Genomic DNA, 144,179 nt, shown 5'->3' with positions numbered 1-144,179 from the left:
GGTAGCGTAGGGTATGGGGAGTTAATGCTTAAATTGCAGAATTTCACTTTAGGGTTATGAAAATGTTTTGTTAATGAATGGTGGTGATGATAGCACAATACTGTGAACAAAACTTACAGCACAGAATTTTATATTTGAATGTGGTTAAAAGGAGACACATTAGGTTGTATATATGCTACCAGAAGAAAAAAATGTAAAACTATAGGAGTCTCTAACAGCAACAGGGAACCCTAATGTAAACCATGAACTATAGTTAATTGTACAATTAATAATAATATTCTTTCATCAATTGTAACAAATATACCACACTGATGCAAGGTGTTAATAATTGAGGAGTGGATATATGGTTATTCTGAATATTCTGCATTATTTTTCTGTAAACCTACAACTTCTTAAATATAAAGAACATAATACATTCTATGCATGCAATTAAAAAAACTAAATATAGTGACTTCTGGGAAGATGGCAGACTAAAAAGACATGGGACTCTCTTCTCCACTAGAAAAATAACTAGAACACAGGCTGAAACAGCCTAAAAAAAGATTTTCTAGGGTTTAGGACACCAGGCAAAGGCTAGACCCCACCTAGAGGAAAGAGGGACAAAGGAGGGAAATTGTGACAAACAGAACTGTTAGTTGAAACCAGTGGTTGCTGCTGCTGGCACCATCCTTCACACTAAAGACACTTCAGAATTCTCCGGCCTCTGGGACTGCTACTATAGACAAAGGGGGCTCCAGGGATCTACCACCCCAGGAAAGAGGAGAGAGAGAGACATAGCCTTAAGCTGACTCAACTTCTGACCAAAATTTGGTCTGCTGTGTCCCACCAGCCCTTCCAGGCTGGGTGGGACCACAAGGTTGTTTGCCCTGGGAACCAGCAAAGGACTGGAGAAATCCAACCCTCACAATCTCCCTCTCTTCCAGCCAGGGTTGATTGTTGAGGATGCCCCAGGGAAGGGGAAAAAGAGGGACACAGCCCAAGGCTGACTTAGCTTTTGATTCACAAATTTGGTCTGCTGTGTCCCAGGAGCCCTTCCAGGCCAGGTGAGACTGTGCCATTGTTTGTCTTGGGAGCTGGCAAAGGGTAAAAATATACGGCCCTCCCAATCTGCTTCTCTACTAATTGGCACTAATTGTTGAGGATTCAAAGGGGAGTGGAAATATTTCCAAGCCAAGAAAAGGGAGGGGGTTGCCAGAGAAGGCTGGAGAATTGTTCAGAGAAAGTTAGAATTACAAGGTTCCTAGCCTCCAGAAAGATAGTGCTATCACATTAATCTGGTCTTTGTTGCAACAAGTACACACCAACCAGGCAATGAACTGAGACTTGCCAAGGAATGACATCTACTGGCAGAACAAGGAAGTGCACATGAAAAAAAAAATTAGGAGAGGCTTTTTCCAGGCTCTATAGCCTTCTCCCCAAGGCCCTAGGAAGCAAGTCTACAACCAATTACTGGGTCCAGTGCCCAGTTTTGAGCAACCAGCAGAGACAATCCTGACAATCCAGGTTTCATCAAGAATAAAAATTCAGTGATAACACACAATCTCCTGTCACTAAATCCCTACAAAAGAGAAAGAAATTGAGCATCTGAGTAAACTACAGCCTAATCAGATGCCTTGACATCAGCAAAAAATTACAAGTCATACTACAAAGATAGAAAACATGACCCAAGAAAAGGACTATATCAAAGGTCCAGAAGAGATGCAGAATTTGAGAGAACTGATGAGATTGCACAAATTTCCAAAATCAAATTAATCTGTTGAAAGACAATATTTTCAAAGAAATAAATGACATCAAGAAGACATTGAGAGGGAGGTAGGGCAAGATGGCATCAGAATAAGTGCACCCACATCATCTCTCCTACAAAAAAAAATGGCTGAGTGGGAACAAAGTCCTGCCTGAGTGAGCTGTTTTGGGAACCCAAAGAGCAGGAGGCTGCTGGACATTGATCCAGTGAGAGCACGACAAAAAAAGTTATAGCTCAAGGTAAAACCATGGGTTTCTACCCCTACCTTGGGCAAGAAGCCATGGCTTTCCCTGAAACTTGCTGGTCACACAGCCAGAGGAGAAAAACACTGAGAGTGGGAGGAATCTGGTGAAGAGTGGAGAGGGGTCCTATGAGTGTGGATTCAATTGTCGGACACCACTTTTTGAGCTTTAAGGAGCAAACCAGCTGGCTTGAGGAGAAACCAGGAAGAGGGGAGAGGCATATCTGCTGAAGCAGCACAATTTACCTAACCTCTGTGGGCTACATCTAGGAGAAGGTGGAGCCAGGCAATTAACTAATCATGTGCAACACACTTAAGTAGGAAGTGCTTTGTAGGCTTCCAAGAGCATATTTAGGTTTCCTGGCAAGGTGTAGGTGCTCTCTCTCAAAGACACTGAGAGTCATTATTTTCCACAGTGATTTGGTTCACCAGGGTCCTATTTGAATTTTGGAGGGGAGCTCTCACATAGGCTTCCTGCTGCCCTGAGAAAGAGGGAAGGGAGAAAGGGAGAAAGGGAGAAGGACAGATCCCTAATCAGTTTATTCAATGGCAAAGAGTAGATCCTGCCCATGGAAGGGGACCCTTTTTGAAGAGCAGGTTGACCAGAAGGAGGGTTTGGCTCAGTAGGAGTTTCAGCCTTAAATGTGCAAGGCCTCTGGTTCAGTTCCCAGCTTCTCTTAATGTAGTGACCCACTGGGATATTAGCTGATACTTTGAGATGGGGAAAACATACATATTATCCCTGTATTAGCTTCCCTTGAATCTCTTATTTTTCCTAAATAAGAGCTTAAGAGGAAAGTCTTGTTTTTTTTATTGTTTGGTTGACTCCTTGCCTGGGGGCTTGTCTATGTTTTTGTGTGCTTTTTTCTTGTTTTCTTGTCTTTCCTTCCTCTTTATCCCACCACACTTTTTTCTCTTTCTTTTTTTTTTTCAATTAGGTGCTGCCAACTTGTTTCTTGTTTGTTGTGCTTCCTCTTCCTCAACTTCCTCTTTTCTGTGTGTACGGATTATGGCTACCAACACTATCTCTTTTCATTCCTACATCTTTCTATGTGGTCCATACTTTAGGTTGTACAGTTTTCTAAATTTTTTAGTTATCCTGTTTTGCCTTATGGTTTACATTATTAGTCTGTCATCCCCTATATGTTTTTGGTGTAATATTACATGTTTTATATTCATCTTCATGTACTCTCACAAAACTCCTCTCTTGCCCCCATATTTACCTTGGTTCCATCCATTCCACATCCATTTTCCCCTCCCCTTGGGGCCCACAATGCCAGCCAATCTCCATTTCCTGAGAAACCATGTCCAGAGATCCTTGCAGCAGTATTCAGGGCCTGACTTTCTCAACTGCCCTAATGCCCTGGGAGCCATTCTTTCTCACTAGAGATACAGTTCTCTCTATTTGACGGCATTAGTCCTCCCCAGGATGTGGGTCCACCCCAACTCTCACTTCTTGGGTCTCTTCCCAATGGTACAACCCACCTTGGCAAAATGAGCCTTCAGCTATTCGCCCAGAGTCTGTCCCGCATCAGACCATACCCCCTGAGCATCCTAAACAGGTAACCCTCCTACTTATACTTTGATACGATTTTCTCAACATTTTGTTCTCAACGAACACCTGACACTCTCCCATGTTCGTATGTTGCCCCTCCCTCCCCCCAATTTTTGGACAATATTACCCCTCTGCCCATCCCCAGCCCCCCTCAAACCCACAAAGCCCCACCCGAAGGTAACCCCTTGCCTCCATTTTGTCCCTTCTTTGTGCTCATACTTAACACCAACTCATCACAGATTCCACCCCTATAGACGTTAACTCACATCCTTCCTCCACCCCCCTATTTCCTGTAAGCCTCTTTTCCGGAGTCTAGCTCTCTGAGGCAGTTTGCTTATTTCATATCATTGAGGTCATGATTCCTACATCTTTCTATCTTCTACCTTCTGTTGTTGCTCTTACATTCCACCTCTCTTTGTTTAGCCCCCAGTTTCTCTGGCTTTTTATTTCTAACACTTCTATTCTGTTTTCTCTTTTATTAACTCTTTATGTTATTGTCGTTTCTTTTCTCTTTCACTCTTTCCTGATCAAGCTAGCCTTTTTTTAAAAGATTTATTTATTTATTTAATTCCCCCACCCCCACCCCACCCCCGTTGTCTGTTCTCTGTGTCTATTTGCTGCGTCTTGTTTCTTTGTCCTCTTCTGTTGTCGTCAGTGGCTCGGGAAGTGTGGGCGGCGCCATTCCTGGGCAGGCTGCACTTTCTTTCATGCTGGGTGGCTCTCCTTACAGGCACGCTCCTTTCATGTGGGGCTCCCCTATGTGGGGGACACCCCTGCATGGCACGGCACTCCTTGTGCGTATCAGCACTGCGCATGGCTGGTTCCACATGGGTTAAGGAGGCCCGGGGTTTGAACTGCAGACCTCCCATGTGGTAGACGGATACCCTAACCACTGGGCCAAGTCCGTTTCCCAAGCTAGCCTTTTAATTCATACTATATTCTTCTCCATATTCAGTCTCCCATTTCATTGTAGGTACTCCACTTTTTTTCCCCTATAACTGTACACTGCTTACATGAGTTTAATATTTTTTTCTCCTAGGTCTTATATGGTTCTTCTGCTAACATTTACTATCAATACTACTATTATACTTTTTCTTTTCTTACCTCTTTTGCTTTCCCTGGCCCTAAGGTTCCCTTCAAGGAATGTTAGACAACAACAAGAAAATAGAATAAGAACAAAGTGTTAAAGAGAAAACTTACCAGACACACAAAAACAACACCTAAATAAAACCCAAGACTAGAGGAAGAAGCTAATCAACTGAACAAACCCACCAAGATAAAATGATGAACAGGCAGCATCAAAAAATTACAAACCATACCAATAATCAGGAAGACATGTCCCAATCCAATGAAAAAATTAAAAACCAGGAAGAGGAACAGAACATGGAACAGCTAATCAAAGCTCTCAAAACAAATATCATGGACCAACTTAATGAAGTGAAGTAAGAGTTTAAAGATATTAAGAAAACACTTGGAGGGAAGCAGACTTGGCCCAGTGGATAGGGCATCCATCTACCACATAGGAGGTCCATGGTTCAAATCTCAGGCCTCCTTGATCCATGTGGAACTGGCCCATGCACAGTGCTGATGCACACAAGGAGTGCCATGCCATGCAGGGGTGTCCCCCACGTAGGGGAGCCCCATGTGCAAGGAGTGCACCCCATAAGGAGAGCTGCCCAATGCGAAAGAAGTTCAGCCTGCCCAGGAACGGCGCTGCACACACAGAGAGCTGACACAGCAAGATAATGCAACAAGAGAGACAAAGATTCCCGTGCTGCTGATACCAACAGAAGTGGACCAAAAAAAAAAAAAGAGAATATGCAGCAAATGGACACAGAGAACAGACAACTGGGGTGGGGAGGGGTAAAGGGGAGAGAAATAAAAAAGAAAACACTTGGAGTGCAAACAGAAGAAATTGTAAACACATGCAAAAAGATAATGGATATGATGGCGATGCGTGGCATAGTTGAAGAAATCAAAAATACACTCTCAGCAAATAACAGCAGATTTGAAGAGGGAGAGGAAAGAATTAATGATGTGGAAGATAGTACATCTGAAATCAAACAGATTGTAGAACTGATAGATAAAAAGATAGAAAAAATCTAGTGGGGACTTAGGGATTTGAATAACAACACAAAATGCACAAACATACACATTATAGGCATCCCAGAAGGGGAAGAGAATAGAAGGGGACAGAAGGGATGTTAGAGGAAATAATGGCTGAAAACTTCCCAAACCTATTGAAGGAATTGGATGCACATGTCCAGGAAGCACAGCACACCCCAAACAGTATAAATCCCAACAGACCTACCCCAAGACATATACTTTTAAAATTATCCAATTCTCAAGACAAAGAGAAAATACTGAAAACAGCAAGAGAAAAGTGAACCATCACATACAAAGGAAGCCCAATAAGATTAAATGCTGATTTTTCATCTGAAACCATGGAAGAAAGAAGGCAGTGGTATGACATTATCAAGCTACTAAAAGAAAAAAATTTCCAGCCAAGAATACTCTATCCAGAAAAGCTGGCATTCAAAAATGATGGCAAGTTCAAAATATTCACAGATAAACAGAAACTAAGAGAGTATGCCAATAAGAAACCTGCCCTTCAAGAAATACCAAAGGGAGTTCTGCAGGTTGAAAGGAAAAAACAGGAGGGACAATCAGAGGAGAGTGTAAGAACAACTAAAAAAGACAAAAAGAGAGGGAAACAGACTTGGCCCAGTGGTTAGGGCATCCGTTTACCACATGGGAGGTCCGCGGTTCAAACCCCGGGCCTCCTTGACCCGTGTGGAGCTGGCCCATGCACAGTGCTGATGCGCGCAAGGAGTGCCCTGCCACGCAGGGTGTCCCCCACGTAGGGGAGCCCCACGCGCAAGGAGTGTGCCCCTTAAGGAGAGCCGCCCAGCGCGAAAGAAAGTGCAGCCTGCCCAGGAATGGCGCCGCCCACACTTCCCGTGCTGCTGACAACAACAGAAGCGGACAAAGAAACAAGACGCAGCAAATAGACACAGAGAACAGACAACCGGGGGGGGGGGGATTAAACAAATAAATAAATAAATCTTTTTTAAAAAGAGACAAAAAGAGAAATAAAAACAACATATGACATACACAAATCCAAAGAAAATATGGCTAATGTAAATAATTCCTTGAGAGTACAAACACTGACTCTTAATTGATTAAACTCACCTGTCAAGAGACACAGATTGGCAGAATGGATAAGGAAATATGACTCATCCATATGCTGTCTACAAGAAACCCATCTTAGACCCAGGGATTCAAGGAGGTTGAAAGTGAATGCCTGGAAAACAATCTTACAAGCAAGAATAACTAAAAAAGGGCAGGGGTAGCTATACTAATATCAGACAAAATAGACTTTAAATGCAAAACCCTTTTGAGAGACAAAGATGAACACTACATATTAGTAAAAGGGGTAATCTTTCAGAAGAATGAAAAATCATGAACATTTATGCACCTGATCAGGGCATCTCAAAAAACCTGAGGCAAACACTGGAAAAACTAAGTGGAGAAATAGATGCCTCTACAATTACAGTGAGGGACTTTAATACACCATTATCATCATTAGACCAAACGTCTTAACAGAGAATCAATGAAGAAACAAATAATTTGAATAATACATTAGAGGAACTGGATGTAATAGAAATATACAGAACACTATACCCAAATACAGAAAGATTTATGTTCTTCTCAAGCACACATGGATCATTCTTCAAGATAGACCACATGCTAGGCCACAGAGAAAGGCTAAATGAATTCAGAAAGATTGAAATCATACAAAATAATTTCTCTAACCACAGTGGAATGAACCTGGAAATCTTCAAGGGCCAGAGGACCAGATTAGGCACAAAGATATGGAAGTTAAGCAACACATTCCTAGACAAACAGTGGGTCAAGGAGGAAATCTCAAAAGAAATCAGTAACTACCCTGAAACTAATGAAAAGGACAACACAACATATCAAAACTTATGGGATGCAGCAAAAACTGTATGGAGAGGGAAACTCAGCCATAAATTCATACATCGAAAAAGAAGAAAGAGCTAAAATCAAAGACCTAACTGCACATTTGGAGGACTTAGTAAAAACATAAACAAACAAAAAACTAACCCCAAAGGAAGAAGAAAGAAAGAAAGAAATAACAAAGATCAAAGCAGAACTAAATGAAAATGAAAATAAGAAAGCACTAGAAAAAATAAAACAAAGAACTGGTTCTTTGAGAAGATCAATAAAATTAACAAACCCTTAGCTAAACTAACAAAGAAAAAAGAGAGAAAAGATTCAAATACACAAAATAAGAAATGAGAAAGGGGATATCACCATGGAGCCCACAGAAGTAATACTATCATAAGAGGATACTTTGAAAAATTATATGCCAATAAGAAGGAGAAATTAGAGGAAATGGACAAATTCCTAGAAACACTTAAGCAGCCCACATTGACAAAGGAAGAAATTAATGATCTAATCAAACCAATCACAAGTAAATAGATAGAATCAGTCATTAAAAACCTCCCAACTAAGAAGAGCCCCAGGCCAGATGACTTCACAGGTGAATTCTACCAAACATTCCAGAAATAACTAACACCAATCTTGCTTAAACTCTTCCAAAAATGGAAATAGAAGGAACATTGCGTAACTCATTCTATGATGCCAACATTACCCTAATATCAAAGCCAAAGACTCCACAAGAAAGGAAAACTACAGACTAATCTCTCTAAGGAATCTAGATGCTAAAATCCTCAACAAAATACATGCTAATCGTATTCAACAACATATCAAAAGAATTATATACCATGGCCATGTGGGTTTCGTTCCTGGTATGCAAGGATGAGTCAACATAAGAAAATCAATTAATGTAATACACCACATAAATAGATTGAAAGAAAAAAATCACATGATCATATCTATAGATGCAGAAAAAACATTCAACAAAATACAGCACACTTTCCTGATAAAAACACTGCAAAAGATGGGAATAGAAGGAAATTTTCTGAACATGATCAAGGGTATATGTGAAAAACTCACAGCTAACATCATTTACAAGGGTGAAATCCTAAAATCTTTCCCTCTAAGATTAGGAACAAGACAAGGATGCCCACTATCACCCGTTCTATTTAACATTGTATTAGAAGTACTTGCTTGAGGACTGAGGCAAGAACCAGATATAAAAGGCATCCAAATTGGAAAAGAAGAAGTAAAAATTTCACTATTTGCAGATGACATGATCCTACACATAGAAAGCCCAGGGAAATCTACAACAAAGCTTCTAGAATTTATAAATGAGTTCAGTAAAGTCACAGGTTATAAGATCAATGCACAAAAATCAGTAGCGTATCTATACACAAATAATGAACAATCCAAGGAGAAAATCAAGGGAAAAAAACAATTTACAATAGTAAATAAAAAATGAAAAACCTAGGAATAAATGTAACTAAAGATGTAAAAGACTTATTATACACAGAAAACTACATAACACTGTTAAAAAAATCAAAGAAGACTTAAATAAATGGAAGAATATTCCCTGTTCATGAATAGGAAGACTAAATATCATTAAGATGTCTATCCTACTGATATTGATCTACAGATTTAATGCAATCCCAATAAAAATCAACACAGCATTTTTTACTGAACTGGAAAAAACTAACTATAAAATTTATTTGGAAGGGAGGGAGTAAAGATAGTCAAAACCATATTGAAAAAGAGAAATGAAATTGGAGTCACACTACCTGACTTTAAAACATACCACAAAACTGTAGTGGTCAAAACAGCATTGTATTGGAACAAGGATAGACATACCGATCAATGGAACCAAATTGAGAATTCAAATATAGATCCTTAGATATACAGTTTCTGATAGTTGACATGGCCACCAAGCCCACTCAACGGGAGAGAATGGCCTCTTCAACAAATGGTGCTTGGAGAACTGGATATCCATATGCAAAAGAATGAGAGAATTACCATCTCTAACCTTGTACAAAAATCAACTCGGGATGGATCAAGATCTAAATACAAAAGCCAAGACCACAAAGACCTTGGAAAACAATGTGGGGAAGTATCTACAGGACCTTGTAATAGGAAATAGCTTCATGAACTTCAAACACAAAAACATAAGCAGTGAAAGAAAAAAAATAGATAAATGGGACCTCCTCAAAATTAAAGCCTCTTGCACCTCAAAGGAGTTTATCAAGAAAGAGAAAAGACAGCCTACCCAATGGGAGAAAATATTTGGTAATCATATATCTGATAGGAGCCTAATATCCACCATATATAAAGAAATCCTATATCTCAAAAATAAAAAGACAACCCATTTGAAAAATAGGCAAAGATTTGAACAGATGTTTCTCCAAAGAAGAAATACAAATGGCTAAAAAGCATATGAAAAGATGTTCAACATCACTAGCTATTAGGGAAATTCAAATCAAAACTACAATGACATACCATCTTACACCCAGTAGACCCGCAGCTATCAAAAAACCAGAGGATTACAAGTGTTAGAGCAGATGTGGAGGAATGAGTATCTTCATCCACTCCTGGTGGGAATGTATAAGGATCCAGCTATTGAGGAGGACAGTTTGGTGGTTTCTCAAAAAACTAGGTTTAGATTTGCCATATGACCCAGCAATTCTACTGCTGAGTATATACCCAGAAGAACTGAAAACAAGGACACAAGCTGACATATGCGCACCGATTTTCATAGCATTATTCACCATTGCCAAAAGTTGGAATCAACCCAAATGCCCATCAACAGATGAATGGATAAACAAAATGTGATATATACATACAATGGAATACTACACAGCTGTAAGAAGGAACAAAGTACTAACACATGGGATAACATGGATGAATCTTGAGCACCTTATGTTGAGTGAAGCAAATCAGGCACGGAAGGACAAATACTACATGACCTCTCTGATATGAATTAAGCAAATCAAGCTGTCTCAGAGAACCAGAGACTGGACAATAGGCTTAGGAGAAATGGAGACCAGAGAAGAGGAAAGATGTGAGCCTGAGGAAGTAACAGAAGAGATTGTCTTGCCACTGTACATACAGGGTAACACCTATTGCAGTGATGAAAGGCAAAACATCAAAAAAATTTTGTGATGTTTCTCATTTTTTTAATACCCCAATTTATGTTTTATTTCATTTTAGTTTTTTAAAATTATTATGTATTCTATTTCTAATCTTTAAACCTATTGTTACTATTTCATTTTCCTATTAACTGATTTTGGCAATATATTAGACTTCATTTTTTAAGAAGTTTTGGATCGCAGAGGGGTTCAACTATGGCTGGGGAGGAGCATTGATGTGGAGTGTCATTGATGGGGGATGCATGAGTGGGAGGGATTTCTCCAGGACATGTATATAGGGTATATAGATATGTTTGGATGTTAATTGGATATTGACATAGTGGGTAGAGTTTCACATGACAACTGAGGGAATGCTGAGTTCCCATTCTGGGAGGTCTGTCACACTCCCCAATGGAGCAACAACAAACCCCCAAGTGCAAAGGTAAAAATCAGTGAAGAAGGATGGTCCAGTGATGGGCCCTTGGTGCAGATGACTATGCTTATGAGCCTCTGTGCTTGAAATTCCAACTAGGCCTAGAGCTGCAGTGTGTGTAAGAGTTACTTCCTGAGAGCCTCCATGTTGCTCAAATTTGGCCACTCTCTAAGCCAAACTCAGCATGTAAATGCATTACCCTCCTCCCAGCATGGGACATGACTCCTGAGGATGAGATTCCCTGGCATCAAGGAATGACTACCAAGCACCAGCTGGTGATGCAACTAGAAAAAGGTCTTGTGTAAAAGGGGGAAATGGTAAAGACAAATGAGTTTATATGGCTAAGAGACTTCAAAGTGAGTCAGGAGGTCATCAGAGGGGTCATGCTTACACACATCTCAGCAGGATCTCAGAGACAGCCAAAATAGATAGAGCCCCAAGCAGTGATGCTCCTGAGGGCTGTAGAGACACCCAGGTCATACAGTCATTACAGATGAATCTGGAGTTCAGTGCCTTGCAAGTGGGCCCTCCTTTGGAACTTGTGTTCCTGAGTGTGATGGAGTTGGACTCAGATGTGACCTCTCTACACGTGCCTCTTCTGGCACTTTTGCTGAACCTGTGGTTGGTGCTGGGGTTGGTGTATGCTCAGGAGATTTAAATCTCTGGACTGACTGTGTGCCAGCTGGGCCCTGAGCCTCAGCAGAGTTACAACACCTGCTCTCTAGTTTGTTGGTCTTACCCAGGTCAGCTAACAGGGAGGCAGGAATGGTCAACTACCACACCAGGGAACCAAGAGAGTCTACAACTGCAAGCAGGATAATTCCATTCATCAGCCATTTGGGATCTGAGCCCCCTCTTGAGTTAGAGGTGGAGTGGACATTGCCATCTTAGGGTCCTCAGGATGGAGGAATAAAATATGGATTAGAGTGGACTTATTGGTATTCTACTATAGAATTATTGTGACTCTAGCAATGGAAGAAACTGTATCATTGATGCGGAGACAATGGCCATGGGAGTTGCTGAGGGTAGGAAGAGGGAAGAAGAGGTGTGAAAGGGGTTATTTTTAGGACTTGGAGTTGTCCTGAATGATATTGCAGGAACAGATGCAGGACATTATATATCCTGCCATAAGCCACTGAATGGACTTGGAGAGAGTGCAAACTACAATGTAGAGTATAGACAAAGCTGTGTAGCAATGCTTCAAGGTGTATTCATCAAATGTGATGAATGTACCACACTGACAAAAGAGTTTGGTGATGTGGGAGGAATGGGTGTGGTAGGGAGTGAGAGTATATGGGATCTTCTTATATTTTTAATGTAACATTTTGTATGATCTATGTATCTTTAAAAAAAAAATCTTTTATAAAAATATTCCAATAGAGAAAGAGAGAAAAAAAGACATTGATCGACAGGTGATATATGGCTGACAGGGAGCTGTACAGAACATATGTCCAGGGTGCATGGTAATGTTTGGATATATTCATAGTGGCAACAATTAAAAACCACAGCAGGGGGGGTACTGGGTTCCTGGCCAGTGGTGCTCTGTCGTGGTCCCTAGGGGAGCAGCGACAGTCTCCCAGGTATAGCGGCGGGGACCGGGAGGGAGTGAGGGTTCAACAGTGAGCCCCTGATGCTAATGACTATGCTTGTGAGCTGATAAGCCTAAAATAAGAACAAGGCCTAGAGCAACATTGTGCCTGGGAATTTCCTCCTGTCAGCCTTCATGTTACTCAAATGTGGCCAGTCTCAAAGCCAAACTCAGCATGTAAATGCAATGCCTTCCCCCCAGCGTGGGACATGACACCCGGGGATGAGCCTCCCTGGCACCGAAGGACCACTATCAACTACCAACTGATGATGCAACTGGAAAATGACCTTATACGGAAGGTTCAATGCGGATCAGCAGAATATCCCTGTCTACATAAAATAACATGACTTTAAAATGCTGTTTGACCTAAAGTAAGGGGGAAATGGAAAGGAGAAATGAGTTTATATGGCTACGAGTTTCTTAAAAAGAGTCTGGAGGCTGGCAGAAGGATTGCCCTCATGCACAACTGAGCAGAGTCAGAGAGACAGATAAAGCAGATACAACCCCCAGATATTGGTTCCTTTGAGGGCTAAAGAGACCCATGGGAGTTATGGTCATGGCCGATGGGGTTAACTACCAGGTCAGATGGTCCCTCTTTGGAAATGGTGTTTATGTGTGATGAATCTGGACTCAGATGGGATCTTCCTTCATAAGACTTTCATGCTAATGTGCTGGAGTTGCAGTTAATGTTGGGGTTTAAGATATATTTAGGGGATTTGAATCTCTGGACTGACAATGTGATAGCCAGGTCCTGAGCCTCAACAGACTCCAGCACCTACAATCTGATTTATTGGACTTACCACACTCAGCTAAGATGGAGTTGAAGAAGGACAACCACCACACCATGGGGCCTAGAGTGATTATAACTGAAAGTGGGAGGATTGCATCCAGCATCCATGTGGAATCTGAGCCTCCTCTTGACATAGAGGTGCAATGGACACAACCAATCCAATGTCCACATAGAAGAGGTGGCATTGGATTGGGAAAAGTGGACATGGTGGTTGATGGGTATAGGGTAAGGCAGGAAGAGATGAGAGGTGGAGGCGTCTTTGAGACATGGAGCTGCCCTGGATGGTGCTTCAGAGGCAATCACCGGACATTGTAAATCCTCACAGGGCCCACTGGATGGAATGGAGGAGAGTATGGGCCATGATGTGGACCATTGACTATGAGGTGCAGAGGTGCCCAAAGATGTACTTACCAAATCCAATGGATGTGTCATGATGATGGGAACGAGTGTTGTTGGGGGGGGGAGAGGGGGGGTGGGGGGTGGGGTTGAATGGGACCTCACATATATATTTTTAATGTAATATTATTACAAAGTCAATAAAAAAAAAGACATTGATCAAGTACAAGAAGAATTTGAAATGCTGAATAGAAAAGTAACAGGGCTCATGGGAATGGAAGACTCAATAGGTGAGATCAAAAACAAATTAGAGGCATACAACAGCAGACTCGAACTGATAGAAGAAAGAATAAGTGATACTGAAGACAGAATAGCTAAAATTGAAGAGAGGAAAGAATGTAAAAAATTGAGCAGGGGGTCAGGGAGTTGGATGACAACATGAAACATAACATATATGTCATGGGAGTTCCAGAAAGAGAAAAGAAGGGGAACAGGACAGAAAGAGTATTTGAGGAAATAATAGCAGAAAATTTTCCAACTCTCAGGTAAGAAATGAACTTACATGTCCAAGAAGTGCACTGTACCCCAGTCAGAATAAATCTGAATAGACCTATTCCAAGACACATAATATTCAGAATGTCAAATATCAAAGATAAGGAGAAAATTCATAGAGCAGCAAGGGAGAATCAAACCATTATGTACAAGGGACATCCAGTAAGACTTAGCACAGATTTCTCTTCTGAAACCATGGAAGTGAGAAGACAGTGGTATGGTACAATTAGGACACTGAAAGAGAAAGCTGCCAGCTGAGAATTCTTTATCCAGCAAAACCGTCCTTCAAATATGAAGCCTTAGAACCTGAAAGAAAAAGGCAGGAGAGATAGGCTTGGAGGAGAGTATAGAAAAAAGAATAGCAGAAAGGATAACCAAAAGAGTAAAAAGACAAAAATAAGATATAATGTATGAAAACCAAAGAATAAAATGGAGGAAGTAAATAGTGCATTTACAGTAATATAATTGAATGTGAGTGGATTAAACTCCCCAATCAAAAGACACAGGCTGACAGAATGGATAAAAAAAAACATGAGTCAACCATATGCTGCTTACAAGAAACTCACCTTAGACCCAGGGATACAAAATGGCTGAAAGTGAAAGGTTGGTAAAATATACTCCAATTGAATAGTAACCAAAAAAAGAGTAGGGGTAGCTATATTAATATCAGACAAAACAGAATTTAAATGAAAAAAAAAAAGTTATTAGAGATACAGAAGGGACAATCCACCAGGAAGATATAACAGTCATAAATCTCTATACAGTTAGTGAGGGTACCCCAAAACACATGAGACAAATTCTGGGGAAATTGAAGGGAGAAATAGGCATCTCTACAATAATAGTTGGAGATTTCAATGCCCCACTCACATCATTCGATAGAACAAGTAGACAGAAGATCAACAAGGAAACAGAGAACTTGAACAATATGATAAATGAGTCAGACCTGACCGATATATACAGAACACTGCATCCAAATTCAGCAGGTTACACATTCTTCTCAAATGCTCATGAATCTTTCTCCAGGATAGACCACATATTCGGGCATAATGCATCTATCAATAAATATAAAAAGACTGAAATTATACAAAGCAACTTCTTAGATCAAAATGGAATGAAACTGGAAATCAATAATAGGAAAAAGTAAATTCACAAATACGTGGAGGCTGAATAACACACTCCTTAACAATGAGTGGGTCAAAGAAGAAATTGAAAGTGAAACCAGTAAATATATTGAGATAAATGAAAATGAGAACACAACTTACCAAAACTTATGGGATACTGTAAAGGCAGTTTTGAGAGGGAAATTTATAGCCCTAAATGCCTATATTAAAAAAGAAGGAAGTGCTAAACTCAAAGATTTAACTAAATAACTAGAGAAACTAGAAAAAGAACAGCAAACCAATCCCAAAGCAAGCAGAAGGAAAGAAATAATAAAGATTAGAGTAGAAATAAATGAAATTGAGAACAACAACAACAAAAACAATAGAGAAAATCAATGAAACCAAAAGTTGTTACTTTGAGAAGAACAATAAAATTGATAAACCCCTAGCTAGGCTAACAAAGAAAAAGGTAGAGAATATGTAAATAAATACAATTGAAAATGAAATGGGGGAATACAATTGACCTCACAGAAATAAAAAGAATCAAAAGAGGATATTATGAAGAAGTGTATGGAACAAACTAGACAGCCTAGATTAAATGGACAAATTTCTAGAAATGCACAAACAACCTATACTGATGCTACAAGAAATAGAAGAACTTAACAAACCAATCACATGTAAAGAGATTGAATCAATCATCAAAAATCTCCCAACAAAGAAAACTCCAGGACCAGATGATGTCACAGGTGAATTCTACCGAGAATTTCAAAAAGAATTAACATGAACTCTGCTTAAAATCTTCCAAAAAATTGAAAAGGGGGGAAAATTACCAAACACATTTTATGAAGCCAACATAACCCTAATATCAAGTCCAGATAAAGATACTACAAGAAAAGAAAATTACAGACCAATTTCTCTAATGAACATAGATGCAAATATTCTCAACAAAATAGTTGCAAATTATATCCAACAGTATATCAAAAGACTTATACAGGGGAAGCGGACTTGGCCCAATGGATAGGGCATCCTCCTACCAAATGGGAGGTCTGTGGTTCAAACCCAGGGCCTCCTTGACCCAGGTGGAGTTGGCCCATGCAAAGTTCTGATGCGCACAATGAGTGCCCTGCAACACAGGGGTGTCCCCTGTGTAGGGGAGCTCCATGCACAAGGAGTGCACCCCATAAGGAGAGCTGCCTAGCGTGAAAGAAAGTTCAGCCTGCCCAAGAATGGCACTGCACACACGGAGAGCTGAGACAAGAGGAAGCAACAACAAGAAACATAGATTCCCAGTGCCACTGATAAGGATAGAAGTGGTTACAGAAGAACACACAGCAAATGGATACAGAGAGCAGACAACTGGGGGAGGGCAGGGGAAGGGAAGAGGAAAAAAAAAGACTTATACATCACGACCAAGTGAGATTTATTCTGGGGATGCAAGCGTGGTTCAACACAGGAAAATTAATCAACTTAAAACACCACATTAACAAATTAAAGAAAAAAACACTTGATCACGCCAATCAATGCAAAAAAGGCATTCAACAAAATCCAGCATCCTTTTTTTTAATAAAAAGACTTAAAAAAATAGGAATAGAAGGAAAATTCCTCAATATGATAAGTGGCATATACGAAAAACCCACAGCCAACACAAAAATCCAGCATCCTTTTTTTTTATAAAAAGACTTAAAAAAATAGGAATAGAAGGAAAATTCCTCAATATGATAAGTGGCATATACGAAAAACCCACAGCCAACACAAAAATCCAGCATCCTTTTTTTTATAAAAAGACTTAAAAAAATAGGAATAGAAGGAAAATTCCTCAATATGATAAGTGGCATATACGAAAAACCCATGGCCAACACAATCAGGAAAGGTTGAAAGCTTTCCCTCTAATCTCAGGACAAGACAAGGGTACCCACTGTCACCATTGTTATTCAATATAGTACTGGAAGTTCTAGCTCAGGCAATCAGACAAGAAAAGAAATTAAAGGTATCCAAATAAGAAAAGAGGAAGTAAAACTCACACTATTTGCAGATTACATGAACTTGTCCTTAGAAAATTCTGAAGTATTCATGACAAAGTTACTTAAGCTAACAAATGAGTTCAGCAAAGTGGCAGGATATAAGGTCAACATGCAAAAATCAGTGATGTTTTTGTATACAAGTACTGAAAAATCTGAGAAGGAAATTGGGGTAATTCCATTTTCAATAACAACAAAAAGACTCAAAATCCTAGTAATTAATTTAACCAAAGAAGTACAGGACCTATATGCAGAAAACTACAAGACAATACTAAAAGAAATTTTAAAAGACCTAAACAAATGGAAAGACATTTTGTGTTCATAGATTGCAAGAGTAATATCATGAAGATGCCACTTTTACACAAACTCATTTATAGATTCAATGCAATACCAAACAAAATCCCAACAGCTTACTTTACAGAATTAGAAAAGGCAATTACCAAATTTACTTGAAAGGGAAAGTGCACCCAAATAGCCAGAAATATTCTAAAAACAGAGAGTGACTTGGGAGGAATTTCACTACCTGACCTTGAAACGTATTACAAAGCTACAGTGGTCAAAACAGCATGGTACTGGCACAAGGACAGACACATTAATCAGTGGAACAGAATTGAGAATTCAGAAATAACCTCTCACCTGTACAGTCAACTAGTTTTTGTCAAACCTACCAAGTTAATATTAGTGGGACATAACAGTCTCTTCAACAAATGGTGCTGGGACAACTGGATATCTATAATCAAGAGTGAAAGAGATCTCTTATCTCACTCCCTATACAACAATCAACTCAAAATGGGTCAAAGACCTAAATATAAAAGCAAGAACCATAAAACTACTAGAAGAAGATGTAGGGAAACATCTTCAAGACCTTGTAATAGGTGGTGGTTTCTTGGACCTTACACCCAAAGCATGTGCAATAGAAGAAAAAATAGATAACTGGGACCTCCTCAAAATTAAACACCTTTGCACTTCATAGGACTTTGTCAAAAGGGTGAAGAGGCAGCCAACTCCTGGGAGAAAGTATTTGGAAATCACATATCAGATAAGGGTTTAATACCCAGAATATATAAAGAGATGTTGCAACTCAACACTAAAAAACAAACAACCCGATTAAAAAATGGGCAAAGGACTTGAATAGACATTTGTCCAAAGAAGAAATAAAAATGGCAAAAAACCACATGAAGAAATGCTCAACATCGCTAATGATTAGGGAAATGCAAATCAAAACTACAGTGAGATATCATTTCACATCCAGCAGGATGGCCACTATTAAAAAGACAAAGAGGGAAGCAGACTTGGACCAGTGGATAGGGCAAACATCTACCACATGGAAGGTCCACAGTTCAAACCCCGGGCCTTCTTGGCCCATGTGGAGCTGGCCCATGTGCAGTGCTGACGTGCACAAGGAGTGCCATGCCAAGCAGGGGTGCCCCCGCATAGGGGAGCCCCATGCGCAAGGAGTGCACCCCATAAGGAGAGCCGCCCAGTGTGAAAGAAAGTGCAGCCTGCCCAGGAATGGTGCTGCCCACATGGAGAGCTGACATAACAAGATGACACAACAGAAAAAGAAACACAGATTCCTGTGCCGCTGAAAACAACAGAAGCAGACAAAAAGAACATGCAGCAAATGGACACAGAGAACAGACAACTGGGGTGGGGGGAAAGGGGAGAGAAATAAATAAAATAAAATCTTCAAAATAAAACAAAATAAAATAAAAAGACAGAGAACTACAAGTGTTGGAGAGACTGTGGAGAGATAGGAACACTTATTTGCTGTTGGTGGGAATGCAGAGTAGTACAGACACTATGGAGGACTGTTTGGCAGTTCCTAAAGAAGTTGAATATAGACTTGCCACATGACCTTCAGTTTATACCCAGAAGAACTGAGAGCAATGACTTGAACAGACATCTGCACACAAATGTTCATAGCAGCATTATTCACAATTGCCAAAAGTTAAAAACATCCCAGGTGTCCATCAATGGATGAATGGATAAACAAACTGTGGTGTAGTCACATGATGGAATATTATGCAGCCATAAGAAGAAATGAAGTCATAAAGCATGACAACATGCATGAACCTGGAGGACATTATATTAAGTGAAGTAAGCCAGACACAAAAGTACAAATACGGTATGACTGTGTTACTATGAAGCAAATATATTGTGTAACATTTTGTATGGTTCAAAACAAAATTTATATGTATCCAGTACATTTAATTGAAAAACTGTTTTCTTTTTAGTTTTTAATTGTTTGTATTTTCAATTATTAAATGTACAAAATAAAGTTTTTAAAAAAACTAAATATATACCTAAACAGAAAAAATTTCTTTTCATAAAAAAAAAAAAAAAATCCCACAAAGAAAAGCCCAGGCCCAAATGACTTCACTGGTGAATTCTACCAAATGTTAAAGAAAAAGGAGTACCAATTCTTCACAAATTATTCCAAAATCAGAAGAGAAGGGAATACTTCCTAACTCGTTCTATGAGACATTAGCCTGATTCTAAAACCAGACAAATCATCACAAGAAAATACACCACACACTAATAGTCCTTCAGTATAAATGAAAAAACCCTCATCAAATATTAGCAAATCAAATCCAGCAACATGTAAAAAGAATTATACCCATGACCAAATGAGATTTATCCCAGGGATATAAGGTTGGATTAACACCTAATATAAATGAATTATGTAATACATCATATTAGCAGGTTTTCTTTAGGAGATACTGTGGGTTGAACCCAGGACTTTGTACACGTGAAGAATGAGCTCAACTACTGGCTCCACTACTAATAGATTTTTTTTAAAGACACATGATAGTCTCAAAAGACATAGAAAAATATTTGGCAAAATCCAATACAACTTCATGATATAAACTCTCAAAATCTAGGATTAGAAGGTAATTTTTCAACATGATAAAGGGCATCTTAAAAAACCCACAACTAGCATCACATTTAATATTGAAATTCTGGATAGCTTCACCCTAAGATCAGGAACAAGACAAGGATGTCCACTCACACCACTTCTATTCAATATTGTAGTACTGATTCAAGTCAGGGCAATTAGGCAAGAGAAAAAAATAAAAACCTATCCAAATTGAAAAGGAAAAATAAAACTCTATTTGTAGATGACATGATCTTGTATATATCCTAATGAATTCATGTTAATACTGTTAGAAATCATGAAATTCAACAAAATTGCAAGAATTAGAGCAATATACAAAATCAAATGTATTTCTATATGCATATTATGAACAATCTGAAAAAGGAAATTAAGAAAACAATTGTATTTACAGTAGCATAAGAAAGAATAAAATGTTTAGGAATAAATTTAACAAAATTGCAAAACTTATACAGTATTTCCATTCCTTTACTTCTATCTTATGTTAACTGAGTGACTTACAACTCTGTTGTAACCTGTGACCAAATGCTTACCCCATTTGACTTTTGTCAATTTTCAAGGGTTTCCTGTGCCCCTGCTTACACACTCCCTATTAATTATAACCAAAACATAACCAACCACTTTGCCAATCTCTGCCTTGTGACTGAGAGTTTAATCCATTTAAAGTAACTATTGATAACACAAGATGTTTTTCTGCCATTTTGCTATTTGGTTTTTGTAAAGCTTATACCTTTTTGTCCCTTAATTCTTCAATTACTGCTTACTTTTGTATTTATTTGATTTTTTGGGGTGCACCATTTTGAGCCCTTTCTAATTTTCTTCTGTGTCTATTTTTCTAATATTTTCTCTGTGGTTATGATGGAGCTTAAATGTAACATCTTAAAGCTATAACAATCATGTTTGACTTAATATCAACTTAACTTAGTACATAGCATACAAAAACAGTTCCTGTATTCCTCCATCTTCCCACTTTGTTGTTGTATTTGTGACAAATTATGTTTTATACATTGTATGTCCCAAACCATGGATTTATCATTACTTTGTATGTGTTTGCATTTTAGAACCTGTAAGAAGGAAAAAGTGGAGTTACATATCAAAATTACAATACAATAGTATTAGCATTTATCATTTTCCACGTGGTTACTTCTACCAGAGATCTTTATTTCTTCATGCCATTTTGATAAACACTTGAGTGTACTTTCCTTCCAATCTGAAGAACTCCCTTTAGCATTGATTGTAGGAAAGGTCTAGTGGTGATGAAATAACTCAGCTTTTGTTTATCTGAGAATGTCTTAATCTGCCCCTCATTTTTGAAAGAGAGTCTTGCTGGAATTTAAAATTTTGGGTTGGGAATTATTTTCTTTCATTACTTTAAATATTTCATCCCACTGCCTTTTCTTTTAACAAATCAATTTTATTGATACATAATAATAAAGCATTCAATTCATCCAAAGTGTCCAATCTATGGTATTTGGAATAATCACATAGTCGTGCATTCATCATTTCAATCATTATTAGAGCATTTTCATTATTTCCATAATAATATTAATAAACAAAAAACAAACAAGAAAATTCTTGAACTCTCAATCTGTTTCCCCTGCTATACATAGCTGCTATTTCTAGCTATTCTTTCACATTTATTTATTTACTTATTTATTTATTAGGCAGTTTTAGTGAGATATAGTCATATACCCTACAATCTATCTAAAGTGAATAATCAATGGCTTTTAGTATAATCACAATGCTGTGTATTCATCCCCAAAATTTTTTGAATTATTTCATTACTCCAAAATGAAAAATTGTACATGCCTTGGCATGCCTTCCCTAGCCCTGCCTAACCACTAATCGAATTTCATATTTAAAAATTGATTTATATTTGCATTTTATATAAATGGAATCATACAATATGATACACAATATATTTAGTTCATAGTAACACAGTCATACAGTGTTTGTCCTTTTTTGTCTGTCTTGTTCATTCAACATGATGTCCTCCAGGTTCATCCATGTTGTCATATGCTTTATGACTTTATTTCTTCTTACCACTGCTTAATATTCCATCATGTGAATTCACCACAGGTTATTTATCCATTCACTGGTTCAGGGACACCTGAGTTGTTCCCAACTTTTGGCAATCATGAATAACACCACTGTGAATATAGGTATGCAGATGTCTATTTGTGTCACTGCTCTCAGTTCTGAGAACACACCGAGCAGTGGTATTGCAGAGTCACATGGCAAATCTGTATTAAACTTCTTTAGGGACTTCCAAACGGTCCTTCAGAGTGGCTGTACCATTCTGCATTCCCACCAACAGTGAATAAGTGTTCCTATCTCTCCACAGCCTCTCCAAAACTTGTAGTTCTCTCCTTATAATAGTGGCATCCTGATAGGTGTTAAATGATATCTTATTGTAGTTTTGGTTTGTATTTCCCTAATCAAGAGTGACGTTGAACATTTTTCATGTGTGTGTTTTGTGTTTTTTTTTTTTTTTTGCCATTTGTATTTCTTCTTTGAACAAATATCTATCTATTCAAGTCTATTGCCCATTTTTTAATTGGTTCATTTGTCTTTTTATTGTTGAGTTGTAACATCTCTATGTATCCTGAATATTAAACCCTTATTGGACATGTGATATCCAAATATTTCCTCCCATTTAGTCAGCTGCCTTTTCATCCTTTTAAAAAAGTCTTGTGAGGTGCAAAAATGTTTAATTTTGAGAAGATCCCTTTTATAATTGTTTTCTTTTGTTGTGTGTGCTTTGGGTGTAAGATCCAAGAAACCACCACCTACCACAAGGTTTTAAGATGTTTCCCTACATTTCCTTCTAATAGTGTTATGATCCTGGCTTTTATATTTAGGTCTTTGCTCTATTTTTAGTTGTTTCTTGTATAAGGATTGAGATAGGGGCTCTCTTTCATTCTTTTGGTTATGGATATCCAGTTCTCCCAGCACCATTTCTTGAAGAGACTGTTTTGTCCCATTAACATGGACTTGGTAGGTTTGTTTACTGAACAGGTAAGAGTTTATTTCTACACTCACAACTCTGTTCCACTGATTGTGTGTCTGTCTTTGTGCCAGCACCATGCTGTTTTGACCACTGTAGCTTTGTAATATGTTTCAAGTTCTGGCAGTGAAATTTCTTCTATGCCATTCTTCCTTTGTAGAGTGCTTTTTGGCAATTTGGGTGCACTTTCACTTCCAAAAAAATTTGGTAATTTCCTTTTCTAATTCTGTAAAGTAAGCTGCTGGAATTTTGATTGGTATTGCACTGAATCTGTTTGGGTAGGTTTGGGTAGGATTGATATCTTTGCAATATTTAGTCTTCCAATCCATGAACATGGAATGTCTTTACATTTGTTTAGGTCTTCATTGACTTCTTTTAGCATTGTTTCTAGTAGTCTGCATATAGGTCCTTTCTATGGTTGAATTGACTCCTAGGTATTTCAGTCTTTTTGTTGCGATTGTAAATGGAATCCACTCTGCCCCGCCCCCCCACGATTTCCTCCTCAGATTGTTCAACACTAGTATACAGAAACATTATGGAATTTTGATGTTGCTCTTGTATCCTGCCACTTTGCTGAACTCATTTACTAGTTCAAGAAGCTTTGTCATAGGCATTGCAGGATTTTCTAAATATAGGATCATGTCATCTGTGAATAGTGAGAGTTTTACTTCCTCTTTTCCAATTTGGATACTTCTTTTTTTCTTGTCCCATTGCTCTAGCTAGAACTACTAGTACAATGTGGAATAATATTGACAGTGGCATCCTTGCCCCCAATATTAGAGGGAAATTTTTCAACTTTTCCCCACTGAGTATGATGTTGACTGTGGGTTTTCATATATACCTTTAATCATATTGAGGAATTTTCCTTCTATTCATCTTCCAATGTATTTTTGCCAAGAAAGAACCCTGAATTCTGTAGAATGCCATTCCTGTATGGACTGAGATGATCATTTTCTTTTTTACCTTCAATTTGTTAATGTGGTGTATTACATTGATTTTTTTAATGTTCAACCAACCTTGTATACCCAGAATAAATCCCACTTGGTCGTGATGTATAAGTCTTTTGATATACTGTTGGATTCAACTTGAAAGTATTTTGTTGAGAATTCTTGCATCTATGTTCATTAGAGAGATTGGTCTGTAATTTTCTTTTCTTGTATTGTCTTTATCTGGCTTTGGTGTTAGGGTGATGTTGGCTTCATAAAATGTGCTGAGTAATGTTTTCTCCTCTTCAATGTTTTAGAAGAGTTTAAACAGGATTGGTGTTAATTCTTCTCAAAATGCTTGGGAATTCACCTGTGAAGCCATCTGATCCTGAACTTTTATTTTTTGGGAGATTTTTGAAGAGTGATTCAATCTCTTTAAATTGATTGGTTTGTTAATTTCTTGTATTTCTTGTAGCATCAGTGTAGGTTAGTGCATTTCTGGAAATTTGTTCATTTCATCTGGGTTGTCTGGTTTGTTGACATACAGCTTCTCATTATATTGTCTTATGATCCCTTTTATTTCTATAGGGTCAATCATAAATCCCCCCATTCATTTGCATCTTCTCTCTTTTTTTCTTTGTTAGTCTAGCTAGGAGCTTGTCAATTTTATTGATCTTCTCAAAGTAAAAACTTTTAGTTTCATTGACTTTCTCTATTTTTTTTGTTTGTTGTTCTCAATTTCATTTATTTCTGCTCTAATCTTTATTATTTTTTTCCTTCTGCTTGCTTTGGGATTGGATTGCTGTTTATTTTCTAGTTTTACTAGTTGTTCAGTTAAGTCTTTGAATTTAGCTCTTCTTTTTTAATATAGGCATTTAGGGCTATAAATTTCCCTCTCAAGACTGCCTTCATTGTATTCCATAAGTTTTGATAAATTGCATTCTTGTTTTCATTTGTCTCAATATACTTACTTATTTCACTTACAATTTCTTCTCTGACCCACTGATTTTTTAGGATTGTGTTCTTCAGCCTGCATACATTTGCAGATTTTCTCTTTGTGACCTAACATATGGCCTGTCCTGGAGAAAGATCCATGAGCACTTGAGAAGAATGTATAACCTGCTGAGTTTGGGTGTAATGTTATGTATATTTGTTAGAGCTATCTCATTTATCAGATTGTTTCAGTTCTGTTTCCTTGATGATCTTCTGTCTAGTTGTTCTATTGAATGATGTGAGTGGAGTGTTGAAATCTCCAACTATTATTGTAGAGATGTCTGTTTCTCCCCTCAGTTTTGCCAGAGTTGGCCTCATGTATTTTGTGGCACCATGGTTAGATGCAGAGATATTTATGGCTGTTATTTCTTCCTGTTGGACAGTTCTACATATTAATATATAAAGGCATCCTGTATCTCATAACTTTTTCACATTTAAAGTCTGTTTCATTTGATATTAGTTTGGCCACCCCTGCTCTTCTTGGTTAATATTTGTGTGGAGTATCCTTTTCCAACCTTTCACTTTCAGTTGGTTTGTATCCCTAGGTCTAAGGTGAGTCTCTTCTAAGCAGCATATGGATGGCTCATTTTTAAAAATCCATTCTGTCATCATTTATCTTTTTCTAAACTTTATTTTGTACATTTAATATTTGAAAATATAAACAATTATAAACTAAAAAGAAAACATACATTTCTCAGATGTAATGGATACCTATAATTTTGTTTAATCATACAATATGTTACACAATATATGTGGTTCATAGTAAAGCAATCATACAGTATTTATCCATTTGTGTCTGGCTTGTTTCACTGAACATAAAATCTTCCAGGTTATTCATGTTGTTATATGCTTTACAACTTCATATCTTCTTAAGGCTGCATAATATTTTATTGTGTGAAAAGACCACAGTTTGTTTATCCATTCTTCTGTTGAAGGACACCTGGGTTGTTTCCAATTTCTGGAAATCATGAATAATGTCACTATGAACATCAGTGTACAGATGTCTATTCATGTCACTGCTCTCAATTCTTCTGGGTATAAACTGCGAGTCACATGGCAAGTCTATATTCAACTTCTTTAGAAACTGCCAAACAGTCCTCCATAGTGTCTGTACTACTCTGCATTCCCATCAACAGAGAATAAGTGTTCCTATCTCTCCACAGCCTCTCCAACACTTGTAGTTCTCTGTCTTTTTAATAGTGGCCATTCTGCTGGATGTGAGATGATATCTCACTGTAGTTTTGATTTGCATTTCCCTAATCATTAGCAATGTTAAGCATTTCTTCATGTGGTTTTCTGCCATTTTTACTTCTTTGGACAAATGTCTATCAAGTCCTTTGCCCATTTTTTAATTGGGTTTGGTTTTTTTAGTGTTGAGTTGTAACTTTTTTATATATTCTGGGTATTAAACCCTTATCTGATATATGATTTCCAAATACTTTCTCCCAGGAGTTGGCTGCCTCTTCACCCTTTTGACAAAGTCCTATGAAGTGCAAAGGTGTTTAATTTTGAGGAGGTCCCAGTTATCTATTTTTTCTTCTATTGCACATGCTTTGGGTGTAAGGTCCAAGAAACCACCACCTATTACAAGGTCTTGAAGATGTTTCCCTACATCTTCTTCTAGTAGTTTTATGGTTCTTGCTTTTATATTTAGGTCTTTGACCCATTTTGAGTTGATTGTTGTATAGGGAGTGAGATAAGAGATCTCTTTCACTCTTGATTATAGATATCCAGTTGTCCCAGCACCATTTGTTGAAGAGACTGTTATGTCCCACTAATATTAACTTGGTAGGTTTGACAAAAACTAGTTGACTGTACAGGTGAGAGGTTATTTCTGAATTCTCAATTCTGTTCCACTGATTAATGTGTCTGTCCTTGTGCCAGTACCATGCTGTTTTGACCACTGTAGCTTTGTAATATGTTTTAAGGTCAGGCAGTGCAATTCCTCCCAAGTCACTCTCTTTTTTTTAAGAATGCTTTTGGCTATTTGGGTGCACTTTCCCTTTCAAGTAAATTTGGTAATTGCCTTTTCTAATCCTGTAAAGTAAGATGTTGGGATTTTGTTTGGTGTTGCATTCAATCTATAAATCAAATCGGGCAAGATTAACATCTTCATGATATTTATTCTTACAATACATGAACATGGGGCATTGTTCTACTTGTTTAGGTCTTTTAAAATTTCTTTTAGCATTGTTTTGTAATTTTCTGCATATAGGTCCTGTACTTCTTTGGTTAAATTAATTCCTAGGTATCTCAGTCTTTTGTTGCTTTTGAAAATGGAATTTTCTCCCGATTTCCTCCTCAAATTGTTCAGTACTAGTATACAAAAAGATTACTGATTCTTGCATATTGATCTTGTATCCTGCCACTTTGCTGTACTCTTTTATTAGCTCAAATAGCTTTGTCATGGTTTGTCTAAGTACATGATCATGTCCTCTGCAAACAGTGAGAGTTTTACTTCCTCTTTTCCTATTTGGATGCCTTTAATTTTTTTTTTCTTGTCTAATTGCCCTAGATAGAACTTCTAATACAGTATTGAATAACAATTGTGACAGTGGGCATCCTTGTCTTGTTCCCAAGATTAGAGGGAAAGCTTTCAACATTTCCTTGTTGACTATGATGTTGGCTGTAGGTTTTTCACATATGCCTTTTATCATTTTGAGGAATTTCCTTCTGTTCCCATCTTTTTAAGTGTTTTTATCAAAAAACGATGCTGGATTTTGTCAAATGCTTTCTGCATGAATTGAGATGATCATGTGGTTTTTTCCTTCAATTTTTTAAATGTGGTGTATTATGTTGATTAATTTTCTGTTGAACCAGCCTTTCATATGCAAATCAGGAATAAATCCCAGTTGGACATGATGTGTGTCTTTTGATATGCTGATGTATTCTATTTGCAAGTATTTTGTTGAATATTTTTACATCTATGTTCATTAGAATGGTCTGTAATTTTCCTTTCTTTTAGTATCTGTATCTGGCTAGGGTTAGGACTAGGGTTAGGGTTAATATTTATATTTGTATCTGACCTCCATGGTTTCTGATGAGAAATCCACACTAAGTCTTACTGGGCATCCGTTGTGTGTGATGGTTTGCTTCTCCCTTGCTGCTCTCAGAATATTTTTTTATCTTTGACATTTGACATTCTGAGCAGTCTGTCTTTGAGTAGGTCTATTTGGATTTATTCTAACGGGGTAGGCTATACTTCTTGGACATGTAAGTTTATTTCTTTCCTGAGAGTTGGGAACTTTTCAGCTATTATTTCCTTACTCATTCTACCCCTTTTCCCTTCTCTTCTTCTTCTGGAACTCCCATGACATGTATGTTGTGTGTTTCATGTTGTCATTCAACTCTCTGAGCCCCTGCTCAATTTTTTCCATTCTTTTCTCTCTTCAATTTCAGGTGTTCTGTCTTTGGTATCATTTACTCTTTCTTCTATCATTTTGAGTCTGCTGTTGCATTCCTCTAATATGTTTTTTTTTTTTAAAGATTTATTCCCCCCCCTCCCCCGGTTGTCTGTTCTCTGTGTCTATTTGCTGCGTCTTGTTTCTTTGTCTGCTTCTGTTGTCGTCAGCAGCATGGGAAGTGTGGGCGGCACCATTCCTGGGCAGGCTGCACTTTCTTTCGCACTGGGCAGCTCTCCTTATGGGGTGCACTCCTTGCGCGTGGGGCTCCCCTACGCAGGGGACACCCCTGTGTGGCACGGCACTCCCTGCGTGCATCAGCACTGCGCATGGGCCAGCTCCACACAGGTCAAGGAGGCCCGGGGTTTGAACTACGGACCTCCCATGTGGTAGATGGATGCCCTAACCACTGGGCCAAGTCCGTTTCCCTTTGATCTCACCTATTGTATATTTCATTCCCATGAGTTCTGTTACTTTTTAATTCAGGATTTCAACTTCTTTGTCTTGCTCAATGTCTTCTTGATGTCCTTTATCTCTTTAGCAATATTATCTTTCAACTCATTAATTTGATTTTGGAAATTTGTGTACATCTTGTTAGTTCTCTCGATCCTGTGTCTCTTCTGGGGCTTTGATATATTACTTTTCTTGGGCCATGTCTTCCATTTTCTTAGTATGGCTCGTAATTTTTTGCTGATGTCTAGGCATCTGATTAGTATGGAAGTTTACTCAGATGCTCAATTTCTTTCCTTTTCATAGGGATTTATGGTGGAAGGCTGTGTGTTACTGCTGCTATTTGATTCTTGGTTCAACCTGGATCACTAGGATTGTCCCTGTTAGTTGCTCAAAACTGGGCTCTGCAGCCAGTAATGGGTTGCAGACACACTTTCCAGTTCCTTGGCGGGGGGGGGGGGCTACAAAGGTCAGAAAAAGTCACTTTTACTTTCCATTTTCTTACATGCACTTCTTTTTTCTACCAGCAGGTTGCACTCTTTGGCAGCCCTCTCAGTTCAATGCCAAGTTGGAGTGTATTTGCTGCAACAAGAACAAGATCGATGTGATAGAGTTTCCTGCCTGCAGGCTGAGAGCCTTGTAATTCAAACTTTCTCAGAGACATTCTCCAGCCTTCTCTGGCAGCCCCCTCCCTTTTCCCAGGCAGGAAAGATGCCCTCTGCATCTTCAACAATCAGTCCCAGTTAGTAGAGAAGGAGATTGGAAAGGTCTTATCTCTTTAGCCCTTGATGGCTCCCAATGCACACAATGGCATGGCCCTGCCCAGCCTGGAAGGGATCCTGGGACACAGCCACCAAATTTGTGGGTCAGAAGCTGAGTCAGCCTTAGGCTGTAACCTTCTCTCTCCCCTTTCCTGGGGCGGTGGATCCCTGGGTCCCCCTTTATAACTGACTCAGAGGCTTGAGAATTCTAAAGTGTCTTTAGTGTGAGGGAGATGCCAGCAGTAGCAGTCATTGACTTCAAGTGACAGTTTTGCTCTCACAATTCCCCTTCTTTGTCCCTCTCTCTTCTAGGTAGTATCCAACCTTCATCTGGTGTCCTAAACTCTAAAAGACCTTTTTCCAGGCCACTTTAGCCTGTCCTCTAGTTATTTTTCTGGCAGAGAAGACAGTCTCATGTCTTTCTAGTCTGCCGTCTTCCCAGAAGTCCTCCCCACTGCCTTCTTGTCTCCATGGTTTCTGATGAGAAATTGGCACTTAATCTTTATACGTGGCACATTGTTTTGCTCTTGCAGTTTTAAGAATTCTGTTTTTCTTTGGCATTCAACAACTTGAATGCCCCCTTTATTCCTTATGGTATAGACTTTCTCCCCTCTCCTGAGTGCTCTCTGTATGTCTTGAAGCCCGTAATCTTTTGCCCCAGACCACTTCAAATTGATTGTCTTACAACTGTCCACAAGCTGCTTCTGCCTGACAGGCAAATTTTGGGGAGATGAGCCAAGAATGAGTATTTTTCTTGTAAGGGTAAGGCCACTTTGGGAAAATAGGAATAGAACTACATTAAGAAATAGGAATTGCAAGTGCCTTCAGATAAATAAACAACTTAGGGCTGCTTGTAAAAAGAGTGTAAACAACTTGGGGCTTAGGGCTGCACCCAAGAAGAGTGCCAATAAATAACTTAGAGCTTAGGGCTGCACCCAAGAAGAGTGCCAATAAATAACTTAGGGCTTAGGGCTGCACCCAAGAAAAGTGCCAATAAGTAACATAGGGTTGCTCACAAGAAAGAGCTTTTGAAAAGAAAAAATAGATACGCTATCTTCAGCTAACCGCAGTGTTCTGCTTCTGTGCCTGCTTGTTTGCTAGACACCCCCCTTCCTAAAACCTATAAAACCACCCCTTCTCTTAGACTCGGGGCTGCTCTCTCCTCTGCATAGGATGAGGCAGTCACCACATGGCAAATAAAGCTCTCAATTGGAACTTTATTCAAAGTCTGAGTCTGGTCAATATTGCTGGTCTATAATATTTGGAGGCCCCAGCGAGTTCGATCCACGAGGTCCCCTACCTAACGGGGTCTGACCTCCTCGGACTCAGGGGGAACAGTGATGCTCTACGGACGGGCTGGCAGACTAGGGGAAGTCCTCGGAGAGACATTCCTCTGCCCTGGACGCTCCCGGCACCAGAGCTCATCCCCACCCAAAAGTATCTAGAGAGCGTCAGGAAATCCTGGGCCTAGGGTCAGCAATCGGGACGTCCTGCAGTAAGTCTGTTTTCCGAAAAACCTCTGTAGAGTCTGTGGATTGTAGGGAAGTGGATCTGCTGGACACAGCGTATAGATCCCATCCACAGGTCAGAGCAAGACGTCGCCCTCGACCCTCAGGTTATTCGGATAAAGGAAGATTCCTTTGTTTGTCCCATCTGTGTCTTTCTGCTCAGTGTGAAGGACGTCTGGTGCTCTCTGTGTTGTAGGGATTGTGTGATACGTTACTCCATTGTTTTGCATTTTATTTTTGCATTGCAACAATGGGCCAGATGCTGTCAGGGTCTCAGACCCTGCTAAATTGCCTCCTTGCTAACTTTTCTGATTTCCAAAAACATGCTTCAGGTTATGGGCTTTTGGTCGGCCCTGACTTCCTGCATTCTCTGTGTGAACTCGAGTGGCCTACCTTCCAGGTCAACTGGCCTTCTACCGGACCTTTTAACGTAGGTCATCTATTCGCAGTATGGGCAGTTGTCTACGGCACTCCCGGTCACCCCGATCAGGAGCCCTATATTGATGTTTGGGTAGATACTGCATCCAACAGGCCGAGTTACATTAAACGATGTACTAACAAGTGTTCCTCCCGCAGTAAGAGAAGAATTCTGGTTGCCCAGCCTGCGCAAAAGGTCCAGAGGCCAGCAACCCAGAGTCCTTGTCCGAAATCGTGCCCTGTCTCTTTCCAACTCAACTGAAGATTCCCTTACTGAACCTGCTCTACCACCCCCCTTACAGGCCGCCACCCATTGCGCCACCACCCCCAGAGGTATCTCCACCCCTCGCGGCGCCACCCATGTCTGTGGCGGCTGGAGCATCTGTTCCATATAGTCCACCCCACACCCGCAGCGCGACCCCGTATAACCTCCCTCTACCGACCCCTGATTCCTCCACAGCCATCTTGCCCCTCCGGCAAGTGCCCCCCCCTTCCAGCTGGAGAAGCTCAAACCAGGCCTTTCATGGTCTATGTCCCCTTCTCCACCAGTGACCTGTACAATGGAAGCAACAGAACCCTTCCTCTTCTGAAAAACCCCAGGGGCTAACCTCTTTACTTGAAACTCTTTCACGCCCACCAACCTACCTGGGACGACTGCCAGCAGCTACTACAGGTTTTTTTTGCCTACAAGGAAAGAGGAAAAATACGGAGGGAGGCAATAAAAGCCGTACTGGGACGGCCAGCCCCTAACCAATCCTGCTCAGTTAGACACTCGGTTTCCTTCCATGAGGCCAGACTGGGACCCGAACACTGATCAAGGTAAGGAGGCTTTAACCCAATATCGCCGGACTCTGCTCCAGGGCCTCTGGGGTGCAGCCAAAAGCCTATCAATCTGTCTAAGGTAAGCGAGACGGTTCAGAAATCAGGAGAGTCCCCTACCGCTTTTCTTTTCTTTTTTTTTTTTCTTTTGAATGCATTTTCTTTTTTTTTTTTATTGGCTTTGTAATAATATTATATTAAAAATATATATGTGAGGTCCCATTCAGCCCCACCCCCCACCCCCCCCTCTCCCCCCCCCCCAACAACACTCGTTCCCATCATCATGACACATCCATTGGATTTGGTAAGTACATCTTTGGGTACCTCTGCACCTCATAGTCAATGGTCCACATCATGGCCCATACTCTCCTCCATTCCATCCAGTGGGCCCTGTGAGGATTTACAATGTCCGGTGATTACCTCTGAAGCACCATCCAGGGCAGCTCCATGTCTCATGGAGGCATACTATCTTTTCACCCCCATAGACCCGGAAGCCCCAGAGAACAGGAGGGCAATAAATATTGCTTTCACCTCCCAGTCAGCCCCAGATATTAGAAAAAAGTTACAGTTTTGAAGGGAAAAATCTAGTGAGCTAACAGAGGTAGCCCAGAGAGTTTTTAATAACTGAGATAACCCTGAAATGATTGCTACCAAAAAATTAACAAAGGTGGTTGTCGCTGCCCTGCAGGAAGAAAGAAAAAATCCAGACAAGTACTGCCCGTGAGGTCAACAGAAGGGGAGGCAGGGACCACCCAGACAAAAACCCAAGCCAGCTCTAAGCCTGAATCAGTGCGCCTATTGCAGGGAGCAAGGACATTGGAAAAGTGAGTGAGTGCCCCAAAGAGAGACTAAATAAAAGAGAAAGAGCCTTCATCCTGGTGGAGGACACTGACTGACAGGGCCAGGGAGCCTACTCACTAGGCCCCCGGGAGCCCAAGGTTACGTTACAGGTAGGGGGCCGCCCCATAGAGTTTCTAGTCAATACTGGTGCCACCTTTTCCGTTTTGAAGGAAGCCACCGGACCCCTCTCGCAGAAAAAAACACAGATAGTAGGGGCAACGGGAAAGCCCAAACACTTACATTCTCATTTAGTTCTTCAAGCTGCCACCCAATAGACTGACACTAACATACAGGCACCTCAGTATGCACATAGGGATTCTCTGCTCCCTTCAGCACAAGGCCAGGGAACCACCATGCAGGGGAGGGTTGGGTAGGGCCAGCAAGGATACCATAAACTCATAAGCTTCTCCTATACATTTAAATTATGGGATTTTTAAAAAAGATTTATTTTATTTATTTCTCCCACCCTTCCCCCCATTGTCTACTCTCTGTGTCCATTCACTGTGTGTTTTTCTGTGTCTGCTTGTATTCTCATCAGGCAGCTCTGGGAACCAATCCTGGAAACTTCTGGAGTGGGAGAGAAGTGATTACTCTCTTGTGCTACCTCAGCACTCAGTTCCGCTACATCTTCTTATTTTCTCTCCTCTGTGTCCCTTGTTGCATCGTCTTGCTATGCCAGCTCTCAGCATCATCCAGCACTCCTGCGCAGGGTGGCTTTCCCATGCTGGATGGCATTCCCGTGCAGGGGGGCACTCCTGCATATGGCAGTGTTCCAGCATGGGCTGGCACTCCACATAGGCCAGCTCACCATGTGGGCCAGCTTGCCCTCGCTAGGAGGCCCTGGGCATCAAATCCTGGACTTTGTATATGGTAGGTGGGAGCCCAATTGGTTGAGCCACATCCATTTCCCTAAATTGTGTTTTCTTGATTCAGTCCTCACTCAGTTACTGCAATTCTTTAACTGTTTTCTGGACCTCTTAGGAAGATTGCACTGCTACTTTTTGCTACTTTTTTCAAAGATTCTGTGGGGGAATGGAATCCTGGAGCATTTAACACAATCATCTTGGTTGATCAGAAGTCTTCTCCACTTTATTCTGCAACATGAAGATGGCAAAGGTTTCCACAGGTGGTTGAAGAGATTCTGTTCATACTACTTATTTAGTAAGCTAAATGAGGGCTCAAGAGTTTCTGCTGGCCAAACAGGAAGAGTATCTTGCATTGCTGTGAAACCTCCATTATGGCACAACTAGTGTAGTATACAAGAAAATATTGCATCCATTCTGATCCCAAAATACTCCTGGGATAGTGGTTGTTCTCAATTTTATCACTGACATCCTTTTGCAATATTTTTATTGTTCTATTGAGAGTAAACACTCCCATTATGATGCATATTATTCCGTAGTGTGGTTCTTCTCCCATATCAGCCATAGGGAATCTATTTATAAGAATAGGCCACCTCACAATTGTAAAAATATGAACAAGTTTTAGTATAAGTATGTCTCATAAAATATTTGGAACAAAAATTGTTTATCCAAAATTCAAATAAAACTGGGTGTCCTGAATTTTACCTGAAAACACTACTCTTTCAGAATTGTGGGATGATCAATATTGCTGTGATTTATAAATTAAGATTTATAAATTATGAAGACATTCATTGTTACTGAAAGGGAAGAAAGTATTACTAAGATGCCCACTCTTCCCAATTTGATTGATGAGGCAGTATATCCCAAAAATTATAAACTTCAGGAAGCAGGTATTATCCCTAGAATTAGGAGAACAAACCTAGAATTGTTACCAGAATACTGGAGCACAGAAGACCTGTTGTTTCAAAAGAAGCTGCTGCCTCCAGGGTTGGGAACTTGGAGAAGTAGCCACTATCTCAGGAAACACTGTCAAAAGAAAGAAGAGAAATATGAAGAATTAAGGCTACTCTCAACCTGGGTGAGGGGACATGCATACATTAATAAGGGTGGCTCAGGTTGGGGATTCAAATCGCAATCAGAATGAGAAGGGCGTCCACGCATATGGGCTGTCTGGCACAAGATGTCACAGTCTGAGACTGGAAAGGTATGCATATAGGAGGGAGGCCTGCTGTAGTACTGGAGCCTAGGCTCATTAGAGAGAGCATCCATGTGTGGAGGCAACATAGATTAGGTTGTCAGAGCCAGAGTGGGATGAAGATGGAAGTTTGAAGTGTCAGAGAACAAGCAGGGTGAATAGGATGTCCATTTGAGAGAGCAGACTGACACAGGGTGTTAGAGTTGACATAAAAATGTAGGGGATTGATGGTGGAATTATGAGATTAATACACACAAGGGCATTGATCACATAAATGATATATAGAGGTACCAGTGATTAAACATGAGATGTCAAATATGGAAAGCAGGCAATTGACCACTGAGCTATAACTGCTCCCGAAGTAAAATTTTTTTTTAAGTGAGAGCCAAGATTCTGTCAAAGGAGAGAGTTAAATACAAAGAAGGGGGAAGCAAATGTGGCTCAAGTGATTGGGCTTCTGCCTACCATATGGGAGGACTCAGGTTTGATCCCTGGGTCCTCCTGGTAAAGGTGTGCCCGCATGGTGAGCCAGTGCCCATGCAGCAAGCCAGTGCCTGGAGGCCAAGTGCTCACCAGTCAAGCCAGTGCCCCCATGGCAAGTCAGTGCCTGCACAAGTGAGTCGTGCAGCAAGATGATGACATAACATAAGAGAGACAAAGGGGAGAGTCAAGGCCAGACACAACAGAAACCAGGAACTGAGGTGGTGCTAGTGACAGGGAACCTCTCTCCACATCAGAGGTCCCCAGGGTCAAATCCCAGTAAATCCTAGAGGAGAAAAATGAGAAAAGAAGACAAAAAGAGAGAAATAGACACAGAAGATCACACAGCAAATGGACACAGACAGTAAAAACAGCAGGGGGGTGGGGAATAAATACACAGAAGGGGAGAAAACCAGAATGTATCTGTGGAATAGAAACATTTCTGTGAAATAGAATTGGAATTACTGGTATTAGTTTATAGTTTTCAATATATAGAAATAAAATATACATATGTGTATTTATACACAAACATACTTATATTCCCAGAAAGTTCTGAGATAGAGGAGGGGACTTGGGAACACTCACTCTCTGAAGTAGTGAGCACACCTAGTGTCCAGCTCTTGTTCTAAATACCATCCTCCACTAAATGAAAGCACTCCTTGTAAAAATTATTGATTTTTGGGCTGGGACAGCAAAAGTACAAAGTGAGCCTTGCACATTCTGTTGTGCCAGAAAGTAAGGAAATGCTTAAAGAATTATGGGGACATGTCAATAGGATACAGAATCCAGGGTGAAGGGACTCCCATCATATATATAATGATAGTAACTGATCATAACATTGAATTGAATAGAAATCTAGGGACCTATTTTGATGTTAACAAATACAATGAAGCCTTAATAAAGAACAGATATTTACACAATCTCAACTATAAAGGGGAAAAGAGTAACTTTACAGTGTGAAGGTCTCGCAAACATCACATTGGTCCAGTAATCACCATGAATGTGATAAAAATGTGTGCCAGGAGACCACATCACTTATGTGATATTCCAAAGATACATAACCCAAATTAAATGGCAAGGAAATGCCAGACAAGCCCAAGTTGAGAACAGTTCTCCATATACATTAACAAAATAATTACCACATAATCCTCAAATATGTCAAGGTCATGAAAGTCTGAAGAACCTGAGAAATGATGATGAAATGCATTATGGGTTCCTGGATTGGATCATTTTCCTATAAAGAACATTATTGGGATTATTGGTGAAACATGTATGGAATCTGTGGATTAGATTGTAGTAATGTATCAGTGTTAATTTCCTGATTTTGATTGTTTTATTATGGTTATGTAGGAGAATATCCATATTTGTAGGTTAGACATACTAAAATATCCAGTGGTGATGGGGCATCATAGCATCTTATTCTCAAATAGTTTAGGAAATATTTTGTAAATGTACTTGTAAATTTTATGTAAGTATGACAATAGTTGCAAAATGAGAAGAGTGCTCAGCTATAGGAATTACTTTCTTGGGTAATTATGAAACCCATTACTACTAAGACACTTTGTATTGATCAGAATAGGAACATGCCATAGATAAATCCTGAAATCTCAGTAGTTTAATGCAATAATGGGAAGCAGACATGGCTCAACTGATAGAGCCTCTGTCTACCATATGGAGGGTCCAGGGTTTGATCCAGGGCCTCCTGACCTGTGTGGTAAGTTGGCTCATGTGCAGTGCCATGGCACACACCCTGTGTAGGGGAGCCCCATGCATGAGGAGTGCACCCTGCAAGGAGAACTGTCCTGTGTGAAAAAAGTATAGCCTGCCCAGGAGTGGTGCCACACCATGGAGAGCTGATGCAGCAAGATGACGCAATACAGAAGAGATGCAGTTTCCCAGTGTGGCCAGATGATCCGAGGGGATGCAGAAGAACAAACAGTGAATAGACATAGAGAGCAGACAAGGGGGAAGGGGAGAGAAATAAACAAATACCAAATCTTTTTTTTAAAATGCAATAAAATTTCTTGCTCAAGTGAATTCCAATAGTCGTCCTTCATATTGTAGCTACATAATATGGAACAAGTTGTGGGAAACAAAGGCATGTTGTTTCCATGGAAGCAAGTTACTTCCTTGACCATTGAGTCAAGCTGTCCCTTTTGATTATCGGTGCGGAGCACAGTCTTGGCTGGGTAAGCACACCTGCAGGCAGAACAATACATATAGAACAGAACAATCTGGGCAACAGGATTTATGAGTATAGTTACTGATTCTTATAATAATAGTTCCAGTAAAGTTTGTTGGGTGTTCATCAATCATTAGTTAATATAGCATGAGGTAAGGGTAATAGGTAACTTGATTTTGTGCTGAATATCACGTAGGTTAGGGATATATATACTAGCCCCCCAACTCAATAAACTTGTCTGATGAGCTTGAGAAATCAATGCTCTCAGATCCCCTGAACCCAATCTTTCTTTGTCTTTCATTCCTGATACCTCGGGTCGCCGAACAAGACTCCGACAGGTGGCGCCCAACGTGGGGCTCGAGGCAGAGGATTCATCAAAGTACGGCAGCGTAGGTTCTTCCACCTCTGGATCGGGAACGCAGAAAGCTGAAAAGCCTTTTTGAAGGTAAGGAGCATCAAAATTAATTAACCCGGGTAAATTGCTGCTTCATATTATTAAGTTTTGCTTTCCGTTAGCATCAGGGTATGGGTAATCAACCAGGATGCTTGGAAGAATATTCACAGGTTTTGAAAACACTGTTGCACAGTGTAGGCGTCACAGTTAAGACTACAGATTTGTTAGAATTGTTTGCTTTGGTTCAAAAGCATTGTTATTGGTTCCAACCGCAAGGAAAGAATTTGATGAATGTTAAGCAGTGGAGGCAAGTAATGAAAGAATTGAGGAGAGCATATCAGAAAGGAGAGAATATACCTGTATCAGTTTGGGCCTTAGGACAGCATATTGCTGCTGCATTAGATCCTTTGCAGTCTGATGAAGAGGAAGAGATTGTTCTTTTCTCAAAGGAGGAAAGGGCTATGAATGATACAGGTAAAGATAGGAATTTGGAGGAGGATCAGGAAGAAGAGGAGTTATTTGAAGTTAGAGATACAAATCCATTCTTAACTAAATCTATGTCGGAGCTAAATATTTCTAAAGTAAACATATATCCTAATTTGACTCATGAGGTTCCTTCTGCACCTCCAGAACCTGGAAAAGTATCTAGTGGACTTTTCTCTACGGACATGCCTTATGTTCGTAGCAGCTTTAAGCCAAATCCTGTGCCTGTTACTCCATTAATGAGATGTCTTTTATCAGGATCTAGTCAAGGTGAGCCTCTGGCTATGCAAGCTGTAGCAGCTTTTCCTGTAACTATTCAACAAATTCCTCCTGATGCTCAAAACCCACAAGGGGGAATTTATGCTCATCATGAGCCTCTTTCTTTTAAAGTATTGAAGGACATCAAACAGGCATGTACTCAATATGGCACTCAGAGTCATTATACTATTGGACTGGTGGAAGGACTTGCAAATACCTACAGGTTAATACCTTGGGATTGGGACATGCTGACTAAAACAGTATTGAGTGCTGCTGAGTTCTTACAATTTAAGACTTGGTAGACAAATGAAGCTGCTATGAGAGAACAACGAAGCAGGGCTCAAGATCCACCTGTTAATATTACTACTGAACAATTGCTAGGCTCTGGAGCTTGGACAGGTATTGAGAGGCAGCTTCATTATGATGATCAAGCTGTTACTCAAGTGAAGCAGTCATGCTTGGCTGCATGAAGAAGGATTACAGCTCCAGGAAAGCCTACGCAGTCTTTTGCTAAAGTGATTCAAGGTGTTAATGAACCCTATGTGGAATTTATTGCCAGACCGACTGATATGCTTACTAAGACTATTGAAATTCCTGAAGCTAAAGAGTTAATCCTGCTAACGCTCGCTTTTGATCAAGCTAACAATGAGTGTAAGAAAGCTATCCGGCCTATTAAGGCCGCAGGTGGGTCTGTCCTTGATTATATAAAAGCTTGTCAGGACATTGGTTCAACAACCCACCAGATGGCAGTGTTAGCTTCAGCTATGAGAGGAAGAAATAACCCAAAAAAGAAAGGGAATTGTTTTAAGTGTGGAAAATTTGGACATTTTCAAAAGAATTGTCGGTCCTATGTCAATCAAGCAGGTAGAGGACCTCGTACTCCTTCAAAAATTTGTCCATTGTGCCATAAAGGATATCATTGGGCTAATGAATGTAGATCAAAAATAGACAGGAAAGGCATACCTATAAAATCGGGAAACCGCTTTGCGGGCCTAGCTCAGGGCCCTCAGACAAACAATATGAGCCTGGCCGACCAATTTCCTGTCAGCAACAGTCAGTATCATTCATCCCAGTCTCAGAATTAAGAGCAGCTACTCTAGGTAGTGCTGCTGTTGATCTTCCATCTACTGAGACTAAAGTGATAACTTCAGAAGGAGGCATTCAAACAATTTCTACAGGAATAAAAGGACCTTTACCTAATAATACAGTAGGCATTGTAATTGGAAGAAGTAGTTTAACTATGCAGGGATTGTTGGTGCAAGTAGGAATTATAGATAGTGATTTTACAGAGGAAATAAAAATAATGGTTCAAGCTGTTAATTCTATTCAAATACAAAAAGGACAACGCTTTGCTCAATTATTACTGCTTCCCTATAACAAACCAGCTACTCTTCCTTTTAAAAGGAAGGGGGGATTTGGATCAACTGGAAAAAATATGTATTGGCAAACTTTTGTAAATAATGATAGACCTGAAACTACAATTACAATTAATAGAAAAGTGTTCTTTGGCTTAATAGATACAGGAGCAGACGTATCTATTATAGCTAAACGTTATTGGCCTCAATCCTGGACTTTGCAGAAAGTACCAACAGTTCTTACTGGAGTTGGTACCATGACTGATGTTTATCAAAGCACTAATATTTTTGATGTTTTAGGCCCTAATGGACAAAAATCTACTTTACAACCCTATGTGGCCAATGTGGGAATTAATCTATGGGGCCGTGATTTGTTAAGCCAATGGGGTGCTTTCATCCATATTCCTACCTTATCGGAGCAGGCTAAAACATTATACATGGATATGCAATATAATACTAGAAGGAACGGCGATAGGAGGGGAATTGGATTTTCTTCCAGTTCATCAGGTCCTGAACAAGAAAATTTATCTTAGGGGCCATTGAAAGAAAGGGCAGTCCCATACCAATTACTTGGCTTACTGAAGCCCCAGTATGGATAGATCAATGGCCCCTAACAGTAGAAAAATTAAATGCCCTACATAGTTTAGTTAAAGAACAGTTGGAGCAAAAGCATATAGAACCTTCTAATAGTCCTTGGAACTCTCCAGTATTTGTTATTAAAAAGAAATCTGGAAAATGGAGACTCCTGACGGATTTAAAAGCCATAAATAAAGTCATGAGTCCTATGGGAGCACTACAACCGGGAGTTCCACAACCATCTATGATTCCAAAAGATTGGTCTCTTATTATAATTGATTTAAAAAATTGTTTTTTCACTATTCCTTTACATCCTGCTAATAAAGCAAAGTTTGCTTTCTCTGTGCCTTCATTTAATAATCAGGCACCTATGCAAAGATATCAATGGTGTGTTTTACCTCAGGGTATGATGAATAGTCCAACTATGTGTCAATTATTTGTGCACCAACCTCTTCAAAAGTTACGTGATCAATTTCCTGAAGCAATAATTATTCATTATATGGATGATATATTATTTGCTCATGCTTCTAATGAAAAATTACAACAATTATTTGTTATGGCAGAAAAAATTTTACCGGAATATGGGTTACAAATAGCCCCTGAAAAAATTCAAAAAGAAGCTCCATTCTCTTACTTAGGTATGAAATTGTCTAAAGGGTGTATTACACCTCAAAAGGTGCAAATTCGTAGAAATAAATTAAACACACTTAATGATTTTCAAAAACTTTTAGGAGACATTAATTGGATTAGGCCTATGTTAGGAATTCCTAATTATATGTTAACTCATTTATTCCAAACTCTACAGGGGGATTCAGACCTTACTAGTGCACATTCTTTATCTGTGAAAGCTGAACGAAAATTAAATTTAATAGAGGAAAGAATTTCACAAGAACAGTTGACACAAATTGACCCTAGAAAAATTGTAGATTTAATTATATTTTCCACTGTGCAATCTCCCACAGCTTTACTGTGGCAGGAGGGAGTTTTGGAGTGGATTTTCCTACCTAATAACAAAAGAGATTACAAACTTATTTACAAAAAATCATCAATATATTGGCAAAAGGACGTGTGTGCTTAATGCAACTTAAAGGGTCTAACCCTGATCGCATTATTTGTGAATTATCACAGGAAGAAATTCATCACCTATATGTAACCAACCCTCAATGGCAGGTAGCTATCAGTGACTTTCAAAGTATTATTGATAATCATTTTCCTACTTCAAAATTACTTACTTTTTTACGAAAAACTACTTGGATATTACCTAAGATTGTAAAATCTCTACCTTTAGAAAATGCATGTACAGTGTTTACTGATGGCAGTAGTAACAAGAAAGCAGCATTTGTTACCAAAGGAAAGAAACAAGCTTGGCAAACTCCATTCACGTCTGCTCAGCGTACTAAACTTGCTGCCATCATTAAGGTGTTAACAATATTTAAGGAACCTTTGAATATTGTTTCTGATTCTGAATATGTATGTCTTACTCTTAAGCATATTGAAACGGCTCATATCTTTATTACTAATGAATTATCTCAACTTTTTGCTGATTTACAACATCTCATTAGATTGAAACAGCATCCTATTTACATTACACACATACGTTCTCATACATCTTTGCCTGGTCCTCTGACAGCCAGTAATGCTTGAGCTGATTTATTAGTGGGGTGTTTACAAAGTGCTCGTGATTACCATGCTTTAACTCACATTAACGCTAAAGGCCTGCGAAATAAATATCAAAAGCTTACTAGACTACAAGCGCAGGACATTATTCGTACTTGTCCAACCTGCAGACCCCTGACAGCAGTGCCTTTTCAGGCTGGAACTAATCCCAGAGGCCTGACTCCTAATCAATTATGGCAAATGGATGTTACTCACATTCCATCCTTTGGAAGACTACAATATGTTCATGTTTGTATTGACACTTATTCTCACTTCATTTGGGCTACTGCTCAAACTAGGGAACGGTTTCATCATGTTCGCTCACATCTCTGGTCTGCTTTTGCTGTGATGGGATGCCCTCTAAAAATTAAAACTGATAATGAACCCTCTTACATTAGTAAATCTTTTGCTTCCTTTTGTAAAAAAATATGCTATTGAACATGTTACTGGCATTCCCCATAATCCTACAGGTCAAGCTATTGTTGAAAGATGCCATCATACTCTCAAGACTATGCTTTTAAAACAAAAAGGGGGAGATGATGGTATGATTTCACCTAAAGATCAATTGGCTAAAGCTTTATTTACCTTAAATTTTCTTAACATTTATGATTCTATAACACCAGCTGAATGTCATTTTAGACATTCTCAAAAATCCACAGAAATTGCAAACTCTGAGAATCAACCAGTATTTTAGAAAAATGTTTTAAGTAATGAATGGAAGAAAGGCAGGGTTAAAGTATGGGGGCAAGGTTATGCTCTTATCATTTCAGAAAATGGAGAAGAAATCTGGCTTCCAGCAAAAAGGATTAAACCTAGGACTGAAGAAGTGGAGTCTTCTACACATGTGGATCCTACTGACAGTGAGTGAAACTGGCAATGGTAATGGTAATTACACATATTGGGCATATATCCCTAATCCCCCATTACTTCGAGTGTTAACTTGGAAAAATCCTTCTTTTCCTGTCTATTTGAATAAAACTATTATATTTCCTGGACCCGTGGATGATAGGTTACCACTTAAGCCACGAGAAGAAGGACAAAAGATTTATAATCTCCTTCTTCCATTTGATTTCCGACCTCTTTGCATTGGCAATCGCCCACCATGTATGGCTGTGAAAAATAGAACGATGATCAATTTTAGCCATAATAATACTAAATCTTTGGTAACTTTATTCCCATCTTATCAATACCAAGAATATAAGTATCCAAGTTATAGTTGTCCTAAGAGGAATGCTAATGATATGCAAAGATGGTATGAATGCCATATGGGAAGAGGATCTGTCGTTTTTAATAATTCCTATAGAATAGTTTGGGAAAGTGCCCCTATGGGGAATCCCAACAAATATAAAGGCAAATTTATTTGGTATGGAATAAATAGCTTGGGACAACAAATTAGTAATATGCAGTATCCTTTTCATGATTCTCTTGATATGGATGAGAAAGTAATCTTTACCAAAAATAATAGTGATTGGAAAAATATAGGGAAATGGGTTCCTTTCCCATGGTGCAATTGCACTGGAATCCATGATCAAAAACAAATATGGAAAGTCTTCTTAGGAGTGGCATCTACTTCTGTATGGAAAGATAATAAAAGTATGGATGGACAATATTTACAATTAGATCAAATTCATCATTTTCAATCATGTGTCAAAGACCCACATGTGTTTGTGGTAGAGAAGGCTACCATTACTGAAAATGCTTTGTTCTATAAGGATGGTGCTTTGTATACCTGCTTGTCTAAGAATATTTTACAGAATGGAAATATTATCACCATGGCTCGCCGAAGACGAGGAGTGTGGATCCCGGTGCAAATGAATCGGATGTGGCAGTCATCACCTGAAAGTCATCTTCTTTTCCACCTGGCTCAAGGACTGTTGAAACGATCTAAGAGATTTCTGGGACTTCTCATAGCTGGCATTCTTGGCCTTATCGGTGTCATCACTGCCGCTGCCACTGCTGCTGTTGCATTGCATGAGACGGTGCAAACACAGCAATATGTGCATAATTGGTACAAGAATGCAAGTGACTTATGGCATAGTCAAGAGCACATTAATGAAGGACTTAATAACAGAGTTAGTGATTTGGAATCTGCTGTTTTACACTTAGGAGATCAAGTGTATAATTTGAATTTGTTAAGAGGATTGAAATGTGATTGGAATGAAAGTAATTTTTGTATTACTCCTTTGGATTATAACATGTCTATGTTTCAATGGAATAAGATCAGAAATCATTTGTTAGGACATAAAAGAAATATGTCATTAGAAATTGAAGAATTGCAGAAAAAGATTTTAGAAATGTCTCATAATCAGATATACGTAGATAGTGATAAGGATATCTTTAATGATTTGATCTCACATTTGAATAAGTTTAATCCTGTTGATTGGTGGAAATCTCAACATTTCTTATCTGCTTTAGGAATAGGGGTATGTGTATTAATCCTGGTGCTCATGGTTGTCGCTTGCCTGGGAAAAGGTGTTTGTCAAAGATTGCACCATGTGGACACCATGGGACAAGCAAACAACATAGTACTTGCTAAAACTCTACAATAGTACCCCAAAGTCAGTGCGCTTGGCTGGTAGTCAGTAACAGGCAACTTGGCTAGCCTTTCAGTCAACCTAAGACAGGGACGTGGCCTTTCGCTGCCACGCTTCCCCAGGATGGGTAAGGCTGATTGTGCATAGCCTCAACCTAAGACAGACACAGTCACCCTGACTAAAACAAAAAGGGGGAAATGTGGGAAACAAAGGCATGTTGTTTCCATGGAAGCAAGTTACTTCCTTGACCATTGAGTCAAGCTGTCCCTTTTGATTATCGGTGCGGAGCACAGTCTTGGCTGGGTAAGCACACCTGCAGGCAGAACAATACATATAGAACAGAACAATCTGGGCAACAGGATTTATGAGTATAGTTACTGATTCTTATAATAATAGTTCCAGTAAAGTTTGTTGGGTGTTCATCAATCATTAGTTAATATAGCATGAGGTAAGGGTAATAGGTAACTTGATTTTGTGCTGAATATCACGTAGGTTAGGGATATATATACTAGCCCCCCAACTCAATAAACTTGTCTGATGAGCTTGAGAAATCAATGCTCTCAGATCCCCTGAACCCAATCTTTCTTTGTCTTTCATTCCTGATACCTCGGGTCGCCGAACAAGACTCCGACAGGTGGCGCCCAACGTGGGGCTCGAGGCAGAGGATTCATCAAAGTACGGCAGCGTAGGTTCTTCCACCTCTGGATCGGGAACGCAGAAAGCTGAAAAGCCTTTTTGAAGGTAAGGAGCATCAAAATTAATTAACCCGGGTAAATTGCTGCTTCATATTATTAAGTTTTGCTTTCCGTTAGCATCAGGGTATGGGTAATCAACCAGGATGCTTGGAAGAATATTCACAGGTTTTGAAAACACTGTTGCACAGTGTAGGCGTCACAGTTAAGACTACAGATTTGTTAGAATTGTTTGCTTTGGTTCAAAAGCATTGTTATTGGTTCCAACCGCAAGGAAAGAATTTGATGAATGTTAAGCAGTGGAGGCAAGTAATGAAAGAATTGAGGAGAGCATATCAGAAAGGAGAGAATATACCTGTATCAGTTTGGGCCTTAGGACAGCATATTGCTGCTGCATTAGATCCTTTGCAGTCTGATGAAGAGGAAGAGATTGTTCTTTTCTCAAAGGAGGAAAGGGCTATGAATGATACAGGTAAAGATAGGAATTTGGAGGAGGATCAGGAAGAAGAGGAGTTATTTGAAGTTAGAGATACAAATCCATTCTTAACTAAATCTATGTCGGAGCTAAATATTTCTAAAGTAAACATATATCCTAATTTGACTCATGAGGTTCCTTCTGCACCTCCAGAACCTGGAAAAGTATCTAGTGGACTTTTCTCTACGGACATGCCTTATGTTCGTAGCAGCTTTAAGCCAAATCCTGTGCCTGTTACTCCATTAATGAGATGTCTTTTATCAGGATCTAGTCAAGGTGAGCCTCTGGCTATGCAAGCTGTAGCAGCTTTTCCTGTAACTATTCAACAAATTCCTCCTGATGCTCAAAACCCACAAGGGGGAATTTATGCTCATCATGAGCCTCTTTCTTTTAAAGTATTGAAGGACATCAAACAGGCATGTACTCAATATGGCACTCAGAGTCATTATACTATTGGACTGGTGGAAGGACTTGCAAATACCTACAGGTTAATACCTTGGGATTGGGACATGCTGACTAAAACAGTATTGAGTGCTGCTGAGTTCTTACAATTTAAGACTTGGTAGACAAATGAAGCTGCTATGAGAGAACAACGAAGCAGGGCTCAAGATCCACCTGTTAATATTACTACTGAACAATTGCTAGGCTCTGGAGCTTGGACAGGTATTGAGAGGCAGCTTCATTATGATGATCAAGCTGTTACTCAAGTGAAGCAGTCATGCTTGGCTGCATGAAGAAGGATTACAGCTCCAGGAAAGCCTACGCAGTCTTTTGCTAAAGTGATTCAAGGTGTTAATGAACCCTATGTGGAATTTATTGCCAGACCGACTGATATGCTTACTAAGACTATTGAAATTCCTGAAGCTAAAGAGTTAATCCTGCTAACGCTCGCTTTTGATCAAGCTAACAATGAGTGTAAGAAAGCTATCCGGCCTATTAAGGCCGCAGGTGGGTCTGTCCTTGATTATATAAAAGCTTGTCAGGACATTGGTTCAACAACCCACCAGATGGCAGTGTTAGCTTCAGCTATGAGAGGAAGAAATAACCCAAAAAAGAAAGGGAATTGTTTTAAGTGTGGAAAATTTGGACATTTTCAAAAGAATTGTCGGTCCTATGTCAATCAAGCAGGTAGAGGACCTCGTACTCCTTCAAAAATTTGTCCATTGTGCCATAAAGGATATCATTGGGCTAATGAATGTAGATCAAAAATAGACAGGAAAGGCATACCTATAAAATCGGGAAACCGCTTTGCGGGCCTAGCTCAGGGCCCTCAGACAAACAATATGAGCCTGGCCGACCAATTTCCTGTCAGCAACAGTCAGTATCATTCATCCCAGTCTCAGAATTAAGAGCAGCTACTCTAGGTAGTGCTGCTGTTGATCTTCCATCTACTGAGACTAAAGTGATAACTTCAGAAGGAGGCATTCAAACAATTTCTACAGGAATAAAAGGACCTTTACCTAATAATACAGTAGGCATTGTAATTGGAAGAAGTAGTTTAACTATGCAGGGATTGTTGGTGCAAGTAGGAATTATAGATAGTGATTTTACAGAGGAAATAAAAATAATGGTTCAAGCTGTTAATTCTATTCAAATACAAAAAGGACAACGCTTTGCTCAATTATTACTGCTTCCCTATAACAAACCAGCTACTCTTCCTTTTAAAAGGAAGGGGGGATTTGGATCAACTGGAAAAAATATGTATTGGCAAACTTTTGTAAATAATGATAGACCTGAAACTACAATTACAATTAATAGAAAAGTGTTCTTTGGCTTAATAGATACAGGAGCAGACGTATCTATTATAGCTAAACGTTATTGGCCTCAATCCTGGACTTTGCAGAAAGTACCAACAGTTCTTACTGGAGTTGGTACCATGACTGATGTTTATCAAAGCACTAATATTTTTGATGTTTTAGGCCCTAATGGACAAAAATCTACTTTACAACCCTATGTGGCCAATGTGGGAATTAATCTATGGGGCCGTGATTTGTTAAGCCAATGGGGTGCTTTCATCCATATTCCTACCTTATCGGAGCAGGCTAAAACATTATACATGGATATGCAATATAATACTAGAAGGAACGGCGATAGGAGGGGAATTGGATTTTCTTCCAGTTCATCAGGTCCTGAACAAGAAAATTTATCTTAGGGGCCATTGAAAGAAAGGGCAGTCCCATACCAATTACTTGGCTTACTGAAGCCCCAGTATGGATAGATCAATGGCCCCTAACAGTAGAAAAATTAAATGCCCTACATAGTTTAGTTAAAGAACAGTTGGAGCAAAAGCATATAGAACCTTCTAATAGTCCTTGGAACTCTCCAGTATTTGTTATTAAAAAGAAATCTGGAAAATGGAGACTCCTGACGGATTTAAAAGCCATAAATAAAGTCATGAGTCCTATGGGAGCACTACAACCGGGAGTTCCACAACCATCTATGATTCCAAAAGATTGGTCTCTTATTATAATTGATTTAAAAAATTGTTTTTTCACTATTCCTTTACATCCTGCTAATAAAGCAAAGTTTGCTTTCTCTGTGCCTTCATTTAATAATCAGGCACCTATGCAAAGATATCAATGGTGTGTTTTACCTCAGGGTATGATGAATAGTCCAACTATGTGTCAATTATTTGTGCACCAACCTCTTCAAAAGTTACGTGATCAATTTCCTGAAGCAATAATTATTCATTATATGGATGATATATTATTTGCTCATGCTTCTAATGAAAAATTACAACAATTATTTGTTATGGCAGAAAAAATTTTACCGGAATATGGGTTACAAATAGCCCCTGAAAAAATTCAAAAAGAAGCTCCATTCTCTTACTTAGGTATGAAATTGTCTAAAGGGTGTATTACACCTCAAAAGGTGCAAATTCGTAGAAATAAATTAAACACACTTAATGATTTTCAAAAACTTTTAGGAGACATTAATTGGATTAGGCCTATGTTAGGAATTCCTAATTATATGTTAACTCATTTATTCCAAACTCTACAGGGGGATTCAGACCTTACTAGTGCACATTCTTTATCTGTGAAAGCTGAACGAAAATTAAATTTAATAGAGGAAAGAATTTCACAAGAACAGTTGACACAAATTGACCCTAGAAAAATTGTAGATTTAATTATATTTTCCACTGTGCAATCTCCCACAGCTTTACTGTGGCAGGAGGGAGTTTTGGAGTGGATTTTCCTACCTAATAACAAAAGAGATTACAAACTTATTTACAAAAAATCATCAATATATTGGCAAAAGGACGTGTGTGCTTAATGCAACTTAAAGGGTCTAACCCTGATCGCATTATTTGTGAATTATCACAGGAAGAAATTCATCACCTATATGTAACCAACCCTCAATGGCAGGTAGCTATCAGTGACTTTCAAAGTATTATTGATAATCATTTTCCTACTTCAAAATTACTTACTTTTTTACGAAAAACTACTTGGATATTACCTAAGATTGTAAAATCTCTACCTTTAGAAAATGCATGTACAGTGTTTACTGATGGCAGTAGTAACAAGAAAGCAGCATTTGTTACCAAAGGAAAGAAACAAGCTTGGCAAACTCCATTCACGTCTGCTCAGCGTACTAAACTTGCTGCCATCATTAAGGTGTTAACAATATTTAAGGAACCTTTGAATATTGTTTCTGATTCTGAATATGTATGTCTTACTCTTAAGCATATTGAAACGGCTCATATCTTTATTACTAATGAATTATCTCAACTTTTTGCTGATTTACAACATCTCATTAGATTGAAACAGCATCCTATTTACATTACACACATACGTTCTCATACATCTTTGCCTGGTCCTCTGACAGCCAGTAATGCTCGAGCTGATTTATTAGTGGGGTGTTTACAAAGTGCTCGTGATTACCATGCTTTAACTCACATTAACGCTAAAGGCCTGCGAAATAAATATCAAAAGCTTACTAGACTACAAGCGCAGGACATTATTCGTACTTGTCCAACCTGCAGACCCCTGACAGCAGTGCCTTTTCAGGCTGGAACTAATCCCAGAGGCCTGACTCCTAATCAATTATGGCAAATGGATGTTACTCACATTCCATCCTTTGGAAGACTACAATATGTTCATGTTTGTATTGACACTTATTCTCACTTCATTTGGGCTACTGCTCAAACTAGGGAACGGTTTCATCATGTTCGCTCACATCTCTGGTCTGCTTTTGCTGTGATGGGATGCCCTCTAAAAATTAAAACTGATAATGAACCCTCTTACATTAGTAAATCTTTTGCTTCCTTTTGTAAAAAAATATGCTATTGAACATGTTACTGGCATTCCCCATAATCCTACAGGTCAAGCTATTGTTGAAAGATGCCATCATACTCTCAAGACTATGCTTTTAAAACAAAAAGGGGGAGATGATGGTATGATTTCACCTAAAGATCAATTGGCTAAAGCTTTATTTACCTTAAATTTTCTTAACATTTATGATTCTATAACACCAGCTGAATGTCATTTTAGACATTCTCAAAAATCCACAGAAATTGCAAACTCTGAGAATCAACCAGTATTTTAGAAAAATGTTTTAAGTAATGAATGGAAGAAAGGCAGGGTTAAAGTATGGGGGCAAGGTTATGCTCTTATCATTTCAGAAAATGGAGAAGAAATCTGGCTTCCAGCAAAAAGGATTAAACCTAGGACTGAAGAAGTGGAGTCTTCTACACATGTGGATCCTACTGACAGTGAGTGAAACTGGCAATGGTAATGGTAATTACACATATTGGGCATATATCCCTAATCCCCCATTACTTCGAGTGTTAACTTGGAAAAATCCTTCTTTTCCTGTCTATTTGAATAAAACTATTATATTTCCTGGACCCGTGGATGATAGGTTACCACTTAAGCCACGAGAAGAAGGACAAAAGATTTATAATCTCCTTCTTCCATTTGATTTCCGACCTCTTTGCATTGGCAATCGCCCACCATGTATGGCTGTGAAAAATAGAACGATGATCAATTTTAGCCATAATAATACTAAATCTTTGGTAACTTTATTCCCATCTTATCAATACCAAGAATATAAGTATCCAAGTTATAGTTGTCCTAAGAGGAATGCTAATGATATGCAAAGATGGTATGAATGCCATATGGGAAGAGGATCTGTCGTTTTTAATAATTCCTATAGAATAGTTTGGGAAAGTGCCCCTATGGGGAATCCCAACAAATATAAAGGCAAATTTATTTGGTATGGAATAAATAGCTTGGGACAACAAATTAGTAATATGCAGTATCCTTTTCATGATTCTCTTGATATGGATGAGAAAGTAATCTTTACCAAAAATAATAGTGATTGGAAAAATATAGGGAAATGGGTTCCTTTCCCATGGTGCAATTGCACTGGAATCCATGATCAAAAACAAATATGGAAAGTCTTCTTAGGAGTGGCATCTACTTCTGTATGGAAAGATAATAAAAGTATGGATGGACAATATTTACAATTAGATCAAATTCATCATTTTCAATCATGTGTCAAAGACCCACATGTGTTTGTGGTAGAGAAGGCTACCATTACTGAAAATGCTTTGTTCTATAAGGATGGTGCTTTGTATACCTGCTTGTCTAAGAATATTTTACAGAATGGAAATATTATCACCATGGCTCGCCGAAGACGAGGAGTGTGGATCCCGGTGCAAATGAATCGGATGTGGCAGTCATCACCTGAAAGTCATCTTCTTTTCCACCTGGCTCAAGGACTGTTGAAACGATCTAAGAGATTTCTGGGACTTCTCATAGCTGGCATTCTTGGCCTTATCGGTGTCATCACTGCCGCTGCCACTGCTGCTGTTGCATTGCATGAGACGGTGCAAACACAGCAATATGTGCATAATTGGTACAAGAATGCAAGTGACTTATGGCATAGTCAAGAGCACATTAATGAAGGACTTAATAACAGAGTTAGTGATTTGGAATCTGCTGTTTTACACTTAGGAGATCAAGTGTATAATTTGAATTTGTTAAGAGGATTGAAATGTGATTGGAATGAAAGTAATTTTTGTATTACTCCTTTGGATTATAACATGTCTATGTTTCAATGGAATAAGATCAGAAATCATTTGTTAGGACATAAAAGAAATATGTCATTAGAAATTGAAGAATTGCAGAAAAAGATTTTAGAAATGTCTCATAATCAGATATACGTAGATAGTGATAAGGATATCTTTAATGATTTGATCTCACATTTGAATAAGTTTAATCCTGTTGATTGGTGGAAATCTCAACATTTCTTATCTGCTTTAGGAATAGGGGTATGTGTATTAATCCTGGTGCTCATGGTTGTCGCTTGCCTGGGAAAAGGTGTTTGTCAAAGATTGCACCATGTGGACACCATGGGACAAGCAAACAACATAGTACTTGCTAAAACTCTACAATAGTACCCCAAAGTCAGTGCGCTTGGCTGGTAGTCAGTAACAGGCAACTTGGCTAGCCTTTCAGTCAACCTAAGACAGGGACGTGGCCTTTCGCTGCCACGCTTCCCCAGGATGGGTAAGGCTGATTGTGCATAGCCTCAACCTAAGACAGACACAGTCACCCTGACTAAAACAAAAAGGGGGAAATGTGGGAAACAAAGGCATGTTGTTTCCATGGAAGCAAGTTACTTCCTTGACCATTGAGTCAAGCTGTCCCTTTTGATTATCGGTGCGGAGCACAGTCTTGGCTGGGTAAGCACACCTGCAGGCAGAACAATACATATAGAACAGAACAATCTGGGCAACAGGATTTATGAGTATAGTTACTGATTCTTATAATAATAGTTCCAGTAAAGTTTGTTGGGTGTTCATCAATCATTAGTTAATATAGCATGAGGTAAGGGTAATAGGTAACTTGATTTTGTGCTGAATATCACGTAGGTTAGGGATATATATACTAGCCCCCCAACTCAATAAACTTGTCTGATGAGCTTGAGAAATCAATGCTCTCAGATCCCCTGAACCCAATCTTTCTTTGTCTTTCATTCCCAATACCTCGGGTCGCCGAACAAGACTCCGACAACAAGTGGCATCCATGATTCTTTTGCAGCGATAACTTTCATGTGCCAACTTGGCTAGGTTATGGTGTCCTTTGGGTCAAACTGGCCTACTTGTTACCATGAAGGTATTTCATAGATGGGATTTGCACCTACAATCAGTTGATTGCATCTACCATCAGCAAAAGAGATTACTCTCAGCAATATGGGTAATCTCCCTATCCAATCAGTTAAAAGTGAGAACTGAATGTTTCAGAGTTCAGAAGAATTTCTGCCTCAATTTCAACATTGGCTCATGCTGGAATTGCCAGCCAGCCAGCTTCCCCTGGAGATTAGGACTTCAACATCACCTTTATCAGAGCTTCCACCCTGTAGGCAGCCCATTAAAATTCAGGCTTGCCAACCTCCATGTTTGCATGAGGCAAATCCTTACAATAAATTATACACATACACATAAACATAAACACACACATGAATACATACAGTTTATTGGTTCTGTTTCTTGGGATAACCTTGACTAATACACCTGGTTAGAGGTCACTGTGAAAGAACTAGAGAGGGTGGAGGCCAGAAAGTGGTACACATAACATCAGTCCTCATTCCATTGGCCAGAATTTAGTCACAGGTCTCCAATTCAGCTGCAAAAGAGGCTGAAAAATGCAGTCTTTTAAGTGCTCAGAAAGAGGAAATAGTGTGGAAACCATATAGCAGGGTTTTTGTCACACTTAAAATATCACAACAATAACTTCTCATGTACTGAGATTCATGAATTTAGAGGCCTCAGCACTCATGAGAATTCTCACTGCAATCATATGACATTCTGAATACAGTTTTTGATAACTTGTATGACCTAACTACATTTAGAAGTTATCCATCTTTAATAAATTTGAAGACTTTGGCTATGATTTAAGTCCTTACCATACTCACTCCAATGACAATTTCCTTCCTATATAGATAGGCATGATAGCAGTTTGAATTCAGCTATAGCCATTTCTACAACCATCACATTTATAGCTTTTTGTCATAAGTACAATTTTTATGATTGGGAAGACCAGAGATAGCATCTATTTTTTTTTAAAGATTTTTATTTATTTCTCTCCCCTTCCCCTCCCCCCTGCCCCAGTTGTCTGTTCCCTGTGTCCATTTGCTGCATGTTCTTCTTTTGTTCGCTTCTGTTGTCAGCAGCATGGGAATCTGTGTCTCTTTCTGTTGTGTCATCTTGCTGAGTCAGCTCTCCATGTGTGCAGTGCCATTCCTGGGCAGGCTGAACTTTCTTTCATGCTGGGTGGCTCTCCTTATGGGGTGCACTCTTTGCACGTGGGGCTCCCCTGCACGGGGGACACCCCTGCGTGGCACGGCACTCCTTGCACGCAACACCACTGCACATGGGCCAGCTCCACACGAGTCAAGGAGGCCTGGGGTTTGAACCACGGACCTCCCATGTGGTAGATGGATGCCCTAGCCACTGGACCAAGTCCACGTCCCTGATAGGATCTATCAATCCTGTAGGTAAATTGATGCCTTCAAAAAAGTGAGTGCTAACTATAACAGTTCCCACAGCATCGCATGTATGAATTGGACAAAAATAACTGTGAACTCTTATGTTTACTGAGATGAGGTGCAAATGAAACCTTTAGAGCACTATGCTATATTGCCTGTTGTTGATTTAATAGTATCAGCTATTTATTATATATAATAAATATATATAATTATTTTACTATATATTATATAAAATAAATATATAGTAATACTATATCTCAGAATCTCCTTCCCCTGTAGTTCTGGGTTACAGTTGGTCACTGAGAAGGCACTCAGATGAGATTTAAAAGCCAGAAAAGGGAAGCAGTTGAGGCTCAACTGATTGAGTGTCCGCCTACCATGTGAGAAGTCCAGGGTTTGGTACCCAGGGCCTCCTGACCCATGTGCTGAGCTGGCCTATTTGCAGTGCTGCCGTGCACAAGGAGTGCTGTGCCATGGGTGGGTGTCTCATGTACAAGGAGTGTGCCCTACAAGGAGAGCTGCCCCACGCAAAAACTGCACATTAGAGAGCTGACATAGCAAGATGATGCAACACAAAAACTGAGTTTCCCAGTGCCGCCATGACAAGAATGCAAACACACACAGAACACACAGCGAATGGACACAGAATAGACAGCACGGCGGGGGGAAGGGGAGAAAAATGTATAAAATAAATCTTAAAAAAAAAAAAAAAAGCCAGGAGAGGGCATTATCCTCTGAATGCAGTTGCAGACAGACATGGCAAGGCATGAACTTTGTAACTGTTTCTAGGTGAGGTTCTTGAGAATCACTCACATTGGTGCTATAGACTAAGAGTTTATATGGACTTTCCAGAGGTTCTTGAGATCTGCAGAAGCTTCAGAGAAAGCCCTTGAGTATGATTCACTTTGCTACTGCAGACTGAGATTCTTGATTCGTAGTAGTTTCTCATAAAGATCTAGAGAGCTCACGTTAGTGTTGAAGGCTGGCATTGGCTTCCCTGTTCATCGTTCCCCTAGCTCTTTCAACAGTTGTGTATGCCTCTTGTTGATTATATGAAAAAGTTTCTTGTTTGGAACATATAAAGTGGCATCTGTTTTACAAATAAACCGACAGGTCATTGGACATATTTATAGGAATTCTCTCTTATGCAGGCTTTGATGAATGGGTTCTGCACTACTACTGAAAACAATAAACTCTTCACATGAATATGGTTTTCTCTTCCACATGAGTTCCAATCAAAATTCTTGGAATATATTTTTTACACGAATGATACTTCTCTCTCATGTGGATTCTGAGATAGACACAAATATCTGAATTCCAAATGAAGCTTAGTCCACTCATAACATTAATGGTGTTTCACCCTTATCACATTCATTATACTAATAGAATTTCTCTCCTGAAAGAACTCAGTGTGAAGTGCTCAGCTGTATGCAAAATCCTTTTCACACACACATACAATTTATAGGATTTCTCTTCCTTGTACACTCTAATGAATGTGGAAGTATTTGCTTTGGGAAGTTCTTTCCATTCTCATTCACACCTAAGGTCTCTCTCTTGAGTGCTAACTCCAGTAGACTTGAAAAATGGAGCTTGAACTGAAGCACTTCCATTCTCACTGTGCTTTAGTGTTCCTCTCCACTGTGTATTCTCTAGTGAACAATATGGGAACCCTGATCAAATCCCTCCCCACACTCCTCTGTATAAAATTTCTTCCCTGTATTATCACTGATGAATACAAAGAAATGACCTAAAGCCCAATCCCTATCATGCACATCACATCTGTAAGACTTCTCTCCTGGGTGAATTCAATGATGACTGTGGAGAAATGAGTTCCTTCTAAAATCCTTACTATGTTCACTATATTTATATTGTTTTCTCCTTGAGGGAATAAATTGATGTTTGGAAAAATATGAACTCATATTGTGGCCCCTATGAATGATAAGACCTGAACTCTTTCTGGAGTCTTTTCCACACTTGTCACATCTCTAAAACCTTTTTTCCACTGTAACGCTCAATTGAGTACAGGTATATGAAACGTTACGGAAACTAATTCCATAAGTCATTACAGTTATGAGGTTAAGCCCTTCATGGATATCTGCATGTTGACTTCAAAAAATTTTCCTATGAGTCATTGCATATACAAGATTTTTCTTCTCAGTGTTTTTGGGAACCCTCATCATCATGTGAGGGCTAACTGAAACTGTTATACCAATCATATCCATATAGTTGCTCTTCTAAATGGATTCTTTTATACCTTCTCTGAAAATTCTGAGTCTTAATTATTATACAGGTTTTTCTCCAAGATTCTGGGATATGGACCTCTATCTGGCCACTGCATACTTGAAAGACCACCACTCATGGTGAAGAAACATCTTCTTATAAATATTTGGAACCATCTCATTGAAATACATAATGAATCAATTAATTCACTGGTCCTTTGTTTTCAAATTTGCTGGTTGGATAGCTCCTAATATACATGATAATTCAATCTTCTTTTTTAAAAGATTCCATAAATTGATTTTTACTCCCATCTGCTATAGGGGAAAAAAGAATCCAGCCAAAAAAGCAAGTAAATGTAGTGGTAATGAAAAAGAAATGTAGTGGTAATGAAAGTGCATTTTCCCTGGACATCTATTCATATGTAATCTTGATACAAAGAAAAAGAAAAATATATGTATACCCTATTATCATCTATGATTTCATATTCTTAAAATCCTCATTTCAGCACACAGTACTACCTATGAGGTATTCTTGTCAAAAGTCTAATGTACCTCATCAAAATTTTAGATATATAACTTCCATTTATTAATAGAGCAAAAAGTTAAATGGCAAAAGACATATCCCAAGTGACAGAGATTATACAAAACAACTGACTCATGTTCTGTAATAGGTCAATAGTGGGAAAAAAAGAGAAAAGAAGCTGCTCTTCATTAAGAGGACATTAACAGACATAACACCCACAAGTATAGCTCTTGTTTGGATCCTGATTCAGATAAATAAAGTCCAGCTAACATGAAGTTGTCCACCCCTATTAAAACTATAAAACTTTGGGCATATTACAACAAATAAATGTAAGAAGACTCCAAGGGATGAAAAGGCAAACTGTCTAGGGGCATGGATCTTGAGGAACATGGCAGTGAGTCTACCTAACAAATATCCTGGGTGAGATGCTAGAGAAATCTGCAACTGGGAACTAACAGGGGAAAAAAATCCTGCTCCTTCTAGCAAAAGAACTGGGAAAAGAGTGACTTAGCAGAACAGAAAACCTTTGATAACACCAACCCTTCTCTAGCCAAACACCAATGGAAACTGCCTCTTCCCACCCCGTGAGGTCAGCAGCATCCAGTGGAGAAATGAATCCCCCACCCCCCACCTGACAACAAAGTGGAGCAATTGGGCCATCCATTCCTGAAATGGTGTCAGCAGGGCAGAGTGGAAAACCAAATTTCCATGCCTCCAGCTCCCACTCACTCCACTGCAGTAATAAGGCAGAATGAAAAGAACCTCATCAGCACTTAAATTCCTCCACCAGAGTGGTGTCATCAGGGATGAATGCAGAAAGAGGACTTGGCCCAAAAGATAGGATGTCTGCCTACCACATGGGAGGTCCAAGGTTCAAACCCAGGGCCTCCTAACCCATTTGATGAGTTAGCCCAGGAGCAGTGCTGATGTGCTCAAGGAGTGCCCTGCCACACAGGGGTGCCCCCGTGTAGGGGAGCCCCACGTGCAAGGAGTGCGCCCCGTAAGGAGAGCCACCCAGCGAGAAAAGAGTGCAGCCTGCCCAAGAATGGCACTGCACACACGGAGAGCAGATGCAGCAAGATGACACAACAACAACAAAAAATGAGACACAGATTCCGGGTGCCACTGACACAAGCAGACAAAGAACACACAGCAAATGAACAGAGAGAGCAGACAACTGGGGGGAGGGGGGGAGGAGAGCGGGGAAGGGGAGAAAAATATAAAATAAAAAAAAAAGGATCACATTTTTTAAAAAAGGATGAATGAGGAGCTGAATTTTCATCCTACCTAGCATTAACAAGGTGGAACCAGTCGGTCCTCTACTACAAACACCCTTCACATTCACTGGTGGCGGCAGAGCCCAGCAGGGAACTGAACTTCCACTCCCACCCAATAGCAAGGAGGTGGAACTCTGCTCTTTCCTTCCCCATCAATGGGGCCTAGTGAGGAACTGAACCCCCACCTGGATCTACATACTACCCACAAGGTGACTGCCTGCCAAAAAAAGAGAGGATTAAATGGGACCCAAAGTCTCACAACAGAATACCCAAAATGTCCAGGATGCAATAAAAATCACTCATCAGAACTACAACTGCAAGCAAGACAGTTCCATCCATGTGTCCCATGGGATCTAAGTCCCCTCTCAATCTGAAGCAGAGCATCACCATCCCCAAAACCTCAAGATTGAGGAATAGACAAACATAAGGGGGGGGGAGGTGCAACTACATACCAAAGTAGACATCATTATTCTAGTAATGGAAGAACTTGTGACAATGATATAAAGCCAGTGGTCACCAGAGGTGCTGAGGGGAGGAAGAGGGAAGAATGGGTTTAATATGGGACATTTTTGGGACATAGGAATTGTGCATGATATTGCAATGACAGATACAGACCATTATACATTATGTCAAAACCTATAAAATTGTGTGGTGCAAGTGAAAACCACTATGTAAACTGCAGATCATGTTTAGCAGCAATGCTTCAATATTTGTTCATCAACTGCAACAAATGTATATGTTACACTAGTGAAATATGTTGGTAATGGAGGTGTGAGGGGGGAGGGGTTGGGGTATGTAGGAATCCCTTATAGCTTCAATGTAACTTTTCTGTAATCTAAAGCGTCTTTAAAAATAAAGAAAAAAACAAAACAACCACATAAATGAAAGAACCATTACATGACACCAAGAACCAGAACAACAACTTGAATGAGAAAAGACAATCAACAGATGCCACACTAAGAAACTCAGATGTTAGAATTATATGACAAGGATTTTAAAGCAACACTTGTAAAAATGCACCTACTATTTTTCAGGCACTCATTCAAGGTCATGGTGATAGACCAGTAAACAAAGTTCCTGCCCCCATGGAGCTTACATTCTAGCACACATGGATTTTGTCATGTCCATCATTGTACTTTTGCTTAAATCTTGACCTTAATCATCATTTTTAAGGCCTCTTCTCTTGTGTAGACTCTGCTGAATGTGAAACCCTTAGTATAGGATTTCTCTGCAGTGTGTTCTCTTGAGAACTGTGACAATTAAAGCTCTGCTTTAAATACTGGCCATATTCATACAATAGGTTTTCTTCTATAGAACTCAGATGACTGTGGAAAATTAATCTCATTCTTGAATTCTTAAAACACTACATTTCAATTCTCTGCTGTGTGTAGATTCTGATGAAAAAGAGAAGTCTAAGTTCTGAAGAACACCTTTATCACACTCATGTCTACTAGATTTATCACCTTTATGGACTCTCTGATGAACCTGAAGACATGAACTCTGACTAAAGCCCTTACCACACACAAAACATTTGTATGGTTTCTCCCCAGTATGGACTCTTCGATGGGCTTGAAGATGTGACGCCTGAATGAAGCTCTTATCACACATGCCACATTTATAGGGTTTCTCTCCTGTGTGGATCCTCTGATGAACATGAAGGTAAGAGTTCCAAATGAAGCCTTTCCCACACTCTCCACATTTGTAGGGTTTTTCTCCTGTGTGGACTCTCTGATGGGCTTGAAGATGTGAACTCCAGCTGAAGCCCTTACCACATGCATCACATTTGTAGGGTTTCTCTCCAGTGTGGACTCTCTGATGGTCTTGAAGATGTGAACTTTGACTAAAGCCCTTACCACATGTCTCACATTTGTACGGCTTCTCTCCAGTGTGAATTCTCTGATGGGCCTGAAGATGTGAAATCTGACTGAAGTCCTTACCACATGTCTCGCATTTGTATGGTTTCTCTCCTGTGTGGACTCTCTGATGGGCTTGAAGATGGGAATTACGGATAAAGTTCTTATTACACACATTACATTTGTATGGTTTCTCTCCAGTGTGTATTCTTTGATGGGCTTGAAGATTTGAGGCCTTACTGAAGCACTTACTACATATCTCACATTGATATGGTTTCTCTCCAGTGTGGACTCTCTGATGAAGACCAGAATTCTGATTAAATGTCCTATCGCATACTCCCCATTTGCATCTTTTGTTCCCACTGTGGGTTCTCTGATGGGCTTGAAGTTGTGATGTCTGACTGAAACGTTTATTATACACATCACATTTATAGGCTTTCTCTCCAGTGTTGGCTACACAGTGAATGTTAAGATCTAAGTTATAATTGAAGCCCTTCCCACACCTGTCACACTTATATGGCTTCTCTCCTGTATGAATAACTTCATGTGCAGGAAGTGAGGAGTTCTGGTTGAAGCTCTTAGCATGTACCTGACATCTGTAGGGTTTCTCTCCTGTGTTGACTTTCTGATTAGTTTGCAAATGTGAAATCTGACTGAAGCCTTCACCACACTGCTCATTCCTATAGTATTTCTCTCCTGTATGAACACTCTGATGAATGGGAAGCACTGAGCTATAATTGTTGCCTTTTCCATACTCAATATATATGTGATGCTTCTCTCCTAAGTGCAATTGCTGGTGAAGTTCAAGATTAGAGCCAATGCTAATGCCTTTTAAATTCTCATCAGAGATTTGCTCTCCTGAGTGGATTATACCATGCTGGGGTGATTTCTTCAAGGCTTTTTCACAATTACCATGGCTACAAGTTTTCTCTTGTACTCTGTGACCATAATGATGATGACAGATCCTTCTCATAACACACTGATCACATTTACACAGTTTATTTCTTACATTAATTTGATAATTCTGTGACTCTCTCAGGTACATATTCCTCCAGAAATCCCAGGTGGTCCTATTTGGAAACTCTTTACTTTTAATACTATTGGAACTCTCCTCTTGAAGCTTCATTACATAGTTCTCATCTTCAGAAACCTGAACAGATTCCCCTGCCCACATCTGACAGTGGGAATCACCTTGTTTCAGCAACTTGGACCCCTTGCCTTGAGGATTTATTATCTCATCTTGATTTCTGTTTAATTTACTTGCAAGTTGTCCCCACATCTGCCAGCCAGTTAGGTCTTCAAATAAAAGGTATCTTAATGTTACTTCTTGAAGAGTCTCTATGTCCTTTTGATTCCTGTGTCCTGGAAGGATAAGGAGAATGCAGAGATGATTATGAGGACAAGTGATTGTTCAAAGAAAAAAAGATTTCTCCTACAGACCACATTGGGAGAGCATATTCAAGAACTGGAAAAGTCCAGCTTGACTTTATCATTGGTTTGCCATGCCTATGGAAACAGAGAAGTAGTCATTAACCTCCTATCCACTAAGTGTTTAATGGGACTCATTTAGAATTATACCAAGTCTTATGAATATGATCAAAGTTAGAAATAAGAAGACTGCACTGTAACAAAAAGATGTCCTAAAAAGATCTAATAGAGGAGAAACTTTACCCCCATGTCTGCAAGAAAAATTTAAAAATCCCTTCCTGGGAGCAGGTGTAGCTCAGTGGTTTGAGCACCTGCTTCCCATGTAAAAGAACCTGGGTTCAATCCCTGGTACCTCCTAAAAACAAATCCCTTCCTCTTTTTTGCATCAGGTTTACAGGATCTACATCATCTTTGATATTTATTAAGTCTCCAAACCAGGGCTGCACTCTACAACCTGCATAACTGTATGTGGCAACCAAGTACAAAATGTCTAGAAAAGCCTGAATTGATCTTTAACAGATGGATTTTCATGGGATGTCAAGAAATCCCAAGGAGGGCAGCGGACTTGGCCCAGTGGTTAGGGCATCCGTCTACCACATGGGAGGTCCGTGGTTCAAACCCCGGGCCTCCTTGACCCATGTGGAGCTGGCCCACGCGCAGTGCTGATGCGCACAAGGAGTGCCCTGCCACACAGGGGTGTCCCCCGTGTAGGGGAGCCCCACGCGCAAGGAGTGCGCCCAGTAAGGAGAGGTGCCCAGTGCGAAAGAAAGTGCAGCCTGCCCAGGAATGGCGCCGCCCACACGGAGAAATGACACAACAAGATGAGGCAACAAAAAGAAACACAGATTCCCGTGCTGCTGACAACAGAAGCGGACAAAGACACAACAAATAGACACAGAGGACAACGGGGGTGGGGGAGAAGGGGAGAGAAATAAATAAATAAATAAATCTTAAAAAAAAAAATCCCAAGGAGAAGAGGAGGTGTCCTCAGAAAAAGTGAGAATATATTTGCAAAGGAAAATACCTCCTCTATCCTAATAATGAACCCATAATATGGCACCTTTATTCCTTAAATCAATTATTAAATCAACATGGCAAACAAGTTATATTTGAGAGAATTTCCCCTTGATATCAATGAATTCCTAGTATACAATATTCGACTGGTGAACATAACTTGAAAAAAATTTAGGAAATTCATTTCCATAGCTGATATTTGCTATGGGAATGAAACTTTGCGCTCCTAATTTTTTTGGATAAACCTGAATGGCTAATTTTATCTTCTAGATTTCATAGACTTGTAACTGTACATACCAAAAGATATACACATAAGTCTCTCATTGACCCCTGCCTCCTGTTACTCATACCCTATTAAAGTCCCCTTCCACAGTGAATCAGAACTGGTCCGTGAAATCAATAGACTATGGTAGAATATAAAAAACATCTGGGTTCTGCCTTCTGCTCTTTTGGGTCACTTGTTCTGGGGAAAACCAGTAGCCATACCTTGAGGAGACTTGGGCAGCTCTAGTGAAAGGCCCACTTAGCAAGGAACAGCCCTGCTGCCAAGAACCACATGAATGAGCCCATCGTCGCAGCACATCCTCCAGCCCCAGTCATGCCTTTAAATGACTGAAGCCCAAGTCAATGTCTCATGAGATGCTAAACCAGGCTACACTGCTCCTGAATTTCCGACTCTCAAAAGCTGAGTAAGATAATAAATATTTGTTGTTGTAAATTGCTGAGTTGGGGGACAATGTGTTATACAGCAATAGGTAACTAATACAGATTTTGGTACCTGGACTTGGGGTGCCTTTAAAACAAAGCCTAAAACTGTGGGAATGGCTTTGGAACTAAGCAGTAAGTAGAAGGTAGAAAGCCTTTTAGGAGAGTATTAGTGAAGAGCCTTAGATAGACTTTTCATAGAAGTCTGGACTTTGAGGAGACTATGGAAAGGGAATAAAGGGAAGTGAGGACTTACATAGGTCAGTTAACAGGGAGGTGAAGATGGTCAACCCACCACACCAGGCAACAGAGAGTGCCTACAACTCCAAGCAGGAGAATCATATCCATCAACCATGTGGGATCTAAGCCCCCTCTTGATATAGAGGTGGAGTGGACATTACTAACCCAGAGTCCACAGGATGGAGGAATAAAATATGGATTAGAGTGACCTTACTGATATTTTACTATAGAACTATTGTGACTAGTTATGGAAGAAACTGTAGCATTGATCTGGAGAAAGTGGCAACGGTAGTAGCTGAGGGTAGGGAGAGGAAAGAAGAGATGAGATGTGGGGGCATTTTCAGAACTTGGAGTTGTCCTAAATGATATTGCAGGGACAGATGCTAGACATTATATATCCTGCCATAACCCACTGAATGGACTGGGGGAGACTGTAAACTACAATGTAAACTATAATCCGCATGGAGCAGCAGTGCTCCAAAATGTATTCACCAAATGCAATGAATGTGCCACAATGATGAAAGAGGTTGTTGATGTGGGAGGAGTGGGGGTGGGGTATGTGGGAACCTCATATTTTTTAATGTAACATTTTTTATGATCTATGTATCTTTAAAAAAAAAGACAATTTAATTTTTAAAAAATAGGGAAGTGAGGAAAGTGTTATTGGAAACTGGAAGAAGGGGGTCCTTGTTAGGTAATGGCATAAAATTTAGCAACATTGTTGCCTGCAGTTATGTGGAAAATAAAAAATGTTCCCAGCTGGCCAGTGCTGAAGGTGCTGCCTAGTTTCTTCTTCCTGCTTATAGCCGAACAACAGACCATTAAACAAAGAGGAGTAAATAATTGCTGATTTTAAATATTCTGAGCCTGATACCCTGATCATGAATGATTTAAAATTTAAGAAATGGTTTCTGAGTAAAGATCAAATCTAGCGCTTTCTCAGGATAACATGGTTTAAAGATAAAGTTAAGAGTGTGACTGTAAAAAAATTTTAAGACTTCAGAAAGATCAAAGATTGTGGCTCAGAGTACTGTTCAGTCAGTTAAAAGGCCTCTAAAGTGTTTAAGTGTGTGCCGCATAGACCCTTTCAATTAATAGGGACGTTAAAGCGCATGATCCCTCAGTCTTCTCAGCAGAAAGTAGTCCCTGGTGGCTGGAAGGTACTGAGCCAGAAGCAAAGAATAGGAAATGAATTCAGAGAGTAGTGGGTGGCCAGATCACATAGAGCCCCTGGAGGCCAGTGTAAGGATTGTGGATTTTACCAAATGAAATGGGAAGTCATGGGATGGTTCTGAGCAAAGGAATGATGTGATCTGACTTGTACATTTTAAAGGATTCCTCTGGCTAATGTGTAAAGAACAGACTGTAAGAAGGCAAAAGTGGAAGCAGGAGGCAGTGAGAAAGCTGTCCCAATCAAAATGGAGTATTGGTAGCCAGAGGCCTGAGCCAAGGTGGTAGCCTTGGTGAGATGGTGAGAAGAAAGTACCTAGGCCTATTACTTGCAAGGATTTAGCTGCATGGTTCTCACCCGAATGGTCATCTTGAATTTTTGACTCTATCATCAAAAGTGTCTCTTCTCTCCCCAATTGTAATATTATATCTGACTTGAAGGGTTGATATCCTGTGAAAAAGAAATGGCATATGTATAAGGTGAACACAGTAACGGCAAAAATTATTTAAACTTTAATTCCAACCCCATAATTTGCATGTATTTTTTTTAATATATGTAACTTTTTAAAAATTTCTTTCCCCTTCCCCGCCCCCCCCGCCTCCCCCGTTGTCTGTTCTCTGTGTCCATTCGCTATGTATTCTCCTGTGTCCACCTGCATTCTTGTCATGTGGCACCAGGGTAACTGTGTCATTTTTTGTTGTTGCATCAGTTCTCCATATGTGTGGTGGCACTCCTTGGTGGGCTGCACTTTTTTTGCGTGGGGTGGCTCTCCTTGTGGGGCACACTCTCTGCACATGGGGCTCCCCTATGTGGGGGACACCCCTGCGTGGCTCGGCACTCCTTGCGCACAGCAGCACTGCATGTGGGCCAGCTCACCACACGGGTCAGAAGGCCCTGGGTACTAACCCTGGACATTCTGTATGCTAGGTGGACACTCTATCATTTGAGCCACAACCGATTCCCTGCATGTATTCTTCATGGGTGAATGATGGTTCCCCAAAAGGAGTTTTCAACTGTACCTGCAAATGCAACTTTATTTAGAAAAAGTGTCTTTGCAGATGTAATTAAGATTTTGAGAGGAGATCATCCCTAAATCTAATGACCAGTGACCTTAGAAGAGACAGAAAGGCAGAGGGAGTGAAGAAAAAGACACAGAGAAGGTCATGTGAAGATGGAGACAGACACTGGAGTGATGCTGCCACAAACCAAGGAATGCTGGAGCCTACAGAAGCTGTAAGAGGCCAGGAAGGATTCTCCTCCAGAGCCTTTGGAGGGAGTGTGGCCCTGACGACACTTTGATTTTGGACTTTTGGCCTTCACAACTTTGAGAGAATAAGTCTCAGCTGTTTTAAGGCACCTAGTTTGTGGCAATTTGTTAGGACAGTACTAGGAAATTAATATGAGATCTAAGTAGTGTTTTTCAAAATTTTGATTGGGATCTATTGTAATGAATATCTTTTATGTTGTGATCCAGTACACAAATCCATAAATGTAAATCACTGCATCAAGTGATCAAGTGATCTGATTCTATCGATCATCACATCTCCTTCCCTGTTTTTACTCATAATTTTTGCACTATGTGTAGTTCCTGATGAGTTATAATATTTCTACTCTATTCTATTTCATCAAGCATGATAATGCTGCAACTCACTAACTGATTTCATAACCCAACTATATGTCACAACTGCAATTTGAAAAAAAATAGATACGGTATAGACAAAGTGTCCCACAGGAATTGGGAAACTCAGATCCCCAAGTTTAGGGAAGCATTTCCAGAGTCCCAAAGTCTTAAACATCTAAGGATACAAAGAGACTCCAAGGAGATGATATTTAGTGTCAGAGGGCGCCTGTCCTCACCCACAGAAAGTAGGTTCCTAAAGTTCTCCACCATCACATCTTGGTACATTTTCCTCTGGGTAGAGTCAAGCAGCCCCAGTTCTTCCTTGGTGAAGACCACAGCTACATCTTTGAATGTCACTGCCTCCTGCAATGCCAAACACACAACATGTCAATCTTACAACCACCATCCACTGGAAGAAGGCCAGCACTAAGAAGGTGGAGGATGCATGGGAAGCTGTTTTGGATTCTGGGGAACCTGAGTCAATTCTAAGTAGCTTTTCCACGTATGAATTTTCTACCTGTTATAGACCAGCGATATCGACCAGACTCAGATTCTGAATAAAGTTCCAATTGAGAGCTTTATTAGCCGCGCGGCGACTGCCTCCTCCTACGCAGAGGGGAGAGCAGCTCCGAGTCACGGGGGGAGTTTGCTTATACAGGCTTTTAGGTTCAGGGCAGGGGGCAATATCTCAGCAAGCAAGCATGTACGGAAGCAGATGTTTGCGGTTAATCAAGCGCTGGGAATTCTATCAGGGGAGATAAGTGGTTGGGAGTTTTGTTATTTATAAGGGTCTGAGTCAAGTTGGTCTAGGGGCTGACGACACTTTCTACAGGAGGCCTTGAGATAAGGTTTTACAGTCGAGGAAGCTTGTTACAGAAGTGAGATATATGCGGTTAGGGGGCTGTGGAATTTTCCTCTCGGGTGGGGGTGGTCACAGGCGCCTACGTCTCCACATTCCCTACTTCTCTTTAGCGGAGATTCAAACCCTTGAATTTGAGTACTCTCCAGTGTCCTGCATTGGCAAGCTTTGGTATGGGGTATTCAGGATTAAGAGCTTAATGGTTTGCACTCTCTCTCAGATAAATCGAGCTAAACAATTGATTATGAATGGGCCACAGGTTAACAGCAATAATAGGAGGAGTAAGGGGACCGAAAGGTCAGTGATAAGGGTTGTAAGCTATGGGGACCAATTAAATAAACTTTTATACCAATTTTTTGGTGGCTAACTGAGCCTTTTCTCATTTTTTTAATCGTTTCCAGACTAAGTTTAAGTCTTCTTTAATGATGCCGGAGTGGTTAGCATAAAAGCAACCAGTTTTTCCTAAAGCTAAACAGAGGCCTCTTTGTTTGAGGAATAATAAGTCCAGTCCCCACCAGTTCAGGAAGACTACCTCGGCTAAGGAATCAAGTGCCTCTTTTAAATGTGAAATTTGATATTCAAGGTTCTTGAGGTCCTGGGTAACTAGGGCTGACAATTGGCTGACATCAGAGTGACTTTTTACGAGAGCTGCTGATCTTACTGTGGTTGACCCAGCAATGCTCAGCCCAATTAGAAGGGGAACTAGGATTGGGGCCCTCTTGTACCAGTGGTGCTCAAGACTCGATGTTTCAAGATATTTTCTTTCAGTTTTTTCAGAGAGGTAATGTATGGGCCACTGCCTCAGTTTTTAACATTTTCCCGTTTTTGTTTTAGTCGAGGTGACCATGCCTGTCTTAGGTTGCCCTCCTCTGAGAGTCTTACCCATCATTGGCTACCGGCCAAGCTCTTCCACTTGGGGAAGTTACTGAAGTGCTTTTGCTAGCACCAAATCACTTACATGTCCCATGGCTGTTATTCTTTGCAATTTTTTCCGAAAACACCGTCCGGCACAGGTGAAAATTATGAGCAACAGAACAAACACGATCAGCCCTATTTTCAAAGCTGAGAGGAAACACCATGACCTCCACTAATTGACTGGGTTAAACCCTGCAATATGTGAAATCATATCTGAGAAAATATTCTTATCATTGGTTACATGAATTTGATTTTGAGACCATTTTTTATATTTTTCTTTGTAATTCCACCATTTCCAGAGAGATTCTACTTTCATAGCTGAACAAATGATTCCCAACTCTTTCTATACTATATCTGATGAATTACATGCAGAGTTATACAGAAAATTTCATTCCAATTACACTTCAATTTTTTTAACAAGTTTAAACTATACAATTGATCTTCAATATGCAAAACAGCCTATTCTAATTCATTAACTCAATTATTTAACTGTTTATCAATGTGATCTTGGCTATGCTATAAATCATGAGCATTTTATGCTAATCATGCCATGTATTGTTGAGTCTGTACTTTAACATAAAGTTACCATAGCAGTAGCAGCAGCTGTAATGATTTTAATCAGTCTCAAAATGCTTATAATAAGCAGTCCAATAAAGCGTTTAGTCCATTTTAAGAATTCTTGTACTATATGTAGCAATAACTGACTTTCAGGAGACGACTGCCAAATCCGCATCATTCTCACAGGTATCCAGATGCCTTTTTTTCTTCTGGCTATTGTTATTGTTTCTCTATCTTGCAACACACTTTCTGGTAGACATGTATACAAGGCACCATTTTCATAAAACAATGAATTATTCTTAATAGTTACTTTACGAGTCATGAAAACACACGGATCTTTAACACAGGCTTTAAAATGATATGTTTAAGGGTTAAGTACTGTTCTGTTCTATTTATATTTTTCAGCCATTCATACGGAGGGGCAATTCTAAGAAATATTTTCTACGAACTCTTTTGCAGGTCATGATTATGAGTGCTATTAGTTCAAGGGGTCAGTATTTACCTTTCTTTGCAATGTTAACAGTTCCTGCTACAATAGCATAAGGAGAGAGCACACAGGCCCAAAGCCCACAGACAGACACAAGCTGCAAGCTCACAATTCCAGAATCTGCAAAGCCAATGTGATGCATGGCAGCAAGTGCCACAGGTTATCTGAGGGCTCATTCTTCTCAAGAGCAGGAAAGACTCGATGTTAGTTACTGGCATTGGCGAGTAACAGGCAGCTAGAACTGCTGGGCTAGACACCACAAGGTTCGGTACTCACGATGCCTGTTTTTTTTTCAGTGGAGCCACCCTGCCTTTTTCCAGGTTTCAGCGGTAGGGACCTGGATCTTTATAAAGGCATCTGCGTTAACAGTTTTAAAAGGAATGTTAGTGGGGTGGGCAGGGACATAACAGACAGTCACCTGTTATTACTAGCAGGCATCCCAGATGTTCTTTCATAGATTTTAGGGTGATTTACAACAGTTTACTATTTCTGTCGTGCTTTCGGTACCTGCAATCCACCCCTGGATAGGGATGGCAGTTTTCAGATTGACCAGACATTATTGGATTAAATCTTTCACTTTTAGCAGGACCTCTTATGCTGCACATAATTGCTTTTTTACATTGTACTTTTGGCTTCTTTCTAGAATTGTGATTAAAACCCAAGGGGTACTTGTTTAGAATTTTGCCTTTGCCACAAACTCCACTCAAACCAAATATTGGTGCTTGCTACATTTAATTCATAGGCTAAGTTAATGTCTGCAATTTACTTTCTTTCTGTCATTTAAAGCAGCTTGCTGGAGATTTTCCCACTTTTATGAAGGATTTTTTCCCAATTAATACAAACAACGGCTTCAATATTTGAGCTAAATGAGGGATGAAAGATTTTTAGTATTTTACTAATATTACAAATTCTATTAACATGAGAAAACATTGTACTTTATTAATTACAGCAGAAAGTATAGTTTTATTTTACTCAACCAAACAACACTTAAGAATTTGATAGAGCAGCAGGTACTTTGCAGCTTGTTCTAATTGTTTGCGTAGTTCAGGCTTTTAAGATAAGATATTACTGTCTCTGATGTTTCCTTTAATTTTGAAAAAAGGATTACTGGTTAGTAACATTATCAGTAGGGTTTTAGCCACAGATTTTTTTCTACACAGCCAGATTATTATTACCATGCCAGGAGAGATGATTGGGCTATGCATATAGCCCCGAAAAGCACTGCAAAAGTTCATTGTTGAGTTTTTTCACAGATAGAGGAATGCAGGCTGGCTTGACCTGTCCAAGAAGACACTAAAGAAAGTTTTAGCAAGTTTTAAAACAAAGTGATAGCGATACAGCCATACATTAACTTTTTTGCAACAAACTAGCAATGTTTGGACTGCTGCATACTACAGTGTTGTTATTTTAATTTATGGTAAGAGGTTCTTTCTGTGACACATACTTTTTTATAATAATTAAAGCCATAATTAACCACATTGTACTTCTGTTTAATATTATGCTGAAATATTGGTAAATTTATACACTCTTAAGTATTCATTTGAACCTTTTACTCATACAACTTAAACAGAGGGTTGAAGGAAAAAAAACCTGTTAATTTTATAACACTTTTAAACACCTTTCATTCGGCTTATAACATATTAAATGAACTCAACTATTACTTTAATTTTTCTTTTAAGGTAAATAACAAATCTCTTGCAATTAGTTTGAAATAAAAAGCTACTTTTCAGGATTTGATTTTGAGAAAGCAGGTTTGAACATTATGTTCCTTTAAAAGAGATAAGACCTTTTCTTCTTCAAACACTGAGAAAATGATGAGGTTAAAGCACAAGAAGCTATTTTGATAAAACAGATTTTCTTTGTATACTGATTATTCAGAAAACTTTTACCAAAGCAGATTAATGACTTGAGAGATTTTGAGAAAGAACAAAATTTTCAACCTTGCATCGATACTAAACTCTTCAAAACTCTACAGACAGACCCACCAAATTTCACTCAACCTTAATTACAAAAATTCCCTTTCACAAACTTTCTACACTTTCAGCATTCATCCAGGCTTGTCCCACACTTTACTGTTCCCAATAATCAATCATCTCATTTCAGGACAAAATCTCCTCCCATTTCCCCAACAACAAAAACACATTCCACACATCCCACATACACAAGTTACCAGGCAAACCTCTTATAACATATAATTACCATTTACATTAAACTTTTCTTCACTTTAAACTTAGTAGCATGCAATACCAAAAACAGTCTCCCAGAAGCAAGTTGGCAGGGGAGGCTGGCCGCCAACAAGCCCTCCTGTTATAAAATTACCTTTTATTATTATTATTAATTCAGTTTTTGTTTAATAGTGAGTTTTTGTTTAATAGTGACTTTCTGGATTTAGCCATTTAAACAGTTTAATTTAAACAATGCTTTGTTAAACTTCTTATAATTATTTATAACTATATAGACTATAATTATACTACTTTTGTTGTAGAATTTGAGAGAGGTTCAATTATTTGCGTACAGAAAGGCCAGGACTCAGGAATGATTTTGAGAAGGAAAAATGGTTCATTGATGGCTGGCCGGACTCGGGTGCTTTCTGTTTCAAACACGAGCCCCGAACAAGATTTTAAGTTCTTTTTATACAGGGTGGGGAGTCAAATAGTGCTTTTAATCAAAGAAAACTACTTTCTTTGTTATTAAGTCTTTGCCTGAGTACCCGGTAGGTTTTGAATTAACATATTGCTCACACTTCAGGTGAGCTTGAATTAGCATTTTGCCCACATTCCATCTGGATGCAACTTTGAATACACAATCAATCTTACATCTTTTCTGAACAATTCAAAGCCCATATTACTTACCTGGATTTCTAGAGACTAGGCACACTTAGATATAGAATTAGATGATTTTGAATTTATGCACAGGCTATATCATATTTTTTATTTGAGGCCAAGTCCAAGTTCCCTTAAGTTTTAGCATTACCACCATCAGAGTTTCCGTGGACTGACTGGTATGTATAGAGTTTGCATTGCTAAATTGCCTCCTGGGACCGGAGTCGTTGCCATGGTCACCAAGAGCAGGACTGCAGCCTTTCACCGTCCCACACCCACAAGTCAGGACAGACAGTCTAGGTTAAGGTTATCTCTGAAGAGACAAAGAGCCTCCTACCCATAGCCCACATCACTTTAAGACAAATTTTATTTTCACAGAACACATTTTCTTACTTAAAATTACCACAATATCTTCTACAATTCACCACATGCATTTAGTTTCATGAGTTTATAAAAATTAGCCATCCTATTTTAGGGCAAAACACACCTTTTTGAAAAACTTACTAAATTTCAGTTAGCATTTCCACACATTTTTAACTTTCTCTAATATTCATTTTTACATCCGTCATTTTATTCTGTGAGGAAAAATAAACTATTCATTTTAATTTAGGCAAGAACTATTTTTTAAAGAAAATACACAGGAATTTTGTTAAGACTTACAATTTTTGTCATTGTAGAAATTCCATTAACATTCAAACTTATGTATTAATATAAGCACTTATTTAATATTTGGCCATTTGAATAGAGCTCTCCTAAAAATCTTTATTCATTAATTTATATCACCCAGAGGTATCAAAATACACACTGACATTGAACAAACAGATAAATACAAAACGATTACAACACACTAGCAAAAACACAGTTTACAATTGACTCATAATTTTTCACAAATTACACAGAACAGAAATACAAAAACACAAACAATTAAGACAGACGAAGAGACAAACCAGACAACCTGAACCGAAGTCAAGAGCAATGTCTCGCTTTGACCGGTAGGTGGGATCTATTTGCTGCGTCCAGCAGATCCAGTTCCCCACAATTCACAGACTCTGCAGAGGTTTTCCAGAAAACAGACTTACTGAAGGACGTCCCGTTTGCTGATCCTGGGCCCAGGAACTCCTGATGCTCTCCAGATAGAATTTAGGTGGAGACAATTTCCAGGGCTGGGTGGCATCCGGGGCGGAGGAACGTCTCTCTGAGGCCTTCCCCTAGACTGCTGGCCCATGCCCAGAACATACCTGTCTCCCTGAGTCTGAGGAGATCAACCCCGCTGGAGTGGGGGATCTTGTCGATCTATCTTGCTGGGGCCTCCAAATGTTATAGACCAGCGATATCGACCAGACTCAGACTCTGAATAAAGTTCCAATCGAGAGCTTTATTAGCCGCGCAGCGACTGCCTCCTCCTAAGCAGAGGGGAGAGCAGCCCCGAGTCACGGGGGAGTTTGCTTATACAGGCTTTTAGGTTCAGGGCAGGGGGCAATATCTCAGCAAGCAAGCATGTACAGAAGCAGATGTTTGCGGTTAATCAAGCGCTGGGAATTCTATCAGGGAAGAGAAGTGGTTGGGGAGTTTTTGTTATTTATAAGGGTCTGAGTCAAGTTGATCTAGGGGCTGATGACACTTTCTACAGGAGGCCTTGAGATAAGGTTTTACAGTCGAGCAAGCTTGTTACAGAAGTGAGATATATGCGGTTAGGGGGCTGTGGAATTTTCCTCTCGGGTGGGGGTGGTCACAGGCTCCTACTTCTCCACATACCCTCACATCAGAAGTTAATGAAATTAAAAAATAATCCCTGTATCGAGTTAAGACTCATTTATAGGTTCTCTACACATGGCTCTCTGCCCCTTTTATTTGAACCTATAATTAATACTATACTTGATAAATAAAAATCTTTGGTCCATCCATGTTCCATTAAGCCCTGAATTTCAGCAGAGCTGCAATACCTACTCTCCAATTCATTGGACTCACCCAGGACAACAAGGAGATCATGATGGACAATGCCCATCCCAAGAAACAGAGAGTGTCTGGAACTGCAAGCAAGATAGGTCCATCCATCTATTTCACTGGATCTAAGCTCCCTCTCTATTAGAAGCAGAGTGGGCATTACCACCTCCAAATCTTCAAGATTGGGGAATGAACAATAGACTAAAGTAGACATTATTATTCTACTATAGACTTAATATTCTAGCAGTGGAAGAATTCTTATCATTGATATAAAGTTAGTGGCCACCATAGATTCTGAGGGACGGGAGAGAGAAAAATAAGTGTAATATGGAGGCATTTTGGGGACATTTGAGTTGTCCTGCATGACACTGCAGTGATGGATACAGGCCATTGTATATTTTGTCATAATCTACAAAATTGTGCAGGACAGAATGTAAACTATAATGAAAACTGTAGTCCAGGGTTAGTAGCAATGCTTCAGTATGTGCTCATCAATTTTAACATATGTACCACAATAATGAGGGATGTTGTTGATGTGGGAAACTGTGGGAGGGGAGAGAGGATGGGGCATATGTGAAACTCATATTTTTTATGTAACATTTAAATATCTAAAGCTTCTTTAAAAATAAAAAAAAAAAATAATTGAAAAAAACAAGCTCTGTATGTTTAATTTGGTGCCACCAATATGTTTTCCTACAGTAAGTCCCACAGAACTGTAACTCTTGAATCATAGAGTACATGCATCTCACAATTCGATTGATGCTACCAAATTGTCCAAGAAATGTTGGGTCAACTTAGTTAGAGTCTGCTAATTTCTGTCTTTCCTTTCTCATCCACACACACACTAAACCTGGGTAATGTTACATTGTTACTGTTTCACAAACCAAAAAGCTTTCAGTCACCCACCCACCTCTGAAAACTATGAGAACAAACACAGTGTTGAAGTTAAAATCAGTTTTTTGAACCAGAATACTTCAGCTTAAGTCCAAAGCTCTGTCTCTTACTAACTGCATGACCTAAGACAGACATGCCTTTAAACTCTTAATTTCTTCATCTGCATAATGGTATCACTCTACAGATTAAATGAATGAATGCACTTAAAGTTCTTAGAAATGTGCTGCCTGGTCTGGTAGCCACAAGCTACATATGAATGTGTACATTTAAACCAATTAAAAATTAAATAAAATTGAAAATTTGGTTTCTCAGTTGTACTAGCCACATTAATCAGAAGAAAGCAGAAAGAGCTAAATATGAAAATGTAATCATATAGGGAAGTGGCTGTGGCTCAATCAGCTGGGCTCCCGTCTACTATATGGGAGGCCCTGGGTTCACGTCCCGGGGTCTCCTCATGAAAGCAGGCTCATCCGCACGCTGTAGAAAGCTGCCAGCCCGGGCGCCGCGGAGTGCAGCCCAGCCTGCAAGTGCCACAGAATGCTGCCTGGCCCGCAAGCACTGCAGAGAGCTGACTCAGCAAGGTGATGCAACAACAAGGGAGAAAAGCAAAAACGCAGAAGGGTGCGCAGCAACAGACACAGAGAACAGACAGCAAACAAGCCAGGGGCAGGCTAAAAATAAATACAGACACAAAAGAATACACAGCAAATGGAACCCAAGAGCAGACAGCATGCAAAAAGCCGCAAGGGGGGGGATAAAAAAAATTGTAATTATATATTTCCCATATCAGCCAGCAACCACACTCCTGGGCATTTATCCCAGGGAAATAAAAACATATGGCCACACAAAATCCAGTACATGATTGTGCATAGCCACTTTATTCTTAATCGTCAAAAACTGGAACTTACCCAATGTCCTTTAGTGGGTGAATGGCTAAGCAAACCATGGCCTACCAGAGTAGGGAATACCATCAACAATAAAAAGGAATGGATTACTGATATGCACACAACTTGGATGGACCTTAAAGACATGTGCTAAGTGAAAAAAGTCAATCTCAAAGGCTGTATACTGTATAATTCCATTTATATAACACTTTCAAAATGACAAAATTTTAGAGATGGACAACAGATTAGTGGGTGCCAGGAGTTAGGGTTGATGGAAGGGAGGAGTGTGGGTATGACTATGATGGGGTTGCAAGAGGAGATCTTTGTGGTGGTGGGATACTTGTGTATTTTGATTGTAAGTGGTAGTTACACAAATGTACACATGTGCTAAAACAATAAAAAACTATACACACACATTATACCAATGTCAATATCCTGGTTTTGATATTGTACTGTAGGTGTGTAAGATGTAACCACTAGGGGAAACTGAGTGGAGGGTACATGGAACCTCTATCTTTGCACCTTTGTGTAGCTTTATTAGTAGTTTCTCTAGGTATTACATGATATATACATATCACAGTCTACTGGTGTCAACATTTTATAGTTTAAGTATAGGAAACTATACTTAAACGTATAGGAAACTCACTTCCATTTAAGTTCCTTTACCCTACTCCACCTATAATTTTCTTAAAAATTTCCTCTTTATCAGAGAATGTTATAATTTCTGGTTTAACCATCAAAAATAATAGAAAACTCAAGAGAACAGTCATCTCTGTTTTACCCATTTCGTTGTGCTTCCTTCCTACCTGAAGTTCCAATCCTCCTTCTGTAATCTTTCCTTTCTGTTTAAAGAATTTCTTTTAGCTATCCTTATAAGAGTAGGGAAAATAGCTCATTGGCAAGCAGTGTAATAATTGTTTTTTATATCATTTTTTATTATGAATTTTATTATGAATCAAAGATGATAAAACAAACCAATACTAAAAAGGAAAGCCAAACACAAAAACAAAAAATAGGACAAATAGAACAGTAAGTAACTAGCACATAACAAATACCTGTTGTCCTCCTTTATCCCTCACAAATAAAAGGAAAAAAATGTGTCTAATCTTTGAGAAAAGTGATGGCATTTTAAGAGATGAAAATCAAAACTCAACTCACCTGAAACCTGGTCATTTTCTCTTGCTTCTCTGAGGAGGTATGAGTCCTAGGCAGGCAGAGCTGGAAATGGAGAAAGGAGCCATGAGACGCAGGCCCTTGTCCACACAAACTAAAAACAAAAAGTGACCCTCCCTTCAGCACATATAACTGACCTCTCAGCCAGGAGACCTGGAGCAGTGAACAACCTGCCCAACACTAAGCAACAAGAGTTCCTTGCAGCTCCCAGGGCTATCACTCTTGACTGGGCATCATGGGAAATGAAAATGGTGGAAATGTACTGGCTACAAGAATGGACTCTGGGACCAGAAGGTCTAAAGTCAAATCTGGTACAACTACTAACTAACCCTGGTTAAGTTAATTAACCTCTCCGTGCCTCAAGTCTGTCACCTGCAAAATAAGAATAACAATGTTTACCTCACAGGATTTTTGTGAGGGCCAAAATGTGAGTAGGTGCAAAACTCTTGTAACTGATATCCCTGAAACTGCAGAAAAGCAGATGGTTGTGACTCATAAAGCTGTCCTTGGTAATTTTTTTGCCACCATTTTTAAAAATTGAGGTGAAACAGAACATAAAATTAACCATTTTATTTTATTCTATTCTATTCTATTTTATATATATTTTTCAGAAGTACTGGGGATTAAACTCAGGACCTTTTACATGGGAAGCAGCACTCAACCACTTGAGCAACCACTTTAGTTCCCTAAAATTAACTATTTTAAAGTGAATGATATATGGGAGGTCCGCGGTTCAAACCCCAGGCCTCCTTGACCCATTTGGAGCTGGCCCATGCGCAGTGCTGATGCGCGCGAGGAGCGCCCTGCCACGCAGGGGTGTCCCTGTGAAGGGGAGCCCCACGTGCGGGGAGTGCACCCCGTGGGGAGAGCTGCCCAGCGCGAAAGAAAGTGCAGCCTGCCCAGGAATGGCACCGCACACACAGAGAGCTGACACAAGATGACACAACAACAACAACAACAAAAGAAACACGGATTCCCGTGCCGCTGACAGCAACAGGAGCGGACATGGAAGACACAGCAAGTAGACACAGAGAACAGACAACCGAGGTGGAGGGGCGGGGGAAGGGAAATAAATAAATAAACAAATAAATAAATAAAATAAAGTGAATGATATAGTGGCATTTAGCACATTACCAACATTGTGTAACCACCAACTCTATATAGCCCTCAGACATTTTCATTATCCCAAAAAAGCCTACACCCATTAAGTAGTTGCTCCTCCATTCCTCCCTCTCTTTGCCTGGCAACCACCAATCTGCATGCTGTCTCTATGAATTTACCTATTCTGCATATTCATATATATGGAATTACACACTCTGTGATCTTTTGTGCCTGGCTTCTTTCAGTTAGCAATAATGTTTTCAAGGTTCATCTACATTGTAGCAACTATCATTACTTCAATCCTTTTTATTAAATATAATATATAACAACATTCCACTGTACGGATATACCAATTTGTTTGCCCATTCATCCATCAATGCTATTTCCACTTTTTGGCTACTGTGTATAATGCTGCTCTGAACACTCATGGACATGTATTTGTTTCCTTATCTGTTTTCAATTCTTTAGAGAATGTTTTTGTCATCATTTTTATACAAAGGAGTCTTTTCATGACACCCACATTTTAGAGAATGTCCAGTGCTTGTCTTGTGAAATTCACCTTTTTCTCTGAAAAGGCATTAATTTTTGAATACTCTGCAACAGCTGAGGCTCCAGTACTCAGGCCAAAGTGAGTGAGATACAAGGACCAAAAAAATAAGAAAAGAAAATAGCTGTACAGATGGTTTTCATTGTTTTGTCACCTAAAATTTATTTTCAGGAAACAATTTCTCATAGCTCCAGCCTGCCTCTATACCCAGCTGCCAGCTGAACAACCACAGCAGCCACAACACTTAACTGAATAACATCTCTCTGCCAACCCTTGTCATAAGTTCTGGGGGAGGCTGGGAAAAAACCCACACAGTTCCCACAGCACGGGGATCTTCAGTCTAGGAGGAGAGACTGACCAGGAAACAAGTTAAATTCCAGAGGAGCAAACAAAATTTATAATCTTCCCTTATCTAACTGCAACTCTTTTGAGTTTCCTAGCTCTCTTGTGTAATAACCATGTTAATTTCCCTCTCCCTTGGTCTCCACATATTGTTGATAATCCATTTGAAGTCCTCTTGACTAATGTCTGAACTTTGCATTAAAATACACAAGGAAAAAAAAAGAGAGAGGGGTAGAGATATTATAACAAGACTGGCCAAATGTTAGCAATGGTTGAAGGTGGACAAGGGTTAATGGTTACATGAGAATTCATGAAATTATTTTCTCCAGACTGATGGGGAATTTTCATTATCATAATTTACCAAATATAAAAGTACTGTAAGTATGGTATGAATTTTTAAAAACATATATATACACAAAAACAACAAAATGTTTACAATTATTTCTACTTTCTGGGATTACAGATAATTTTTAGCTTTCTTCCTCAGATATTGCTCAAATTTGGTATATGAGCAAGCATTACAGAAAACATCAGAATACATACTACAATGTCATGTAAAAAAAGAAATTAATTAAAAGAGCATGTCCTCAGGTCCTCAAGTCCTAAATTACCGTCCTACTTTATTACCAAATAACACTCCCTCTCTCCCATGGGGATTACCATTTCTTAGGGCTGAAGAAGAATGTGCCATAAACGCATAAACGAAAGCATCCTGGGTTCAAATCTTAGTTCCATCTCTTCCCTGCTGCTTGATTTTGGGCAAATAATTTAAGGTCTTTCCGTATCATGTTTTCATCTATAAATTAGGGATAATAACTGTACTATGTCACACTGATGTATAAAAAGCCCTTAGAAGAATACCTGGAACTCAACATGTTAATTATTACTACTTGTTCATCACCATATATCCCATTCAATCTGTTTATTTTACAAATATTTAAAAATTTTTCCCAGGGGAAGAACATGCTAACGAGTGAAGGAAATCTGTCCTACAGATAGCAGAAATACACAGCAGATTAAGACTTCTCACGGTGGGATGATATTACCACAATCCCACTTTGAGATGTCAGGGTTTAGGATGGATAGGAAGGAGGCTGGAGTTACGACTGTGCCTCTGGTCCAGGATAAATCACAGTGGGTGAAACCCATTCCTTACTTTTTAAAAAAGGGGTGGAAGAGGAAAATCACTAGGAATCCCCAATAGCCTCACTTGCTGCAGGGATGAGAGAAAGGCCAGTGGCGCTGCAGTTGAGCTCCGACCTCATCCCGGGTTCACAAAAGCTTTCAGGGACAAAGGGGTTCTCGGGGAAGAAATAAGAGTAGCAACAACCCGCTACTAAGCGCCAGGGGAGGGTCTAAGCATTTTCACCTCTATTCCTGTCATTCTCACGACACCCCTAGTAGGTAAACTACTATTATTAACCCCATTTTACAGAGCAAAAACGGAGAAATTTACTCTTTCAAGATGATATCGCCAGACGGCGGCAGAGCGTGCGGAAAGGGCGGGGGGTGGGATGGGGTTGCGGGGCGCCGCGAAGACCCCCGAACCCGGCGGGCCACGACTCGGGCCCGCCCCCAGCCAGCCGCCCCACACGCCGAGGGGCGCAAACTGCCGCCTCCGCCCGCAGGCCGCGCCCGCCACGGCTGACCGCGCTTTCCCGTGCACGAGGGCAGGGACGACACCGCCAGGCCCCACGCCCAGGCCGGACGCCCAGGCCCGGCAAGCCCGGAGGGGCGGCGCGGCGCGGCGCTGACTCACCTCCCGGCGGGCACTGGGCGCAGCGGCCGCTCCACCGCAGCGGAAGCGCCGCCGCGCGGCCAGGGACTCACTTCCCAGAATCCTCCGCACCGAGCCGTCAGGCGGCGGGGCCGCTCGTTTTTTTGGAGTATAAGCATGTTCAAGTGACCGTTCTCAGACTCTATTGGCGCCTGGACTTTATTTTCTTTTTCTTTTTTCTGTTTTTCTTTTCTCTTTCCTTCGCTTTCCCACCTTCCCACCCTCCCTTCTTTGCTGCCTGTTTTCTTTCTCAGTTTTTAAATTACGGAACTAATAAGTGTAACTGTGAAGTACACGTGGCCATATTGGACAGAAGAGCAAAGTTTGCAATCAGAAAATGAAAGTGATGTATAAGATATAAGTGGAGCTCCCTAACGGGACTGGGTTGGGCTTTCACAGGACACAGATCGAAAGGAACAGAGGATCTCAGACTTGGTTTGAGTCTACTACCTTCTTCACACGTGCCTGGTTCCACCTAGATCTCTGATAACATAACCTGGCATGAGATACCAGTCCAGATGCCGAGAACCCTGATCAGGCTATAAAACAAATAACAAAAGCTTCCAACTTTTATAGGTTTAACTGTTTTGATGAGGTGTGTTCTGCCCCTGAACTGGCAGGAAACTGAAGGGAATACTGTAAATTGGAAAAGAACCTGGTTATATCTTTTAAATGTTTCTTCCTTGAGTTCAGCTTCAAACATCTCATAATCTACATTCATCCTGCTCTTGACATCATAAACGCAGCAGACTGTCCTTTTATTTATTTCTCTCCCCTTCCATCCATTCGCTGTGTGTTCTGCATCCGCTTGTATTATTAGGCAGCACTGGGAATCTGCGTCTCTTTTTTGTTGTGTCATCTTGCTGCGTCAGCTCTTCGTGTGTGCAGAGCCACTCCTGGGCAAACTGCACTTTTTTCATGCGGGGCGACTCTCCTTACAGGGAGCACACCTTGTGAGTGGGGCACCGTTACATGGGGGCACCCCTGTGTGGCACAGCCCTCCTTGCGCATGGCAGCACTGTACATGGGCCAGCTCACCAAACGGGTCAGGAGGCCCTGGAGATTGAACCCTGGACCCTCCATATGGTAGGTGGATGCTCTATCAGTTGATCCACATCCGCTTCCCTAGACTGTCTCATTTTTCTACAAACATACTGAAATTAAGGAGCCATGGTTATCCCGTGGGGGGCTCCTGTCCATATAACTAATAAATTCTACTCCTGAAAGCATGCACTGGCCACCTTTCTACTGATAAAGAACATAAAAGCATTTTAAACTTTATTATGAAGAAGTAAAAGAATAGTAAAATGAACCTCCATGCCCTCATATTCCAGATTCAGCAATTATCAGTACTGTCACCCTTGATTTATTTATGATTTCTGTCGGAGAATATGCAGCGCTTACTGGGATACGGAGACTGACTATAGACAAAGAAAGATTTATTGAGAAGCTCTTCCAGTGGAGGGGGTCTGAAGAACAGACTTTAGCCCACACGTGGAAGGGGGGGACTTGAATTTATACAGAACTTTCCTAGATGGGGAAATGATAGTTGGTGGGAGGGGGTTGAGGGTCCAAGTGAAGTGCAGGGGCCAATGGAAAGCCCTTAGAGGTGGAACTTTTCCTGATAGTGACTAGAAGATAGTGGATTAGGGAGTTATGATTTCTTGGAATGCTGCAGGAGCAGATGTTTCTTTGTTTTGTAAGAATTTTATCTCCCTCTGATATGTAGGTAGGGAAGGTTTCCATTTCCCTTTACTTCCATCTCTATGTAGTTTCTTTATTTAACCTGTGGGGAAATGCCGTGCCCTTAGGCACGCAGGCTTATGGGAGATGGGGTTAGCCTTTCCCCAGTGCATATCAGGGGAAACTGAGCTACAGTTTGTTCATTATTGCAAACCTCTTCATTTTATTTATGTATGCCTATGTACAAAATACATTTTTCATTTTAACATTTCTAATCAGTTAAGTGGCATAACTTTTATAAGGTTCTACCATCATCACTTTCCATTAATAAAACTTCTTTATCACCTGATACAGAAACTCTTTACCCATTTAAGGAATAACTCCTCAGTGCCCCTCTCTAGCTGCTGCTAATCTCCAATCTACTTTCCATTATTCTGTTTATTCTAGATATTTCATTTAAATGGAATTATACAATATTTATCTTTTTGGGTCTGGCTTATTTCACTTTGCATAAGGTTCATGTATGTTGTAGGATCTACCAGTATGTCAATCCTTTTTATGGTGGAATAATACTCCATTATATGAACATATCACATTTTGTTTATCCATTCATCTGTGAATGGACATTTCAGTTGTTTCTATCTTTTAACTATTGTGAAAAATATTGCTATGAACATTGGTGTACAGTATCTCTTTGCGAATCTATGAATTTTTCTTATTTCCATTTTTGCTACCTTAATATTTAAGTCATATCCCTGACAACGTGCTGTTTCCCACTAAGTATTTCCACATATATTTCTAAAAAATTGGCATATATTGCTTCACAACAAATATTAAACTAAATAAAATTAAAAATAAATATTACATAATACCCAGTCCCTATTCAAATTTCCAGTGATTTTTCTCAAAATTCTTTTTGTAGCCTTAATGTTTAAATGAATATTTAAAGTTCCATTCATCATATTGATTATGTCAATTGCATCTCTTTTAGACTATAATAGTCTTCCCCTTCTAACCTTTAACAATGTGCTTGACTTATTGAATAATCTAGGTCAGTTGTCATGTAAGATGTCCCACATTTTAGATTTGTCTAATTTCTTCCTTGTGGTGTCATTTAACTTTTTATCACAGTTGGGAGAGGCAGTCTGACAGTGGTCTTGCATTCCTGAACATTCTTTCATATGCAAGCCCCTCATCAATCTTTTTTTAAAAACATGTTATTATAGTAACATATATACATCTAAAATTTTTCCATTTTAACCATATTCAAGTGTTCAGCTTAGTGGTTGTAGTAGTTTGATATGGTTATGAATTCCAAACATAGATATTGGATTACATTTGTAATCTGGTCTGTACCTGGGCATGATTAAGTTACGATTAGGGCTTCGATTGGGCCATATCATTAGGGCACTGAATCTCCACCCCTTGGTGGGTGGGGACTCACAGATAAAAGGCATGGCAAAGACAGAGTTGGAGGGTTTTTGATGTTGGAGTTTTGATGTTGGAGTTTGATGCTGAAGCTGGAGCCCTGGGAAGCGAGGACCCTGAACCCAGAGAGAAGCAAGACCCTGGAAGGGAGGAACCCAGGAAGCCTGAACCCTCACAGACATCGACAGCCTTGCTCCAACACATGAAAATAGACTTTGGTGAGAGAAGTAACTTATGCTTTATGGCCTGGTATCTGTAAGCTCCTACCCCAAATAAATACCCTTTATAAAAATCAACCAATTTCTGGTATTTGCATCAGCACCCCTTTGGCTGACTAATACAGTGGTATTAATTATATTCACAATGTTGTACTAACATCAATATCATCCATTAGGGAAAATTTTTCATCACACCAAACAGAAACTCTGCACCCCATTCCTCATCCTGGATCCCCAACCTCTAGCAACCTGTAATATTTTCTGGCTCTGTGAATTTGCATAATTCATAGTTATTTCATGAAAGTGGAATCATACAATATTTGTCCTTTTGCATATGGCTTATTTCACTCAACATGATGTCAACATGATGTCTTCAAGGTTCATCCATCTTGTAGCATGTATCAGATTTTCAATCCTTTTTATGGGTGAATAATTTCCCATTTTTTTCTTTTTTTTTCATTTATTGAAGTATATCACTCATACATAAACATACATAAACAATAACTGTATAATAATAGTTGTGAACTTACAAAACATATGTAACATCATGCAGGGCTCTCATACCACACCCAACAACCAATATTTTTCACTGTTGTGAATTGTTTTCTTCTTCTTCTTTTTTCTCTCTTTTTTTAATATTACAATAAAAAAATATGAGGTCCTCATATACCCCCCACCTACCTCACCCCACTCCTCCCTCATCAACAGCCTCTTTCATCATCATGGGACAGTCACTGCATTTGGTGAATACATTTTGGACCCTGCTGAGGCATGTGAAAGTGATGACCTCCTGACTCTTTTTTTGGAGACTCATAGCTATATAAACTCATTTGTCCTTTCCATTTCCCCCTTTTATCCAAGGTCAAAAAGCTGTTTTTAACACCTGATATTACATGTAGGTTGAGATATTCTGCTGGTCTGAGTTGACCCTTTTATTCAAGGTATTTTTCTAGTTATATCATCAGCTGGTGCTTGGTAGTAAACCCTTGGTGCCAAGGAGGCTCATCCCCAGGAGTCATGTCCCATACTGGGGGAAGGTAATGCATTTACATGCTGAGTTTGGCTTAGAGAGTGGCCACACTTGAGCAACATGGAGGCTCTTAGGAGGTGACTCTTAGGCACCCTGCTGCTCTAAATCTAGTTCATATTTCAGGTGCACAGGCTCATAAGCATAGTCATCAGTATCAAGGGCTCATTGTTGGGCCATCCTTCTTAATTAGTATTTGCCAGTGCACTTGGGGAATTGTTACTGTTCCATTGGGGAATGTGATAGAGCTTCCCTGGCTAGAAACTCAGCACTCCCTCAGTTGTTGTTTTTAACTGTAACCACTATGTGTTTGTACTGTATTCATTCTTATAGCTGAGTAGTATTCCATTGCATGTATATACCACATTTTATTTATCCATTCATCTGTGGATGGGCATTTGGATTGATTCCAATTTTTGGCAATAGTGAACAGTGCTGCTATGAACATTGGTGTGCATATATCAGTTTGTGTCCTTGTTTTCAGTTCTACTGGGTATATACCCAGCAGTGGAATTGCTGGGCCACATGGCAAAGCTATAGCTAGTTTTTGAGAAACTGCCAAACTGTCTTCCATAATGGCTGGATCCTTCTGCATTCCCACCGGCAGTGGATGAATGTTCCAATTCCTCCACACCTTCTCCAGCACTTGTAGTCTTCTGATTTTTTTATAGTTGCCAGTCTTATGGAGTAAGGAGGTATCTCATTATAGTTTTGATTTGCATTTCCCTAATAGATAGTGATTTTGAGCATTTTTTCATGTGCTCTTTAGCCATTTGTATATCTTCTTTGGAGAAGTGTCTGTTCAAATCTTTTTCCCATTTTTAAAATGGGTTGTTTGTCTTTTTATTTTTGAGATATAGGAGTTCTTTATATATGCAGGATATAAGTCTCCTTTCAGATATACAGTTACCAAATATTTTCTCCCATTGTGCGGGTTCTTTTTTCACTTTCTTGAAAAACTCCTTTGAGGTGCAGAGGCTTTAATTTTGAAGAAGTCCCATTTATCTATTTGTTCTTTTGCTGCTCATGCTTTGGGTGTGAAGTTCATGAAGCTGTTTCCTATTACAGGTCCTGTAGATGCTTCTCTACATTGCTTTGCAAGGTCTTTACGGTTTTGGTTCTTATACTTAGATCTTTGATCCATTTTAAGTTGATTTTTGTATAAGGTGTGAGTTGATAATCCTCTTTCATTCTTTTACATATGGATATCCAATTTTCCAGGCACCATTTGTTGAAGAGGCCATTCTCTCCCAGTTGACTGGGTTTAGTAGCCTTGTCGAATACAATATGACTGTATATATGAGGCTCTATATCAGAACTCTCAATTAGGTTCTATTGGTCAGTTGTCTGTCCTTGTGCCAATACCATGTTGTTTTCACTACTGTAGCTTTGAAGTATGTTTTGAAGTCAGGTAATGTTATTCCTCCAATTTCATTTTTTTCTTTCAATATGTCTTTGGCTATCTTTGTCTTTCACAATTGTTTATCATTTAAAATCTATTTTGTCTGATGTAAGTATAGCTACTCCTGCCCTTTTTTGCTTATTGTTTGCTTGTAAGATTGTTTTCCAGTCATTCTCTTTCAACCTCCTTGAATCCCTGGGCCTAAGATGTGTTTCTTGTATACAGCATATAGATGGGTCATATTCAATCTTCCAGTCTGAGTCTCTTGACAGGTGAGCTTAATCCATTGACATTCAGTGTTATCACTCTCAAGGAATTACTTACATGAGCCATATTTTCTTTGGATTTGTGTTTGTCATATTTTGTTTGATTTTTTTCCCCTCTTTTTATCTTTTGGTTGCTCTTAACACTCTCCTCCAACTCTTTCTCTTCTGTTTGTTTCTTTCCTCATGCAGAACTTCCTTTAGTATTTCTTGAAGGGCAGGATTCTTGTTGGCATACTCTCTTAGTTTCTGTTTATCTGTGAATATTTTGAACTCTCCATTATTTTTGAATACCAGCTTAGCTGGATAGAGTATTCTTGGCTGGAAATTTTTTTCTTTTAGTACCTTGACTATGTCATACCATTGCCTTCTTGCCTCCATGGTTTCAGATGAGAAATCAGCATTTAATCTTATGGAACCTCCTTTGTATGTGATGGTTCTCTTTTCTCTTGCTGCTTTTAGTATTTTCTCTTTGTCTTAAGCATTGGATAATTTGACAAGTATATGTCTTGGGGCAGGCCTGTTGGAATTTATGCTGTTTAAGGTGCATTGTGCTTCCTGGACTTGTACATCCATCTCCTTCGATAGGTTTGGGAAGTTTTCAGCCATTATTCCCTCCAACACCCCTTCTGTTCCCTTTCCCTTCTCTTCTCCTTCTTGGATGCCTATAATGCATATATTTGTGTGTTTTGCATTGTGATTCAGGTCCCTAAGTCCCTGCTGGATTTTTTCTATCTTTTTATCAATTAATTCTACTATCTGTCTTATTTCAGATGTACTGTCTTCCACATCACTAATTCTTTCCTCTTCCTCTTTGAATCTGCTGTTATTTTGCTGAGAGTGTATTTTTGATTTCTTGAATTGTGCAGTTCATCATATCCATTATCTTTTTGGGTATGATTGCAATTTCTTCTGTATTCTCCCCAAGCATTTTCTTTATATTCTTAATCTCTTCCTTTACTTCATCAAATTGATCCCTAATATGTGTTTTGAGAGCTTTAATTACTTGTTTGATGTTCTGTTCCTCTTCCTGCTTTTTGGTTTGTTTATTGAATTGAGGCATGTTTTCCTGAGTAGTGGTTTGGTTTGTAGGTTTTTGTTGCTGTCTGGTTATCATTTTATCTTGATGGGTTTAATCAGTTGCTTAGCTTCTTTGTCTATTCTTGGGGTTTAATTAGTTGTTTCTGTGAGTGTGTTAAGTCTTCTCTTTGTCACTTTGTTCTTGTTATTCTATTTCCTTGTTGTTGGCTAAGTTCACTTGAAGGAAAATATTAGGGCTGGAAAAAGCAAAAGGAGTAAGGAAAGAAAATGTATAATAGTATTATTGATAGTATATGTTAACAGAGGAACCATGTGATATCTAGGAGAATGGATATTAGACTCATGTAAAGTATGTAGAGTTGTAAGAGCAAGAAAAGTAGAGTACCTATAATGAGACAGTAAACTGAATATGGGGAAGAATATAGTATGAACTAAAAGGCCAGTGTGTTCAGGAGAGATGGAAAGAGAAAAGAAAGGGCAATAATATAAATAATGAATAAAAGACAGAAAACAGAACAAAGGTATTAGAAATAAAAAGTCAGAAAAATTGGGGGCCAAAAAAGAGAGGTGGAATGTAAAAGAAACAATAAATGATGGAGGATAGAAAGACATAGAGGAAAGGGAATAGTGTTGGTGGCCAAAATCGATACACACAGAAAAGAGGAAATGGAGGATGAGGAAACACAGCAAATGTGAAGTGCTCCCTGCAGCACCTTATTAAAAAAAAAAAAAAAGAAGAGAAAGAAAAAAATAGGGATGGGATGGGGAAAGCAAGCAAGAAAAAGAAAGAAAGAGAGAGAGAGAGAAAGAAAAAAGGGCCTTGGGGGATAAAGAGGAAGGAAAAACAAGAAGACAAACCAACAAAAAAGACCAAAGTTTCAAGCAAGGACTCCTCTTTGCAGTTAAATAAAACACTTAAGAGTCTGATGTTCCCCCTTTCTCCCTTCCTCACTTCTCTCTCTTCCAGGGCAGCAGGAAAGCTGTGTGAGGGGTCTGGTAGGAGATTCAAGAGAGTCCTTGGTGAACCAGCTCAGCACAGAAAACAATGACTCTTAATTTCCAGAGAGAGAGTATCCACATCTCACCAGGAACCCCAAATATGCTATTGGAAGCTTGGAAAGCATGTTCTACAGTCCCTCTCCCTTAGGTGTGCTACAGGAAGGCTAGTTGATTTTTTGACTCCACCTTTTCCCAGACCAAGTTTCCTATCCCAGGGTGTTTAGGTAAATTGGGCTTTCTCAGCAGATTCACCACTCCTTTCTTCCCAGGCTCTCTCCAAGCCAGCTGGTATGCTCCTCCAAGCTCAAAAAAAAAAAAAAAAAAAAGGAAGGGGACCAGAAAAATGAACCCACACTCATTTGGCCCCTTCTGCACCTCCCACCAAATCCCTCCCACTCATGGAGTCAGTCCAAAACTGGACGGCTAGGGTAATCCCAGACTTCTCATAGCACTGGATTCGGGAAAAGGAAGTCTGGGATATTGCAGACTCAGGATGTTTGGATCTGTGGAACATGGGCTACAGAGGATTAGGGAGCATGGACCTGGGTACCGTGCATCTGGGGAACACGTGGCTTGGGAATGCCACCACACAATCGACAGTGTTCAGAGAACATTGCAGCCACCAGCCCTAGGGGGAAGGGTCCTGCCTCCCCACAACTTCTGACCTCTATGCTAGAAACCCACAGTTCTACCTCTAGCAAGCACTACTTCTGTCACAGTCTCTCCAAATCAACGTCAATACACCTGCCTTGCAAGCCCCTGAAACAGCCCGCTCCAGCAAGATACCAACCCTACTCAGCCGCTTCTTTGCAGGTGAGATTGTGAAGTGCCCTCACTCAGACGCCATCTTGCCCCACTCCCCCATTGTATTTATATATCACATTTTATTGATGGACATTTGGGTTGTTTCTACCTTTTGGCTATTGTAAATAATGCTGCTTTGAACATTGGTGGTATAAAAATATCTGTTCGATTTCCTGTTGTATTAGTTTCCCAAAGTCTGCCAATGCAAAATTACCAGAAATGGGTTGGCTTTTATAAGAGAATTCATTTGGGGTAAAAGGAATTCTTAGGCTATGAAATGTCCAAATCCAGGCATCATCAGAGATGCTTTTTCACCAAAGTCCCCTACTGGTAATCCTGGCATCCTGCCACATAGCAAGGCAAGATGGCAGCCATCTCTGTCAAGTTCCCTGCCTTCCCCCCTGGGCTCATGGTCTCAGGCATCTCTGGGCCTCATCTCCTTGAATCTCTTGAGGCTTCTCTGTCTTTCTGCAACTGTAGGTGAACCTGGAGTCCTATGTCACACATGGCAGGATCAAAATGGCACAGCTCCCTTTCTGTGTGTCTCTTTCTTTGTGTTGCCATTTATATTAAGCTCTAGTAAGATGGTGGAGACCCAGTCTGGGTCATGCCTCACTAACACAGTCCACTCAAAAGTGATCTAATCAAGTGATCTGATCAAGAGGTCCCTTAACTGAATCTCATGCAATCAAAAGGTACCATACCCACAGGAATAGATAAGTTCAAAACATAATCTTTTCTGGGATTCACAAAATTTAAACTGTCATACCTGTTTTCAGTTATTTGGAGTATATACCTAGAAGTGGGATTGTGAAGTTATATTATAATTCTATGTTCAACTTTCTCAGGAATTGCCAAACTGTTTCCTACAGTGGCTCCGCCATTTACCTTTCTACCAACAATGTACAGAAGTTGCAGCTTCTCTGCCTCCTTGCCAAACCTAGTTATTTTCCATTAAAAAAAAATAGCCTTCCTCATCGGTGTGAAATGGTATCTCATTTCCCTGATAACCTAGTGATGTTGAACATCTTTCCAAGTGCTTATAGGCCATTTACATGTCTTCTTTGGAGAAATGTCTATTCAAGTCCTTTGCCCCTTTTTAAATTGGGTTGCTTATCTTTCTGTTGTTGAGTTGTAGCAATTCTTTATATGTTCATATATCAGATACATATCAGATATATTATTTCCAAATATTTTTCCCATTCTGTATGTTGTCTTTTCACTTTCTTCATGAAGTCTTTTGATGTACAAAAGTTTTTAAATTTTGATTAAGTCTATTTTATCTATTTTTTCTTTTGTTGCTAGTATTATTGATGTCAATTTAAGGAATCACGGCCAAGTTTAAGACCATGAAGTTTTCCCCTGTTTTCTTCTAAGAGTTTTATAGTTTTACTCATGTTTAGATTCTTGATCCATTTTTAGTTAATTTTCATATATGATATGAGGTAGGGATCCAACTTAATTTTTTTTTTTACATAATGGCTATCCAGTTGTTCTGGCACCATTTATTAAAGAAATTATTCTTTCCTCATTTAATGTACTTGGCACTCTTTCAAAAATCAATTTCACACAAAAATGAGTAGGTTCATTTCTAGACTCTCAATTCCATTCCATTGGTCTATATGTCTAAATTTATGCCAGTGCTATGCTGTTTTGATTACTGTGTCTTTGCAGTAACTTGTGAGATTGGGAAGCGTGAGACTTCCAACTTTGTTCTTCCTTTTCAAGATCGATTTGGTTATTCTGGAACCCTAGCAATTCCATGTGAATTTGATGATTAACTTTTCCATTTCCGCAAAATAGGCAGCTAGAAATTTGATAGGGGTTGTATTGAATGTGTAGATTACTTTGAGTACTTTTGGCATCTTAACAAAATTAAGGCTTCCAATCCAGGAAATCTTTCCACTTATTTAGGACTTCTCCAATTTCTTTTAGTAGTGTTTTATAATTTTCAATGTACAATCTTTCACCACTTTGGTTACATTTGTTCCTAGATATTTTTTCTTTTAGATGCTATTGTAAATGAAATTATTTTCTTAATTTCCATTTTTTACAGCATATTGCTAGTGTATAGAAATGCAACTGATCTTTGCATGTTTACCTTGTACCCTACAATTTTGCTGAATTTATTTATTAGCTCTAGAGGCTTTCTTGTGGATTCTTTGGTGTTTTCTATATAATGAATCATATCCTCTGTGAATAGAGATAATTTTACTCCTTGTTTTCCAATTTGGATGCCTTTCATTTTCTTGCCTAATTGCTCTGGGCAATTAGCAACCCAGCACAGGGTTGAATAGCATTGTGAAAGTGGTCCCTTGTCTTCTTTAGGCATGTTTAGACAGGCAACTTAAAGTCTTTATCTGTAAGTCCAAGGTCTGCACTTCCTCAGGGACAGTTTCTGAATTTTTTTTTTTTTTTTTTTTTTTTTTTGGTCTTTGAATGAGCCATACTTTACTGTTCTTTGAAATGCTTTGTGAATTTTTTTAAATTGAGAAGTGGACATTTGCATATTATAATATGTTAATTCTGGAAATAAGATTCTTCACCTTCCCCAGGGTTTGTGTTCACAATTGTTGAAAGCTTCCTTGTGTTCAGTCAGTGTTGTTTTTTTAAAGGCTGGAATTGAAGCTTTTTTTATGAGATATACATAGCACTACATTGATATTAAGACTTTTTTACACAGTGACACTTTTTATTATGGAATGTATATATTATAATCAAAACATTTATACAAAGGGATACTTTGGGATTGGTTTAGCCTCTTAAGGTAGATACCAATGAATACTGTCAAACACTTATTAATAAACATGTGCTGTGCTGAAAATAAACAGACTAAAGAAAAGGGTGCAGAATAAGTTTATTGAGCTAAAGTTGCATTAATACAGGAGCAGCACCAAAAGAGGTTTCTACTCAAAAGGTTGAGTTGGGAGAGCAGCTTATATGACTCCTTGAAACAAAGGGAAAGTGGGGGGAAATCGGTAGGGGTGAAAACAATGGGTACTCAAGCTATGTGAATTTTGGGATGGGAGTGATGGTTCTGGGCAGGGTGTCCCAGTTTGTTACTTAGCAACCAGGACATTGATGTTAGATTGTGGCTATTTAGAGATGTTGGTCATTTGGTGAAGATCAGCAGACGTTGCTGGAGTCAGCTTGAACTTTTGGTTACAGTTCTTCCTCCCAGGCTGGGGCAGGGGTTTTTATCAGCACCACAAAGGATTATTGGTATGCCAGCCTACTTCAGTTAACCTCTGTTTATTCTTTATCATTCCCTGGATAAAATGGAAACCAAGCAAATCAAGATGGTTAGTAAAAATCATTTATCATTCCAATTTCACACATGTTATACTTCAACATAAGTTTAGGGTTTTGGCTTATTCCAGTTGTGTTTCCTCTGATAGGTGGCTATTATGTTTTACTTTTGTGATGCCAGAGAACGTGCATCTGCCAAGGAATAAGCTCCTGAGATGCAACATCATGAAGTAGAATGGTGTAGTCTAATTCAATAAAGTAATTTCTTTGCACTTGCTTGACAGTGTGAATTTTCACCATTTTATGCTATATACTTTCAGTTGAATCCTGCCATACTACCTAACCATTGGTAATCCAGACCAAATATTGAACTGGCTTCATTTCTGGACATACGTTTCCAAAACTGTCTGGAATATTTTGTGCTTCCAGTGTTCCCTTCAGGGATTGAATCTGATAAAACACATTTTCCTGGTAGCGGATGCATCTCAAGTTTTGAGCGCCTGTTTCCCATGTACAAGGTCCCAGGTATGATTCCTGGTACTTCCTAAAAACAAACAAACAAAAAAGTAAAATGTGTTATCTTCTTCATTTGCATTTTCCCCAATTTCTCCTTCAAATGTGTAGTTGACTTCTGGTGCTGTATCTTGTTCCATTGGAGGTAAATTACCTCAGCTGTGCAGTTCACTGTTGTACTTATGTAACCATTGTTATCCCCAGAGAGCCCATTTCCCTTAGGAACTTCACTGTTTCCCTACAGATTATAACTGCTGACTATAAAGTTTTAATTGTAACTGTTATGTTAGTTTGCATTCATTCCTTACCTACTATCTTACATTAATTGAATTATTTACAACTCTTCTGTAACCCTTAGCTATATGTATTATCCCAGCCTGATTTGTCAGTTCCTAATGGGCTGTTTGATTTAGTCTCCTTAATACTCCTTATCTCATGTTAATTAGAAGATTGACAAAAATTTAAACTAGCCTCCTTGCTTATTATCTTATGTGAATTGAACTATTTACAACTCTGTAACCTGTAACCATATGTACCACCCCAGCCAGACTTTGTCAGTGTTAGAGGTTCCCCTTACAAGGTTTGCAGTGATTAACAGGTCATAAGGCTGTGACTCCATTCTGAACTGCCTATGGGCTAGGAGGCAGCCTATCCCCTCCCAAGAATAAACAAAGTGGAGCAGATAAGGATCTTCATTCCCTCCAGGCCCAGCACCACCAACCCCTCTTGCATTCCAAGAATACCCTACCTCCTAGCCCATTTCCCCCTAGCCATTTGGCCCCAGACTGTACTCGGTTTCCTTGCCTACTGATGTACTGTATAAATTCATATCCACCACCCTCCAGGTGTGGGCTGAAGTCTCTCTTCAGACCCCCTCCATTGGGAGAGCTTCCCAATAAATTTTCTGCCTGCAATCATCAGTCTCTGTGTCCCAGTGAGTGCCTTTTCTCTAATATTGGTGTCAAAACCGAGGTCTGGAATCCCACTGAGACTGATTGATTGGTGAGGAATTTCTACCCTGCTGCTGCTGAGAGAGGCCATCCAACACCGGACACCAAATCATAGCTAGGTGAGTCAAGGATTTCTCCGCTGGAGGATCCTGCTCTTCTCTCCCTCCCTCCCTCCCTCTCCCTCTCCCTCTCCCTCCCCCTCCCCCTCCCCCTCTCTGTCTCTCTCTCTCTCTCTTCTTTCTCCCTTGTATAGGACAACCAACCTCACTAGTGCTAGGTCAGTGATACTTACTGTCCGTGGGGGCCACAGCAGGCAGAAGGCCTGCATCCTCATGAGAAGAAACCCCTTGGCTCTGGAGACATCTGGCTCCAAGAGCAGTTTTCTGTTTCCTTGGAGATTTATGACTGATTTGGGGATGCCTGTCTCATTCAGAATCACCCCTGTCATAGAGATCCTTAGTCTCACCCATACCACCAAAAATGGGGAATTCAATTTTGGCTTCTCAAAATGCCATGCCTGTGGGTTGTCTCCTTCATAACCTTAAAACTCTGAACCTGGAAAGAGACATCAAACCTAACAAGCTAATTTTCTATTTGACCTCTTTGTGGCCACAATACGAATTGGACAATGAAAGAAAATGGCCAGAAAACGCACTTTTGATTTCCAAGTTCTCTGAGATTTAAAGAACTTTATCCAGTGCAGCAGCAAGAAGTCCAAGCTTCCTTACATTCAGGCCTTCTTTCATCCTTGTAAACATCTCCCCCTCTCAATTCTGTTCTTACCAAATTCTTCTCTGACACCAAAAACCTCCTCAGAAGATTTCTTCTTCCTCCCTTCTGCCCTCCCCCCAAATCACCCAAAAACCTTGACTTTGATCCAGTCGGTCAGGCTCCCCCTGCACCTCCTCCATATATACCTTGGATATCATCTCCACCCCCACCCTTCTTATCTTCTGCCTCCCCTTCCTCCCCCTCCTCATTACCACTGCCTTCCACCCCAACTTTTTCCCCTCCTCATACAGGTGCTGGGGCTGGCACTCCCCTCCCCTCCCCTCCTTCCCTGCCTTCTGCACACAGAAAACCCCTCTTCCAACTCTGATCCCTCCAATCACACCCCTCCTCCACCACCGTATGCCTCATCAGTGCCCCCTAAACTTATTCCATCCTCCTCCCATTCCCCCACACCTCCCCTTGGGCCCGTTCCCTTCTCCCCACCCACCACCTGCTCTGAAGTCCAACTCCCCACTCTCCAGCCTCCTTCCCCAGCTCCTGTCCCTCCTCTCCAGGAAGTGGCCCAGGCAGAAAACATTATGCTCATTCACATCCCCTTCTCTCTCTCTGATCTCTCCCAAATCAAACACTGTCTCAGTTCCTATTTCTCTGATCCCTATTTCATCAATACCCAGCTGTCCCTAATAACCTTAACAAACCTACAATTGCTCACTTCTTACAAGTAGGCTTTTAGCTGACTCCTGTCTAAGTTCACAACTAGAAAGCAATAACCCAAAACATATGTGTTAAATATCTGTCTGTCTAAACTGCTAAATTAAAGCTTAACTGCATTTATAGTGCTCAAATATTCCTGTCGCTGATTATTAGTAAAAGTGTTTCCAAAAAACAAGCTTGCATATTATAAGCAACACTGATTCCAGAAGAAAAAAATCTTAAAATCAGTAAAATCAAAGATATAAAATAATAAAAAGTCTAAAAAGCCATACCAAAAGAGTAAGAATTATTAGTCAAATTAATGAGTTTTACATTTCTGTTGTTGTGTCATAACTCTTTTTGTGTGTGTCTGTTTGTTCAGTGCCAATGTATATTTTTTGTCTTTATTTTTTTTAATGTTACATTAAAAATATATAGGGTCCCCATATACCCCCCAGCCCCTCACCCCACTCCTCCCATATCAACAACCTCTTTCATCATCATGGGACATTCATTGCATTTGGTGAATACATTTTTGAGCACTGCTGCACCACATGGATAATGGTTTACGTTATCGTTTATACTCTCCCCCAGTCCACCCAGTGGGCCATGGCAGGACATAAAATGTCCAGCAACTTTCCCTGCAGTACAACTCCAAGTCCTGAAAATGCCCCCACATCATATCTCTTCTCCCCTGTCCCTACCTTCAGCAGCTACTGTGGCCACTTTCTTCACTCAATGTATATTTTAATACCTCCAGATTGTAATATTCAACTGATAAATGAAAATTCCTAAAAGAACTCTAATCAAATGGCCAAAAATTAAATAAGTGCTTCTATTAATAAATAAGTATGAATGCTAATAAGATCTTTAAAGTGATGAAAATTGTAAGTCTTGACTAATGAAATTGTTATAAATCTCTTCATAAAAGATAGCATAAATTGAAATCAATAATTTCTTTTTCTTCACAGAATGATAAGAAGGATATGAAACTTAAATGGATATTGAAAGAAGTAAAAATTTTGTAGAAGTGCTGACTGAAATTTGACAAGTTTGTTCCAGAAAGAGTGTTTTGTCCTAAGATAAGATGACTGGGAAACGGACTTTGGCCCAGTGGTTAGGGCGTCCGTCTACCATATGGGAGGTCCGCGGTTCAAACCCTGGGCCTCCTTGACCCGTGTGGAGCTGGCCATGCGCAGCGCTGATACGCGCAAGGAGTGCCGTGCCATGCAAGGGTTTCCCCCGCGTGGGGGAGCCCCACGCGCAAGGAGTGCGCCCGTGAGGAAAGCCGCCCAGCATGAAAAGAAAGAGCAGCCTGCCCAGGAATGGCGCCGCCCACACTTCCTGTGCCGCTGATGACAACAGAAGCGGACAAAGAAACAAGACGCAGCAAATAGACACCAAGAACAGACAACCAGGGGAGGGGGGGAAATTAAATAAAAATAAAATAAATCTTTAAAAAAAAAAAAAAAAAGATAAGATGACTGGTTTCCATAAATTCAGGATGAAAGTATGCAGCACAAAGCTTGAATGCATATGGCAAGTTGTAGAAAGTATTGTGGGAGCATTAAGTAAGGGAATGTGTTCTGTGAAGGCAAAATTTGTCTTGAAATGAAGTAACAATGTTCTTTGTGGTTATGAATAGTTATAAGAAGTTTGTAGAAGCATTGCTTAAACTGGAATATTCAAATGGCTAATTACAGAAAGTCATTATTAAACAGAAACTGAATTGATGATTAACTTCATAACAGGAAACCCAGTCAGAGCCACCTCAATCTGCATATTAAAGTGGTGAAAGGGAAAAGATCATTGTGATTCCATTGGGAATCTTAGGTTTTCATAAAATAATGGAGAGAGTAGTTTTTCCTGCACTGCTAAAATAAAATACCTGTTAATTAATGTAATCATGATAACTGTATGTTGTAAGAAATTTGCTTTGAGACAGTTCCCAAAATATAAAACAAAACCTGAATGAATACAGAAAGTGCAGAAAGTTCATGAAAAAGAAACTTTTATAGTTAAAGTTGAGCAAAATTTATTCATTCTATCTATAAAGTTTTAAAAAGCTGTAATATCAAATAATATGCTTATGCAGGTTAAAATTTTGTTTTTTCTCTGTTAAAATAACAAAATTCCCCAAATCAGTGGTCTGTTTCAGCAAAAGTTTGCAAAAAGTTTTTCTCCTGACTAATCAGTATACAAAAGAAAAATCTATTTTGTCAAAACAGCTTCTTATAGTTTAACCTTATCGTTTCCTTGGCTGTTTAAGAAAAATAAGTCTTATCATTTTTAAAGGAACATAGTGTTCAAACTGTCTTCTCAGAGACAAATCCTGAAAAATATCTTTCACCTTGAGAAAAAGTGAAATATGTGTCACAGAAACAATCTCTAATCCTAGAAATCAAGAGGCAGATGCTTTATCTCCTGGTTATCTGATTTTGCCCCAACTCTGCTAAAGAAGCAGCTCCATGACTGCAGAAAAAGAGTGGCCATTGAGGGCTGCCAGAGGTGGTGCATAACAGTAGATTATCATGAAATAAAGTAACACACTGCTGTCTGCAGCTGTCCTAGATATTGCAAGTGTGTTGCAAAAATTAGTATCTAGTTATGTCACTATCACTTTGTTTTAAAACTTGCTAAGGCTTTCTTTAGATTCTCCTTAGGCAAATCAATCCAGCCTACATTACCTTCATGTGAGAAGGCCAAAGATGGATTTTGCAGTGCCTCCCCAAGGCTGTGTGCATAGCCCAACCATCTGTCCTGGCCTGGTGGCAAAGATTCCGGCTGTGTGGAAAAAACCTGTGGCTGTACCCTATTGATGCTACTATGTTAACCAGCAGTCCTTTTTTTCGAAAGTCAAAGAAGCATCAGAGACCGTGGTATCTTAAGGGCCTGGGATAGGTAAACAATTAGGACAAGCTCCAAAGTTCTGGCCATCAAATTCTTAAATGGTGTTTAGTTGACTAAAACAAAAACTGTACCCTTTGCTGTAATTAATAAAGTATAATGTTTTCTTATATTAATAGAGTTTATAATATTGTTGGGATACTGAACATCCTTCATCCCTCATTTATCTCATTTAGCTCAGATATTAAAAACATTATAAGTGTTAATCAGAAAAGATTGTGCCTGGAAATTAGACCCCTCATCCCCCACCAGGCTGCTTTTAAAACAATAACATAGGCTCAAACAGCAAGGGGGGTGGATCTTAACTTACCCTATGAATTGGATGTAACCAGTACCAATATTGGCGCTGGGTGGGGTTTATGACAGAGACAACTTTCTAAACAAATACTCCTTGGATTTTAGTCACAATTGCAAGAAGCCCAAGTACAAGGCAGGAGCAGTGAACTGTTGTGGGCTGCCCTCTGTGGGGAAGAGAAATCTGAAACATCTGCCAACAGTGACAAGTAACAGTCTATCATGTCCCTGCCCCCTCCTCTAACATCTCTCGGGACTGTTGAGGCAGATGCCCTTGCGAAAATCCAGGGCCATACCATGGAGACTTAAAAGCAGCAGAGTGGCTCCACTGAAAAGGCAAACATTGTGAACACCAGACTTTGTGGTGCCTAGTTCAGCAGTTCCAGATGCCTGTCACTGGCCAGCAGATCATGGACATCACCCATGAGTGTCCATTGTGCTCACTTCAATAACTGCAACAATTCCCTCACCAGATGAGACATCTTGGCTGAGCACAGACTCCAGCAGCACGATGGCAAGTGGATTACATTGGTCCCCTCCCACTCTCAGAAGGGGCAAGGTATGCTTTCAGTGCTGTAGACACTGCAATGGGACTCTTGCAACCAGATCCTTACAACAATGGACTGAGTTTAAATTACAAGTTAAAGTGCTAGCCACCCCACAGTCCAAAAGGGGAAGTAATAATAATTTGTTGTTGTCTATGCTTCAAACTATACAAACTGGGAAAAATGAGGTCATTTTGATCACTGTACTGGTCTATGCAGCCCTAATGGTTGGGAATCTTAAATCTATGAAAAATAAAATATCAATCAAAAACACTGTAGTGGCGCTGCACACATGGAGAGCTCACGCAGCAAGATGATGCAACAAAAAGAGACACAGATTCCCGGTGCTGCTGACAAGCATACAAGCAGACACAAAAGAAAACACAGCAAATGGACATAGAGAGCAGACACCTGGGAGAGTGAGGAAGGGGAGAGAAATAAATAAAAAATAAATCTTAAAAAAAAAACAGTTATGAAACCATAGTTAATAATCTAAAGTCTCCTATTCCCACTAAAATTCTAAATGTGTAAGCCCACAAAATCATGTAATTTCACTGTCAACCATTAATGTTCAGTGCTGAATATATAATTTTATTATTTCTTTTCCTCAGACTCCTGGAAGCAATAACCTGATAGCCCACCCTAAATTTCATGGTTAATTCCTATCCTCACCACAATTATAACTCATTCTCCTCATATCAGCAGGTCAACACATCTTCAATTTATCCAGACAGCCTTCTGAGATGTCATCCATGATCATGTACATGATCTTCTCCTTCTGCAAGAATAGTGTCTGCTGCCGAGTCAGAAGCCACCATATCTCAATGCCGAAAGGGGAACAATAACTGAATCCCACAACACTTTCCCACTCTCCCGCTCCACCCAGCCATATCAAAAAAGAGTTGGGAATTTTAGGTCTCCCCTACCCCAATAACAGAAGACCCCAAAACCCCACCCCTGTCCCTAGTCCAACAGAATGTACTAATTTCAAAACCAACCATGAGAATATCACAAGATCACAGGAGGCACCTGTGCAATCACAAATGAAACTTGTTGTTTTTGTATTAGGAAAACTGTCCAGGTAGAAGAAAATCTTAAACTCTTAAAAATATATATAGAAATCATTCAGCAAGCTTGAGATAATAACTATGGGAACCAGTCATGGTTATCCTCATTTCTCTCTTACTTTTCCTCACACCTAAAATCAATCCTTTTACACATTATAACACCATTACTGATAGTACTGGTGCTTCTCCCTTTTGGTCCTTGTCTCCTACAGCTTCTCATCCAATTCATATGCCGACTTGTGTAATCAACAACTCAGGAATATGTGAGTGGCATCTTTTTGCTATATGAACCCACTGGACAGGATGAAAGGGGACCCTTCACTGCCCCATGACAACAGGAAGTAGCTAGACTGAGGCAATGTCCCAAACTTCATCATATATATATATATATAAAATCAAAGAGTTAGGAATGTTAGAGGTTCCCTCTTATTCTCTCACAAGGTTTGCAGTAATTAACAGGTCATAAGGCTGCGACTCCATTCCGATTGACTGAGCAAGCTGCCTATGGGCTAGGAGGCAGCCCATCCCCTCCTAAGAATAAGGAAAGTGGAGCAGACAAGGGTCTTCACCCTCTCATGCCCAGGCACCACCAACCCCTTCCACATTCCCAGACCTCCTAGCCCACTTTCCTCTAACTGTTTGGCCCCAGACTGTACTCGGTTTCCTTGCCTATTAATGTACTGTATAAAGTCATATCCATCACCCTCCAGGCACAGGCTAAAATCTCTCTTCAGGCCCCCACCATGCTGGCCAGAGTGGAGCTGAAGTCTATTCTTCAGACCCCCTCCATTGGGAGAGCTTCCCAGTAAACTTTCTGCCTACAATCATCAGTCTCTATATCCCAGTGAGTGCCATTTCTCTAACAGTCAGCTCTTAATGATTTGGTTAGCATAGTCTCTTTACTTGTTATCCTATGTTAATTAAACAATTTATGACTCTGTTGTAACCTGTATTGGGATATTTATCCCAGCAGGCTCTTGTCCAACCTAAGAACAGCTCTGAGGTCTATGCTTACTTCCAATCAAACACATCAATCTCTAGCTCCCTACATCCCGACATCACTATCTCTACTTCCCTTTGTTTGAATTTCATAAAAGCCTCTGAGTTTCTCCAACTTGGGGGGACAGATCTGAGGCCTGTATGCCTCCTATTCTCCCACTTTGTGCCTTGTAAAAAAAGCACTTTCTTAGGGGATTTGAATCTCTGGACTGATAATATGACACCCAGGCTCAGAGCCTCAACAGACTCCAGCTCCTACACTTTGACTTATTGGACTTACTCCACTCAGCTAACATGGAGTTGAAGAAGGTCAACCACCACAACATGGAGCCTAGAGTGTCTACAACTAGAAGCGGGAAGAGTGCATCCAGTACCCATGTGGAATCTAAGCCCTCACTTGACATAGGTGTGCAATGGACACAACCAATCCAATGTCCACAGAGAAAATGTGGAATGGGTGTGGGAATGGTAGCCATGGGGGCTGCTGGGTGTGGGGAACGGGAGGAAGAGATGAGATGTGGAGACATTTTCGGGACGTGGAGTTGTCCTGGATAGTGCTTCACGGACAATTACGGGACACTGTAGATCCCCCCAGGGCCCACTGGATGGAACGTGAGAGAGTCTGGGCTATGATGTGGACCACTGACTATGGGGTGCAGTGATGCTCAGAGATGAACTTACCAGGTGCAATGGATGTATCACGATGATGGGAGAGAGTGTTGCTGTGGGGGGAGTGGGGGGCGGGGGCGGTGGGGTTGAATGGGACCTCATATTTTTTTTTAATGTAATTAAAAATAATAATAATAAATATTAAAAAATAAATAAATTAATTAAAAAAAAAAAAGCACTTTCTCTCTTTGAAATCCTGGTGTCACAAGATTGGGTTTATTATGCTTATCAGGCAGTGAATCCATTGGCCACATTGTAACTTTGCTTTTGGATAATTCCTTCCATGGAAAATTTAAGGCCATATTTATAAATATCCTCTTCCTGGAATATCATCCATGATGGCTTGTTTGCACCAGAAACACCTTGGCAGGGGTGGGGTCCCCTGGGGGAGTTCTCCAGCTCTGGAGGCTGAGAAGTAAGTTGGTGGGATTTCCATTTTCAGTGAGTGGTGACCTGGCTACCGCGGGGCTGCTCAGGTGTAACAGGACTGGTACCACTGGGCTAGAAGTGGGCATGATCTCCAGCCAGTGTTTTGACTGAGATTTTCTTGATACTAGGAGCTTTTAAAAAAATTTTAAAAATTCCTACCTGGGGCTTTGCAGACTGGCTCTGTGCTTGGACATTAACACAGTAGTCAGGCTGTTTATGATTCTGCCTCAGCTTTAGTTTACTGCTTGTACTGAACCTATAGCTCAGTCAGTGGTGAAAAACTTTGGGTCTTCTCAGGTATTCTGAGCACCCTTCTTTTCCTGGGCATGTACCTGATTTTTTAACTCCCCCAATATACTCAAGTGCTTTTAAATAACTTAAATTCCCATAGAAACTCTCTCCCTGGCTTTTCCTCCTGGGCTTATAGCCATGTGTATCTCAACCTATAATCGTTTGCCCCAGGCAGCTGCATTTTTTTGATCTCCTTACAATGTTTGGGAACTGTTAGAGGTTTGCAATAATTAACATGCTGTAGCTCAGTTCCCCCTGATATGCATTGGGGAAAGGCTAATCTCCTCCCCCATATGCCTATGTGTCTAAAGGCATGGCACTTCCTCACAGGTTAAACAAAGAAACCACTCAGAGATGGGAGTAAAGGGAGTTGGAGACCTTCACTACCTGTATATCAGAGGGAGATGAAAACCTTCGGTTCCTGCATATCCCTACAGATCAAAGAAACAGCCTCTCCTCCAACATTTTAAGAAAACCTAACTCCCTAACCCACTACCCTCTAGCCAGACAAGGGGAAAATTTCACCTCTAGGGCTTCCTATTGGCATCTGCATTTTACTTGGACCCTCAACCCCCTCCCACCAACTATCATTTCCCTGCACAGGAAAAGTTCTGTATAAATTCAAATCCCCCCCTTCCAGGAGTGGGCTGAAGTTCCTCTTCTCACCCCCACCATGCTGGTGGGGGAACTGAAGTCTGTTCTTCAGACCCCCTCCGTTGGGAGGGCATCTCAATAAATTCTCTGTCTGTGATCATATCAATCTCTGTGTCCCAGTGAATGCCGTTTTTCTCCAACAGGAACAATGCTCACCATTTGTCCACCATGAAAGAGTTCTGAGTTAGGTAAAACAGTGGCTTGTGTCACTCCTTCAGATAGCCCCAGGATAGTTTTAAACAAACACAAAAATTTTGATACTGAGTCCTGCTCTGCTCCCCCTTGGACCACAGACCAGGGTCCCACACTGGGAAAGTGTGCTACTGTTACCAGAACACTCTGGGTTTCTAGGTTCTTGGCTTCATCACAAGAAAGAATTCAGAGGTGTGCCACTTTAATGAGGCCAGTAAAAAGAGTTTATTGAGAAACAAGAGAAAAGAGATAGTACACACCCAGGACATGGGTATGGACATACTACAGGGTTAGACACACAACTTGGGGCTCTGGGATAGGCTTTTTAAGGCCTTTTCCCCTCCCCCTCCCCATATCAAGGAGGGGCCCCAGTTATATGCTGTTCTGATTGGTTGCCTTTCTATCCTCACCTGCTAGCTTTCAGGGAACCAATGGGGAGGCCTTTCTGTTTGGAGTTATCTGGGACTTCTTTTGAGCCCTGGAGTTTCAAGTTGGACCTCATGACCAGGGTCTTAGTGGGCTTTTCAGCTGTAATGGTCACAGCTATGTTTTCAAGCACCTTGTCTTCTCTCAGGGGGTTTCCAGGTTGGGTCTCAGGACTCTTTTCTGTGGTTACAGCTTTGTTCTGATCACCTGCCTTCCCTCATTTCCTATATGAATCTGCCTCCCTTCTAGCTTCAAAACAGGTGCCAGGCTGGGTAGGGAGTAGGGCAACAGCAGGTAAAAATGCCACAAAGCTTTCCTCCCATTTTCAAGTTGCCTTTTTCTTGATTCCATGTCCTTTTTTTTCTGTAGACTTTAACTGTTTTCCAGAGTTCTTAGAGTCATTCTGACAATTTCTGTTTGTTTTTTCAATGTTTCTGTGGAGAGATGGGGGTCTGGCTCTGTTTACTTCATCATATTGCTGTTTGAGGAGTCTAACTGATAAAGAACAAAAGACTTTTTACATAAATGATTCTTTTTCTGTGTTTTTTATCTCTGTGTTTGAATTTTTAAAAATCCAAAAAGGTTAAAAAATTCTCATCAGGACATATATTTTAAACTGCAAAAAATCCAAGATAGAGAAAATTTTGAAGGCAGCCTGAGGAAAAGAAGACACAATACATAAAGAGGTACAAAGATGAGAATTATAAGACATTCTTCACCAGCAAGTATGCAAACCAGAATACAATGGAGCACAGAAAGAAAATCATCAACTTAGAATTCCAAAGCTCACAAAAATATCATTCAAAAATGAAAGAGGAATAAAGTTCTTTAAAAAAAAGAAAAAAGAAAAAAGAAAAGTTGATAGATTTCATTACCAGAGACTTGCAGAACAAGAAATAGTAAAGAAAGTTATTCAGGCATTAGGAATATGATACTATACATAAATTTGGATCTACACACTAAGAAATGAAAATTTCTGGAAATACTACACATTTTTTAAATTGCTCTAAAAGATAATTTACTGTTTAAGGCAAAACAGTAGCAATGTATCAAGGTTTTATAGCATGCGTAGAAGTATTTGACATTACAGGTGTAAAAAATGGAATGGTAAATAACTTTACTAACCATCTAGATTTGTTTGAGCTTCCATTTTATTCAGCGGAACTCTGAAGGAAAAAAAGGAGGCCAAATGAGCTAAGTTGACATACCAATAATGCTTTATGGTAGCAACAAAGACTCCTGCTTCTGTGAGGAAAGAAAACTGTAGTAAAGAAGTCAGGGCTGGCAAAAGAGTCTGCTGATGTTGTGGAATTAGAGAGAAGTTCAATTATTAGAGTATAGAGAGGCCAGGACTCAGGAATAATTTTGAGAAGGAAAAATGGTTTATTGACGGCCCGCCAGACTCGGGAGCTTTCTGTTTGAATCCCAAGCCCTGAACAAGATTTTCAAATGTCTTTTATACCACGAGGAAAGGCCAAATGGTCGCTTTGTTTCAGTTCTCAATAGGCTTCAATTAGCATATATATCTTCCACATCTTAGGTAAGCTTTTAGCATGGACTCCAGACATTCTAGATAAGCTTTTAGCATATTTACTTTTTGCATTTCCCCTAAATACTTAAAGTTTATAGCCCTTGCATTGTTAAACTGTTTCCTGGGACTGGAGCCTGTAGCCATTGTCCCTAAGGGCAGGACTGCAGCCTCTTACTGTTCCACACCCATAGCCTTCAGCTTAGGTTATCTCTGAAGAGACAAAGAGCCTTCCACCCATAGCCCACATCACTGACAGTCAGGAGATGCCCTAGATCTTGCACAAACATCTTACTCCTGCAGTTTGCTGACACTGCCCAAGAACTGTCCATCCTGATTAACCCATGCACCGCATACTCCTCCCCTCCCCTCCTCAACCACCAGAGAAGTTGCTTCTACAGCTTAACCCTTTGAGCAGCAGAAACTCTGCAGGGACCAGCTCAACAATAGGTCTGCACGAAGGGAAGGTGACACAGAACTTTATGAAATAAAGGACAGAGAGAGGGACACAAGAGGGGGAACAAAGGTGGGACCAGGGGATTTCACACCTTTTGAAACTGAGAGCCTCAACCCTAGTTTCCACATCTATTTATTTGAAAGTTAACGAGCAGCTGTTTGCTACAGGAAGCAACTTGCAACATCTTCTACAATAACAGGAAGCAACTTGCAACATCTTTTACAATAACAGGAAGCATCTTGCAACATCTACAATGAGGTAATTTACAATAACAGGAAGCAACTTGCAACATCTTTTACAATGATAGGAAGCAACAAATAGGTAAGCCAGTTTCCCACAACATAGAAGCTACTTCTACAGCTTAACCCTTTGAGCAGCAGAAATCCCTTTTGGTGCTATTCCATATGCACACTGCTCTTGCTCAGTAAAATTTTCTTCTTTAGAGATATTTCTTTTGTCAACATATGTATACCTCACTTAATTGAACTTCTCCCTGTCAGTCGAGGTATTTGACCCCATCCCACCTTTTCAGTTTTACTAGGGTTATGTACTTGACAGGTGAAACATTATTTATATACTTGCCTTGCTTCTCATTTAAAGTCCCTTTCTTGTTGAAGATGAAGTTCTGACCTGTAGTTGACTGTAAGGACTTTCAGGGAAGCAACAAAGTAAAAATGTAACTGAAATTATAACACATAACACTATGTTATTGTCTAATAGCAGGCAGATCAGCTAGGACATATCAAGGACAGTGAGGACAGTGATAAAATTTTAGGAGCTTTACATGATTTTCAAAATATTTATATTAATGACATTTTACCCATCAGAATTTAACTAGTGACATTTTACCCATCAAAATTTAACTATCAGAAAGTTAGAAAATCCTTTTTAATTGATACTTCCCATGCAACTCATAACATAAATAAACCTAATTACTTTTAGTATCTTTTTTTTTTCAAGATGAAAGAACACATCCTTTGTGATTTTCCAGGGGCCTTCTGGAACATCCCAAAGTCAGTTTGAAATCAAGAATACATAATTTAGATTTGATTTTGGAAGGCAAAAATGTCAAAGTTGGCAGGAGGTTTGAACACTTGGTTAAATAGGCTCATGATCACTATGAAACAATACTAGGTTCTCTATTAAACCAAAGTGATGATAAAAGATTTTAAAAGTAAATATAGGAGATAATATAATGGTAAAAGAAAACTAGCTTTCTCAAAAGTGAGAAGACTTTTTTCTCTTAAGCAAGGAAATGATAAAATTAACATAAAGTACACAAAGTTATTCTGACAAGATACAGAATCATTGCCTTCTAAAGAGTACCTCACATGATTAAGGAAAACCTTTCACAATATCTTATTAAGAGCAGACCAATAATCCAAGAAATTTTTGTCATTTTAAGGAGAAAATAAGATTTTAGTTTTGCATGAAGATACTGTCTGATAAGAAAACTCCTTGAAACATCTTATAAACCTATTAAATCTTAGTCAACTTTGCCCACACAAATAAAATTCCTTTTCTGTGAACCATCTACAATTTTGTATATCTATTCAGGTTTTATTTTACACGTTCTTGTTTCTCATTCTGCAATAACCATTTTACTTTAGGACAAAACTCTCTTTTTCTTTAACAAAAACACATTCTGCATACCTTACATATTTAATTTGCCAAAAAGATCTCAGAAACTGTCTTCAAGCCAACATCCTACAAAACTCAATTAATCTGGGCACTCAGCAGTTGCAGGATTGCTGGGAAGCCGCTGCCTTGCTGCTCTACTGCCCGACTCAGAGGCAGAGATGGTGCTGTCCCAAGGCCACAGCATTAGCCCAAAATCTATTACTGAGAAGAATGAATACCACCATTTCACTTAACTGGACTTCAAAGCCAAACTGGCGGTGTTTCTGCTAGACAGTCTCAAGAACCTATGATATGACCTACCATGCATGTCAAGGGGACTCATTGCCTAAGACAAGAGACTCGTCCAACGATGTTTCCAGGATGACTTTATCTATAAGAAGGCCTCACTTCCTGCAGGGATGAACATCTGCTCATTTCCTAAGGTGAGGCCTCTCTGCCTGAGGAAGATGGGGCATGTGGGGGGGCGGGCCACAGCCTGCAGATCGCAGGTGGAGACAGCCCATTGGAGAGCCTGCGAGCAGGGCAACTGCACGACATGAGAAATACACGACATCCTGCCACAGGGCCCTCTGGAAGCATGTAATCAGAGTGTCTGTTGGTGATTGAGGGGTGGGGCTGCTGCGAGATAAAATGTGAGCTGGAGGCGGGGCGAGCATTAGCCCATATTGGCCACGGGCACTGCCAGGACGCCTGCCACCATGCTGCTCTTCCGCCCTGACTGCAACAAGGGGCTGAGGAGGAGGGACGGAGCTGCCACCCCCTCACCTGCAATACCTGCCATCCGCCCAAGGTCGGTCCCACACATCTCTCCACCTCACAAAGGGAATACTTCCACACCTCCTGTCTGTCCTCTTTCTCCTCCCCAGCCTCCCCCTCTTCAGGGATGCACATCTAGCCATCAGCCCCTCCGGCAAGACCTGTCTGAAAGAAAGAGATGGAGCACACGTGCTCCGCCAGCAGCTGCCAGGACCAGCAGGAGTTCAAGGCAGGGTGAGCAATGGCGCCGGAGGCCGCAGTGCCTGCCGGGAAACCAGAGCCGTCACGCGCTTTTCATCCCCTGCAGAGGAACAGGCTGAGGAGGAGGGTTGGAGCCGCCGCGGCTTCGTCTGCAATACCTACTCCGACATTCACATCAGCTCAAGATCTTATAATCAGAGGAATAGGTACCACCATTTCACTTAACTGAACCTCTGAATAATTTTCATTTTGATGTTTCCCTGAAAACACTCGCAATCAGCTGCAGGTCAAGGTGCTTCAGCTTCAATAAAAAGAACCGTCTCAGAACCATGGGAAGGACCATGCCGCATACCCAGGAACACAGGCAACTAATGACATTGTTTAAGTCATGTTGAAACCATGCTGCTGGACTGAGTCAAGATTCCAAAATTCCAGTGACGAAGCCAACGGGTCATGAGATTGCTAACACACAATTGAACAGAACAAGGACTAATTTCTTAGGACTGAACCCACTGATAAAAAACAATTATGGTTTTGTTTGGATTTTCGCTGATGTTCTACATACAAGGAATCCCTTACTCTTTTCCTTTAAGCTATCTATAATTCATAAAATATTCATCTTTTTCTCCCTGCTTGGGCCCTCCAGAGTTTGGAAGCTTTCATTGAATAATGATTCACATAGATTCGTTCAGAATCTTTCCTCCTAGTTAACAGGAAATATTTGGAGACACTGGTTATATAACTAAGGCTTTGACTGAAATATCGTGGTTGAGAATGATTCTTATTTAATCAGAATTGACTAGATACTTTTAAGGAACTAAGATTGACTTTATGGAGACAATGATTACAAAACCCCTTGGAAAAAACCAGTCTGGTGCCTAGCTCCAGGTTTCCCAGCCATAAAGGTCAGTAAAGGAAGTTACTTTCTGGCAAACATGGTGTGGTGGTTTGAAGCTGTGTACCCCAGACAACCATGTTCTTAAATCTAATTCATTCCTGTGGATGTAAACCCATTGTTAAGTAGGACTTTTGGATGGGGTTATTTCAGTTAAGGTGTATCCCGCCTCAATCAGGATGGATCTTAATGCTATTACTGGAGTCTTTTATAAGAGAATGAAATTCAAAGAGAAAGAAAAGCCATGGAAGAAAGAAGCTGAAATCATCGAGACCCAAAAGAAAAGGGAAAGACCAGTAGATGCTACTGTGGTCTTGTCATGTGACAGAGGAACCAAGGATCACCAGCAGCTAGTCTTTGGGAAGAAAGCATCACCTTGATGATGGCTTGATTTAGACATTTTCCCAGCCTCAAAACCATGAGCAAATAAATTCCCATTGTTTACCCCCCCAAAAAAGACTTAAAATAATGTTTAGCAGAATAATAACTTGGTTAAATACAAATACACATTTTTTCATCTTCTTAAAGATCTAGTAAATACAGTAATTTGTTTGGTCACATAAACCTCTTTAAATTTAGGAAAAACACACCCAAGTAGAATAAAACTGTATGCTTGTATCATACTTAACATTGGTAACTCAGAATACATAGCTGTGTATATTTAACAAACAATATTTAACTAGTTTTGTTTGCCAAATATTTGCCTAAATATATGAACTTAATTTTGAAAAATTTGCATTTAGTTCTATGAATACTCTTTTTTTTTCCTGTTGGAAAGAGAAGTTTGGTTTCCTTAATCTGGGGGACTTTAGGACTATTAATTGTATATAAGCACTTATTTATCTTCAAGCCAATTTAAATAGAGATTTTTGAAGGAATTTTAGAAGTTAATTTGCTAGTATTTTCTTGAAGATTTTTGCATCTATATTCATTAGAGATATTGGAATGTAATTTTCTTTTTGTAATATCTTTATCTGACTTTGGTATTCAGGTGATGTTCACCTCATAGAATGAGTTAGGTAGTATTCACTTCAATTTTTTGGAAGAGCTTGAGCAAGATTGGCATTAGAGCAGGGGTTCTTAACCTTTTGTGTTCCACAGACCCCTTTGCCAGTGAACTGAAAACCACAGACCCCTTACTAAGTCCACACTATACTGTGTATTATTTAATAAATATATCACACCCACATCAAGATGTCCCCACAAGAATGTTTGTTTTTTATTTCAATTCAATTTCATGGATCCCTTGTTAAGAACCTTTATATTAGATCATCTTTGAATGGTAGAATTCACCTGTGAAGCCAGGTGAACTCAGTTTTGAGAGGTTTTAATGACTGTTTCAATATCTGTACTTGTGATTCATTTGTTAAGTTCCTCTATTTCTTCTAGGGTCAGTGAGGCTTGTTCATGCATGTGGCAGTTTGACATTGTTTGTGAATTCCAAAAATAGATATTGGATTATGTTTGTAAACTTGTCTATTCCTCTGGGCACATTAGACTTTATTGGATTCAGAGATTTCACTTTTACTCAATTAAATTATGATTAAGGTTTGGTGGGGTGATGTCAGTAGGAAGTTGTGTCCCCACCCCCTTGGTAGGCAGGGACTCATAGAGAAAATGATATGGCATAGGAGATAGTTGGAGTTTTGGATGCTGGACCCCCAGGAAGTAAACACACAGGAGAAGAACACAGGAATAGAGATGGCTCCATAGGCACAGCAGAGGCCCCAGGAATAGAGAGAGCCTGACAGTCTACAGCTGACCTTGTGGAGAGAACAGACCTGCTGAGTCCAGAGAGAAATGAGCCCCAGAAGAGAGATGAGACTTATCCCAGCCTACAGATTATAATGGAAGAAAGCTGGGACCATGGAGCCTTAAAAGGAAAAGGGAGGCTGAACCCTTGCAAATGTCAGCCATCTTGCTCCAACAGTGTATGGCCTGGTAACTGTAGGCTTCTACCCCAAATAAATACCCTTTATAAAACCCAACAGATTTCTGGTACTTTAGCTGACTAATAGAGTGTGTTTCTACAAATTTGTCCACTTTATCTGCATTGGCTAGCTTGTCGGTGTATAGATGTTCATAGTATCCTCTTTTGATCTTTCTTATTTCTGTGGGGTCAGTGGAAATGCCCCCTCCCATTTCTGATTTTATTTATTTGAATCTTTATTTTTTATTTGCCAGTCTGGCTAAAGGTTTGTCAATTTTATTCATCTTTTCAAAGAACCAACTTTTGGTTTTGTTAATGCTCTCTACTGTTTATTACTTCTCTATTTCATTTATTTCTGCTCTAGTTTTTGTTATATCTTTCCTTCTGCTTGCTTCAGGTTTTGTTTGCTTTTCTTTTTCTAGTTCCTCTAGGTGTTCAATTAGGTTGATTTTAGCTCTTCTTTTTTAAGGTAAGCATTTTGTACTATAAATTTCCCTCTCTGCACTGCATCCCATAAGTTTTTTGTTTGTTTGGCTTTTTTTATTTTTGCTTTTGGAATTCTCTTTATCTTTGTCATTGAATCATTTGATTATAACATGAAATTATGCAGAAATATTTGGGTTCATCCTGTTTGGAGTTCATTGAACATTGTGGATGTATATATACTGTTTTTCATTACATCTGGAAAGTTTTCAGCCATTATTTCTTTGAATATTCTCTCTTCTCTTCTGGGACTCCCACAATGCATATATTTATACAACTGATGGTGTCCCATAGGTTCCTCAGGCACCATTCACTTTTCTTCATTGCTTCCTCTTTCTGCTCTTCAGATTGTGTGATTTTAATGATCTTATCTTCAAGTTCACATCAGGGAAGCCGATGTGTCTCAGTGATTGGGCACCAACTTCCAACATTCAAGATCCTGTGTTCAATCCCTGGCGGAGGGAGGGAGGGAGGGAGGGAGGGAGGAAGGAAGGCCATAGACATAGGAAGAAGGCCATGGAGATGGAGAAAACCTCCAGAAGTTGACAGATCTAGGAGAAAAGACACAGATAAAGCAGCCTGAGACAGGAAAGAACAAGGCCTGGAGGAGAGGGGAGGGAAGTGGACCAGCATTATGCCCTGCCATATGCCTGATTGCCCATAGCTGCAGCTCAGCAAGAAAGCCTCTAGATTCCCTTCTTGGGTAGGCGGAGACGAGGGCATCTAGCCCCGCTCGGTGGGGCTGAGCCAGGCCGGGCCGCAGCGGCGGACGCCGGAGCGGGGCCGGGCGGGGCCGAGCCAGGCCGAGCCGGGCCGCGGTAGCGCTTGGAGCCGGGCGGGGCCGGTGCAGGCCCCGGCTGCGGGCCGCGGTAGCGCTTGGAGCCGGGCGGGGCCGGTGCAGGCCCCGGCTGCGGGCCGCGGTAGCGCTTGGAGCCGGGCGGGGCCGGTGCAGGCCCCGGCTGCCGGCCGCGGTAGCGCTTGGAGCCGGGCGGGGCCGGTGCAGGCCCCGGCTGCGGGCCGCGGTAGCGCTTGGAGCCGGGCGGGCCCGGGTCAGGCCGCGGCGGGTACGGAGCCGGGCAGGGCCGGTCCAGGCCGCGGTGGCGGGAGGTGGACGCCGGAGCCGGCTGGGCCGCTGTAGCGAGCGGAGCTGGGCGGAGCCAGGCCAGGCCAAGGCGGCGTGAGGAGCCGGGCAGAGCCGGTCCAAGCCTCCGCGGCGGGCGGAGTCGGGCCTGCGGAGGGGTTTCTGGTTTTGTTTTTTTTTTTTTGTTTTTTTTTTTTTTAATTTTACTTAATTTTTTTTTTTTTTTTTTTTTTTTTGAGCATCTGCAGTACCGGGGAGTTCGTGGGCCCTGGGCGGCCTATTGGGGGTTTGTGGGAAGGGAGGTGCTTGCAGACCCATTTGGGCAGACAGACGGGGGGGTTTTAGGGCAAAGCGGGGGGAAGTTGTTGTTTTAGATAGTGTTGCAATTGTGACACGTGTGTACCTGTATCTCTCTTCTCCCTATCCGTTCCCCACCGTTTGCCCATCCTCTTTTTCTTTCTTCCTTTCTTCTTGCTTTTCTTTTTTCTTTATTATAATTAGTTTTTTTTTTTTTTTCTTTTCGGTTTTCTCTTTCCCTCTTGTCCCTCATCTTCCACTTATTTTTACTTTAATTCAAGTATACAATAGGTGCTACAGGGAACACCTCACATTTGCTGGGTTTTCCCATCCTCCACTGCCTCATTTCTGTGTGAACTGATTTAGGCTACCTACACTATCCCCCTTCGCCTGCATCTTGATATCCACTATCATCTACTGTCTCTCCTATATTCCACCCCCCACCTCCCGTTCTTTGATCCACAAAGTGTCTAACTCTTAATTTCTAATACCTTTGTTCTGTTTTCTATCTATTATCCACTCTTGAAACTATTACCTTTCTTTTCTTTTTCCCTCTCTCATGAAAACAATAGCTGTGTAGTTCATACCATATTCCTCCCAAATTCAGTCATCAACTTCATAAAAGGTACTCTACCTACAGCTATAACTCTATACAATCTACATGAATCTAACCTCCATCCTTCCAGATCTCATATTCCTGCTTTATTAACATACATCACCAATACAACTTTACACTTTTCCCTTGCTTACACAATTGCCTTTCCCCAACACTAATACTTTCCTCTAAAGTGAACTTAACCAACAACAAGTAACTAGAATAAGAAGAAAAAAGTGACAAAGAGAAGATATAACACCTGTGCAAAAATAACAACTAATTAACCTCCAAGAGCAGACAAAGAAGCTAAGGAACTGATTAAATTCGTCAAAATAAAGAGATGACCAGAAAGCAACAAAAATCTACGAACCAAACCAATAATCAGGAAAACATGGCTGAATCCAATCAACAAACCAATAATCACGAAGGGGAGCAAAACTTGGCACAAGCAATGAAAGATCTCAGAACATTTATCACCGACAAATTTGATGCAGTAATGAAAGAGGTTAACAACATGAAGACATCACTTGGAGGGGAAATTGCAGACATACGCAAAAACATAACAGATATGATGGGAATGAACACCACAGTTCAAGAAATCAAAAATACACTTGCAGCAAATATCAGCAGACTAGAAGAGACAGAGCAGAGAATTAGTGATGTGGAAGACAGTACATCAGAAATCAAACAGATAGTAGAAGGGGTCAATAAGAAGATAGAAAAAATCCAATTAGGATTTAGGGACCTGAATGACAATGCAAAACGCTCAAACATACGTATTATAGGCATTCCAGAAGGTGAAGAGAAGGGAAAGGGGTCAGAAAGAGTGTTGCAGGAAATAATGGCTGAAAACTTCCCAAATCTACTGAAAGAGACAGATGTACATATCCAAGAAGCACAGCTCACTCCACAAGTCATAAACCCCAACAGGCCCACCCCAAGACATATACTTGTCAAATTATCCAATGCTCAAGACAAAGAGAAAATCCTAAAAGCAGCAAGAGAAAAGAAAACCATCACATACAAGGGAAGCTCAATTAGATTAAGTGCTGATTTCTCTTCTGAAACCATGGAGGCAAGAAGACAGTGGTATGATATAGTCAAGGTACTAAAGGAAAAAAATTTCCAACCAAGAATACTCTATCCAGCTAAACTAGCATTCAAACATGATGGAGAGTTCAAAATATTCGCAGACAAACAGAAACTGAAAGAGTATACCAACAAGAAACCTCCCCTTCAAGAAATTCTAAAGGGAGTTCTGCAGGAAGAAAGGAAAAAACAGGAAAGGCAAAGTTGGAGGAGAGTATAAGACCAACAACAACAACAAAAAAGACAAAAAAAAATATACAAACAAAATATGACAAACACAAATCCAATCAAAATATGGCTAACACAAATAATTCCTTGATAGTAATAACACTGAATGTCAATGGATTAAACTCACCTATCAAAAGATTCAGACTGGGACACTGGATAAGGAAATATGACCCATCCATATGCTGTCTACAAGAGACACATCTTAGACCCAGAGACGCATGGAGATTGAAAGTGAAAGGCTGGAAAACAATCATACAAGCTAACAATAACCAAAAAAAGGCAGGAGTAGCTATATTAATATCAGACAAAATAGACTTTAAATGTGAAACAATTGTGAGAGACAAAGAAGGATACTACATTTTAGTCAAAGGGAAAATCTGTCAAGAAGATCGAACAATCATAAATATCTATGCCCCTAACAAGGGTGCCTCTAAATACGTCAGGCAAACGCTGGAAAAACTAAGTGAAAGAATAGATACATCTACAATTATAGTGGGGGATTTTAATACACCACTATCAACTCTGGACAGAACATCTCAAAAGAGAATCACCAAAGAAACAAAACATCTGAATAGTATATTAGAGGAGCTCGATCTAATAGACATATATAGATCGCTACACCCAAACACAGCAGGATATACATTTTTCTCAAGCGCACATGGATCATTCTCCAAGATAGATCATATGCTAGGCCACAAAGAAAGGCTGAACGAATTCAGAAAGATTGAAATCATACAAAACATTATCTCTGACCACAGTGGAGTCAAGCTGGAGATTTGCAAGGGAAAGAAGCCCAGATTTCACACCACGATTTGGAAATTAAACAACACACTCTTAGAAAAACAGTGGGTCAAAGAGGAAATCTCAAAAGAAATCAATGACTACCTTGAAACAAATGATAATGATAACACAACATACCAAAATTTATGGGATGCAGCAAAAGCAGTACTGAGAGGGAAGTTTATAGCCATAAATTCATATATCAAAAAAGAAGAAAGAGCAAAAATTGAAGAACTAACTGCACATTTGAAGGAATTAGAAAAACAACAACAAAGTAACCCAACAGGAAGAAGAAGGAAGGAAATAACAAAGATAAGAGCAGAACTAAATGAAATAGAAAATAAGAAAGCACTTGAACAGATAAACAAGACCAAGAGCTGGTTTTTTGAGAAGATTAACAAAATTGACAAACCTTTAGCAACCCTAACAAAGAAAAAAAGAGAGAAGATGCAAATACACAAAATAAGAAATGAGAAAGGCGATATCACCACTGACCCCACAGAAATAAAGACTATCATAAGAGGATATTTTGAAAAACTATACTCCAACAAAAATGACAATCTAGAGGAAATGGACAAATTCCTAGAAACACATAAACAGCCCATATTGACAAAAGAAGAAATTGATGATCTTAACAAACCAATCACAAGCAGAGAGATAGAATCAGTTATTAAAAATCTCCCAACTAAGAAGAGCCCAGGGCCAGATGGCTTCACAGGTGAATTCTATAAAACATTCCGGAAAGAACTGACACCAATCCTGCTGAAACTATTCCAAACCATCGAAACAGAAAGAACATTACCCAACTCCTTCTATGATGCCAACATTACCCTAGTACCAAAGCCAAACAAAGACATCACAAGAAAGGAAAATTACAGACCAATTTCTCTAATGAACCTAGACGCAAAAATACTTAACAAAATACTTGCTAATCGTATTCAACAACACATTAAACGAATTATACACCACGACCAAGTGGGATTCATCCCAGGTATGCAAGGATGGTTCAACATAAGAAAATCAATCAACGTAATACACCATATAAACAGATTGAAGGAAAAAAATCACATGATTATATCTATTGATGCAGAAAAAGCATTTGACAAAATACAGCACCCTTTCTTGATAAAAACACTCCAAATGATTGGAATACAAGGAAATTTTTTGAACATGATAAAGAGTATATATGAAAAACCTAAAGCCAATATTGTTTACAATGGAGAAATCCTAGACTCCTTCCCTCTAAACTCAGGAACAAGACAAGGATGCCCACTGTCGCCGCTCCTATTTAACATTGTCTTAGAAGTACTTGCTCGAGCACTGAGGCAAGAACCAGAAATAAAAGGCATTCAAATTGGAAAGGAAGAAGTCAAAATTTCATTATTTGCAGATGACATGATCCTATACATAGAAAACCCTGAGAGATCTACAACGAAGATTCTAGAACTCATAAATGAGTTTAGTAAAGTCGCAGGTTATAAGATCAATGCGCAAAAATCAGTAGCATTTCTGTACACCAATAATGAGCAAGATCAGGAGGAAATCAAGAAACAAATACCATTCACAATAGTAAATAAAAAAATCAAATACTTAGGAATAAATTTAACTAAAGAGGTAAAGAACTTATACACTGAGAACTATACAAGATTGTTCAAGGAAATCAAAGAAGACCTAAATAAATGGAAGACTATTCCTTGTTCATGGATAGGAAGACTGAACATTATTAAGATGTCTATCCTACCAAAATTGATCTACACATTCAATGCAATCCCAATAAAAATCAATGCAGCCTTCTTTAAGGAACTAGAAAAACTAACTATGAAATTTATTTGGAAAGGAAAGAGACCCCGAATAGCCAAAGACATACTGAAAAAGAAAAACGAAATTGGAGGAATCACACTACCTGACTTCAAAACATACTATAAAGCTACGGTGGTGAAAACAGCATGGTATTGGCATAAGGAGAGACATATAGACCAATGGAATCGAATTGAAAGCTCTGATATAGAACCTCACATATACAACCACATAATATTCGATAAAGCCACCAAACCCTCTCAACTGGGAGAGAGTGGCCTATTCAACAAATGGTGTCTGGAGAACTGGATAGCCATATGTAGAAGAATGAAAGAGGATTACCATCTCACACCTTATACAAAGATCAACTCAAGATGGATCAAAGACCTAAATATAAGAGCCAAGACCATAAAAACCTTAGAAAGCAGTGTAGGGAAACATCTACAGGACCTTGTAATAGGTAATGGATTTATGAATATCTCACCAAAAGCACGAGCAGCAAAAGAACTAATAGATAAATGGGACTTCCTCAAAATTAAAGCCTTCTGCACCTCAAAGGAGTTTGTCAAGAAAGTAAAAAGGGAGCCCACACAGTGGGAGAAAATATTTGGCAATCATATATCTGATAAGAAACTTATAACTTGCATATATAAAGAACTCCTACATCTTGAAAATAAAAAGATAAACAATCCATTTAAAAAATGGGAAAAAGACTTAAACAGACACTTCTCCAAAGAAGAAATACAAATGGCAAGAAAGCACATGAAAAAATGTTCCAAATCTCTAGCTATCAGGGAAATGCAAATCAAAACCACAATGAGATACCATCTTACACCCATAAGATTGGCAGCTATGAAAAAAACAGAAGAATACAAGTGCTGGAGAGGATGTGAAGGAAGGGGAACACTCATCCACTGCTGGTGGGAATGCAGAAGGATCCAACCATTCTGGAGAACAGTATGGCGGTTTCTCAAAAAACTAGCCATAGATTTGCCATATGACCCAGCAATACCACTGCTGGGAATATACCCAGCAGAACTGAAAACAAAAACACAAACCAATATATGTACACCAATGTTCATAGCAGCATTGTTCACTATTGCCAAAAGTTGGAATCAACCCAAATGCCCATCAACAGACGAGTGGATCAATAAAATGTGGTATATACACACAATGGAATACTACTCGGCTGTAAGAACAAACACACTACAAACACATGTGATAACATGGATGAATCTTGAGAACCTTATGTTGAGTGAAGCAACCCAGACATTGAAGGACAAATACTACATGACCTCAATGATATGAAATAAACAAGCTGCCCTAGATAGCAAGAGACTGAACGATAGGCTTGCAGGAAATCGGAGGGTGGAGGAAGGATATGAGCCGATGTCTGCAGGGGTGGAATTTAAGACGAGATGGTGGTAAGTATGAACACAAAGAAGAGATAAAAGGGGGGCAAGGGGTTGCCTTTGCTTGGGGCTTTGCGGGTTTGAGGGTGGCTGGGGAGGGACGGGTGGGTAACGTTGCCCAAAAGTGGGGGGAGGGAGGGGTAGCATACGAACCAGGAGAGGGTCAGGTGTTGGTGGAGAGTAAAATGCCGAGAAAATCATATCAAAATATAATAAAGAGGGTTACCTGTTTAGAATGCTCGGAGGGGAGGGGCTGATGCAGGACGGGCTCCTGGGGAATGTCTAAATGCTCATTCTGCCAGAGTGGGTGACACCATGGGGTAGAAACCCAAGTAGTGAGAGTGGGGGTGGACCCACATCCTGGGGAGGACTAATGCCATCCAATAGAGGGAACTGTATCCCTCGAGAGAAAGGGTGGCTCCCAGGGCATTGGGGCAGTTGAGCAAGTTAGGCCCTGAACACTATTCCATCTATCTCTGGAAGTGGCTCCTCAGGAAACGGAGGTTGGCTATCACTGAGGGCACCAAGGTGGAAGGGAAAATGGACGTTAAATGTGTGGAACCAAAGTAAATGGGGGGTAAGAGAGGAGTTTCTTGAGAGTACACAAGGATGGATATAAAACATGTAATATTACACCATAACATATAGGAGATGACAGACTGATAATGTAAACCATAATGTAAAACATAGGATAACTAAAAATGTAAAGAACTGTGTATCCTAAAGTATGCACCATAATGTAAACACAGATGTCACCTTGTTAGAAAGCTAATGTCTCAGACTCTGTACATCACTTTAAGTAAATATGATATGAATAGGGCGTAAGAGTATCACTGTGGAAGGGAAAAGGTTTTCTGGTGGATGTGTGGGAGTGCTGTATATTATATATATACATTGCTGTGGTCTAGGACTCCTGTAAAGAAAAGCTGAATAATTGGGGGGGGGGGGGGGGAAGAAAAAAAAAGAAAAAAATAGGATGTGGAATTTTTTCAAGTCAACATTCTTTATCTAAGTTCTTTATCTAACTTTATCCAAGTTCTTTATCTATCCTTTAAACTCATCGCTATATGCCATTCCCTAGTAAGGGACCATGACATTATATTGGGCTTCAAATTTCGGGGAGTTCTGGATCACAGAGTGTTTCAACAATGGCAATGGAGGGATACTGGTATGGGATACCAATGACAGGTGATATATGACTGACAGGGAGCGGTACAGAACATATGTCCAGGGTGCATGGCAATGTTTGGATATACTCATAGTGGCAACAATTAAAAACCACAGTAGGGGGGGTACTGGGTTCCTGGCCAGTGGTGCTCTGTCGTGGTCCCTAGGGGAGCAGCGACAGTCTCCCAGGTACAGTGGTGGGGACCGGGAGGGAGTGAGGGTTCAACAGTGAGCCCCTGATACTAATGACTATGCTTGTGAGCTGATAAACCCAAAATAATAACAAGGCCTAGAGCAACTTTGTGCCTGGGAATTTCCTTCTGTCAGCCTTCATGTTACTCAAATGTGGCCAGTCTCGAAGCCAAACTCAGCATGTAAATGCAATGCCTTCCCCCCAGCGTGGGACATGACACCCGGGGATGAGCCTCCCTGGCAACGAGGGACCACTATCAACTACCAACTGATGATGCAACTGGAAAATGACCTTATACGGAAGGTTCAATGCGGATCAGCAGAATATCCATGTCTACATAAAATACCATGACTTTAAAATGCTGTTTGACCTAAAGTAAGGGGGAAATGGAAAGGAGAAATGAGTTTATATGGCTACGAGTTTCTAAAAAAGAGTCTGGAGGCTGGCAGAAGGTTTGCCCTCATGCACAACTGAGCAGAGTCAGAGAGACAGATAAAGCAGATACAACCCCCAGATATTGGTTCCTTTGAGGGCTAAAGAGACCCATGGGAGTTATGGTCATGGCCGATGGGGTTAACTACCAGGGCAGATGGCCCCTCTTTGGAAATGGTGTTTATGTGTGATGAATCTGGACTCAGATGGGATCTCCCTTCATAAGACTTTCATGCTAATGTGCTGGAGGTGCAGTTAATGTTGGGGTTTAAGATATATTTAGGGGATTTGAATCTCTGGACTGACAATGTGATAGCCAGATCCTGAGCCTCAACAGACTCCAGCACCTACAATCTGATTTATTGGACTTACCACACTCAGCTAAGATGGAGGTGAAGAAGGACAACCACCACACCATGGAGCCTAGAGTGATTACAACTGAAAATGGGAGGATTGCATCCAGCATCCAGGTGGAATCTGAGCCTCCTCTTGACATAAAGGTGCAATGGACACAACCAATCCAGTGTCCACATAGAAGAGGTGGCATTGGATTGGGAAAAGTGGACATAATGGACAAAGGGTATGGGGAAAGGCAGGAAGAGATGAGAGGTGGAGGCGTCTTCGGGACATGGAGCTGCCCTGGATGGTGCTTCAGAGGTAATCACCGGACATTGTAAATCCTCACAGGGCCTACATGATGGAATAGAGGAGAGTATGGGCCATGATGTGAACCAATGTATATGAGGTGCAGAGGTGCCCAAAGATGTACTTACCAAATCCAATGGATGTGTCATGATGATGGGAACGAGTGTTGTTGGGGGGGGGAGAGGGGGGGGTGGGGGGGTGGGGTTGAATGGGACCTCACATATATATTTTTAATGTAATATTATTACAAAGTCAATAAAAAATTAAAAAATTAAAAAAAAAAAAAAAAAAAAGAAAGCCTCTAGATGATGCCTTGATTTGAACATTTTCAAAGTATCAGAACTGTAATTTTTTAACCTAATAAAGCTCATTGTAAAAGCCAACTCATTTCTGGTATATTGCTCCCAGCAGTTTTTAGTAAACTAAAACAAGTCTCCAAAAATTATTGTAGAGGTGTCTGTTTCTCCCTTCAGTTTTGCCAGTGTTTGTCTCATGTATTTTTGGGTACTGTGATTAGGTGCATAAATATTTATGATTGTTATTTCTTCTTAATGTGTTGGTCCTTTTATTAATATAAAATGTCCTTTGTCTCTCGTAACAGATTTTGACTTGGAGTCTATTTTGTCTGATATTAGTATAGCTACCCCAGCTCATTTTTGGTTACTATTTGGATGGACTATCTTTTTTCCATTCTTTTATTTTCAACTTATTTGTGTCTTTGGGACAAGGTAAGTCTGTTTTAAACAGAATATAATTTAATCATGCCTTTTTTATCCATTCTGTCAATGTCTTTTGATTGGGGAGTTTAATCCATTAACATTCAGTGTCATTACTGTAAAAGCAGCATGTACTTCAGCCATTTTCTCTGGCTTTTACCTATCATATCTTTTTTGTCTCTTTTCCTTTATTGCAGCCTCTTTATCTGTATAGCTGATCTTTTGTGATGTAGCTGTCTGATCCCTTTCTCATTTCTGTTTCTGCATATTCTTAACTACTGTCTTACTGTTTACCCTGGTGTTCATATTATACAACCTACTAACTAAAAATACACCAACTTAGATTCAATAGCATACATGTTCTCTGCTCCCATATACCTCCCATTTCCCCTCTTTAAAATTATTTTTGTCCCACATTACCTCTTCATATTTTGTGTCCATTTTTAGGAAATAGGATTTTTTTCCTGTTCAATTGTATTCTGACTGTTATAGGAATTAAAAAGTAGAGTTATATATTGAGGATTTGGTACTATTGAGTTTTGCATTTACTTTTTCAGTTTCCTTTACTTAAAATCTTCACTTCTTCACACTACTCTAGGGACAGTCCTGTCTTTTCCTTTCAAAATGATTAACTCCTTTTAGTAATTCTTGTAGGGCAGGTCTTTTGTTGATGAACTCTCTCAGTTTCTATTTACTGTGAATATTTTAAACTCATTTTTGAAGGACAGTTTTGCCTATAAGTTAATTTTTTTTAAGATTTATTTTTTATTTCTCTCCCCTTCCCTGCCCCCCCCCAGTTTTCTGCTCTCTGTGTCCATTCACTGTGTGTTCTTCTGTGCCTGCTTGTATTCTTGCCAGCAGTTCCCAGAATCTGTGTCTCATTTTGTTGCATCATCTTGCTGCATCAGCTCTCCGTGTGTGTGGCACAATTCCTGGGCAGGCTGCACTTTTTTTTTTCTTTCTCACTGGGTGGCTCTCCTTACGGGGTGCACTCCTTTTGTGTGGGACTCCCCTACATGAGGAACACCCCTGTGTGGCATGGAACTCCTTGTATGCATCAGCACTGCACATGGACCAGATCATCACATGGGTCAGGAGGCCCTGGGTTTGAACCTTGGACCTCCCATGTGGTAGGCAGACACCCTATCCATTGGGCCAAATATGCTTCCCAATTAATTAATTTGATAATACCATCCAAAAGTAGGAAATTATCATACATTAAACATACAGACCAACACAAATAGAGAGCATATAACTTCAATTTAAAATTTCTCAGCCATGAATTAGTTATAAAAACAGAAACACAGAATACATCAAAATCTAAAACTCACTAGTTTTATAAGCTATTTTAGAGTTTTGCAATTTCTTAGCAGAAACTCTGAGTACCAATTATGATAGGCATCCCATTCAGCCTGTATAATTTGAGAACTCTTTTCTTCCAGTGCACCTCTGAGATAAGTAAGTTTGTCTAATTGAAATGTTCCCCCTAATGGCCATTGTTATTCTAGGTTGTTTTTGGTGAGAGTTTGACAAACTCTGGCCCCCTAATTTTGAACATGTGATATGCCAGAGTGCCTGAGGGTGGAGAGTCAGTTTTTCAAGTTGGAGGATCCCATCTTTATCATATCACTTTTTACCTTGTTCACAGACAAAACACTTACTTTGGGCACAGGACAATGAAACCAGCAGTAGCAAAAATGAAATTGTGGAATGCTCAAAAGGTTAGGGACTTGGGCTCAAATTTTCCACCTTCTCATAAATAAGATTGACCTACTTAACCTTTGAACTGAGAGCAAGTGAGATTTTAGAGCTCAAATTCAAAGAGAGTATAACACACTTCTTCGTTTTTAACAGGTTATCTCTACCTGAGATAGGGTACATAGGGCATATATCCTGAAAGCAGCAATTTACTAAATGTTGCAAAAATTGCAGCTTTGTTGGGACTGCTCTGCTTTCTTAGAAAGTCCAGTCCTTGGTCAGTTTTTTTTTTAAAAAAAAACTTCCTACTATGTCTCAGAAAGGGGCTGCTCCCAGAAACTCCCAATCCAAGTGGCCATTTTATTTTTAACAGTATATTGTGTATTTCTAGGAATTTGCCCATTTTATCTAGGTTGGCTTGCAGTTATTCATTATATGCTCATTTTTAAATTATTTTTTATTTTTCAAGAATCTTCAGATTACATAAATGTTACATAAAAATTATAAGGGATTCCTATATGCCCCACTTCCTCTCCCACACTTTCCCACATCACCAACATCCCTCATTAATGTGGTACATTTGTTACAATTGAAAACATATTGAAGCATTGCTACTAACCATGGATTACAGTTTACATCAGTGTTTACACTCTGTCTTGCACAATTTTGTAGGTTATGACAATGGCCTGTATCTGTCACTGCAATGTCATGCAGGACAACTCCAATGTCCAAAAAATGCCTCCATGTTACACCTACTCTTTCTTCTCCCATTCCTAAGAACCTCTGGTGGCCACTGCCTTTATATCAATGAAAAGAAATCTTCCATTGCTAGAATAATAATGTCTATAGTAGGATAATAGTCTACTTTAATCCATTGTTCATTCCCCAATCTTGAGGATTTGGGGATATTGATACCCACTCTGCTTCTAACTGAGAGGGAGCTTAGATCCCATGGAGCAGGTGGATGGAACTATCTTGCTTACTGTTGCAGACACTCTCTGTTCCTTGGAATGGGCATTGTCCATCATTATCTCTGTATTAGTTGTCCTGGGTGAGCCCAATGAACTGGAGAGTAGGTTTTGCAACTCTGCTGAAATTCAGGGTTCAACTGCCACATGAATGTATCAAAGATTTAAGTCTCTGGAACACATATTAATGAAGTATAGTGTTAATTATAAAAGGGGCCGAAGAGCCATGCATAGAGAATCTATAAATGAATCTAACTCTGTTACACTGGGAAGCATAAATCCCAAGGTAAAGCCAATGACAGGGTGCCAAATTTCTAAGCTGTCTGCCCTGCTTATAGTTTCTGGGTGTCTCTAAAGCCCCCAGGAGCCCTGCTATTTGAGGCACTGCTTACTGTGGCAGTCAGTGAGATCCTGCTGAGAAGTGTATAAGTGTAACCTCTGGAATAGCCTCCCAACTCACTTTGAAATCTCTTAGCCATAAAAACTCATTTTTATTAACCATTTCCTGCTTTTGGTCAAGGTCTTTTTCCAGATGCATTGCTAGTTGGCACTTGGTAATAATCCCTCGGTGCCAAGGAGGCTCATCCTTGGGAATTATGTCCCATGCTGGGTGTAGGGGGAGGTAGTGCATTTATATGCTGAGTTTGGCTTAGAGAGAGGTCACAATTTAGCAACAAGGAGGCTTTCAGGCAGTAACTTTTAGGCACTATATAATATTAGGCTAAGTTTCAGTTTCACAAAAAAAGGTTCATAAGTCCAATCATCAATATCAAGGGCCTGGCATAATGGTCTGTCTTCCTTCACTAGGCACTGCCCTTGCACTCAGAGGATTCTTGCTGTCCTATTAGAGAATGTAACATAACTCCTCAGGATGGGAATTCAATATTCTTTCAGTTTTTTTTTTGTGGATCTCTTATTAATTTTGTTTGGTTATTTTGTTGGATCCTTTTTGGAAAGGTTTTGGATCACAGAAATGTCACAACAGTTGTAGGGAGGATCACTGGTGCAGGGTGTCAGTGATGGGGGAATGCATTGGGATGGATTCACATGAGGCATGCCTCTAAGGCATATGAATATGTTCAAGTGTTCATAATATACTCTTATAATCTTTTAATTTCAGTAGTAATGCCACCTCTCCCCCATGTTTATTACTGACATATGTTATTTGTGTGCTCTTCTCTTTGTCTGTTTAAATGTTCATTGATTTTATTGATCATTTAAAAGAACCAACTTTTGATATAGTTGATACTATTTTTTTAATGTTTGTTTATTTAAATCCCCTCCAAGATGGCTCCTTCATTTATCTGCTCATTGTCTGCTCATCTTCATCTTCTCTAAGAGGCACCAGGAACCAAACCTGAGAGCCCCCATGTGGGAGATGAATGCCCAACTGCTTGATCCATTTCTGTTCCTTGCTGGTTGTGGTATCTGCTGATTGTGGCATCTGCTCCGTATGGAGGTTGATCCTTGTGGCAGTTGTGGTCTCTGCTGTTTGTGGCATCTGCTCATTTTCTTTACAAGGCATTGGGAACTGAACCCAGGACCTCTCATGTGGGAAGCAGGTGCCCAATTGTTTGAGCCACATCCACTCCTGATTCTATTTTTTTATTTCATTTTTTTCTGCTCTTATCTTTTTTTATTTCCTTCTTTCTGCTCATTTTGGGTTTAGTTTACACTTCTATTTCTAGATCCTCCAATTGTGAGGTTAGGGCTGATTTGAGATCTGCTTTTTAATATAAGCATTTAGAGCTAGAAATTTCCCTCTCAGCACTGTCTTTGTTGCATCCAGTAAGTTTTTGTGTATTGTGTTTTCATTTTCATTCTCCTCAAAATATTCCCTAATTTCCCTTGTGATTTCTTCTTTGAATGATTGGTTGTTTGAGAGTATGTTTAATTGCCACACATTTGTGAATTTTCCAGTTCTCAGTTATTGATTCCCAGCTTCATTCCATTGTGGTTGGAGAAGACACATTGTAAAATTTTGATATTTTTTTATTTATTGAGACTTGTTTTGAGACCTATCATATGGTATTACCCTGGATGGCATACTAGAGAATGTTTATTCTGCAGAATAAACATGTTCTATACATGTCACTTAGGTCTAGTTGGTTTGTAGTATCATTCAAGTCTTATTTCTTTATTGATCTTCTGTCCAAATATTTTTTCTATTATTGAAAGTGGTGTATTGAATGAAGTCTTCTACTGTTAATGTAGATCTGTTTCTCCCTTGAAATCTACCAATTTTAGTTTCATATATTTTAAGGGTTCTGCTGTTATCATGAATATAAATTTACAATTTTTATGTCTTCTTATTGAATTGACTGCTTCATGTCTGTATACAATGACCTCCTTTGTCCCACACAACAGTTTTTGACTGAAAGTCTATGCTTTATTTTGCCAAAGGCTGCTAATGCAATATACCAGAAATGGGTTGGCTTTTATAATGGGGATTTTATTAGGGGAAAATCTTACAGTGCTGAGGTTGTGAAAATGTCCAAATCAAAGCACATCAGAGATGCTTTGTCACAAGGTCATCTCCTGGCAGATCCTGTAATCCTACCACATGGCAAGCAAGGCAAGATGGTGGGTCTGCTGGTCTCTCTCTACTTTCCACTCAAGCTCAGCTGCGGGTGATCAGACATATAGCTCATCTCTTCAGCACTGAGCCACTCCCTGGTCCGAGCCTCTTGGGGACTTTGTGCTTCAGCTTCAGCTGCTAGTGATCCTCAAGTCCTCTCACACATAGTAGGATCAAAATGGTGGCTTCCTTTCTCTGTGAATCTGTGTGTGTGTTCTCAGTCTATATAAGACCCAGCAAGAAGGCAGAGATCTAACCCAGGTTTTACCTCACTGACCTAGTCCAATTAAAAGCCCTAAAGTGATCTAATTAAAGTTCCCTTAACTGAATGTAATGCAAGCAAAGGGTCCCACACCCACTGAAATGGATTAGTTCAAAAACATAATCTTTTCTGGGATTCACCAAGTTCAAACTGTCACAGTCTATCTTATTTGATATTAATAGAGCTAAACCCAGCTCTTTTTTGGTAACTAAGTGCATAGGATATTTTCCCCATCCTTTCATACTATTATGCCTTTCACTTTCAATCTATTATCTATTTAAGGTGAGTATCTTATAAACCATATAATTGGATCATACTTTTTTTATACGTCTTGCCAAATTCTATCTTTTGACAAGAGAGTTTAATCCATTTACATTTAAAGTGACTACTGATAATGCATGTCTTTCTTCTGACATTTTACTATTTGTTTTTTGTAAGTCTTAAATCATTTGTCCCTCAATTCTTCTGTTAATGCCTACTTTTATATTTAGTTGGCTTTTTGTAGTGAGTTGTTTTGAGTCCATTATCACTTCCTTCTGTATATATTTTTCATATATTATCTTTGTGGTTATCATGGGTCTTGAATCTAACATCCTAAATCTATAACAATCATGTGTGATTTGATACCAACTTAACTTTAATAAGATATGCAAAAACTATTCTTATTTCCTTCCATCCCCCATGTTTGTTCCACCTGTTACAGATTATATCTTTATACATTGTATGTCCAAAACCATAAATTTATCATTATTTTTTATGCATTTGAATTTTAGAACCAGTAAAAGTTAAAAGTAGTACAACAGTACTGGCATTCATAATTACACATTTGGTTATGTTTACCAGAGGTCTTTATTTCTTTATGCTACTTTGATCCATTGCATAGTATAATTTCCTCTAGTCTGAAGAACTCCCTGTTGCATTGCTTATAAGGTATGTCTATTATTTTTTTATTTATCCAGGAATGTCTTAATCTCTCCTTCATTTTTGAAAGAAGTCTCACCAGATATAAAATTCTTGGTTGGCAATTGTTTGCTTTCAGCACTTTTTTTTTTTTTAAGATTTATTTTTTTATTTATATCTCTACCCTCCCCCCCAACCCCCCAACCCGCCCCCCATTGTCTTCTTTCTGTGTCCATTTTGCTGCGTGTTCCTCTTTGTCTGCTTCTGTTGTTGTCAGCAGCATGGGAATCTGTGTTTCCTTTTGTTGCATCATCTTGTGTGTCAGCTCTCCGTGTGTGTGGTGCCACTCCTGGGCAGGCTGAACTTTCTTTCATGCTGGGCAGCTCTCCTTACAGGGTGCATTCTTTGCATGTGGGGCTCCCCTATGCAGGGACACCCCTGCATGTCATGGCACTCCTTACACTCATCAGCACTGTGCATGGGCCAGCTCCACATGGGTCAAGGAGGCCCAGGGTTTGAACCATGGACCTCCCATGTGGTAGATAGATGCCTTATCCACTGGGCTAAGTCCACTTCCCTCAGCATTTTAAATATTTCATCTCACTGCCTTCTTGCTTCCATGGTTTCTTATGAGAAATTATCACATAATCTTACTGGGTTTGCCTTGTACATAACATATTGCTTTTCTCTTATAGCTTTCAGAACTTTTCCCTTGTCTTTGGCATTTGACAGTTTGATTACTATGTGTTCTTTGGCTCTATTCTCTTTGGGGGTTGTTGGTTTCTTGAAGGTGTATATTCATGGCTTTTATTAAATTTGAGAAGTTTTCTGCCATTATTTCTTTGAATACTCCTTCTGTTCCTTTTCCTCTTTCTTCTCCTGGGAATCCCATAATGTGCACATAAGTTAGCTTGATGGTTACCTACAGGTCTCTTAGGCTCTGTTCACATTTTTTCATTCTTTTTTCTTTCTGCCCTTCAGCCTAAATCATTTCAATTTTCTTGCCTTTGAGTTCACAGATTCTTCCTTCTTCCAATCCCAATCTTCTCTTGGAAAACACTAGGGAATTTTTAATTTAGTTATTATGGTCTTTAACAATTTGCTTCTACAATTTCTAATTGGTTCCTTTTAAAAATTTCTATCTCTTTACTGAGATTCCCATATTTTGCCATTTTCCTGATATCCTTTAGTTCTCTCTTCATGTTTTTCTTTATATCCTTAAGCATATTAATGATCCTTCTGAAAAATTCTTTGTTTCATATGTCCAAAATCTGGTTTTTTAAATTGATGTTTTCTTAAAATTTATCTTGTTCTTTTTTTTTTTTTGACTTTGTAATAATACTACATTAAAAATATATATGTGAGGTCCCATTCAACCCCACCCCCCACCCCCCCCTCTCCCCCCCCCAACAACACTCGTTCCCATCATCATGACACATCCATTGGATTTGGTAAGTACATCTTTGGGCACCTCTGCACCTCATAGACAATGGTTCACATCATGGCCCATACTCTCCTCCATTCCATCCAGTGGGCCCTGTGAGGATTTACAATGTCCGGTGATTACCTCTGAAGCACCATCCAGGGCAGCTCCATGTCCCAAAGACGCCTCCACCTCTCATCTCTTCCTGCCTTTCCCCATACCCATCGTCCACCATGTCCACTTTTCCCAATCCAATGCCACCTCTTCTATGTGGACATTGGATTGGTTGTGTCCATTGCACCTCTATGTCAAGAGGAGGCTCAGATTCCACATGGATGCTGGATGCAATCCTCCCATTTTCAGTTGTAATCACTCTAGGCTCCATGGTGTGGTGGTTATCCTTCTTCAACTCCATCTTAGCTGAGTGTGGTAAGTCCAATAGATCAGATTGTAGGTGCTGGAGTCTGTTGAGGCTCAGGACCTGGCTATCACATTGTCAGTCCTTATCTTGTTCTTTTGAGCCTTTATATTCTGTTTCTTTGTTTATCTCATAATCTTTTCTTGCACATTGTACAATTTTTAATATTTTAAGTGTTAATTCTGGAATTCAGTCCATGTGCTGTCTGTACCTTAAGTTTGTATTCACCTAGTGATATGAGAGAGATTTCCTTGAATGTCAGGTGCTAACAAAAACAAACCAATGAAAAAAACACCTTTCACAATCTTTGCAAATTCACTCTGTGTTGGCTATTGCTCTCCTTCAGCATTTAGCACTCATCAAGAAGATCAACCTGAAGTGAAAGTAAGGTACAGGGTCCTCTCTGTCTTTTTTGAGCCTGCATCTTATCCTAGGCTTATACTGACTCCTGGCCTTAGGAATTCCCCAGTTTACAGGAATCTGAATGCACCCTCTACTCCTTCTGAAATAGATTTTCCCCACTCCCTGATGCTCTATTGTCTTAAAGTGAGTTACTTTGACTTGCTTCTTACATTACTTTAGCTCTCTGCGTGCTGCTTCTGCCTTCAGGGAAAATTCTGGAAGGGAATGCCAGAGATGAATTTCTTGGTTCAGTCCTTTAAGGCTGCCACCTGAGACTGGAACTGACATACAGGCACCCCAGTGTGTGCATAGAAGTTACTTGAGATCCATTGGAACAGGCCCAGAGACTCAAGATGTGAATGCAGGCTGGCATCACACCATGCCAGGGACCAAGAAAGGGGAGAGGAGTAGAGAACTTATCAAGGTTGCCATGAACTTTTCCTAGCACTTTTAAAGCTGTATTTTTAAAATCTGGCACTTATCCAATTACTGAAACTCTTTAATTCTTTCTTGGAATTTTGAGGAAAATGGTTCTGCCAGTTTTTGCTAGTTGTTCAAAATTCAGGGGGAATGGCATCCTAGAGCATTTTATGGTGCTACCTTGGCTGACTGGAAGTCATGATCAGTTGATTTTGGCAAAGATCAATTCAATTTTTGAAAAGATAGTCTTGAACAAATAGTCCTGGAATGTCTGAAGATTCATATAAAAAAAAAACTAAACATATCTTGCACTATAAACACAAATTAATTACAAATTGATCATAGATCTAAATGTAAAGCCTAAAATTATAGAACTTCTAGAAGAAAACATAGGAGAAAATCTTTGTTACTTTGGGTTATGCAAAGATTTCTTAGATATGACACCAAAAGCATGATACATGAAATAGATTTTTTATAAACTGAACTTCATCAAAATTTAAAACTGCTTAAGAGAATGAAAAGACAAGCACAGGGAAGTGGATTTGGCTCAATGGATAGAGCATCTGCCTACCACATGGGCAGTCCAAGGTTCAAATCCAGGGCCTCCTTATCCATGTGGTGAAGCTGGCCCATGCACAGTGCTGATGCATGCAAGGAGTGCCGTGCCATACAGGGTGTCCCCTGTGTAGGGGAGCCCCATGTGCAAGGAGTGCACCCTGTGAGGAGAGCCACACATGAAAAAAGTGCAGCTTGTCCAGGAGTGGGGCTGCACACAGGGAGAGCTGATGCAGCAAGACGATGCAACAAAAAGAGACACAGATTCCTGGTGCCACTGACAAGAATACAAGTGGACACAGAAGAACGCACAGTGAATGGACACAGAGAGCAGACAACTGCTGGGGGGCAGAAGGGAAGAGAAAGAAAGAAATCTTTAAAAAGAAAAAGAAAAGATGAGCACAGATTGGGTGAAAATCTTTGCAAATACCACAAATGATAAAGGACTTGTGTCAAGAATATATAAAGTAGCTGCAAAATTCAGTAATAAGAAAATAAGCAACCCAGTAAAAAATGTGCAAAATATTTTGACAGATTTCACCAAAGAAGATGTAATGGAAATATGCACACAAAAAGATGCTCAACATTATGTGCTTAGGGAAATGCATATTAAAACCACAATGAGATGCCACTACACACATAGGAGAATGGTTAACATTCAAAAGACTATTCCAAGTGTTGGCAATGATATGGAAGAAAGTCACATACTGCCGATGGGAATGTAGAAGAGTACAACAACTTTGGAATACAAAATGGCAGTTTCTTAAAAAGTTGAACATATACCTACAACATTATCTAAACATGCCATTCCTAGCTATTTACCCAAGAGGAAAAAAATATTATTTATGTCCATACAAAAACCTGCACAATAAATTTTCATAGCTGCTTTATTTGTAATAGCTAAAAATTGGAAAACCCAAATGCCCATCAACAGTTGAATTGAAAAAAACAAGATGAATTGATAAAAATATGTAGTATATCCATGCAACTGAAATATTACTCAGCAATAAAAAAGAATGAATTCTGGATACATTTAAAAAGAATGAATCTCTTTTTTTCTGAAAGATCTCAGAAAAGGAGGTAGATATCATATGGTTCCATTTATTAGACTTCTAGAAAATTCAAACTTTAGTGACAGAAAGCAGATCAGTGGTTGTTTAGGGATGAGGACAGGGAGGGGCAAGATAGAGGGACTATAAAGGAGCACAGGTTCCTTTGGGGATGATGGATATGTTCACTATGTGTGGTGATGGTTTCAAGAGTTCACACATGTCAAACTTTTTAAAAACTGTACACTTTATGTGCAACTTATTGCACATGAATTATACCTCAATAATACTCTGTAAAAACAACAACAACAAAAAAAAAAGAGCCAAAGAGGAGGGATATGGTTCTGAGTTGTTAAAAGAACTTACAAGTGGATTGCTAGCTCAAAAGCTACATATTTTTAAAGAAACATGATTCTGTGAGGAACTAAGTAAAGAGTTTTTGATAAATTCTTATAATAACCATTCTCAACAAGGTTGCAAACTTCCTTAGTTGGGATGGATTATGTTGCTAAATTACAAATGCTAAGTTAAAGTTTTAATAAACATCACTCTTTCTTTTCAAAGTTAGAGATATTTCAGAATTGGCTCCTCAGACATCAAAAAAACATGGAAAATGAACAGTATTAAAGAGGTCAGAAATGTAATCAAATAAATAATTGTGCCCAGTTGTTTGGTCAAGCCAAGCATTAAGCTAACTGTAATACAAGGGAATTTATGGACTTTAGTCACCATTGACTTTACTGCAGTGGTAAATCATAGATAGCTGGTTATAATTACATCAGTCAGGGAGACTGCCATCAGCAATGTGTGACGCTTAACCCAATCAGTTGAATCCCTTAAAAGGGGAAGTGATTCCAGCATTGAGAGAGAATTTCCCAGCTTCCATGTTGGACAGCTGACATCTCCCAGAACTCATCAAGAACCTTGACTGGGAAAGCAGATTTGGCTCAACAGATAGAGCATCCACCTGCCATAGAGGAGGTTCAGAGTTCAAACCCAGGGCCTCCTGACCCATGTGATGAGCTGGCCCACATGCAGGGCTGATGTGCACAAGGAGTGCTGTGCCACACAGGGGTGTCCCCCACATAGGGGAGCCCCACGTGCAAGGAGTGTACCTCACAAGGAGAGCCACCCTGCACAAAAAAAGTGCAGCCCACCCAGGAGTGGTGCCGCTCACATGAAGAGCTGATGCAGCAAGATGACACAACAAAAAGAGACACAGATTTCTGGTGCCACCAAGAATGCAAGTGCAGACTGAAGAACACACAGTGAATGAACACAAGAGAGCAGACAACTGGGGGAGGGTGGGCAAGGAAGGGGAGAGAAATAAAAAATAAATCTTTAAAAAAAAGAATCACATACTATTGACAGATATCTCTTGTTGATTCTGTTTCTCTGGAGAACCCTGACTAATACAATATGGGATACAAAACACTTCCCTTCAATCATTTACTACATGAAAACTCCATGTAGAAATAGTACAAAATTTTCTAGGTAAATTTGGTATTTTTCTATGGCTTTTCCATTCTTATATTTGTGATTTTTTCATGTGGTACAGAATACATGTTCTACAGAACGCAATATTAGAAGCTCTGACCTTGCAATTTAATTCATGCAGATGGTAGTTAAAAGTAGCTTTTAAGTCAGTCAGACTTGCAGTCAAACTCTGGTTGTGCTATTTACTACTCTACTGACCTGGGGAAGATATGCAATCTCTTAAAACCTAAATTTTCTTAAATGCAAAGTGGGAAATAAACTCTCTTCATGAGAGTGCAGCTAACTTGAGGTTAGACACATAACACAGTGCTTCATATTTTATCACAACTTTATATAAAACAAGCTGTTTTCTGATGTTGATGAGCATTTTTAAGCCTACTTAAGGATGAGACATGTTAAAGTGAAATAATACATATTTGTATATATTCAAGGGACTTTGAGAAATTTAAATTCGCTTAGACCAGGGGGTGGAAAACTTCCTACAATGGGTCAGACAGTAAATGTTTTACATTTTGTGGACCACATATGATCTCTGTTTACATTCTTCTTTACTTTCCTTGCAACTTTTTAAAAATGTAAAATCCTCAGCTCCAGGCAGTACAAAAACAGGGTACAAGCCAGGTTTGACCAGCAGGCCATAGAACTCTGACCCCTGGGTTAGACACTTGTAAAATAATAATGGTGTATGTATTGAAAATAATAATACCCAACACCATACAGTCTTTTATGCCAGGTACAGTTTTGTTTTTTTTTTTTTTAAGATTTATTTTATTTATGGATATGCCTATCTTTGGATTTTTCCATTGGACACATTTCTTTATGCTCCAACTATGACACTTTATTTGGTTGAAGGATCAATGCCCTGAGAATGAGAAAAGACAGGTTTGGGACACTATGCCATTCAGAGAAATTCTCTGCCATTAGTTGAGCAATACTTCATTGTCTCCTTCCTTAATACCCCCACCCCCCAGTTTTAACTGGATACATGTCCACATTGCTCAGTAAATACATGGATGATACTGAGATCCAAATTTCCGAATCTTGGAGAATGAAGATGCAGATATGAAATGAGGGAAGGCTAGGAAGAGCACTATGGTTTTGAATTAAGAATTGGAGGTAAATGTATGAATTCATGATTCATCCTTTCTACCTCTTTACTACTGCTCCCAGTAGTAAAAAGGAGCATACCTAGTACCCAGATCTTGAGTTATTAATATCATCCTCTACAATGAGGAACCAGGGCTCCAGAAAAAAATGGCAAATTCCACAACTGGGGCAGGAAGAGTACAAGTTGAGTCTGGAACATCCTATTCTGCCGAAGAGTAAAGATATGTTCAAATTATGGAAAATAAATTATGGGTAAGCAGGACAGAAAGAAAAGCTCTTCCTTAGAGTAGAACAATCTACTAAGGGAATGATGGAAGTAAATAATCACCCTTTTGTAACCATCAGAATAATAAAAGATTTATGTCACACTTAGCAATGCATGCCAAAACTATTGGGTGAGTTTGTTGAGAAACAAGCTATTTACAAAGCCAGAAAATATCTCCCTCAAATTATTAATTATGAAGGGGAAAATAAGTGATGGACTTGGCCCAGTGGTTAGGGCATCAGTCTACCACATGGGAGGTCCGCGGTTCAAACCCCAGGCCTCCTTGACCTGTGTGCAGCTGGCCCATATGCAATGCTGATGGGCGCAAGGGGTGCCGTGCCACACAGAGGTGTCCCACGCATAGGGGAGCCCCACGCTCAAGGAGTGCACCCTGTAAGGAGAGCCACCCAGCACAAAATAAGTGCAGCCTGCCCAGGAACGATGCTGCACACACGGAGAGCTGACGCAGCAAGATGAAACAGCAAAAATGTGACATGGATTCTGGGAGCCACTGACAAGAATACAAGCGAACACAGAAGAACACACAGTGAATGGACACAGAGCAGACAACTGGTGTGTGGAGGATGGGGAAGGGGAGAGAAATAAATAAAAAATAAACCTTTAAAAAAAGGCATTCTACAAAATAACTTTAAAAATATCAAGGTCATTAAAAAAAGAATGAGGCAGTGATCCAGATCAAGAGTCTAAGTGCATTGTACAATCCTTGACTGGATTCTGGACTAGAAAAAAATATTAGAAAAATTGATAAAATTTGAATAAAGTATGTAGATTTGTTATGTATCAATATTAAATTTACTTGAATTTTATACTTGTACTATAGCTCTGTATAATGGACTGATGTGATTATATCATATTGATAGGACCTAGTGAGCAAGAAGTAGCAAAGACTCTAGACTTATCAGTAAGGTGTGAGAGAAGATGGGAGATAAATTCAAGAAAAGTATAGGCACCTTCCACCTAAGTGAAATTTCTAGGTGTCCAGTGGTGTGGGAAATATGTCAAGATATCCCTTCTAAAGTGAAGGATAAGCTCTCACATCTGGGGCCCCTTCCACCACCAAAAAAGAGGCACAATGGTTAGTTGGTCTCTGGATTTTGGAGACAACACATTCCTCACTTGGATGGGCTACTCTGGCCCATTTACTGAGTGACCAGAAAAGCTAATTGGGGACTGGAACAGGAGGCTCTACAACAGGTGCAGGCTGCTGTGCCTGGGTCATATGATCTAGCAGAGTCAATGGTGTTGGAAGCATCAGTGGCAAATAGAGATAGTGTCTGGAATCTTTGGCAGGCTCCTATAGGAGAATCACAATGCAGACCCTTAGGATTTTGGAGCAAAGCCCTGCCATCCTCTGCAGGTAAATACTCTCCTTTTGAGAATCACCCTTTGGCCTCTATTGATGCTTAGTAGAAACTGAATGCTTAACCATGGGCCACCAAGTTGCCACAAGGCCTGAGTTGCCTGTCATGAGCTGGGTATTTTCTGCCCCACCAAACCATAAAGTTGGACATGCACAGCAATAATAAAGTGGAAGTGGTTTATATGAGATAGGGCTCAAGGGAGTCCTGAAGGCACAAGTTACATGAGGAAGTAGCCCAAATGTCCATGGTCACCACCCCTGCCATGTTACTTTCTCTTTCCCAGCCCAGAGCTTTGGCCTTTTGGGGAGTTCCTTGCAATCAGTTGACTGACAAAGAGAAAACCTGGGCCTGGTTTGCAGATGGTTCTGTATGATATGCAGGTACCACCCAAAAGTGACAGCTGCAGCACTGCAGCCCCTTTCTGGAACATCCCTGAAGGAAAGGGGTGAGAGTAACTCTTCCCAGTGGGCAGAACTTTGAGCAGTGTACCTGGTTGTTCATTTTGCTTGGAAGAAGAAATGGCCAGAAGTGCATTTGTACACTGATTCATAGGGTGTTGTCAATGGTTTGGCTTGATGGTCAGGGAGTTGGAAGGAACATGAGTGGAAAATTAGTGACAAAGAGGTCTAGGGAAGAAGTATGTGGATAGACCTTTCTGAGTGGGCAAAACCCATGAAAATATTTGTGTCCCATGTGAATGCTCACCAGAGGGTGACTTCAGCAGAGGAAGATTTTAATAATCAAGTGGATAAGATGACCTACTTTGTGTCTAATGCTCAGCCTCTTTACCCAGCCACTTCTTTCTTTGCCCAATGGGCTCATGAACGTAGTGGCCATGGAGGTAAGGATGGAGGTTATGCATGGGCTCAGCCACATGGACTTTCCCTTACCAAGGATGACTTGGCTACAGCCACTGCTGAGTGCCCAATCTGCCAGAAGCAGAGACCCACACTCAGTCCCCGATATGGCACTATTCCTCGAGGTGATCCACCTGCTGCCTAGTGACAGGTTGATTACATTGGACCACTTCCATCATGGAAGGGGCAGCTATTTGTTTTAACTGGAATAGACACATAGTCTGGATATGGGTTTGCTTTCCCTGCACACAATGCTTCTTCCAAAACTACCATTTGTGGATTTACCAAATGTCTTACCTGTGAGAATGCTGTGGCATTGGTTAAGGCACACTCATCATCTGGGAAAAGGGCACAAAGAATGATGATCCAGAGAATAACCACACGTACTTAAGATTAAGAAGAACTCAGCATTCCCTTAACTCCTGTTCTGTGTCTCAGAGCAGGAGGGAAAGGAGGTGGGAGTAGCAATCGGTGTCAGAGCTGGATAAGGAGAATGTATTAAGTAGGTCAGCAAAAAGATATAAAAGGACAGTTTAATAAAGAATAAATTGCCTCATTTCTTCAGAGATGATGGTCCCCTGAGCCGCAATGCTTTGTGTCTTCTGTGGTTTTCTTTTCACCTCCACATTCATACAGGTTCTCCTGCACACTTACCTACCACCATGGCATTCCACACAGCATTGCTTCTGATCAAGAAACCCCTTTCACAGCAAATGATGTGTGGGAATGAGCACATGCCCATGGAATTCACTGGTCTTACCATGTTCCCCATCATCCTTAAGCAGCTGGATTGATAGAATGGTGAAATGACCTTTTGAAGACTCAACTACAGTACCAACTAGGTGGCAACACCTTGCAGGGCTGAAGCGATGTTTTCTAGGAGGTTGTGTATGCTCTAAATCAGCATCCACTCCATGGTGTTGTTTCTTCCACAGCCAGAATTCATGGGTCCAGGCATCAAGGGGTGGAAATGGGAGGGGGACCACTCACTATTACCCCTAGAGATCCACTAGGAAAATTTTTGCTTCCCATCCTCACAAGCTTAAGCTCTGCTGATCTACAGGTCTTAGTTCCAAAAGGAAGAGTGCTTCCACCAGGGAACACAGTGATTCCTTTGAACTGGAAGTTAAGATTCTCACCTAGCCACTATGGACAACTCTTACCTCTGAATCAATAGGCAAAGAAGAGAATTACTGTACTAGCTGGGGTGAATGATTCTATCAAGGGGAAATAGGATTGCATCTGCATAAGGGGGTAAAGAAGAGTTTACCTGGAATACAGGAGATCCTCTAGGGCATCTCTTAGTACTGCCATGCCCTGTTATTAAAGAGAATGAAAGCCTTCAGCTCTTGGCCTTGGTGTCAGCTCAGTTGCCAGGAGAGTGGCACTGGAGGGGAATGGCTACAGCAGGTAACAGCACCCCCAACCCCAATGCGGTCATGAGGCTGATCACTGGCATTGGGCGGCCTCCCTTGGCCCTGCTCAAAACAGAGCTGTGGGGATGCATAATGGGTCTTGTTCCTGTGGCAGCTGACGTGTCATAGCCTGGACCCTGCCTGAGTCTGTGAAGTCAGCCAGATGCCCTCTGAGTTCTGGGGAGGCAGTGTTGAGAAATGAAAAGCATAACCTTACAAAAATATCTAACAAGTCACTCCTGCCCCCCACTTCTGTAAATCAGCCTGTGAAAACATGGCTGAGCAGAAAGATATCTAACAAGTAACTCCTGCCCCTGAGTCTGTAAATCAGCTGACAAAAGCACAGCCTTGCAATCTACATTCTGCTTCTGTAACCCTGCTTGCAAAATTTCACCTAGCAATGCATTAGCCAATGAGCAAAAGTTGTGCTGATCCCACCTGAAATCCTATGTAAACCTATAAAAATGAAAAATGGGGCTCAGAATTTGGAAACTGACTCTCCTCTGGGTCTATGTGTAGTAAACCTGTTCCTCCACTTCTCCTGAGTGCCAGTTTCGGGGTTTTCTGTGTTTCAGAACTCCTGGCTTTGCTGCAACATTTGGTTCCCTGGCCAAGAAACCCAATTGCACTAGCCCTTTGAGCCTCTGGTTTGGGACTGGTGGGCATGGCCAGCAGAGATCTCCACATGAACAAGGAAGTGCCACCTGTCCCCTTGATGGGGTCTTCTTTGAGGAAAGGATCCCTGTAGGCCATGTCCTCCACCCTGGCCTGATTCGGTGGAGAGGTGGATTGAACAACATCAGGACATTGGAAAGGTAGGACCCTGGGGTTCTGAGTCCCAGTCAGGCCCATCTCTGGATGGAAGGGGAGACTGATCACCTCCCAAAATCTCAAGATTCAAGATTCCAGGAAGGGCAGTCCCTTGGGTGGGACTCTGTAACCTCTGTGTGATTGAGTGAATGAATGGGGACTGCAGAGGCTTGCCTCTGCTGATCCAGTTTGTGGCTCCACAGCCTGTGCTATGGAGTCCAAGTGGGCCCCAACCTGTACTCTGTGGCTATGTCATATGGTATAATGGTTAATGTGGACCCTACATGAACACCTTAGCTAAGATGAGCCTAAGTTCTCACAAGAGAGGCAGACAGGTGGGCTTCTGAGTGGCCTCGTGAGAGGCCTGCCTCCTTTGTTTGTCCTGTGACACCGGTTCAGGGATGGGATCATCACAGTCCAAACTCACAGTCTTAAAGTGTATGTTAAAAAACTTCAAGAAAGGCTTTTCCAGGGGTTATGGTGTCTGTATGTCCCCCAGAACTCTCCGGATCTTGTGTGAGTTGGAGTCTCCCATGTTTGGTGTAGACTGGCCCTCAGAATGAACCTTAGATGTAACCAAGGTTCATGCAATTTGGCGTGTAGTCACTGGGACCCCCGGCCACCCTAATCAATTTCCCTACATCAACTCTTGGTTAGAAATCACCCAAACCCTGTCCCCTTGGATCCGATTCTGTGCTGAAAGGAAGGACCAGAGCAGGGTAGCTCAGATGGCCAAACCTCAAAAACCTATTATTCTGCAAGGACCTCTGGAGGAAGACACTTCACTCCCACTGTATGTTCCAGCCGTTCCAGGGCATCTCCCTGCCTGGGACCCTCCGCAAGCAGATCTCCCAGAGTCTCCTCCACCTTCAGTCTCCCTGGGCCCATGAGCCTCCCCCGAGGGGAATCCTAAGACCCCTTTGGCAAGAAGATTTCATCCACACAGCCAGCACTTCAGTTGCCTCTCCACAAAACACAGAGCCTAGCCCAGATCAGTGCAGACAGGACTGTCCAACTGGGGAGGCCAATCCTGTTTTATCAGCCTTTCACAACTGCAGATCTTTTAAACTGGAAGCACCACACCCCCTTATATTCGGAAAAGCCTCAGGCTCTTATTGACCTCATGGAGTCCATTTTCCAAACCCACTGCCCCACTTGGAGTGATTGCCACCAACTCCTCCTAACCCTGTTCAATATGGAGGAGAAATGTCAGATCCTCACGGAGGCCAGAAAGTGGTTGTGAGAACAGGCCCCTGCAGGTGTTTTGGAGCCAGAGGAATGTGCTCAAGAGGAAGTACCAGAAGCCCAACCAGCCTGGGACTTGAACACAGAACAGGGGTGGGCTGCCCTTCAACAGTATCAAAAGCCCTCCTCAGAGGGGTATGGAAAGGAGCAAGGCAGCCCACAAACGTCCAAAATGGTTTCCATCACTCAAAAGCCCAAAGAACCTACGGGAGATTTCTATGAGCAATTCTGTGAGGCCTTCAGGATCTATACCCCCTTCAACCCAGAGGCCCCAGAAAGCCAGAGGATGGTCATTGCAACTTCTTTTGCCCAGGCTGTACCCGACATCAGATGAAAACTTCAAAAGCTATATGGGTTCTCAGGGATGAACATCTCCTAGCTCCTTGAAGTCACAAAAAAGTATTCATCAGGCGGGACAAAAATGTTGAAAAGGAGGCAAAAAAGCAAATGAAATAGCAGGTCTCTCTGTTAGCAGCAGCCTTAGGGAATCCAGACCCTGCCAATCAAGGGGGGCCACCCCAAAAAGGGGGAATACCTACAAGAGGGCACCCTTGGTGAAAGACCAATGTGCCTCCTGTAAAGAAACTGGACACTGGAAAAATGAATGTCTGCAGAAAGGCCAGACTAACAAGAGAAATGCTCCCAGAGGATAATACTAACCTGAACCCCAAGACCACCTGGTTGGGCTAGCAGAACTCAACTCTGAATAGGGGCAACCAGGCTCTCTAGAACTCAGTCCCCACAAGCCCACAGTCAAAGTAAATATCAGGGACCAACCAATGACTTTCATGGTAGATACTGGAGCCAAATATTCAGTAGTAACCATGCCAGTTACCCTTTTTAGTGGAAAGACAGCTAACCCTGTAGGGGCAACTGGAAATCAGTTCAATCAGCAGCCTTTCTGCCAGTCCAGAACCTGCCAGTTGGGTGGCCGTGAAGTGACCCATGAATTTCTGTATCTACCTGAGTGCCCAATTCCACTGCTGGACAGGGACCTTCTAACTAAACTGGAAACCCAAATCACCTTTAGACCTGAGGGGTCAACAAGTTTAAACCTCGGGACCAGCCTCACCCTCCTTGTCACTTCCCCAAAGCAAGGAATGGAGACTACATGAAGAAGAAACTTCAAGTCAAAACCTGGAGAGACTATTAGAACTGTACCCTGAGGTCTGGGCTGAAAAGAATTCACCCAGAGTGGCCTGGAATCATGTCCCTCTCATCATAGACCTAAAGCCTGGGGCCACCATGATCTGACAAAGGCAATACCCGATCCCCCATGAGGTGCAATTGGGCATGGTCAAACACATAAACCGCCTAAGGAAAAAAGGGATCTTGGCGGCGGACTTGGCCCAGTGGTTAGGGCATCCGTCTACCACATGGGAGGTCTGCGGTTCAAACGCCGGGCCTCCTTGACCCGTGTGGAGCTGGCCCATGCTCAGTGCTGATGCATGCAAGAAGTGCCCTGCCACGCAGGGGTATCCCCCGCATGGGGGAGCCCCACGTGCAAGGAGTGCACCCCGTAAGGAGAGTTGCCCAGTGCAAAAGAAAGTACAGCCTGCCCAGGAATGGTGCCGCACACACAGAGAGTTGACACAACAAGATGACACAACAAAAAGAAACACAGATTCCTGTGCCGCTGACAATAACAGAAGCAGACAAAGAAGACACAGCAAATAGACA

At 40.2% G+C, this 144,179-nt stretch overlaps 1 protein-coding gene and 1 pseudogene across 1 annotated transcript; both read right to left on the bottom strand.

Annotated features, from left to right (window-relative positions):
• Positions 1-57,877: 57,877 nt before the first annotated feature.
• ZNF233 (zinc finger protein 233) lies at positions 57,878-82,171 on the bottom strand. Its single transcript, XM_058280383.2, has 7 exons — positions 82,106-82,171; positions 81,926-81,989; positions 81,130-81,545; positions 77,669-77,728; positions 67,384-67,510; positions 65,884-65,976; positions 57,878-62,330 (listed from the first exon to the last, which is right to left on the bottom strand). The coding sequence occupies exons 1-7, from the start codon at positions 82,169-82,171 to the stop codon at positions 60,457-60,459; spliced, it is 2,700 nt and encodes an 899-aa protein (XP_058136366.2). The 3' UTR covers positions 57,878-60,456.
• An 11,515-nt stretch (positions 82,172-93,686) lies between these two features.
• Positions 93,687-103,270, bottom strand: LOC101411232 (latexin-like; annotated as a pseudogene).
• Between the last annotated feature and the right edge of the window lie 40,909 nt (positions 103,271-144,179).

The sequence above is a fragment of the Dasypus novemcinctus genome, chromosome 18 (assembly GCF_030445035.2).
Source record: "Dasypus novemcinctus isolate mDasNov1 chromosome 18, mDasNov1.1.hap2, whole genome shotgun sequence".
Taxonomy (NCBI): domain Eukaryota; kingdom Metazoa; phylum Chordata; class Mammalia; order Cingulata; family Dasypodidae; genus Dasypus; species Dasypus novemcinctus.
Note: the sequence above shows the minus strand (reverse complement) of the source record. Positions and strands in the feature narration are given on the sequence as shown.

Excerpts from the sequence above, each read along its gene's own strand:
- ZNF233 (XM_058280383.2), bottom strand. The coding sequence starts at position 82,171 with ATGAATGTAGATTATGAGATGTTTGAAGCTGAACTCAAGGAAGAAACA. Across the intron at positions 81,990-82,105 it reads CATTTAAAAGATATAACCAG|CCTGATCAGGGTTCTCGGCA; the intron begins GTTCTTTTCCAA and ends TTTGTTTTATAG. Across the intron at positions 67,511-77,668 it reads AGAAAATGACCAGGTTTCAG|GAGGCAGTGACATTCAAAGA; the intron begins GTGAGTTGAGTT and ends TTGGCATTGCAG.